This window comes from Oreochromis niloticus, linkage group LG3 (genome assembly GCF_001858045.2).
Source record: "Oreochromis niloticus isolate F11D_XX linkage group LG3, O_niloticus_UMD_NMBU, whole genome shotgun sequence".
Classification (NCBI taxonomy): domain Eukaryota; kingdom Metazoa; phylum Chordata; class Actinopteri; order Cichliformes; family Cichlidae; genus Oreochromis; species Oreochromis niloticus.
Window position 1 is genome coordinate 17,772,302 of NC_031967.2, and position 144,179 is coordinate 17,916,480.

At 40.9% G+C, this 144,179-nt stretch overlaps 7 protein-coding genes and 1 long non-coding RNA gene across 9 annotated transcripts; all 8 read right to left on the minus strand.

Moving 5' to 3' along the window:
* Positions 1-10,765: 10,765 nt before the first annotated feature.
* On the minus strand, positions 10,766-12,666 carry LOC109199074 (cornifelin). Its single transcript, XM_025905589.1, has 5 exons — positions 12,642-12,666; positions 12,529-12,556; positions 12,076-12,203; positions 11,615-11,760; positions 10,766-10,962 (listed from the first exon to the last, which is right to left on the minus strand). Exons 1-5 carry the CDS (start codon positions 12,643-12,645, stop codon positions 10,867-10,869), a joined length of 402 nt encoding a protein of 133 aa, XP_025761374.1. The 5' UTR covers positions 12,646-12,666; the 3' UTR covers positions 10,766-10,866.
* A 7,708-nt stretch (positions 12,667-20,374) lies between these two features.
* LOC102081602 (cornifelin) lies at positions 20,375-22,456 on the minus strand. The gene is made up of 5 exons (XR_002059572.2): positions 22,328-22,456; positions 22,215-22,242; positions 21,779-21,906; positions 21,310-21,455; positions 20,375-20,644 (listed from the first exon to the last, which is right to left on the minus strand). It is a non-coding gene; the product is annotated as a cornifelin (long non-coding RNA).
* Positions 22,457-27,250: 4,794 nt separating this feature from the next.
* LOC100710777 (cornifelin) lies at positions 27,251-30,082 on the minus strand. The gene is made up of 4 exons (XM_025905588.1): positions 29,938-30,082; positions 29,502-29,629; positions 28,320-28,465; positions 27,251-27,667 (listed from the first exon to the last, which is right to left on the minus strand). Exons 1-4 carry the CDS (start codon positions 30,054-30,056, stop codon positions 27,572-27,574), a joined length of 489 nt encoding a protein of 162 aa, XP_025761373.1. The 5' UTR covers positions 30,057-30,082; the 3' UTR covers positions 27,251-27,571.
* A 4,664-nt stretch (positions 30,083-34,746) lies between these two features.
* On the minus strand, positions 34,747-41,850 carry LOC109194420 (cornifelin homolog B). 2 transcript variants are annotated; one of them, XM_019354385.2, is made up of 4 exons: positions 41,760-41,850; positions 37,109-37,207; positions 35,831-35,976; positions 34,747-35,019 (listed from the first exon to the last, which is right to left on the minus strand). In XM_019354385.2, exons 1-4 carry the CDS (start codon positions 41,833-41,835, stop codon positions 34,930-34,932), a joined length of 411 nt encoding a protein of 136 aa, XP_019209930.1. In that variant the 5' UTR covers positions 41,836-41,850; the 3' UTR covers positions 34,747-34,929. The 2 variants fall into 2 exon arrangements, with proteins under 2 accessions (XP_019209930.1, XP_019209931.1); XM_019354386.2 differs by lacking the exon at positions 41,760-41,850 and adding an exon at positions 38,204-38,373.
* A 9,880-nt stretch (positions 41,851-51,730) lies between these two features.
* On the minus strand, positions 51,731-63,515 carry pcolceb (procollagen C-endopeptidase enhancer b). The gene is given in 10 exon segments (XM_019354379.2): positions 51,731-52,101; positions 52,577-52,747; positions 53,227-53,307; positions 53,418-53,792; positions 53,795-54,255; positions 54,417-54,553; positions 58,596-58,720; positions 58,899-59,157; positions 60,719-60,827; positions 61,991-63,515. Coding segments are annotated over 10 exon segments (1,938 nt in total). The 5' UTR covers positions 62,080-63,515; the 3' UTR covers positions 51,731-51,970.
* Positions 63,516-64,106: 591 nt separating this feature from the next.
* Positions 64,107-86,456, minus strand: per1b (period circadian clock 1b). The gene is given in 21 exon segments (XM_005454390.4): positions 64,107-65,603; positions 65,605-65,627; positions 65,726-65,876; positions 66,850-67,063; positions 67,399-67,585; positions 67,677-68,461; positions 69,059-69,448; positions 69,991-70,137; positions 70,269-70,384; positions 70,466-70,625; positions 70,825-70,933; positions 71,881-72,151; positions 72,419-72,572; positions 73,459-73,565; positions 73,805-73,883; positions 74,621-74,815; positions 74,901-75,102; positions 75,658-75,779; positions 75,992-76,245; positions 77,170-78,087; positions 86,263-86,456. Coding segments are annotated over 20 exon segments (4,329 nt in total). The 5' UTR covers positions 77,583-78,087; positions 86,263-86,456; the 3' UTR covers positions 64,107-65,353.
* An 18,388-nt stretch (positions 86,457-104,844) lies between these two features.
* Positions 104,845-107,594, minus strand: LOC109196532 (proline-rich protein 36-like). The gene is made up of 3 exons (XM_019350677.1): positions 105,576-107,594; positions 105,182-105,408; positions 104,845-105,095 (listed from the first exon to the last, which is right to left on the minus strand). Exons 1-3 carry the CDS (start codon positions 107,288-107,290, stop codon positions 104,845-104,847), a joined length of 2,193 nt encoding a protein of 730 aa, XP_019206222.1. The 5' UTR covers positions 107,291-107,594.
* Positions 107,595-126,868: 19,274 nt separating this feature from the next.
* Positions 126,869-129,822, minus strand: LOC109197096 (uncharacterized). The gene is made up of 4 exons (XM_019352218.2): positions 129,358-129,822; positions 129,016-129,207; positions 128,675-128,920; positions 126,869-128,141 (listed from the first exon to the last, which is right to left on the minus strand). The coding sequence occupies exons 1-4, from the start codon at positions 129,596-129,598 to the stop codon at positions 127,099-127,101; spliced, it is 1,722 nt and encodes a 573-aa protein (XP_019207763.2). The 5' UTR covers positions 129,599-129,822; the 3' UTR covers positions 126,869-127,098.
* Between the last annotated feature and the right edge of the window lie 14,357 nt (positions 129,823-144,179).

A 144,179-nucleotide genomic window follows, 5' to 3' on the forward strand; every position in this document is an offset into this window, starting at 1 on the left:
CTCCAGAATCCGCTGATACTGAGTGGAATCCATGTGTCCCTCAACTTTGACAAGATTCCCAGTCCATGCACTGGCCCCACAGCCCCACAGCATGATGGAACCACCACCATATTTTACTGTAGGTAGCAGGTGTTTTTCTTGGAATACTGTGTTCTTTTTTCTCCATGCATAACGCCCCTTGTTATGCCCAAATAACTCAATTTTCGTTTCATCAGTCCACAGCACCTTATTCCAGAATGAAGCTTGCTTGTCCAAATGTGCTTTAGCAAACCTCAAGCAGCTCTGTTTGTGCTGTGGGTGGAGCAAAGCCTTCCTCTGCATCACTCTTGCATACAGCCGAATGGTTGAACGATGTACAGTGACTCCATCTGCTGCAAGATGATGTTGTAGGTCTTTGGTGCTGGTCTGTGGGTTGACTCTGACTGTTCTCACCATTCGTCACTTCTGTCTATCCGAGATTTTTCTTGGTCTGCCACTTCAAGCCTTAACTTGAACTGAGCCTGTGGTCTTCCATTTTCTCAATATGTTCCTAACTGTGGAAACAGACAGCTTAAATCTCTGAGACAGCTTTCTGTATCCTTCCCCTAAACCATGATGGTGAACAATCTTTGTCTTCAGGTCATGTGAGAGTTGTTTTGAGACCCCCATGTTGCTACTCTTCAGAGAAAATTAAAAGAGGAGGGAAATTTACAATTGACCCCCTTACAGTGTTTCTCAGTTGCTTTGGTGCATTTCTTACAACAGAATTGATCTCTGCACCACTACTAAGGCTCTTCACAAAACAATTAGTGCAAACTGCAAAACATGGTGGATAACTTGCAAAAGTGAGTCACTTCATCAAAAAGAAAAGTCAGTTGGTCAAAAGCAAGTCAGTTGCTCAAAATAAGTAGTCAGTGCTTCAAAAGCAAGTCCCTTAATCAAAACAGATAATATATTCATCAAAAGCAAGTACTTATATCAATCAAAGTGTCAGGGCTGTCACAATTACAAGTCATTACACCAGCACCTTTGGTCACAAAAGCAAATGGTTTGAACATGTTCTCATTCTGATGGATTTCTTTGTAGGTGCTTCCCAATGACATGTCAAGTCTGGACAGCATGCATGGCATGTAGAAAACCATAAATTGTAAAGGAAAATCAAGACACTTCATATGCACTCCTGATAATATTCAATTGAAACTGTGCACAGCATTGTGCAACTGGGGAAATACAGTAAATCAAACATTTTACAGCAAACATAAACTCACTTAGACAGTAAACCTTACTGCAGTAGTTATGAAACAAAAAAAAACAACTGGAAAACAGACACTGCTGCATATCAACCATTGATATCTAGACGCTCCCGTCTGTCTGCCCACATATTTTCATCAACATCACAGCGAATGTCAGCTCTATCGATGCATCGGGGAAAATATCTTCTGGAGTGTCGAATCCACCCTCTGCAGGACTCTGCTGTGACGTCATCACAAGCTGCATCCATAGCTGCTAGCAGGGTCATTTGGGTATGTGGATGCCTGTCATATACCTTCCACCTCCAGGAAGAGAAAAACTCCTCAATTGGATTTAGGAATGGAGTGTAAGGAGGAAGAAACTTCATAAGCATCCTGTCGTGTGCTGCAAACCACTGCCTGACTACAGCAGAGTGATGGAAGCTAACATTATCCCAAACCACTACATACATTGTCCGATTGTCACCAGGATCATCCCTGTCATTTTGTGGGATTAGGTCCCTATAAAGAGCGTCCAGAAAAGCCAACAGGTGTTGTAGCTGACGCTGAAATGTTTGTGTTGGTTGCCATGACAACACCAGTAGCGCATCTGAGATCGTTATGTTGTTCTGTTTGTTTTCTTTTATTTGGTACTGATGTTTGTGTACATTCGCAGTAGGAAAAGATAATCTATGAATCCAGTAATACATCCTGCTTATAAGAAACGTTTTTGTTAAAAATTATTGTGAAGTAGTCACTTCCTGTGAGTCGCGGGAACCGGAAGTTGTGCGCGGGAGAGACAAGACAGAGCGGTAACACGGCGGACTTTTCGGAATGTACAACTTTTCTACTGCTGGTTTTACAAGGTGTACACGGTAAAAAAACATTATGCTGTTAATTGTTAACACTTGTGCACTTTGTGGAAGGAAATAAGTGGCTGAGTTGTATGTCATATGTGCTATTGACATTATTTTACTTGTTTCTAGTTTTCACGGTGCTCCATGATTGTGAGAGGAATAAAAGAATTGTGGACATCAGTACGAAGCGTGGATTCTTTCGACCAGAGTAGATACAGGTGTTGTGTATTGTATGCACCAATACGAGGAATATGGGTGTGAACGCCATTTTCTGAGATTGCTGCACACATTGTAATATTTCCTCCTCATTGGCCTGGGACATCAATGGTGGCTCTTTCTCCAATGTGATTTCGTCCACACAGTCTGCCTTTCGCGAGATTGAATCCCGCTTCGTCAAGATATACAAACGTGTGCAGGGGTTCCCTGGCCTCCAATAGCTAGGTTTCATTTGACGTAGACGTGACGTCGACGTAAAGCGCGAAATTTGACTGGCGGTCGGAAGTGAAAAAGATAAGCGCAAAATCACAGACAGACAGTACGCAAAATGCCTATGTCCCGTTGTGTTTACGGATGCTCCAGTAGGTCGACCAGAGAAACCGATAAACGGTATTTTAGGGTACCAAAAATAGCCCAACGAAGAGGAGAAAAATGGAAAATTCTAACCGAAAAACGTAGGAAAAAATGGATTTTAAATTTACGTTTACAGTCGGGAGGAGCAGTCTGCCAATGCCCGTGTCTGCAGCGACCACTTCGTCAGAGGTAATGTTATGTTTGCAAACGAACTTATTAGCATTAGGTTGTCGTTAAATTCTCGTTTACTTAGTGCTTTTAAGTTAGTAGTCTAATATTGACTTGATTGGGACTATAGGCTGCCCAAGTGCTTTGGATGACGAAGAGTGAATGAGCTGCAATCACTTCTCCATCCTCCTTTGCAATTACCCAAGTCTTCAGAGGTGTCTCGTTAGACCTCTGGGAATGGTTTACCTTGAAACAAACAACTGTCACTCTAACGAAGTCCTAAGGATGTGGCATGTTTGTTGACGTTAAAGCCGCTACCGCTAACTGTTAGCGTGTTTAAGATAAAGCAATATAAGAACAAACACTCACCCTTGCAAACACCAAACTGTATCCATCACGGAGACGTTTTGTTCCAAGGTTGTGGACCCACCCGCTGACAAAAAAATTGTACGCCTCCAGACTCTTGAAAGCTTTCATTTGCTGCCTAGTGTAGTAAGAAGTCTGGAGGACCAAGTAGTTGGTGATATCCACAGCCTCGATAGTAGGCAAATCCTTTACTTCTGTGGTGTATTCGGACATTTTCAAAGAATACGGATCACGTCCGATATATTTTTTAACTATCTGTTTATATCTCTCCCGAGAAACGGGGTCTAAAGTTGCACAATAGCTGCTCTCCTGACTCTCCACAGTGTCCTCCATGTTTACTTCCGCCCTCCACTCAAAAATCGCGCTGCCTCCGCACGTCATCAGAACCACGTGACCGCAACCCAACTATTCCAGGATACGCAATACAAAGGATGAGAATAAAAAAGTCTGTAATGGTGCATTTGGCACAACAGATTGTACAGTGTGAATTGTAAATAGGATTACAGTAACATGCATAAATGTAAGTGCAGTACATGGCCTAAACTTTTACAGTAAACAGAGGTACATATGCAAACATGTTTTACCTGTACATACTGGTGACGGAGCTCCTTCACTCGATCACTGTTCCGTTCAAATGGTACTTTGTACAATTGCTTCATGGACATTTCATTCCGTCTGAGGACTCTGTCTATGGTGGAAATTGATATTGACTGAATATTTCCGAAGATGGTGTCATCTTCTACGACAGTTCTTTGTATTTCTCTCAGTCTCAAAGCGTTGTTTGCAGCCACCATTGCACTCTTGCTGCAGAGTCAAAAGTGGACCTCTTCCACCTCTTCTAGGTTGTCTGGCAGTCCTTTTTGAGATGCAGATGAAAAAACACAAACATAAATAAGCGCAAACATGCTTACAGTAATTGTTACAGGACTATCATTCAAAACTCCTTTCTTTACAGCATTACTGTATTGTACCACAGCACACTATGCCACACCTGGGCCAAGTCTGCGCTTCAGTTACAGTACATTGTAAGATTAAAGAAATTACTTTACTGCTACTGTTCATAGCCATCATCTTTATCATTGCATTAATTATCATTTCATCAAAGCATTTATTGAAGTTGTTGGCATTATGTTATAATTTGTATTACAGGGGTTATCATAATCACATATTAACATGTTTATTACAGGTGCAGTTATAACCACTATATGTAAAGATCTATAAGGTCATGTCCGAATGCAAGTCTCCTGTATGACTATGAAAGTGCAGAGCAAATTAGTTTGTGCTGAATAACTACATTACAGTATGCTCACCTGTTTTCCCGACGAAATGTCTGAATGATGGAACTTACAGTAGTTCTCCCAACATTTGGCTGCACCCTTCGACCAGCCTCGGCCATTGTGAGGCCATGGTTTATCACATGATCCACAAGTGTTGCCCTGATTTTGTCAGGAACGTGTCTATGTGGTTGGCCTCTTCTTACCCGGTTTTGTCCTCGTCCTCCACCGATCCTCACCCCTCTTCCACAAGGCTGACGTTCCATGTTCTGCAGTTTTGTAGATTCAGTATGCACCTCATGCCAATCCTGTCTGTTGGTTTACATTATATATATATACTTGTAGAGTAGGGGATACTGTAACGCGATTCACCTGTGACTGGGTAGAAGAGGCTTTTCATTGGTTGCAAGTAAGAGTAACACACACCAATTTTCATTAGTGTGAGATAAGGTTCACCTAAGAAAAGTAATTTATAGAGATTTTCATGGAAACTCCTTAAAAATTGGGTTTTCAAAATGGGTGTACAAATTGTTTGACAAGATGTTCAACAATTTTGAGTGCACTGACGCAAGCAATGAAGTGAAGACTATTAGTTGTATGGACAATGATTATTCAGCCGGTACAAGTATAAATAATTGTGACATTCATGATGAAAGCAAGGAGATAGTGATGAATAGCAAGTCAAAAGTGACCATTCTTTAGATATTTGTACTTACGCAACTGCTTCATGTCCAAAGGCATTTGCCTTTGGACGAAATGAACATGAAACCGCCACAAGGTTGTGCCAAAACGACTACATGTTGTGGAGGTTGAACTAACTATTGTGCAAAGTTTAATTCTGTTGTGGGAAATGCACCAAAGCAACTGAGAAAAACTGTAATAGCGCTCTAGTTTTCATACAAACATGACATGTCAGCAACATTGTCATTCCTTCTGTAGCAAGCTTATCAGAGAATTTACTCCAAGCACAGCATCCCAGTGCACTTCAAACCCAGAAACACACTCAGACAAAAACTGGTTCATTCCAAGGACAAAACTCCCAAACACAAATTAAAAAACGTGGTATTTGCTTTGCAATGCAGCGAGGAAACCAAAGAGCCACTTCATAAACGCATGGCACAACATGGAAGAGACGAGACTCAGCCAACGCCTTTTGTCACACCTTGGCACATGTGATGAGGCAAGTGATCAACCCTCTTAAGGGACACTCCCACCAGGATTTAAATACCTGGCACTCACCACCATTTGGTCATAGAACTGAAGAAGTTTTATGGATAAGCATAGCTGGACTGGCCATCGGGCATAGCGGGCCGCTCGTGATTTTTCGTTTTTATGGGCCGATGGGTTTTTATTTCTTTTCTTTTTTTAACGGTATAAATGAATGGTGGTGGATTGGCCAGTTGGTCATGATTGACTCTGGGCTGGACCAATTACAGCCGAGGAGGTCGAACTTTAAAGTTGAGGTGAAAAGGAACGCGATTTGTCCCGTACTACTTCAGCTAGAAAGTTGCTAATTCAATTATGAAACTGATCAATGATCAGCTGATCGGCTTTTCTCTCTGCGCCAGAAAGAGGAAACCAGTAGAGGTCGCGCTAAACAACAGCGGCACGTTTAAGCTTGATCAGCTGTTGTTATAGAATTTATTTAATATTAATTTCTAGTATCAGCTGATGTTTGCTGGAGCCACAGTCGTAAAAGCTGCTGGTCATAATGTCGGTTTGGATATGTGGTGAGAGGGAAACATGAAGATGAAACCAGGAGATGTCCTTACTGAATCACCAGAGCTGAACAGGTGATGGAGAAACAGGTTTACCTTTTAGGTGACATGGATGAGTTGAAGTTATGAACTGTTTCTGAGAGACAAATAACACCAGGATCCTTTTCTACGTAGCTGACAGCTGGTAACTGTGCAGGGGCGGGTCTAGCAAAGTTTTGCCAGGGGGCCAGGTAGGGCATTAAGAGGGAAAGGGGGGCACAAAGAAATACTTTTCTTTCTTATTCTTATTTAAAATGTCTCGCTTTTAATAAATAATTATCTGAATCTTACAACCAAAGTTTTTATCTGATGTCAAATATATAGAAATCCATTATTGTACGAGTAATTTTTTTCAGGGTCCCAACATAATTTCTTCAGAAGAAAGTACTGTATATGATGCCAGTATTTTCCCACATTTTCTAGATACTGTACCAGTACTGTGTGTAAAATGCCATCAAAAAGTCAATTAAGTTTTATTCTTTCTCACCTGTCTTTCTGTCTCCTTTCACTTTTTAAAGGTTGCCATGTTAGAAAAAATATTTTGCCCTGTCATGCTGTTTATTGATGTGGTAAATAAATAGTTTATGAAAATATCACTAAATCTTTCCTTTATTATTTTTAATATTCAGTAATGGTCATGTCTCACCTCTAGTCTTATCTGTCTTAATTTCAGGTTTCCACCATGTGTTGTAGATAGTTCAGGAGGTTAACTCAACCAAGCAGTCTTTGGGTTTCGGCTAAGTACTGTTTAGAATACCAGAATAGGGAGGATGGTGTAGGTTTAAGTTTATTAGATTGATTGATACATATGTACCAACAAGACAGTGTACATCACTGTGACAACGACGTTTGTTTTCATCCAAAGGCTTTAGGGTTTTTTCCTATAATACCTGGTGGGCCGGTCTCTAGTCAAAATGCCCGGGCTGATTTTTTGTCCCAGTCCAGCCCCTGAGTGTTACTTTGAAAAGCAACCTTTGTAGTGCGAGTTGAGTAAAATACACCAGTTTTAAGGTGGACCCAGTAATGATCCCGCCTGATGCAGAGGCTCGATCACGTTGATCAGAACTTTCCTAAGTAAGCTGAACTATTTGTAATAAAGCAGATAAAAGGAGAAACATGCTTAACATTGTTTCAGTCTCTTAACCACATGGAGGTGTAACTGTGTTTATGTTGTGTGTGACTCCACTTGCCATGTTAACCACAATGTATTTATCTATTACTCTGTGGAAGAACAATGGCGCCCTCTCTCAGAGGCAGTGGATAAATGCACTGAGAGAAGAGCATCAGGTGGGTTGTAGAGCACAGCACTGTGTACGGTTATTGGATATGAACATCTGTGTGGCCACTGTCTTTGTCATGTCAATATGGGCCCCCATAACTCCAAAATAGCCCCTCTTAAATACTGTCAAAGGAAAAAACCTTAGAGAAGCAAGAAACACAAACTCAAGTTATGGCATGTACATGGGCGAGGCTTACTGCGTGGCAAGACACAGGCAAGTCGCGCAGAGCCTCAGTCCGTTCTTTATTTTATAGCAGAGAATAGCTTACACAGCATCTCTAGGTGGAGCATATGTAATAGAAAAACATCTCTAGATATGGTTATCGCATGAGTGGCCGTTATCCGTAAGACAAGAGGAACTAGTATCTTTTGTCATATCAGCTTCAGGTTGGAACTGTCTCTGCCTGAGCGTGTGTGACTTTGTAACTTCCTCACGCATGCTTCTGTTCCTTAATCTGTAGGTTGCAGGCACATCATGTTCTCACAAGAAATTATACTTAAGCAAAATAAAGGTTATCAGAGTAAGTAAATGTAAAAATCTCTTAACAAATACGGTGTACCTCAAGGCTCTATTTTGGGTCCTGCCCTGTTCGCACTCTATTTGTTGCCATTGGGCTCCATCTTCTCACGGTACAGCATTTCATTTCACTGTTTTGCTGATGATTTGCAGATTTATCTACCTTTAAAAGCAGGGTCAGACCATCCCCAGCTCTTATTACGCTGCCTTGACGATGTCAAACAGTGGTTGTCATTAAATTTTTTAAAGCTAAATGAAAATAAAACTGAGGTTGTCATTTTTGGCAACTTTAATCATATCGATAGCACTCTGGGCCCCCTTTCCTCCTATTGTAAAACAAATGTAAAAAACCTCAGTGTCTACATTGATGGTTCTTTTAAATTGAATAAGCAGGTGAGTGCAGTAGTTCAGTCCTGCTTCTTTCAGTTAAGACAGCTAGCCAAGGTAAAGCCATACCTCCCGGCTAACGTCTTTGAGTGTGTTATTCACCTTTTCCTTACTTGCAGATTGGACTACTGCAATTCATTGTATTATGGTCTAGATCAGGCCACCATCCATCGTCTTCAGATGGTTCAAAATGCAGCTGCTCGCCTGCTAACTGGTACCAAACGGAGAGATCATATAACCCCAGTTTTAGCTTCTTTACACTGGCTTCCTGTCTCCTACAGCAGCGGTCCCCAACCTTTTTTGCCTCACGGACCGGTTTATGCCCAACAATATTTTCACGGACCGGCCTTTAAGGTGTCGGGGATGAATACAACAAAATAAAACTAGTACCGGTACCGAAAAAAAGAAGATTTATTCATAACACACGTGAAAAGACCCAGGAAAACCGAGTTAACGATAAAAACGATAACAAAACAACGCTGAAAACTGATAAAAACCCTGAAAACCATACATTTCACACCTGAGCCTCAACTCTCGCGGCCCGGTACCAAACGACTCACGGACCGGTACCGGTCCGAGGCCCGGAGGTTGGGGACCGCTGTCCTACAGGATCCAATTTAAACTTTTACTCTTTGTTTTTAAGTCACTTAATGCCCGAGCCCCTCCTTACCTGTCTGAGCTCCTCTCTGCTTATGCTCCAGGAAAAACCATGAGGTCTAGCTCAAAATTAATGCTGTCCATCCCACGGACTTATCTCAAATCTCGTGGTGATAGATCCTTCTCTGTGGCAGGTCCCAGCCTTTGGAATAGTCTCCCCCTAAATATTAGATCTCCACAAACACTTGAGCAATTTAAATCATTACTAAAGACACATTTTTATGCCCTGGCTTTTAACACACTATGACCCAAGCATTTTGGTCTTATATGAAATAGTTTTAGTTATTGTTTTAATTCTTTTATTATCCTATTATTGTTTTATATTGTTATTATTGTATTACATTGTTGCTTTTCAATGCCATTTTTATATTGTTAAGAACTTTGTGCAGCATCGGCTGTTTGAAATGTGCTATATAAATAAACTTCACCTTGACCTTGACCTTGACTGTGATCACTGTGAATTATTTAACTGTTAATAAGAAGCGTTTAAGTGGATTGTTGAAGCTGGGAGTGTTAAAACAGTGACATAATAGCACTGAGCACTGGCTAGGGTAGCTCTGGAGCTTCTCTGCTACAGTAATATATTATTAGTAATATAATATATTGTAATATATCTATATCACGGCTAAAGCACTTCTGGATGGATGCAAACTGCATTTCGTTGCCCTGTACCTGTAACATGTGCAATGACAATAAAGTTAAATTCTATTCTATTCTAATGTGCTGTTCTGTACATAATCTGTTCTTATCCAGACATTAATAGACACTAAAAGACAAACAAACCTTCATTCATTATTTACAGCACCACACAGAGTTGAGGAGTGTAGCTGAGCTTGTTACAATCGACCAAACTATCAAGCAATTAAAGAAGCATTATTCAATGTAGGCATTAAAATCCTTCTGCCACTACACACACCTGGACAAGAAACACATGTTGATGTGTTAATGTTAATGTCCTCCTCTCTCAGTCTAAGTAAAAGTGAAACAGAATTTACAACCCAAAAAGTTCATGACAATGATCAATTTGAATATGGCTGCTGCTGCTGGCCTTTGACAAAAAATGTCCATTTGACTTGCTCTCATCTGGATCTTGAGCTGTTCTGTAAATGTTAAAGCTTGATGAAGAAACTTTATCAACTATGACAATAAAGTACGTCAGCTTTTTGTCTAGAAACTACATGGCAGCAGACCAGTGCCTCACAGAGCTAAAATTAGCTTATTAACTCTGATGTTGGCTAATGTTGTTTAACCTACTTGGAGAGCAGATACACATAACAGACGCTTTGAGTCATATTAATGTTCCCCACACTGAGCAGAGTAGAGTTCTTTGCACACATCTGCAGCTGTCATTTGTAAAAGCACATGGTGTCTGGCTTTCTTCAGGGTGCACCATGCTGGTCTTTTTCATTATGATCAATGTTCATGTTGGTGAGAGATGCACTTACTGACATTCAAACGTCTATGTGTCTGTGGTCTGTTTCCTTGTTGTCAAGGATCAGCGTCACCCTGCCAGGTTCCACCATCATACACAATTATTTCATTTGCATATATTATAATACTGTGAAAAGTTATGTGAGTGGACAGTGTGACCTTACAAAACCCTTCTCACTATCCTATCAAAGTTCACAATTAGTGAATTTGACTAGTTTATATCTGAACAATGGTTAAACTCAGCTCTGCAGAAGAGGACAATTAATCTCACACATGATGTATAAAATTAAAGGATTTTATTGGCCTGAAAAAGTCATAGCCTCTCATCACACAGCCAAAATGTTTGCATCGTATCCACAGACGACTTGCGTGCTGATCACAGTCGAGGTGGCGGGCTACTTGTTTTCCCTGATCTTCAGCTCACGATGCATCTGGCCCCAAGCACATGGGTAACAAAAGCACACTTTACAGCAGTCATCAGTGAACGAGCCCTGCAGGATGGAGGAGAAGAAGCAGATAGACAGAGGATGAAGCAGCAGGAGTTACTGTTGTTACCCCTCAGACATAAAAGTTTAGTGGGGTGTTGTCATCCCCTCATCCGGCAGCTGTGTCCCTGTGTAGAGCTGGGTAACCAAATATCTGAGAGTTTGTCAAAACAAGCAGCCGCAGCTTTTTTTCCCATGATGAGGGCAAGAGATTTCAGATTTGAAGAACTTTACACTTCCTCTTTCTCAAGTCAAGCTACTCCTTTATAACTTCTACAGATTGCAAAATGCCACAAGATTTATCCAGGTCACTTTTATGATGGCACTGCATGATATGGTTACTTATAAACAAATAATGAGGACACAGAGACATCTGGGAGCTATTCGAGAGGTGAGGGCGAGTGAGACGGATCTGCACAAAGCACAATTTGTGTGCATTTTATATGAAACTCATTAAATCTACATGTAGATTTTACGTCAGTTCATTTTACAACCACATCACAAAGACACACATTCAACTCTATTCTCCTAGCAGAAACCTCCAGGGCTTAAAAATGAAGCCAGTGCAGAAGTTATAAAACTGCACTTCCTCTAGTGACCACATCTGTCTTTTAAATGTAGTTTGCAACAGTATCCTCCATCTCTAACCCAGTCTTACTTCGATGTTGTGGCGCTCTCTGATGGACCCACGGAGTAAGCAGGACACCACACCACAAACGTCCAGGAGTGGCACTGCACAGCACCATCCATGTTTATTGGCTGCATCACACTGCATGCAGGGGAAACAGCAAAGGCCACAGCAGCCTTTGGGGAGAAACAGGTACAGAGTTATTTTATAGACAGACAGACAGACAGACAGACACCTCAGCACATGAATCATCACATCTCACAACGTATTGCGACATTTCCACTCCAATTACGAAAACTTGTTTTTCTGGTGAAAAATGTAAAATAATGAAAAACTCCATAATGCTACTAAATGATCATTGCTATCATGTAGTCTCAGATAATCATTTATTCTTGATTTTTTACTGACTTTAAACACTCGGTTAGCTTATTGCAAACAAAGTCTGAGGAGATCGCTCACTGCTGTTTGTAGGGTTTCCTGGGTTTACTTACAGCTCTCCATATCAGAGCAGCAATCACAGAGGTCGGTGCTCCATTGGCCAGAGTTTTCAACGGTCCTGACGACTGTCACCACCTGGGTGGGCTGCTTGTGGACAGCCGTGCCTGTAGGAACCACCATGCTGAAGAAAACACAGACACAGACTGAAATGCTGTAGTGGTTATCTGGTTAGAGAAATTCAACACGAAAAAGGTAAAAGACTGGTTTTGATCCATGTTATAAGTATAACAGGATGATTCCTGGTTCATATAAACCACAACAAATACCTTGGACCAGCTGTACAAATGATTTATGTACGGCCCAGACAAAAGAGCTGACACTGTTTTTAAGCACAGATTTATTGTCTCGGACTTCCTCAGAAAAATGTTACCATGTATTACATTCAAGATTTTACAAAGATTTCTGATTCTCTTAAGCTGTTCATCAGTGTAAAATGTTTTTCTTACCTTCTTCTGTCTTCTCTGGTTCTCTGAGCTTTCAATATAAGAGAAAAAGTTAGGAAACACCAGCATTTAAGCACAGACCAATAAAAGGAAGGGGAGGTGCCGAGAGTACGCACACATCTAAGTTGTACTGGATTGCCAGATGTTTTTCATTTGCTCATGAGCCGTGGAGGGCTGAGCCTGATGGGAAGTCCACACCAATCACTGTAATGATGCACAGTAACTGCTATGATGAATGGTTAGGAATTCACTGAGCCCCTGCTTCAGTGCTGTGAAAGGAAAACACACTGCTTAACCAATGAGCAGCAACAAGACTTATTCTATGAATCCATCAGTACTTCTGCTGTCAATCCAAACACACTTGACACCGGAGATGGGAAGTAACAAGTACAAATACTTTATTACTGTACTTCAGGTATCTGTACTGTACTTGAGTAGGGTTTTTTTTAGTGATTACTTTTTACTACAAATATCTGTACTTTCTACTCCTTACATTTTGTAAAAAGGCTTGTTACATTTGCTTTAAAGCAGTTCTGTCGCTGTGAGCCTCCAAACATCAAACTAATTTCAAACACAGAATCAGAATCAGAAAGGATTTTATTGCAAATGTTGAGCAGGTTTACAACGATAGGAAATTGCTGCGGTGCTTAGTGCAAAACATTCTGTCAGACATGCTCAAATAAACATAAAAATAAGAATTAAAAGTGCTAAGTAGATAGATATATACATGGATGCAGGTGGTGATCAGTGCAAAAATGGAATGATGCAGGGAACACAGTGTAGGGTCATGTGTTTGTGGTGCGAACAGTCATATGGTTATTGTTCATGAGTCCAACAGCAGAGGGGAAGAAACTGTTCTTATGGCGAGAGGTTCTGGTGCGAATGGACCGGAGCCTCCTGCCTGAGGGGAGCAGGTCAAACAGGCTGTGTCCAGGGTGAGAAGGGTCAGCTGTGATCCGAGCTGCACGCCCCAGTGTCCCGGAGGTGTACAGGTCCTGCAGAGATGGGAGTCTGCAGCCAATCACCTTCTCAGCAGAGCGCACAACACGCTGCAGTCTCTGTTTGTCCCTGATGGTGGCTCCAGCGTACCACACGGTGATGGAGGAGGTGAGGATGGACTCGATGATTGCGGTGTAGAATTGCATCATCGTCCGTGTTGACAGGTTGAATTTCTTCAGCTGCCTCAGGAAGTACAGCTGAGTGGAACAAACCTCAGCCGCCACAGCTCCGCCTCCAGCATAGTAAGCATAAACTAAAAACAGAACCAGCCCCAGCCTGCCCAGACTCTCAAGTCTAAACTTGTAAGTAACATCATGTAACGGCAAAAAGAGCTTCTGTGTTTTCAAAACCACGACATTTGATCAGGTTCACATCAGCTGGCATGTTATGGTTGGTGTGTGTGACCCTTAATCAAATTTAAGTTTAGCGTTCTTAAAACAATCATCAAATGTTTGGTCACATGACATGGTACTCATATAAACCAATAGCAGCTGCTACTACACATACACACACACACACACACACACATACACCGAAATCTCTGCACACTTAGGTGTTTTCAAATCAACTTGCCAAGTCAATTTATTTAAAAACAATAAGAGTTGATTAAAGTGGTGTTCAGCTTAAAGGAATAAAACAAACACAGAGAAAAAAGGACAATAAAGAAACAATAAAACTCATATTTAAATGCTAGAGAGTAAAGATGTGTCTTTAAGTGGGTTTTAAAGATGTCGAGTGTTGGTGAGGTCCTACTCCGAGGGGCAGACTGGTCTAAAGTTTAGGTGCAACTACAGGAAAGGCCTGGTCTCCTCTATACTTCTGTTTTCCTGAACAACCAGAAACATCTGATCAGATGACCTTAAAGACCTATTTTACTCTTAGAGGGTACTAATCCATTTAGTGACTTCAAAATTTTAAAATTCTAAATTCTAGTACTGGAAGCCAGCGTAAATATGCCTCTTTTAGACAGTATCATTAAGACCGTCAGCGCATCACCCGAGGACGCCTTGGACAGAACCAAATGGAGAAACCTTCGCCGAAGAGCGGACCCTGCGCCAGCGGGAACAACGCCAGGATGAAGAAGAAGAAGGCAGCACACATTTTCACTGCTATGCCGATGACACCCAACTTTATCTATCTTTAATAGACCTCTCTGCATTGAATCATTACTTATTATTAATCTCTGGCTGTCTTCCACAGCGTGTCTTTTGTCCTGTATTGTCACAGTCCTGGGTGACCCAGTGTTTTCTGTTCTGTGTTGTTAATCTGTTTTGGTTCTGTGTATCCCCTCTAGTGTAGTCAGGTCTGAGTCTGTGTCTTTGCGTGTGTGAGTTTCCTGTTTTACTTTGAAGGTCCGTGTCTGATGTCAGTGTGTTCAGGTTACGTTTCCCCTGTCCCGCCATGTCTGATTACTCCCAGCGGTGCCCTCCTTCTGTGTCTCATTCCCTCGTCATCCCTTTGTGTATTTAAGCCTTATGTCTGCCTCTGTTAGTTGCTGGTTTGTCTGCGTTATTTCCTTCCGTCCACCTGTGTATATCCCTGCGTGTTCCTTTGTCTTTCTGCCTGGGTCTCCAGTTAACGTTTCAGGTTTGCTTTGTTAGTTTTTTCCAGCTTAGCTTCCTCCACGCCTTCGCCATTTCTGTTTGTATCTCCACCTTCTCAATAAAACTCCCCTGCATCTCAGCTGCCAGCATCATGGGTCCTCATTAAATTCTACACGACTCATCCCGCAAGCCGTGACATGTGTTCCTCCCCTCACCCCAACCAGTCGCAGCAGATGGCCCCGCCCCTCCCTGAGCCTGGCTGTGCTGGAGGTTTCTTCCTATTAAAAGGGAGTTTTTCCATCCTACTTCGCCAAAGTGCTTCCTTATAGGGAGTCATATAAATGTTGATATTTTCTCTGTATGTATTATTGTAGGGTCTGCCTTACAATATGAAGCTCCTTGAGGCGACTGTTGTTGTGATTTGGCGCTAAAATTGAACTGAAAAAGAGTGAAGAGTAACGAAAAACAGGGGAAATATGGTCTTGCTTGCGTGTCCCTGTCAGGAGTAGAGCTGCTGCACTCTGAATGATTACTACAGATGAGGGAGCAAAGCAAGAGCCTGACTGACTCCAATATGAAGAAATAATCAAGCCTGGACGAAATGAAGGGATTAATTAATTTCTCAAAGTCGGAAAGGACAGAAAAACACAAAATTAACAATACATGTTCATCTGAGCCAACTAATGATGCCTAATGATACTGAACAACTGACAAACACTGTAAAAGACCAGTGGACAGATGTTAATGTTGTTACTGGGAATAATAGAAGTCCAGTTACTCAGACCGCTTCTTACAAAGTAAAAAAAATCAGTTAGTGAAGAACAGAAGGTTTCTATCCACATAGAGCCTTGAGACAACTGCTGTTGTGAATTGGCCCCATATAAATAAAACTGAACTGAATCACACAGACTATTATTACCACAAAGCCTGTTTTAAATATATTGTAAGACAATCGCAAGAATTTACATGTAAACTCTGTTTCATTTATTTTATGGTGAACTGACGTGATTCATTCAGGCGTCAAACTTTTATAGGGTCTCATCCCCCAATCATAATGTCATGCATACATTGCCCCGTTATTACAAGCGTTCTTGTTGAAAACAAACTTTTTCACCTTCATAAACCTGAATTTAAAGGTGTAGTTATTGCAATTTTACTTTGAAAAGCAACCTAAGTAGTGCGAGTTGAGTAAAATACACCGGTTTTAAGGTGGTAACAGTAATTATCCCGCCTGATGCAGAGGCTCGATCACATTGATCAGAAATTTCCTAAGTAAACTATTAAGTGAACTATTTGTAATAAAGCAGATAAAAGGAGAAACATGCTTAACATTGTTTCAGTCTCTTAACCACATGGAAGTGTAACTGTGTTTATGTTGTGTGTAATCCCGCTTGCCATAATAACCACAATGTTCATCTGTGGAAGAACAATGACGCCCTCTCTCAGAGGCAGTGGATAAATGCAGGCACGTGCAGAGGGGGGGGCGGAAGGGGCTTGAGCACCCGCCCCTTTCCTGATGGGTGCCCAAAGTGCCCTTTTGTTGAGGCAATTTTTTTTTAAATTTTTAATTATTTTTTTTTAAATGTGTGTGTGCGTGTGGAGTCCAGTCTGTGCCCCTCAACAATAATATTTAACTATTAATCACATTTTTGCTAAATAGAAGGATCTGGCTTGCATCAGTCACATGATCACCATTAACCAATGATCGCCCTTGACGGCAGAACGCGCTGGTTACGAGCCAGGAACGAGCTCACAAAGTGCACGCGCATTTTTTGCGGTCCGGAGCTGTAGGAGAAACACAAATTAACTCAGAGACACAGACTGATGCGACAAAACCAGTAAGTAGGTGTACAGCGCACACTGTAGTCTAAAGCACACAGGAGTATTAGCTTATCACGTACACGTTTTTAAGCTGTCTTGTGGCAACTGACGAACTGAAACAAATGAGCGTGCTGTGTGTGCAACAGCGCGACAAACATTACCTGTCCTTTTATTAACTGCACAAGTAGTGCTGGTCATAGCTGCTGGCTGACTGGGTAAGGCTGTCATGGGTCTGTAGCTCTGTCACCGTTTTAGGGAACATATTTAGTTTTAAAGTAAGTTACAGGGCTTTTCCTGCCTTTCTGGAGGGCTTATATTTCACTTAAAACGATCTAATATGCATGTCCACATAATTATGGATTATTATAATTATAATATTTAAAAAAACACGCTGTATTTTAAAGAACATACATTAAGAAACAGATTATATTAGATTTATATTTTAAATATGACAAAATGCTGATTTTACAGCAGCAAAATTATTGAATCTCTACCGTTTAAAAATGTAATAAGCTTTCTCCCTGCACAGAGTGGATAGTGAAACAAATGGAATCATCATAAATACATTATTTCATATTTATTACTTTTTTCCCCTCATTGCTTTATTATTGTAGCTCTAGTAATAAATAATAAGGGAAGGATTCTGGATCAGCACCATGATGCAAACTTGTGCCCACAGTATATACAGTATTCTGAAGAAGGTCTAAAATGTCACTGTGTGTGCGTGCATGTGTGTGTTTTATGTATATGGATTTTTGAATTATTACTCATGATATAACATTGTCCAGACATGGCTGGTAAGGACATGAGGAGGAAACAGTAGCAGCTGTGTGAGGCTACTGAAGGCAGTGGATCCCTCAGCAGCTGGATTACAAAGAGCACAGGTAACATTAACACATGTACCAGTTGTTGGAGAGGTATTCCAGTATAAATATAATAATAAGCACAACTGAAATGTTTTGCTTCTATAACATTTTTCTGTCATCATTTTATTATAGATTAAGTGTAAGAGTTGTTAAGTGTGGATAATTAAATAATTGTTTATTGCAATAGCAAGTTGTGCCGTGTTCTCAGATGGACAGCAAGTGGAGAGTGATAGATGAGATGAGGGGATGGAAGGAGGGAGAGAGGCAAAGAGTGATTCACAGGCAGAGCCTTGTTTATTTCTCACAGTTTGTTGTTGCCTTATGGTTCCAAGTGCTGTCACCAATCTTTGCATTTTGTTATTATCTCATGACACTTGTTTAATCAGCTACCATCTCTCCTATGGACTTTTTAATGTCTACAGTCTCAGATCAGCACAGCCCTGCCCTCCAGCACTATCAGCAGCAGGAGCAGCAGCAACCCCTCAACAGCAACATTGTACCCATCAGGTAAAACATAGGCTACGTTTGCTTTGCCTCACAACAGTGATATAGTATGATGCGATGCTATATTAGATTCTTGATGAATGTGTGTTGTTGTTATTCAGCCTGGTTCAATGTGCCCTTTTTTAGCTTTGAGCACCCGCCCCTATAAACGTCTCTGCACGGCCCTGGATAAATGCACTGAGAGATGAGCACCAGGTGGGTTGTAGAGCACAGCACTGTGTACGATTATTGGATATGAACATCTGTGTGGCCACTGTGATCACTGTGAATTATTTAACTGTTAATAAGAAGCGTTTAAGTGGATTGTTGAAGCTGGGAGTGTTAAAACAGTGACATAATAGCACTGAGCACTGGCTAGGGTAGCTCTGGAGCTTCTCTGCTACAGTAATGTGCTGTTCTGTACATAATCTGTTCTTATCCAGACATTAATAGACACTAAAAGACAAACAAACCTTCATCCATTATTTACAGCACCACACAGAGTTGAGGAGTGTAGCTGAGCTTGTTACAATCCACTAAACTATCAAGCAATTAAAGAAGCATTATTCAGTGTAGGCATTAAAATCCTTCTGCCACTACACACACCTGGACAAGAAACACATGTTGATGTGTTAATGTTAATGTCCTCCTCTCTCAGCCTAAGTAAAAGTGAAACAGAATTTACAACCCAAAAAGTTCATGACAATTATCAATTTGAATATGGCTGCTGCTGCTGGCCTTTGACAAATAATGGCTACGTTCACACTGCAGGTCTTAATGCTCAATTCCGATTTTTTTGATCAAATCCGATTTTTTTGTCTGCTTGTTCACACTACAAATAAAATGCGACAGCAAACGCGCTCCAGTGTGAAGGCTCAAAGTGGCCCGCATGCGCAAAAGAAGACGTCACACACAACGCGATCTGTTTAAACCCAGACCAAACAGTATTGTTTGACTGATGGCCCTTAATATAAAGACTTCGGACTTTACGTTTCCCAATTTTAGCTTTAAGTTATTTTGTTATTTACATAATAATGTAAATAACCTAAAAATTATCCTTATTGCTGTTTTAGAGGAGCGGTGCTTCAAAGGGTAGTTGCAGATTTCTGTCAGAATCTGCAGATTATACAGTACAAATAAAATGTTCACATTTCTCCAACGTTGTCTTCCCAACAGTTTCATCGGATGGTAGGAAATCGTTCGCGATGTCCTATCGGGCGCCTCTCCGGCGCTGATAATTGGCGTCTGTCTTGTGTCAGTGACGTAAAAGACGGATTTAATGCGACTTGACCGTTCACACAGCAGTCGCTTTCTAAAACATCGGATATGTATCGGATTCAGGACCACATATGAAAGTGACCCAGATCGGATTTGAAAATATCGGATTTGTGCCGTTCACACTGCCATACCATGATCGGATATGGTATGGCATAGGGTCAAAAAAATCGGATTTGATGCGCTTTCGCCTGCAGTGTGAACGTAGCCTAATGTCCATTTGACTTGCTCTCATCTGGATCTTGAGCTGTTCTGTAAATGTTAAAGCTTGATGAAGAAACATCAACTATGACAATAAAGTACGTCAGCTTTTTGTCTAGAAACTACATGGCAGCAGACCAGTGCCTCACAGAGCTAAAATTAGCTTATTAACTCTGATGTTGGCTAATGTTGTTTAACCTACTTGGAGAGCAGATACACATAACAGACGCTTTGAGTCATATTAATGTTCCCCACACTGAGCAGAGTAGAGTTCTTTGCACACATCTGCAGCTGTCATTTGTAAAAGCACATGGTGTCTGGCTTTCTTCAGGGTGCACCATGCTGGTCTTTTTCATTATGATCAATGTTCATGTTGGTGAGAGATGCACTTACTGACATTCAAACGTCTATGTGTCTGTGGTCTGTTTCCTTGTTGTTAAGGATCAGCGTCACCCTGCCAGGTTCCACCATCATACACAATTATTTCATTTGCATATATTATAATACTGTGAAAAGTTATGTGAGTGGACAGTGTGACCTTACAAAATCCTTCTCACTATCCTATCAAAGTTCACAATTAGTGAATTTGACTAATTTATATCTGAACAATGGTTAAACTCAGCTCTGCAGAAGAGGACAATTGATCTCACACATGATGTATAAAGTTAAAGGATTTTATTGGCCTGAAAAAGTCACATAGGCGTTCAACTAATTATATGACAACAAATTTAAAGCATTTTGCTTCAGCAGTGACATAGGCCCTCATCACACAGCCAAAATGTTTGCATCGTATCCACAGATGACTTGCGTGCTGATCACAGTCGAGGTGGCGGGCTACTTGTTTTCCCTGATCTTCAGCTCACGATGCATCTGGCCCCAAGCACATGGGTAACAAAAGCACACTTTACAGCAGTCATCAGTGAACGAGCCCTGCAGGATGGAGAAGAAGAAGCAGATAGACAGAGGATGAAGCAGCAGGAGTTACTGTTGTTACCCCCTCAGCCATAAAAGTTTAGTGGGGTGTTGTCATCCCCTCATCCGGCAGCTGTGTCCCTGTGTAGAGCTGGGTAACCAAATATCTGAGAGTTTGTCAAAACAAGCAGCCGCAGCTTTTTTTCCCATGATGAGGGCAAGAGATTTCAGATTTGAAGAACTTTACACTTCCTCTTTCTCAAGTCAAGCTACTCCTTTATAACTTCTACATATTGCAAAATACCACAAGATTTATCCAGGTCACTTTTATGATGGCACTGCATGATATGGTTACTTATAAACAAATAATGAGGACACAGAGACATCTGGGAGCTTTTCAAGAGGTGAGGGCGAGTGAGACGGATCTGCACAAAGCACAATTTGTGTGCATTTTATATGAATCTCATTAAATCTACATTTAGATTTTACGTCAGTTCATTTTACAACCACATCACAAAGACACACATTCAACTCTATTCTCCTAGCAGAAACCTCCAGGGCTTAAAAATGAAGCCAGTGCAGAAGTTATAAAAGTGCACTTCCTCTAGTGACCACATCTGTTTTGCACAAAGAGGATACTGTGTAGTTTGCAACAGTATCCTCCATCTCTAACCCAGTCTTACTTCGATGTTGTGGCGCTCTCTGATGGACCCACGGAGTAAGCAGGACACCACACCACAAATGTCCAGGAGTGGCACTGCACAGCACCATCCATGTTTATTGGCTGCATCACACTGCATGCAGGGGAAACAGCAAAGGCCACAGCAGCCTTTGGGGAGAAACAGGTACAGAGTTATTTTATAGACAGACAGACAGACAGACAGACAGACAGACACCTCAGCACATGAATCATCACATCTCACAACGTATTGCGACATTTCCACTCCAATTACGAAAACTTGTTTTTCTGGTGAAAAATGTAAAATAATGAAAAACTCCATAATGCTACTAAATGATCATTGCTATCATGTAGTCTCAGATAATCATTTATTCTTGATTTTTTACTGACTTTAAACACTCGGTTAGCTTATTGCAAACAAAGTCTGAGGAGATCGCTCACTGCTGTTTGTAGGGTTTCCTGGGTTTACTTACAGCTCTCCATATCAGAGCAGCAATCACAGAGGTCGGTGCTCCATTGGCCAGAGTTTTCAACGGTCCTGACGACTGTCACCACCTGGGTGGGCTGCTTGTGGACAGCCGTGCCTGTAGGAACCACCATGCTGAAGAAAACACAGACACAGACTGAAATGCTGTAGTGGTTATCTGGTTAGAGAAATTCAACACGAAAAAGGTAAAAGACTGGTTTTGATCCATGTTATAAGTATAACAGGATGATTCCTGGTTCATATAAATCACAACAAATACCTTGGACCAGCTGTACAAATGCCAAAAGAGCTGACACTGTTTTTATGCACAGATTTATTGTCTCGGACTTCCTCAGAAAAATGTTACCATGTATTACATTCAAGATTTTACAAAGATTTCTGATTGTCTTAAGCTGCTCATCAGTGTAAAATGTTTTTCTTACCTTCTTCTGTCTTCTCTGGTTCTCTGAGCTTTCAATATAAGAGAAAAAGTTAGGAAACACCAGCATTTAAGCACAGACCAATAACAGGAAGGGGAGGTGCCGAGAGTACGCACACATCTAAGTTGTACTGGATTGCCAGATGTTTTTCATTTGCTCATGAGCCGCGGAGGGCTGAGCCTGATGGGAAGTCCACACCAATTACTGCTATGACGAATGGTTAGGAATTCACTGAGCCCCTGCTTCAGTGCTGTGAAATTAAAACACACTGCTTAACCAATGAGCAGCAACAAGACTTATTCTATAAATCACCAGAGGATGTTGCGTAAAAAGAGGTGACTGTGCCAAAGTCTGGGGTTAAAAGTGGGACTGTGTTTTTTGTCGTTGTTTGTTTTTGCACAACACCGGAACGACTGCAGGTGTGTGTAAGCTGTGGTACTTCAGCATCTAGCTTGCGCTACTGAAGAAGACCGAGCATAAAGGGAGTAACGTTTTTTAAGTGTCAGGTCATTTTAAATGCAGCGTTTCTATCAGCTTAACAAACAGAGAGAGGAAGAATAGAAGGTAGATTTAAAGGTAAGGAGTGCTCATATACTCGCAGAGGATGTTGCATAACAAGCGATGACTGTACCAAAGTCTGTGTTTTTTGTGTGTGTGTTTTTTTGGGGGGGGGGGGGGGGGGGGGTCAATAAAGCACAAGGTTCACTTAGCTTTGCACACAAAATAGAAACTTCCTCCAAAGGGATACTTTTTACTTTCTTACTCTGAGTACATTTCAGAGCTACTTTTTTACTTTTACTTGAGTAAAGAAATTGAATCAGTCGTTCAACTTTTACTGGAGTATTTTTTTTAACAGTAGTATTTGTACTTAAGTGCAGAAGTCTGTACTTTAGCCAAACACTTAAACATTTGGTCACCAGCAGGTCTAAGAGTACTTACACTGACATTTGAAAGCCAATTGGACTGGTACCTATATATTGCTTTTCTACTCTGAGCACTTAGAGTGTTTCTTTACTACATACACACATCCACACACTGCTTTTTACTATTCCATAGCACCTTGTCCCACATTCACACTCACACTCTGATGGACACATCTAGGGCAACCTGAGGTTTAGTAATGATACTTCAACATGTAATACAACTGCCAATAATAATAATCATAATAATAGTAACATGTAGATTGGGGAAGAACAAACCCTGCATATTAATGCATTCCTATGGACTGAATACTACACCATTAACCAAAAAATGTAAATGTCCAAGAGATGAAGTAGTATTTTATAAACTGGTCACTAACTCAGGGTTTTCTCTTGACATCTCAGGAGTCCAATTCTTCGGGAAAGGAAACAAGATGACTTAGCTCAAATGTATTTTTATCCATATTTTTACCACAATTTATTTCACTTATTTACTGTTATGGCTGGAGGGATGTCTGTTTTTTTAAATGGAGCTGCTGGATATTTACACGAAGATGAGGAAATTTGTGTTTGGTTGATTATAACAATGATTCCTGGCAATAAATGTTGCTGTTATAAATATTGCTGTTAGTTCCCCTTAAATAGTGTCACATTTGTAAGGAAATTTATTGAAGATGATTAAAGTCTGAAGAAACAAGACAGTTGTTGGCAGTTTAATTAAATTAACAAGATGCCATTTTTAGCTGCTAACGAGCTAGCTTGGGTCTTTAGTTGATTTCACAGGCAGTGTCGTGCTGTCAAAGCTGGTTCTTTATGTTTTTGGCCCAGACAATAAAGTACATAAATAGTGTATGTCTTGCATGGGTTGGACGGGTACCACAATGAATTAGAAGGTGAGACCAAAACTCAATAAAACTAATAAAATCTCAGGTAGTTGCAATCTGTTGCACGGTGTAACCGTGTAAGAATAAACTCAGAATAGGTCACCATGTTGGATTTTTACTGACAGCTCCAGGAATGAGTACACACAGCGCACACATCTGGTGTAAAGCTAGTGAAACGTGAGGAACAAGTCATCACATTTGTAGATTTTATTTGTGGACTCCAAATGTAAGTGATTAAAGAAGAAGCTCAACACAACAGTTTCTATTCTCAGGTATGGAAGGACACGGCTGCTGATGTCTTGGCAGAAGATAACAGTATCTGAAGTATTGTCAGGGTTTGTTTGTTTTTTATGAGAGAAGACAACATAAACTCAAAGTACACGTTTCTTAAAATTTATTAGACAGTTAAATGTTAGAGTTACTAACAGCACCGTGTCTCTTACTTCATTTAGCAAACCTAAACGAACAAACCAACCACACCCAGGCAGTAAACAGTTCTATTATGCATCATAAAAACAGAATATTAATGTGATTGGTCGAAATAGTTGAGGGCTGGCCACAGTTTGCACTTGGTTTATCTTTCACCCTGTATGGCACAAACTTCTCTCTGTAATAAGAAGACCACTCTTCCCACTTCACCATGGCAACCGTCTCTTGTCCTCCAGTCAGGCCTTTATAGATCAAGAGAGATGTAAAAATGGGAGAGGGAGAAATCCCAAACACCAGAATTTATAGAATTGTTTTCGTCTAGTTTTGAGTGAATTAAAACTAACGTAAATCATATCATTAAAGGTTAACTGCGATGAAAGCACATGTGTCAGTGAAGACCTCTCTGTCTGCTGCTTCTACCATGGCATCATAAATGGTTCATTTATCAGAGAAGACCATTTTGTTTTTACTTCTCTTTAAACCGTCACCAAGACAATAATAAAAGGAGCAACACATTACTGCAGTAAAAATTATTATGGTCGCTTGTATCTGCTTACATACTTTAGAAGTGCCTTTTTTCATGTGAATTAAGGCAAGTGTTGCAGTGAGGTACTGGATGTGTATAAATAGTCCTGTGTAGGGATGGGAATTTAGAACCAATAGATCATTTCCTTGGAATTGTTAGTCTGCCTGCCTATCGATCCTCCTTATCAGTTCCACTTGGACTTGCTCTACAAAAAAAAAAAAAATTATATTCTGTTTTATTATTTATGTTTCTTTTTCTTTTGCATTTGAGTTTTGGAAAAGCGGATCTTAAGACACTGAGAAAAACAAAAAAAAGAGAACCCAAACCTCAAAAAGGGAACTATTCTGAACCTCTAAAAAAATGTTTGATTCCAAATGCCTAGCCTGTTTGAAATGTACTAACGTGTTCAGAATTGATAACAAAAAAAAGCCACAAAAATTTAAGGAATAATTATCAAAGAGGGTAAAAGCTCAATAAACTTGTCCATACTAATCTGGATGTTTCTAATACACAATATGATGAGAAACTGTCTGTAGCAGTATCTGCGTAACATGCACATGGACAACGTGAAAATGAGGAAGCAAGATATCTGCAATCTGCGTACATGTCATAACTTGCGAAATTTGTACTTGGAATCAGGCAGATGATGCTAACCAAGAAATCACATGCCAGTGGCCATGATTTAAACCCTGAAATACCTCCTAATATTTACTCAGAAATGGAGATGTTGATCACACACTAGTTGAGAAACTGTCAGTAACAGCAGTGAGAGCTGTAGCTCATAAAAGAAGAAACTATCTACACAGAGAAGAATCGCTTTCTTTATTTTGCCCTCTTATATGAAGAATCGACTTGTGTAAATCTACAACTCTCCTTCTTAGATCTTCACTGATTTCTATATTTCAAAGTATTGGTCAGTCCAATGATTGCTGCCAAACAAATGCTTTTTATGCAATCATCATGCACCCAACTCTTAGTTTTTAAAGTCATCAACGAGCCACATCAAGAAGGCCCTGAGTAAATGTGGTTATCCCAGCTGGACTTTTGTCAAAGCTCTCTGTGGCTTTTAAACCCCAAAACACACTGTGCCAAAAATTGGTCCACCCCAAGCATCGGGTCCCCCGACACAAACAGAGTAACATAGTGTACGCTGTTAAGTGCCAGGAGGATTGCCAGGATTTATACATCGGGGAAACCAAACAACCTCTGGCGAAGCGGATGGCACAACACAGAAGAGCTACCTCGTCAGGCCAGGACTCTGCAGTTTATTTACACCTACAGGCCAGTGGACACTCTTTCAAGGATGTACACATCTTGGACAGGGAGGAACGCTGGTTTAAGCGCGGAGTCAAGGAGGCCATTTACGTGAAAAGGGAAAGACCATCTCTGAATCGAGGAGGGGGCCTAAGGGTACATCTTTCGCCATCTTACAATGCTGTGATTGCAGCCATTCCCCAACTCTCTGTGAATGGTACTCATGGCCATTGATCAGTGGGCTTTGATCAGTGGGTTTTGATCAGTGGGTTTTGGTCAGTGGTTGTTGATCAATGGTCATGAGAATTTGCATAAATAAGATTAAGGAACTGACCTCACAGCCCATTGTTCCTTCAGTGGGCTGGTTTCAGTCATTATGCAAATGTTCTGTTTATAAGATTGGGGAAACCTGCAGTCAGCTGAGACTGAAGAAGTCACTTGGATGAGTGACGAAACGTTTCTCCCACAAAACGCTACGTCCAGATGAACAGAATCAACTTTTGGAGATTTACTTTCCTGGATGATTGAATGCATCGAAATGAATAGAACAGTTTGTAGTATGTTTAATTAAATAAGGTAGGCAGAAATAAGAGTGTTTACCTTTCAGTGTTTACCTTTACTAAGGCAGTCAAGGCTTCATTGTTGTGTACATGCGTGATCTGGGGCAGCTCTAAATGAAATAAAAATCTGGTCAAAAAATATAAATCTCAGATTTGTTGCATAGCCATAAGTTCTGTGATGTACAGGCATTAGGGGGCCATCTAGTGGCCGATAAATACTATTGCAGCGATTCTTCGCTACACATTTTCACCCAGGAAGCAAGAGTAAACAAAGATCAGCTATCGAATGTGACTACAACTGCAGCGTCAGTGTACTGCTCTGGCGTTTGCTTACATCAGTGTAGCAAGAAGAGAGGGCTCAGGCAACTGAAAGCAACGATATGCAGCAATGCTTGAGGCTTTCACATCAGAATAAGAAGAACCCAATCTGTATCACAAAAGATTTACTAGACAAAGAACTCAAATGTTTATGATTTTGGGTACTCTTGGTTTCATTGCTAGATATTTTTATTTATTTTGCATGACACACTTTTATTTTTATAACAAATTTTCTAAGGGAAAAATAATATAAGGTGATAAAGGGCTGTTACAGAAGCAGTAGATTTTCTTTCAAATGTTTTAGGTCAAATAAATCTAAATGAAGTAGTAATGCTGTAATACAGTAGCATTATATTATGCAATGTTATAATTAATTAAGCACAACAGAAAAACACAGTTTCAACCCGACAGGTTCCACAATTACAAACAATTACTTCATCTGCATATATTATGATACCGTCCTTGGCGGCTACTTGTTTTCCCTGATCTTCAGCTCACGATGCATCTGGCACCAAGCACACGGGTAACACAAGCACACTTTACAGCAGTCATCAATGAACGAGCCCTGCAGGATGGAGGAGAAGAAGCAGATAGACAGAGGATGAAGCAGCAGGAATTACTGTTGTTACCCCTCAGACATGAAAGTTTAGTGGGGTGTTGTCATCCCCTCATCCGGCAGCTGTGTCCCTGTGTAGAGCTGGGTAACCAAATATCTGAGAGTTTGTCAAAACAAGCAACCTCAGCTTTTTTTCCCATGATGAGGGCAAGAGATTTCAGATTTGAAGAACTTTACACTTCCTCTTTCTCAAGTCAAGCTATTCCTTTATAACTTCCACGGATTGCAAAATACCACAAGTTTTATCCAGGTCACTTTTATGACGGCACTGCATGATATGGTTACTTATAAACAAATAATGAGGACACAGAGACATCTGGGAGCTATTCGAGAGGTGAGGGCGAGTGAGACGGATCTGCACAAAGCACAATTTGTGTGCATTTTATATGAATCTCATAAAATTTACATTAAGATTTTACTTCAGTTCATTTTACAACCACATCACAAAGACACACATTCAACTCTATTCTCCTAGCAGAAACCTCCAGGGCTTAAAAATGAAGCCAGTGCAGAAGTTATAAAACTGCACTTCCTCTAGTGACCACATCTATCTTTTAAATGTAGTTTGTAACAGTATCCTCCATCTCTAACCCAGCCTTACATAGATGTTGTGGCGCTCTCTGATGGACCCACGGAGTAAGCAGGACACCACACCACAAACGTCCAGGAGTGGCATTGCACAGCACCATCCATGTTTATTGGCTGCATCACACTGCATGCAGGGGAAACAGCAAAGGCCACAGCAACCTTTGGGGAGAAAGAGGTACAGAGTTATTTTAAATAGATAGATAGATAGATAGATAGATAGATAGATAGATAGATAGATAGATAGATAGATAGATAGATAGATAGATAGATAGATAGATAGATAGATAGATAGATAGATAGATAGATAGATAGATAGATAGATAGATAGATAGATAATACTTTATTCATCCCGAGGGAAATCAGGTTAAGGCCGAGGGAAATTTGCCAGCGCCATCTTACCCTTCCACACATACATTACACAAACATCACGGGGAAGACGGGTCAGAGAAGTATAACAATGGAAAATGCACAACATGAGGAAAGATGAGGAGAAAAAAGAACTCCCCCCAGACTGAGCTCCAACAGGGAGATCAGTTTGAGAACAGAAAAAAAACACCTCAGCACATGAATCATCACATCTCACAACGTAGAAGACATAAGCTTCGAAGGCGTTTGGAGGGGGTGAGTGTAGGTCTGTGTCAGTGTACATGCGATGTGCGTGTGTGTGTGTGTGTGTTCCGTGTTCAACCGAGAGAAATATACATATAGATATAGATATAATACTCAGACTTTATTTATCCCCAAGGGGCAATTAAGATACTAACCTTACCGACCGTACATACAATACACAAACATCACAATGGGGACACAGGTCAGGGTAGGTAGCGGGCCAGTTGACCGCACGAGCAGCGACTCGGAACCGAACAATAGAAAATGCACAACACATTTCTTTCATTATTATTATGATTATTATGATTATGATTATTATTATTATTTATTGATAATTTAAAAAAAGATAGGGCACACTCTAAATCTGAATTCTTATGCTACTACAAAAGGAGTCATGAAGTGTTCAAAGATTAAGTTGAACATTTGAGACATTTCCACTCCAAATACGAAAACTTGGTTTTCTGGTGAAAAATGTAAAATAATGAAAAACTCCATAATGCTACTCCTCAGACTTTGTTTGCAATAAGCTAACAAAGTCTGAGGAGATCGCTCACTGCTGTTTGTAGGGTTTCCTGGGTTTACTTACAGGTCTCCATATCAGAGCAGCAATCACAGAGGTCGGTGCTCCATTGGCCAGAGTTTTCAACGGTCCTGATGACTGTCACCACCTGGGTGGGCTGCTTGTGGACAGCCGTGCCTGTAGGAACCACCATGCTGGAGGAAACACAGACACAGACTGAAATGCTGTAGTGGTTATCTGGTTAGAGAAATTCAACATGAAAAAGGTAAAAGACTGGTTTTGATCCATGTTATAAGTATAACAGGATGATTCCTGGTTCATATAAATCACAACAAATACCTTGGACCAGCTGTACAAATGCCAAAAGAGCTGACACTGTTTTTATGCACAGATTTATTGTCTCTGACTTCCTCAGAAAAATGTTACCATGTATGATTTTCATGATTTTACAAAGATTTCTGATTGTCTTAAGCTGTTCATCAGTGTAAAATGTTTTTCTTACCTTCTTCTGTCTTCTCTGGTTCTCTGAGCTTTCAAAATAAGAGAAAAAGTTAGGAAACACCAGCATTTAAGCACAGACCAAAAAGAGGAAGGGGAGGTGAGAGAATAACCCAAAAACATTGCCAGATGTTTTTGGGTTACTCATGATCTGCATACGGCTCAGCCTGATGGGAAGTCCACACCAATCACTGTAATGACTCACCGTAACTGCTATGATGTTCACTGAGCCCCTGCTTCACTGCTGTGAAAGGAAAACACACTGCTTAACCAATGAGCAGCAACAAGACTTATTCTATGAATCTATCAGTACTTCTGCTGTCAATCCAAACACATTTGACACCACTTTTACTTGAGTAAAGAAATTGAATCAGTCGTTCAACTTTTACTGGAGTATTTTTTTTAACAGTAGTATTTGTACTTAAGTGCAGAAGTCTGTGCTTTAGCCAAACACTTAAACATTTGGTCACCAGCAGGTCTAAGAGTACTTACACTGACATTTGAAAGCCAATTGGACTGGTACCTATATATTGCTTTTCTACTCTGAGCACTTACAGTGTTTCTTTACTACATACACACATCCACACACTGCTTTTTACTATTCCATAGCACCTTGTCCCACATTCACACTCACACTCTGATGGACACATCTAGGGCAACCTGAGGTTTAGTAATGATACTTCAACATGTAATACAACTGCCAATAATACTAATCATAATAATAGTAACATGTAGATTGGAGAAGAACAAACCCTGCATATTAATGCACTCCTATGGACTGAATACTACACCATTAACCAAAAAATGTAAATGTCCAAGAGATGAAGTAGTATTTTATAAACTGGTCACTAACTAACAGCGCACACATCTGGTGTAAAGCTAGTGAAACGTGAGGAACAAGTCATCACATTTGTAGATTTTATTTGTGGACTCCAAATGTAAGTGATTAAAGAAGAAGCTCAACACAACAGTTAGCTTCTATTCTCAGGTATGGAAGGACAAGGCTGCTGATGTATTGGCAGAAGATAACAGTATCTGAAGTATTGTCAGGGGGGTTTTTTTATGAGAGAAGACAACATAAACTCAAAGTACACGTTTCTCAAAATTTATTAGACAGTTAAAGGTTCAAGTAACTAACAGCACCGTGTCTCTTACTTCATTTAGCAAACCTAAACGAACAAACCAACCACACCCAGGCAGTAAACAGTTCTATTATGCATCATAAAAACAGAATATTAATGTGATTGGTCGAAATAGTTGAGGGCTGGCCGCGGTTTGCACTTGGTTTATCTTTCACCCTGTATGGCACAAACTTCTCTCTGTAATAAGAAGACCACTCTTCCCACTTCACCATGGCAACCGTCTCTTGTCCTCCGGTCAGGCCTGTAGAGATAGAGATAGAGGCAAAAAGGTAGAGGGAGAAATCCCAAACACCAGAATTTATAGAATTGTTTTCGTCTAGTTTTTTTTGAGCAAATCAGAACTAATCATATCATTAAAGGTTAACTGCAATGAAAGCACATGTGTCAGTGAAGACCTCTCTGTCTGCTGCTTCTACCATGGCAACATAAATGGTTCATTTATCAGAGAAGACCATTTCTTCTCCTTAAACCGTCACCAAAACAATAATAAAAGGAGCAACACATTACTGCAGTAAAAATGATTATGGTCGCTTGTATCTGCTTACATACTTTAGAAGTGCCTTTTTCCTTGTGAAGTAAGGCAGGTGTTGTAGTGAGGTACTGGATGTGTATAAATAGTCCTGTGTAGGGATGGGAATTGCACACCAGTAGATCATTTCCTTGGGATTGTTAGTCTGCCTGCCTATCGATCCTCCTTATCAGTTCCACTTGGATTTGCTCTACAGAAAACCAAAGAATGTTTCTCTTTCTTTTGAGTTACCTGGTTTGGGGAGTTGAGTGTTTACTGTCTGGGCAAAAGGTGTGGCCAAAGGCTGAGGACTTTGAAAACACAACGCCAGGTCAACAGGACCAACCCTGTGCTTGTCAGTAAGGGGGTGTTTTAGCTTAGATAGATAGTAGATAGTATTGATGTTTAGTTTGTTTCCGCTTGTGTGTGTGAATCGTTTGACCAAACCACTATAAAAGTTACCCTTCAGTGTCTTTGTGTTTAGGTCAGTTTGTGAGTTAAGTTGTGTATACTGTTAATTTTGCTTAAGTCACTTTTTGAGTAGAGTTGTACTTAGTTGATCTCTTTTACAGGCCAATTAATCATATTTAGAACTTTGAACTTTTTCGGGGGCTCAGAGACATTTTTTTTGTCCTCTGTGCCTTTGGTGCTACTCAGAATGTGAACTGAATACAGGGAAAGTATTTTGGAAAAGCGGATCTTAAGACACTGAGAAAAACAAAAAAAAGAGAAACCAAACCTCAAAAAGGGAACTATTCTGAACCTCTAAAAAATGTTTGATCCCAAATGTCTAGCCTGTAATGTACTAATGTGTTCAGAATTGATAACAAGAAAATACCACAAAATGTAAGGAATAATTATCAAAGAGGGTAAAAGCTCAATAAACTTGTCTATAGTAATCTGAATGTTTCTAATACACAATATGATGAGAAACTGTCTGTTGTAGCCTCTGTGTAACATGCACATGGGCAACATGAAAATGAGGAAGCAAGAAATCTGCAAACTGCATCCGTGGTATGACTTACGAAATTATACTTGGAATCAGGCAGATGATGCTGACCAAGAAATCACATGCCAGTGATCCTGAAATACCTCCTAATATTTACTCAGAAATGGAGATGTTTGTCACACACTAGTTGAGAAACTGTCAGTAACAGCAGTGAGAGCTGTAGCTCATAAAAGAAGAAAAAATCTACATGAGAAGAATCGCTTTCTTTATTTTGCCCTTTTCTGTGGACAATCGACTTGTGTAAATCTACAACTCTCCTTCTTAGATCTTCACTCACTTTCTTGGGCTTTACTATATTTCAAAGTATTGGTTAGTCCAAATGCTTTTTATGCTGCACTTGTAGTCAATCATCATCACCAACGAGAAGTTGACAGGCTTCAACCTTATTAGGTCAAAAGACATGTCGAAAAATACATTAAAATTTATGCACCCAACTCTTAGTTTTTAAAGTCATCAAACACGTGTGCTGTGCAATTATTCTACGCTGGAAAAAGAACAGTTCATGAAATAATTAAAAGACCAATGATGAGTGGATATAAACATCTGACCATAACTGTATATATTTTTCCATGAATTTACCCTCCCTCTGTCCTTCTCTTGAGCAGATGCCCTATGGCTCACACATCCGGTTGCCTAACTCATTACTCAGATGACATTTCAGTATTCAGAATCAACACGTTTTGTACTTTTCTGCTTATTCACTACACTGAACAAAATGTGTATGTTTGTTACATCGAATGAAATATATCTTTGCTCCTAAAAAGATTAGCTTCAGCAAATTCACGTACAGCTATACTTGTTGTTGAACTCTGTGTTATATTTCTATTGTCACTTCCTCAGTGGAGGTGAGCCTCTGACATCTTTTAACAATGGTCAGTTAGGCTCTGGTGTTTAAATGATGCTAGTACTAAGTACTATCATGCTAGTTAGTACTAAGGGACCCAAAGTGTGCCAAAAAAATATCACCAGCATCATCGCAGCATGGATCCATATTTTCATAATGTTTACAGCAAACTAACATCTGAATGTTTTGGCAGAAATCGAGACTTGTCACACCAGAATATCAAACTGTAGCCTCACTTTCATATTGTTTATTGTTTCACATATGCCACATGTGAAAAGTTAAGCATTATTTTACAGTTCTGGAATTTTAGCTCCCATTTTGGGTCTGTAAAAACCCAATAACTTCTTAAACTTTTCATATTTCCCCCTTGGACACAACTTTGTGTAAATGAAATGAATACAACAGTTTGTAGTATATTTAATTAAATAAGCTAAGCCTCAAACCTTTTTGTTTCATTGTTTGTTTGTTTGTTTTTTAGTTATTTAATTCCTGTTTTGTCAGTTATCTATAATTCTGACCATTTGTTGGTTGATGTTGTCTGACCAACTTACCAAACAAAAAGAAGAAGGCAATAATAAGAATTTCACTTTTCGGTGTTTACCTTTACTAAGGCAGTCAAGGCTTCATTGTTGTGTACATGCATGGTCTGGACAGCTCTAAATTTATTTGTAGAATAAAACAAAATCTGCTCAAAAAATATAAATCTGAGATTCGTGCATAGCCATAAGTTCTGTGATGTACAGGCATTAGGGGGGCCAACTAGTGGCCGATAAATATTATTGCAGCGATTCTTCGCCATGCATTTTTACCCAGGAAGCAAGAGTAAACAAAGATCAGCTATCGAATGTGACTACAACTGCAGTGTCAGTGTACTGCTCTGGCGTTTGCTTACATCAGTGTAGCAAGAAGAGAGGGCTCAGGCAACTGGAAGCATTGATATGCAGCAATGCTCGAGGCTTTCACATCAGAATAAGAAGAAGCCAATCTGTATCACAAAAGATTTACTAGACAAAGAACTCAAATGTTTATGATTTGGGGTACTCTTGGTTTCATTGGTAGATATTTTTATTTGTTTTGCAGGGCTCACTGAAAGCCATTTGCAATAGAGCACTTTTATTTTTATTTTTATAACAAATTGGAAAATAATATAAGGTGATAAAGGGCTGTTACAGAAGCAGTAGAGTTTCTTTCAAATACAGCTAAATGAATGGTAGTAATGCCGTTCACAATTAATGAATATGACTAGTTTATATCTGAACACTGGTTAAACTCAGCTCTGCGGAAGAGGACAATTAATCTCAGACATGATGTTGTATAAAATTAAAGGATTTTATTGGCCTGAAACAGTCACCGGATTCAAAACATTATTATGACAACAGATTTAAAGCATTTTGCTTCAGCAGTGACATAGGCCCTCAACACACAGCCAGAATGTTTGCGTCATATCCACAGACGACCTGCGTGCTGACCACAGCCGAGGTGGCGGGCTACTGTTATTGCCTGATCTTCAGCTCACGATGCATCTGGCACCAAACACACGGGTAACACCAACACACTTTACAGCAGTCATCACAGAACGATCCCTGCAGGATGGAGAAGAGAAAGCAGAAAGACAGAGGATGAAGCAGCAGGAGTTACCGGGGTCCCTGCAGTATTTCAGCCTCTTCACCTTACAATATAAAGCGCTTTCAGGCAACTGCTGTGGTGATTTGGCACCATATAAAAAAATAGAATTGTGCTGTCGTGGTTGCCACTGCGTAAAAAGTGGGCAATACTACAGTATCAGGTACGGCACTAATTACTGTGAACTCAAACCAACATGACTAGTAACAGAAACATGCAGAGGAGGCTTTCCTGTGATTTACAGACAGTAAATTTCACATCACAACATTCAACATTCATCTGTTTTTACTAACAATAAAGACGTAAATGAACGTAAGCAGTCTCTTTCTCCTTATCTGCTAAAAGCTCCACTATATTCACTAACTATCAGCTTTTTGATGCTGGCAGGAACCTGCTACAGTTAACTGTTAAAACAGGCTCATGTCAGCACTGAGAGTAACATGAACAGTAAAGCTGTGTCCATTAAAAATGCTGTGTAGACCTGATAACCAAATATCTGAGAGTTTGTTAAAACAAGCAGCCGCAGGTGCAGTTTTCTTCCCACATTTTATGCTATGAAGTTCATTTTAGAACCACATCTGAAATACACACATTCAATAATAAAGACCAATCTCAGGACTTTTACTATATTCTGAAAATATCATAACTTATTACTCCAAGCAGAAACCTCCAGGACTTTTAGGAAGTCTTAAAACTGCACTTCCTCCAGTGACCACATCTATCTTTTAAATGTAGTTTGTAACAGTATCCTCCATCTCAAACCAGTCTTACGACAATGTTGTGGCGCTCTCTGATGGACCCACGGAGGAAGCAGGACACCACACCACAAACGTCCAGCAGTGGCATTGCACAGCACCATCCATGTTTACTGGCTGCATCACACTGCATGCAGGGGAAACACCAGAAGCCACAGCAACCTTTGAGGAGAAACATGCACGGAGTATTATATATATAATGTCCACGTGTCATATATAATAACTATGTTTTAAATCACAATGCAAACAACATAGATTTTTACTAACGCTGCAGTTTCACTCTGTTTTATAAAGACATGGAGAGTTTCAGTTCATTGTTTAGCACTTCTCCTTCTCCGTGCTGTCAGTTTGTGTGTTTCTTGCGCATCTTCCTCTTCTCATGCCTGCATCATGTTTTCTATGGCTCATTGTACATCATGAAAGTTTCAGTGGCTATTTCTTCATATTTTGACTGCGTGATTTTGTTCCAGTTTCCAGTCAGTCAAATTGTCCTTTAATCCTCCTCTGTGAGAGTACCATTGAAGCGGGGCAGCATTTCTTTTTTTGCTTCTACCTGCAGAGACACCTCCACCACAGCATTTATGCCTCCACACTTCTGCTCTTGTCGTCACATGTTAATATTACATGTGGCATTATGAATGCTAATGCTAGTAGATTTTACAAGAAGTTGTCTTGTCAAATGAAAAATCTTGTATCTTTTGTTTTATTGTCTTTGATTTAAAAAAGTCACTTTGGGATATAAATGGATATGTTGTTTAAATCTTTCATTGTTCCTTTTTTTCAAACATTTTACCTGATTGTAAAACATGAAAGAAGATCTTAAAACATACATATAGAGATATAATAATCCATAAAAAAAAAAACATGTTTAAGAGCACAGTTATGTATGTCCCTGTGTGACACTGTGACATGAAGGTCTCCACTGAGTTTGATCCACTGTAAATTTTGCACTGGTGTACCATTGTGATGTTTTTGGTATCCTCCAGGGGGAGCTATTTCAGCTCTCCCTGAGTGAAACCACAAAGAGACCAGATTAGGTCAGTTTTAACATTTAAATTCCTGTTCCCATTAAGGCAACTTAAACTTTGTTGCAAATGACAAAGTGGTCAAAGGCTCTATAATGCTACTACCTGGACATTCTGGTGAGATAGTGTCACTGCTTGAAGAAATTCTTGAATATTTACTGACTTTGGACTCTCTGCTAAATTATTGCAAAGAAAGTCTGAAGCAAAGTCTAAGGAGACGGTTGATGCACTAATCGCTGCTGTTTGCAGAAATAGCTCGGTTGACTTACAGGTCTCCATATCAACGCAGCATTCACAAAGGCCGGTGGTCCACTGCCCAGCACTGGCAGTTGTCATCACCTGGGTGGGCTGCTGTTGGACAGCCATGGCTGGAGGAGATAAATCACAAATACAGATACAGAGTGAAGGTTTATAAGAGGATTTTTAGCTTCATGTAAATCACTATGAAGACCTGAGACCAGAGGCACATGTTATTTATGTGCAGTACAGACAAAAAAGTTCACTGTGCAACAAACTACTAAGAATGTATATATATATATATATATGTATATACATACATAAAAGCCATACATGTGTTATTTGCATCTTTAAAACTGGTGTCTGATAAAGTGTGTGTGGTGTCTATGTTTATAACCTTATAATAACTGAATAAGTTGCCAATGAAATACAGATGCACAGAGCACAACTGAACAACAGATATGTCACTATACAGAACTTAATGGCCTCATGAGCATTTTGAGAAAACTGTGACTGTGATTTTTGCATTATATAAATAAAACTAAATTGAAGTTTTGGACTATTTAAAAATACATTTTGCTATAATAAAACCTGCTGTAATTGTGCACGTAGATCTGAACTTTGATGCCAAAATTCAAATTCGTGGCCGATCACTTCAGAAATAGAGCAGGTGAAGTAACATCAGGCCTCTCCACAAGATGGCGTGGAAAGGTCTGATGTTACTTGCATAAAAACACAACTCAGGCAACCCATAACCAACCACACTAATATCAGTTAGAACTGAAAGCAGCATTTTCAAAATGATACAGCATTTTGAGGAAGTCAGAAATGTAAAATGCTATATCAAAATTATATAACATTTTAAACACTGTTTCATTTATATAAAAACACAGAAAGTAAAACAGATGTGAACTGTGATGGATATATTTATTTATTATCATTCATTTATCATTAAGTCCGCTTATTTTGTTACTGCAGTTGAAGTATAATAATAACAATAATAATATTAATAATGTATCTATCATTGCACCTGCACGTCTTCCTGATAACACTTATACCAAAGTATCATAAGTTCAAAGATTACTGACTCTTTTAAGCTGTTCATCAGTATAAAATGCTTGTCCTACCTTTTCTGCAGATCTCTGAGCTCTGTGTGGGAACAACTTAGTATCTAACTACAAATCAGGGAGTGAAAGAGGAATTGAAGCCTTAAAAACCGATTTGAGCCTAAACAAAAACACATGGAAGGCCAAAGCAGGGATTAAAAGTGGGACTGCGTGTTTTTGTCGTTTGTTTTGTTTTGTTTTTGCCACCACAAAGGAATGACGGCGGGTATCTGTAAGATGCAGTATTTCAGCATCTAGCTAACCCTACTGAGGAGGAGCGAGGATAAAGGGAGTAACGTTTTTTAAGTGTCAGGTACACAGTGGCTGTGGTTTCATGCTCAGAGTGAGGTCACGTCAACTGAGATTCAGCAGAGATTCATTTGAATTTTAGCTGAAGTTCCTTAAGTGAATTCCACCTTCATACCATGTAGAAAAAAAGATGGCATAAACAGTTTACTGGCAGTGTAGAGGGGACAACTCATGAAACATCTGCTCACATCTGGTATAATTCAGGTGTTTACATTCAATTCAATTCAATTCAATTTTATTTATATAGCGCCAAATCACAACAAAAGTCGCCTCAAGGCGCTTTATATTGTACAGTAGATAGCACAATAATAAATACAGAGAAAAGCCCAACAATCATATGACCCCCTATGAGCAAGCACTTTGGCTACAGTGGGAAGGAAAAACTCCCTTTTAACAGGAAGAAACCTCCGGCAGAACCAGGCTCAGGGAGGGGCGGCCATCTGCTGCGACCGGTTGGGGTGAAGAAGGAAAACAGGATAAAGACATGCTGTGGAAGAGAGACAGAGATTAATAACAGATATGATTCGATGCAGAGAGGTCTATTAACACATAGTGAGTGAGAAAGGTGAGTGGAAAGGAAAAACTCAATGCATCATGGGAATCCCCGGCAGCCTACGTCTATTGCAGCATAACTAAGGGAGGATTCAGGGTCACCTGGTCCAGCCCTAACTATATGCTTTAGCAAAAAGGAAAGTTTTAAGCCTAATCTTGAAAGTAGAGATAGTGTCTGTCTCCCGAATCCAAACTGGAAGCTGGTTCCACAGAAGAGGGGCCTGAAAACTGAAGGCTCTGCCTCCCATTCTACTTTTAAATACTCTAGGAACAACAAGTAAGCCTGCAGAGCGAGAGCGAAGTGCTCTAATGGGGTGATATGGTACTACAAGGTCATTAAGATAAGATGGGGCCTGATTATTTAAGACTTTGTATGTGAGGAGCAGGATTTTGAATTCAATTCTGGATTTAACAGGAAGCCAATGAAGGGAAGCCTCAAAGAGCAGCAGGTCAGCTGATCACAGCCTGTAAATCTACTCGAGCTCTCAGTCAAAATTAATGTGAGTTATGATTTTTTTTTTCCCCCACACTGATCGATTACAACCAATTTTAGGGTTCCCCCACCTGCTGAGTCCACCTAACCCCTGACTGTACATATTTTTCTGTTCAGAGGCAAAGCCACCCTCTACAATGGAGGCAACAGAAAATACAGATATATTTTTTATTTTCCTTCTTCCCCTTTATCAGATTCAAGCTGAGAATAATTAGAATTAAAAAAAATAGACTAAAGGTTTTATTCCCATCTACTGATATTATTTTATCATTATGTTGATAAAGCACAAGGTTCAGTTAGCTTTTCACAAAACAATAGAAACATCCTCCAAAGAGCTACTTTTTACAGTACTTCAACTTCTACTGGAGTATTTTTTAACAGTAGTATTTGTACTTCTATTTAAGTACACAATGTAAGACCGAGTCCTTCGAAGGCCGTGAAGACCGGAAGTGCAGCTGTTAAATTGGATGGTCCTGTTGTCTAGCAACTGCATCAGTAGCAGCTATGGCCTTGGTGGATGACTGAATTAGAGAAAATCTTTATTTTATGTCATTTATTTTACTTGTATTGGTGAAAATGTGTTGTTTCATTGGAGAGATGTATCTGAGAGAACACCACAGCCATGGGCTCGCTGTGGGCAACAGTAATGTTAACTTTAGCTAGTAAACTACTTTGCTTGTGTCAGGTTTTGTGTGGAGGAGAGGAAGAAGGAACCCAAACGCAGGATTCGCAGGTAGGTGAAGACTGGTGAAGGTTTATTATAAGGGATGGATGAACAGATGGCGAACTGACACTGACTGGCTGGATAACTGAATGACTGACTGAACAGAGGTAACACACGGAAAGGACAACATAACATCACGAGAACATCAATGACACGACAGTGAACGAGTGGAAACAGAGGACTTAAATACACAGACTGATGAGGATGATAATGAGAGACCGGTGAGTACACAGCTGAACATAATCTGGCTAATAACACAAGCTGACATGGGAAAAAACAGGAAGTGGGAACATTAGTGTGGCAAACTAAACTGAACATGAACAGAACTGAAAACACTGGGTCACCGACCCAGGAACCCTGACAGCTTGTGTTGCTAATGAGACTAGCCTCATTTCATTTTTGATAGTACAAATATAATTGTCCTGGTCCGTGGGAGTGTCTTTATCAAAATATCTGTTAACTTGCAGGATGAAAACAAAATTTTGACTTTTAAGCACATGGACATTATTTATATGTTTTAATCAGAGAGAGAGAGGGGAAAAGCTAAGAGAAAAGGGCAACAGGAAATAAAATCCTGCAGAAATGTTGGACTTTATAAAAAAGGAGACAGGCTCAGGTTGTCACTTGTTCCTCTGGATATTTGAGTGAGATAAAAATCCAGTACTTACTCTTAAAAGTTTATTTCTGGACCACTTCGTTCGACCATCTGCGATTTTTCCCAAAATGTCTTCAACTTTAGATTCAAAATGAATCCTGGCATATGGGCAGCTCACAACCCATCTTTAAAATCCAGGGAAATTTGTGGGCCACATTTAGAGGACCCTTCGAATTTGGAAAGTCTTTGTCATTTTGCTGTGACGTAATCGGCCTGAAATTGCAGCCTTCGAAGGATGCAGCCCCTGAATTTGGACACAGCCATGGTCCTCCAGTCCCTTTGCCTTTTCACAGTTCTGTTTTCGAGCTACTACAGGTAGCAGCCGTGTTCACTGGATCTCCATAACGCCTATCATCTGGTTCTGATATGACAGGGGGATGATTGGAAAATGGCATTTAACACCCATCAGGGCCACTTCGAGTACTTGGTCAAGCCCTTTAGCCCACCAATTCCCCAACCGTGTTCCAGGCCTTTTTGTCCCATATGCCACACCTACTCGGTGAGGCGCATCATGGATGTCAGACATTGTGGGTGAACTCTTCAATATCTGGTGGACTGGGAGGGGTATGGTCCAGAAGAGCATTCCTGGATTCCCTTGGTTGGTAGTTCTGGATAAGACCACGCTCTGGGAATTCTATCATAGTCATCCAGATAAACCCAGTGGGTCCCAGGAGGCTCCTGTTAAGCTGGGGTTACTGTCATGGTCCTCCAGTCCTCCTGTGCATCTTCACCATCTCTCTCTCACCATTATGTCTTAATTCTTTCTCTCTCTCTATTGGGGTGTGTGTGTGTGTGTGTGTGTGTGTGTGTGTGTGTGTGTGTGTGTGTGTGTGTGTCCACTTACCTTGCAGGGTCAGGAGCCTCCTGTGATGTCCACCCTCTCCCTGCCTGCCTGAAGCAATCAAGCACCTGTGAATCATCTGGCAAGCAACAGACTACTATTTAAGCTGGGACCTGACCTTCAGTCTTCACTTGAGTGTGGTCTGACCACAGTAGTATTCTCACTTGTGTGTAAGTCTTATTCCCTGTTATCATGACAAAGATTTCCAGTGTATCCTTTCCTCTGTTTAAGATGCCCCATAGTGTGAGAGAGTGTGTTGCATGGTGGAGAGAGGAGAGTCGGAAAATGTTGAAGATCAGAAAAACAAAGAATTGTTGAAAGACTTTGTATAATAGCACAATGTTCCCCTGCACTGTAAATAAACTCACTAAACTTGCACTTCTGAGTCCTGCGTTTGAGTTTGAGCACAGATGACCATATTGTGATTTAATAATTAATTGTTCAATAAAATATTCAACAGTAAATTATTTTACAAACCACTGTTTTCCATCTTTGACTACTATTAAGACTATTTACATACACTCCATGTTCTAATATGTTAATTTTTCAATATTGTGGTGTTTTGAGTTTGGGTTTTTTTTATATTTCAACACAGATGATTTAAAAAGCCGTCGAGTTTAATAGGTTACTGCATCTTTTTCATTTCCTGTTAATTGTTGCATCGGGGAAAAAAAAGTTTAAATCACGTACTAAACCAATATTTTAAAAAAAACAGAACATCAGCCTGGGAACTGAAAACAGGAAGTGCAGTGTGGGACAGCAAACAGATTTCATTTCTGCTGAAAAACACACAACAAAAGGAAAACTATAAATAAGGAATAATTATCAGAGGCTTTGTGATAATGTAAGCAAATGTTTCTGTGAGCTCTTCTATACAGCGTGAAGCTTATGGAAACCCATATACCAAAAAACCCAATAACTCCAAAATCTGTGAAATCTCATTCATTTAACCATAATGCAAAGGGAACACAAAGAGGGCATACACTAACAAGAAACACACTGTAAAAGGAAGTTAGACAATATGATCTTGCCCACATAGCCACATTAAAAGTCACCAAGTTCTAACAACAGTCCTTGTCATGTTTTCAACGAGTCCGGTGAGACACAAACAGGTAAGGCCTGCAAAAAAATCTAACTTTAATTCTTTCACATAATACATTTAAGATTCATTCACTAACTATATTGACACACGTTTAGATCTTGCAGTAATAAATAAGTTTTAAACGAAACTTTTCTTTGGTGAGCTGGTCCTTCTTCAACAAATATCTTTTCTTTTGCTACGGAGGAATATCACGTGGCTCTCTTTGTGTCTTCGTATGTTCGATTTCTATCCAGGCATAATGCTTGACAGCAACAGGTCACAACACATCTGCGGGCCTTGGGCAATAATATTAAGTGAGAGAGTAATTTGAAACATTTTTGCACATCTGCAGCTGCTGCATGGTGTCATTTATGACTAAAAATGTCACTGCCTTCCTTCAGATTGTACCTTGGTGATTTTCGATATCATATTCGTTGCTCAAGGGGTAGTTGGTAAGTGAGAGATTCATCTACTGATGTTTGAATTCATTTTATATGCTGGAAACAAAGTTTGAAAAATCAAATAATCAGAGGTGTTTAATAAAGACACTCATCTTTATCTTTATTCTGTGCCCTGTAGGATTAGTGTACTGCAACGACTGTCCGAGGCAGCCCTTCATCCCCGTCTATTTGTGTTTTTTCATACTCATACCCATCTTGTTGGCACTGAGCTCGTGCTACAACTGTTGCAACATCGTTTTGTGCTCTGTGGCCATCATCTTCTATGTTTGCTGGTTCATCACAGGTGAGCTTTGAGAGCTGAATCCAATTTCTTAACACCAAAAGTCAGCTGATTTTAGAAATATTACAGACAGCCTGCACAAGCAAAGCAGATTTTTTTTAAATTTCCCAACCAAGTTAGATGAGTAGCAAAGCAAATCAAAAGAGCAAAAGAGTAGCTGATGTTGCAAATCTAAAATAAAAACTAGAGCTAATAATACGATTGTTAAGTAACCATCCATCAGTGCATGTAGGGAAAATAAGATTAACCTCCTGAGAGGTTAATTAGTTATTTATTTGTTCCTTATCTTCTGTAGACATGTGATGCATCAGGTCTTGTTTGATCACAGAAGGATGTAACATAACGATATATTGCAGCACACATCAATGATCTTTCCATGCTCTCACAGACCGAGGCAGCCTTGTTGCATTCTGTTTAAAAGAGTTCCTGCTTTCTAGAGAGCCTAATCTTCAAGAATCTGCCTAGGAACTAGGAACCAGTAAATTCATATCTTAGGTAGCCTGAGGTAGCCTGAGGTAGCAATGCTGTGACCACATATATGCTGAAGAATGGTTTCAGTTTTAATGATACCTTCAGAAATGAGCACCTCCCTCTGGTTTGTGTGCTCTGAATTTTTATTTCCTAAAACCTGGTTGTCTGTTTTCTGTGAGATGTAATCAGAGGACCACGTGTTTTTGGTGGCTGTGTTGTTTTCATGTTTCGTGCTATGTAAATAAAAAGAATTGAAGGTAATTTCAGTACAGTTGTAACTGAACTGATAAAGGCAGTTTAAGCAATAGAATCATGACAGCTGTGGCCATGAAATGTGGAAGCTGCAAAGCTGTGCAAAGCTGCAAAGTCCATGTGGTATCAACAGAAAGTCCTGAATGTCCCCGTGACGGTACAGTAGCACTCATATTGATTGCATGAATGGATATGTGACATAGAGGTCTCAGACTCGTGTCTCTGACAGAGAATAAAAATTAATTGTTGAGTCTTATATTATTGTTTCCCTTTGTTTACTGGAAGTGTAAGACATGCTTAGTCAAAAGAAATTTAAAGATGAGCTATTTCCTTATTTTATTTCATGTAAACGTAACAACAGCTGGATGCTCATATTAAACACGGCTGAGGTTTTAAATCATGTGATCTATGCAAGTACGCGAAAACTTCAGCTCTGAACAGATCCGTTGACTTACATTTAATAATTGGTTTGCTGATTTAAAAGTTAAAATAGATCATTCATAACAGAGAAATAAACAGGGGTTTTTGTCCCTCTCATGTGGCCAGAAATGAATTTGTGCAGCTTTAAACACCAAAGCAAAAAATAATGAGTTAGCACATTTGAAAAGCAGTTAATGTTGTGGAACAAGTTGCTTTTCTCGTAGCATAAGAATTAATGCATTACAGCAGTATTTTCTTAGTGAGCAAGCACCTCTGAGTCTTTTTTTTTTTTTTACATTTCTCCAGGTAATGTGATGATCTACTCCATTTACGAACCGAACTACAATAAAAATACAACAAAAGCCGATCCGTACTGCAACCAGACGCTCTACCTGTTTGCATTTTGGAGCACCAACCTGACCTACATCCTGTTAGGTGCGCTCTTCTTGTCCTATTGCTGTTGTAAGCACCGAGAGGCTGATGATGATAACGACACTCAGAGGCTGCTGCGGGGATGAAAAGAAAACTAATGAATAAAAAATGAAGCTTTGAACATATATGTTGGAATTTGGCTTTCATACGTGTCTTATATATGTTTAGAGCATTTAATAACACAGCAACACACTTTTTTCTTTTCAGAGAAATGTCACAATTTACAGGTAAAATACAAAGTTTAGTGGACAATGTTTAATCTTTTTAAATTATTTTCACAGCAGATTTCTGTTATCTAAACATTTGACTGGATTTTTTTTAATAATATATATAATGCTAGGCAGAATAATGAACAAGCATATTTAAAATAACTCAAAACAGAATATTTATTGGATAGAGCTGTTTAGTCAGAGGGTAAATTTTTTTTTTTTTAATTCAAGTGTTTATTAAAGTCATACAAAGAACAAAAACGAAATGCACAGTGTTTGATGGCGTCTTTTGTCCTTAGACTCATATATACAGTAGTCTGAATGACCGCCATCACATCAAACAAAAATTTTCTACATATAAGCATACATTCACATATAAGGGTAAAATTTAAAAAAACAAACAAACAAAACACGTAAAACAAAGAAACATACGCATAAACAGGTATAATATGTAACTATATACATCCAGAGAGGGAGCAGCTATAAAACCAACACTTTCGGTAGCATATGGTGACATACCATTACTAAATATTATTATCAAAAACAAAGTAAGCAAGCAAGAAAAGTGCCTGGCCATTCCTTCAATGAGGAGTATCAGCAATATCTGGCCTTATAGAACTCATATAGCGGAACCATTTTCCCCAGTGTTTTACGAATTTCTCATACTCAAGATTCACTAAAAAAGTAATCTTTTCCATCTTGTAAATTTCAAAAGTTACATCAATCCAGCTGTTTAATGTTGGTGGATCCTGTGTCAACCATTTTTTGGTCAGTGCCTTTTTACTTGCAGCCAGCAGCACACCAAATAAGTATTTATCTATACCCTTTATGTCTGGGGAAAGGAACAAATGTTCTGCCATTCCTCTTCTGTAATTACCTGACCTCCATCTTTCTCCCATCTTTCTTTTATATACTTTGTTGAATAATTGCTGAGTTCATGGAGACTATTGTATATTTGTGAGATTACACCTTTCTTAATTTCTGACTTATAAGCATTTACAAAGAGTTGAATAAGTGGCCTCACGGTAGTAGATGTTTGGTTTTTGATGCTTCGGGTGTAGAAGTTTCTTAACTGCAGGTATCTATAGTGGTCTTGGTTTTCTAAATGGAACCTTTGCTTTAGAGTTTGGAAACTCATGATTTCATCCTTCTTTACTATACCACACATCGATGTAATTCCTTTATCTATCCAGTTTTAAAACTAGGGTCCATTTGATTTGGTGTAAATTCCGAATCGTCCTTTTCCAGCTTATTTTCTTTTACCACCATTTTCCAGACCCCTAGTGTGGCCTTTACCACGGGATTTCTTATTTTGGAAATGTAGTTCTGTAGATTTTTATCCGCTAGAACTGCCTGTATATGCATGTTGGATATTGTTTTGCTTTCAATTTCCTTTCATGCTGCTTTATATGAGGGATCACACCAATGCAACACGGCCCTAATCATTGCTGAGGTATAGTATTTTTTTAAGCATGGGAGGCCCCAGCCGCCTTTCACTTTAGGCAGCTGCAATGTTTTGTATCTTATTCTGGGTCGTCTCCCTTGCCATATAAACCTAGAAATTGTTTTGTCCCATTCAGTAAAGTCTTTTTGATTAATCTGGAGTGGGAGAGTCTGAAACAGATATAGAAATCTTGGTAAAACATTAATTTTGATGGTTTCTATTCTGGAGCTTATGCTCAGACATGGGATATGATTCCATTTTGTAAGGTCCTCTTTGACCCTTTCATATAGATGGTTATAGTTTTTGTCAAATAATCTACTTATATCTTTAGTAAGTGTTACCTCCAAATATTTAATTGAGTCTGTGGTCCATTTCAATGGGTATGTTTGTTTGAGCTTTTCGGATGGACTATAATTGTAGGGAAGAGCTTCAGTTTTATTTAGATTCAGTTTGTATCCTGTCATTGGGCCCATGTTTTTAAGACAATTCATTACCTCCGGCATGGCCTCCTCAGGTGTTTTTAGGAATAAGAGTACATCATCTGCATAGCATGCTATTTTATGTTCCACATCATTTATTGTAATACCTACGATTTTTCTGTTTTGCCTAATATGTTGGGCAAGTGGTTCCTGAAAAATAGCAAAGAGAAGAGGAGACCAGGCACAGCCTTGTCTCATACCCCTCTCCAATGTTAAAGATTGAGTTAGGTGGCCATTGATCCTAAGCCTTGCAGATGGATTATCATATAGTGCTCTTATGTTATTTATTATTAGTTCATCAAAACCAAATTTATGCAAAACTCTATATAGGTATTGCCAGCAAACAGAGTCAAATGCCTTTTCAGCGTCAAGACTGATGATCACAGCCTGCTCTGTATGTTGTTGTATATGGTTCATTATATGTAAAGTGCATCTTGTGTTATCCTGGGTTTGACGTTTATGTATAAAACCAGCCTGATCATTATGTATGAGATTAGGGAGTATTTTTTCCATTCGTTTGGCCATTATGGATGTATAGATACGATAATCTACGTTCAGTACAGAAATCGGCCTGTATGACCCACATTCATTCTTGTCCTTGGCCTCCTTTGGTATGAGAGATATAATTGCTTCTTTCCAGGTGGGTGGGATTTGTGCCTTTTCAAGTGCCCAATTGCATGTTTTTCTCAATATAGGAATGAGATCCTCTTTAAATGCTTTGTAAAATTCGGAGGTGAACCCGTCACTACCTGGCGATTTGTTAGCTTTCAAGTTTCTTATGGCATTTTCCAGTTCCTTTACTGTAATTTCAGAAACTAGTTGTTTATTTGGGGTGTCACTCATGGTAGGTAAATTGAGCGCTTCAAGAAATGTGTCTATTTGATCATCTCCGACATCCATAGTTTTAGAAAAGAGTTGTTTATAGAAAGTTACAAAAATTGATTGAATCTTGTCCTGCTTACTTTCAAGTGTGTTTTTCTGAGGATCTCTTATTTTGTATATTGTATTGTCTGCTTGGCGTTTCTTAAGTTTCCATGCCAGCAGCTTTGTGAATTTAGGGCCATTTTCGTAATATCTTTGTCTAGAGAATAGCATCGTCTTTTCGATTTCCCGAGTGTACATTGAATTAATTTCGTTTCTTAATTTTTTAATTCGTTCTAATGTAGCTGGATTTCGGTTTTGTGCATGGCTGTTTTCTAGCTGTTTCAGTTGTTTTTGAGAATCCTGTAGTTTTTCCTGGTAAAGTTTCTTTTTCCTTGAGGCAGCTGCAATGATTTTTCCTCTTATCACAGCCTTTGCTGCGTCCCACAGTATTGGTGGGGACACCTCTCCATTATCATTTTCTTTCATATACAGTTGGATTCTATTACTCATTTCTTTCCTAAAATTGGCATCATTAAGTAGGCTGGGGTTAAATCTTCATAATGTATCTCTTTTGTTTCCCTCCAGGTCAACTACAATATGTATTGGAGCATGGTCGCTAAGATCTATTGTTCCAATGTCTGAGTCAGTAATTCTTCAGCTGTCTCTGCTATAAATAAGAAAATAATCTATTCTAGTATATAGTCAGAGGGTAAATTGGTCGTGTATCAAAATGCTTGTTTACTTTCTGAATGTTCATGTGCAAAAGTCTTGAGCCACCCATCATTTCTTCATATTTTGCTTCCAAGCAACCAGAATTTTTTTTAAATGGTCTTGAGCAGGCAAATGCTGCTTCAGTTTTTATGATGACAATTTGCATATACTCTAGAATGTTATGAAGAGTGATTAGATGAATTGCAAAGCTCAAATTTGCCATGAAAATGAACTTAATCCCAAAAAACCCACTTCCACTGCATTTCATCGCTGGCATAAAAGTAGACCGTTTCAATGATCTTCTCGGTAGCACAGGAAAGAATGTTGACGAGCACAAGGCTGGAGATCATTATGTCATGGATGTGTTAAAAGGGGATGCTTGAAATCATTCTTCTTATGCGGCCATCATTACGTTGCATAAAAGGGGCTTGACAGGCAAGGATGTTGTTGCTACTCAGATTGCACCTAAATTAACCATTTGTCAGATCATCAAGAACTTCTAGGAAACAGGTTTAATTGTTGTGAAAAAGGCTTCAAGTCACCCAAGAAAGTCCACCAAGCACCACGATCGTCAGCTGTGGGATCAGTGCCACCAGTGCAGCGGCTGCTCAGGAATGGCAGCAGGCAGGTTTGAATGCATCTGCACACATCTCAACATTATTGAAGCGGTGTGAGATCATTTTGACAGAGAACAGAATAAAAGGCAGAAACATCCAAAGAAGAGCTTTGAATGTCCTTCAAGACGTCTGGAGAACTATTCCTGAAGACTACTTACAGAAATGACAAGAACGTTTGTCATATTTGTGCTTAAGGATTAAACGCAGTCGCAGCAAATACGGACTTCCAAGCTTGTTAGTAACTATAGAAACACTATTTTTTCCTTATATACTACATTTGCATCATATATTTGTACAGTTCAAAAAAAAAAAAAATCACTCCACTTATTTCCATTTCCCTAACAAAATATAAAGAAATCAGGGGTTGCTCAAAGTTTTTGCACAGTATTGTATTCTAAAGAAATCCATCTGAAAGCGTGTTCGTTTGGAAGTTTCCAATCCATGCTGGGGGGTTTTGTTTTGTTGTTTTTCATGATGAGAAAACCATATTGTGGAAAAAAGCCTACTGCATTTTTTAATTGTCCAATACATTTTTACACTGAAACATGGATCAGCACAACCATGTCAGACAGAACTGAAAACAGGAATTTTGCATTTTGAAAAAACTCAAAAATCTCATGCGGCTAAAACAAATGTGACACAAAAACACCTCAGATAGAGAAGTCTTTGAGAGTCATTAAAAGTGAGAGGAGAAAAAAAAACTGGCTTTTTTTTTTTTTTTAAAGTTCAGATTGTTTCACTCATGCCAAGGAAAAGTTACCAGAGAAGGTACAGAAGCTGAATAAACTTGTTTAATGTAAATGTTTTTGTGAATTTCTGCATCATGACGGGAAGCTAAAGGAGACTGTTCATCATAACTGCAGCTTTTTCACTTCCACTCCTGTATCACCTAAAATGCTTTCAGTTTTTTAGACCTGCGTACTTTATCTCAGAAAGTCCCAGCACTTCTTCATCCTCTTTTTGCAAATATGAGAATAAAGAAGCAAGAACTACAGTAGTTGTACAATTACAGTAGGGAGAAGCTGTGAAATTGTTTTTCAAAGATGTTGACAAAAAATATACCCTGAAATACCTCATAATCTAATCTTAATAACAGAATATATTACACAGTAAGACAATTAAAATGCTTCTATTAGAAGCCCAATAAAAAAGAAAGATCATTTAAAGGATCATTTGGATCATTTAAAGGACTTTGAAGGCTTTTTACTGCTAATGGGCTATTGTCACAGTCTGGCAGAGGCAGAGTGTAATGAGTGACGAAGAGGACCCAAAACGCAGACATGAATGAACATGGAATAAAACTTGAATGTTAACATAAGGCGAGCCGTTTATTAAGGCTGGTAAAATATTACAAAACAAAATGGAGAGATGAAGCTAAACGAGAACCTAAACTGTGGAAAGATAAACATACAAAAAAAAATCAAAACATGAAACCTGACATGGACACAAAGATACCTGGATCGTGGAAACGTGGAACAAAGGACAACCGACAACCTGACAACAGAGCCATTAACATGACAGCTGGTCTGAGTATTTCAAAAAAAAAAAGCTCATCTACTGAGATTTTCACACAGGCATCTCTATGGTCAGATGGACAGAAAATATCTTGTGAGCAGCAGTTTTCTAGGTGAAAATGACTTGATTATGCCAGGAGAATGGCTTCCTTTGAGCTGGTAGGAAGGCAGAAGTAACTCAAATAACCGCTTGTTAACAACCACGCTATGTAGAAGAGCATCTCTGAACACACGACATGTCAAACCTTGAAGCAGTAGAAGCAAAAATTGAGGCTACAAAATCGAATTGTCGAATGGTCTAATGTGTCGCGATTTCTGCTGCAACATTTGGAAGATATGGTCAAAATTTGACATAAACAAGATGAGAGCACTGCCTTATATTAACAGTTAATGCTAGTGGTTGTGGTTTAATGATGTGGGGGATATTGGCCAAATTTGGGTCACTTAGTATAATAAGCATCATTTAAAAGCCACAGCCTACCTGAGTGTTGTTGCTGATCATGTCCCTTTATGGTCACAGTGGTCCCATCTTCTGATGAGTGTTTTCAGCAGGATGACAAACCATGTTTTGCAAAGATCATCGGATCATCTCAAACTGGTTTCTTGAACATGACAATGAGTTTGCTGTATTCAAACGGCCTCCACAATCACCAGATCTCATTACTATAAAACAGCTTCAGGATGTGGTAGAACAAAATATTTCATCATGGATGAAAAGTAATGGATAGTTGACACGAAATTACCCCAAAACTGTGTTTATTGTGTATCTTTTAACACAGAAACTTTATAATTTACATAGAAAATACAAAAGTAATATGTTAATATTGTATGTTTAAAATGTAACTCCTTCTCACAACCATATTGTAATATGAAAAAAATTCTGTACGATATTGCTTATAATATTTTCACTCTTTATGCAATGTTACATTTTTTTAAAGAGTCAGGGCCGTCAGTTTGATTGGTGGTTTAGGCCACGATGTCAGCATGATTTGCGAGAAAGGACATCCAGTGCTTTTGAATGAACAGGCTTAAAGAGAAGGGTGAAGCTGGAGGGGCTCAAATGGCCGTTGCCCTCTGCGTCGACTTTTCCCATCAACACGTAGTTACGACCTGGACAAGAGACGATGAAGAAAAAAATACCAGAGCAAGTCGTTATCATCTGCATCAGAGCAGCTGGTGACTTGTAAAGAGAAACCATTAAAGGAACAACACTGGAAATGAACAATTCCAGTTAAATAACATTATAACAATCCAAAACTCTGTTTTACTCCTATTCTTTATATAGTAGTTATTTATTTACAATAATCCCAGAGGCACCTCATATGACACCTGTATATGGTTTTATTATCTACATTATTGCCTTTAATGACTGGCTTTTATGGGTTAAATACAAAAACACATCATCTGCATACAGTTTGACATTGAACTGGATGTTAGCACTGGTAGTACCCTAAACATAGAAAGCCATCATTAAGAGATTCCAGTTTGTACACAATATTTACAGATGTTTGACAACCTGCCCTAACTGTATTATATGGCAATATTTCTGTAAGCTGGAGAGCAAGAAAACTGTCTCATTTTTTACCTTTGATTAGCCCAGGGCATTTCTTGCAGGTAGAAGTCAGTGTGACTATTTTGGCGGGTCCTGATTTGGTGACGGTGAGGCTTCCTGTCTTATACGCCTTGATCAGTGACACCTCGATGGTTGCTGAGCCTCTTGGACCAGGATCTATAAATGTAACCTTACCCGTAATCACTAAAATAAAGAAAAAAGAGAGATGTGGTCACTAAGGGAAAAAAAATTTAAGATTTTTCATTCAATTATCATTGAAAGGTGTTTAGACTTCTTAAAACTTTGGTCAAACATTTAAGACTTTCTGAGTGATTATCTGAGGAATCTCCTTATCAGTGAAATATCCATTGCTAAAAAGCCACCCTAAAGTGGTCGCTACTAATTTGAAAATTGGTGGTTTGACCTCTGGGTGCTCCAGTCTTCATGCCAAAGACTGGGAAAGACACTAACCCCAAGCTGCTCTCAGATGCATTCCTTTGAGTGTAAATGTGTCTGAATGTTAGAAAGCACTTAGTTGTAGAGTGGGCTAGAACCACAAAAAAGGGATGTTTCACTGAGGAGAAAATGTGTAGAAACAAGTGACATTTTGTAGATGTAAAGGTGTGAAAATAGATGGAGAGAAGTTCTGCAAAGCCCAAACTGCAGCTTGTTTTGTAGCTCACCAAAGTCATGAGGGCAGAAGCTGGTTTGGAGGGTTCCAGTCCGCTTACAGGGTTGTGTACACAGTGGGTTCAGTGGTAAAGCTGTAGGAAAAACATGCGGCAACAAACACTTTCTAATACAAGTAAACACAAATACATACAGGGGGGCATAAAGCAGGTTAAAAATTCAATACTCAATTTATTGTACTTACGTTTCTTGCTCACATCAGGTTTCTTTGTCACTGCTTTGGTTACTCCTGGTTTAGATGATGCTGTGGGTTTCATCTTAGGTTTGACTGTTGGTTTAACTCCTGCCTTCTTGGTTGGCTTCACTGGTTTCACTTTAGGTTTTATAGTGGGCTTAGGTGTGGGTTTAACCTTGACTCTTGGTTTAAGAGTTGGTTTAATGACCTTAGGTTTAGGCGTAGGTTTAGGTTTGGGCTTTGGTGTAGGCTTAATTTCAGGTTTGGGTTTGGGCTTTACTGTAGGCTTAATTTCAGGTTTAGGTTTAGGCTTAGGTGTAGGTTTAGGTTTAGATGTGGGTTTGATGTCAGTAGTAGTGGGTCTGTTTAGTGGAGGTTTCTTTACTAGCGGTGGCCTTCCTGGTTGCCTTCTGGGTGGTCTGGGGGTGGGTTTGGGCTTGGGGCTTGGTCTGAGTTTGGGAACTGGTTTGGGAGTGGGTTTGGGCTTGGGGCTTGGTCTGAGTTTGGGAACTGGTTTGGGAGTGGGTTTGGGTTTGGGGCTTGGTCTGAGTTTGGGAACTGGTTTGGGGGTTGGTTTGGGTTTGGGCTTGGTCTGAGTTTGGGAACTGGTTTGGGAGTGGGTTTGGGTTTGGGGCTTGGTCTGAGTTTGGGAACTGGTTTGGGGGTTGGTTTGGTGGGTGTTTTTGTCGTGGAGGTTATCTGAGGTCTGTGGATAAAGTCTCCTCCTGCAGTGGGTGTGCGGGACCCACGAGGCACACTGGAGTAGTAGGCCATGAATCCATCTGAGGTCACGCTGAGGTCAGACACAAACTGGAGAAGGAGCTCATTCCCATTTGTCACTATAGTGCTATGAAAGGAACAGGGAAAGTAGAAAGAAAGGATAAAGCGACAGACACGTGGAAGAAACGGGACGTGACAGTATAAAAACTTCAGCAAAGCTCTGCTGTAAGATATGTGTACATGTATTTAGCTTAACTCAAAGTAGCTTATATCTGAACAGCATCTCACCCTGGTGGTTTGTCTCCACAGAATTTCCCTATCCTCCTCGAGTCATCCGTTTCTCCCCCATTAAATAAGGCCACATAGTCATAACGACAGTACATGTCAGGCTCCAGATCCAGTTTCTCAAACTGTACCTCAATCACCTGGAAAATAGGTGGAAACAGAAAACTATGAAATTCTTGGCAGGGCATGGCGCTAGCACATGTTTACTTCTGACTAATTTTCATGAACCGTGTACAGTGCAGCCATCAGGAGGTGGTGGTGGAGTTCTGAAATACAGAGGTGCATTTACTCCCTCTCTTGCCCTTGCTTCCTTCCCTCCTTTTAGTTCAATCTCTTGGCACACATGATCATGCCTGCAGGGACTCAAAGAGGTCTTTCATTTTAACCTCATCACAAGGCCGCTGTCACACTCACACACGTTAACTGCATTAAGTATCCTAGGTACATTTCCTTGTGATGGGCCCCTTTACTGCCATTTATTTCCTCTTTCTCCAACACAAGACATTTAACATACTCAACTGCACATACAGCCAATTGAAATTTGATTTTGACTATTATTTGGTGCAAGTAAATTATACAAATACAAATTATAATGATACTCCAGCACCTGTGCATATTTTCTAATAGTATATTTCACAAAGATTTAAGCCCAGTTCTTGTTAAAAAGGGGCAATCATGTGTAAATTTTTGTTGTTTTTGAACATTTCTTTCTTTTTTTTGAGGGTTTTGCATTCCTGGTGCATTGTCAGCTACACTGGCTATGCAGATTAGATCCACAAGAATTTAACTATTAATTCTTTGATTGGAAATATTGGCTTTATTATTCATTTTTATCGAGTTAACTAATAAAAGTATTTTAAAGTGTTGAAGATACAGAAAACACCTTTGGATTTTATTATTAAACTGACTGAAGCATCCACTGTGAAACTAGAGTATTTATAAATCATTCAGTCTAAAGTATTTGACTGGGCACTTTCCTACTTGAGTGGGTAATACATTTTTGGTGTTTGCTAACAATTAGGTGCTTTTAGCTGCCAGATACAACATTTTAACCTTTGGAAAATAAACCCTATAAGGTGGATTAATTACTTTTTTTTACGCTAGTTAGAAGGCTATGTATAGCGTATATTCCTCAGCATTTGTTCCTCAGTACAACATCATGCTGTTAAATTTTTCCACTGGGAAAATTTATGCTAGCTAGCCTAGCTAGTGAACCAGTCCTACATATGTGTCCTTATTTCCGCTGGATGGTACTTTCCACTTATGTCACTTTGTTGTCTAATTTGTGCTTTTGTCATTAACTATCTGTAGACGGCCTAATTTGTGGTATTTAATTTACAAGTTCGGAATAGTCACAAAAATCAACATCATATTTTACAGTCTTTTCAAAATGCATATGAATCTGAAGAATGCCACTTTTAGTCATGACTGTAGTAAGTGTCAGAGCTCAAATTAATATGTTAATTAGGGTGACATAACCAAAAGAGATATGTGGGCCATATGGGGAACAGAATTGTTGATATCTGACTTTTTTTTTTCAAAATGTTGATACTTCATTCTAGATATATGTACAGCGGGTAAAATAAGTATCGAACACATCACCGTTTTTCACAGTTTTCTAAGTAAATATAATTCTAAAGGTGCTATTGACATGAAATTGACCAGATGTCAGTAACAACCTATCAAATCCACACATGCAAAGGAATCAAACCAAAAAGAAAAAGTATTGAACACATGAAGAAAAGGAGGTACAAAAAGTAAAGACACCAGCTGAAATCTATCAGTAATCAGAAAGCAATCCTTCCACTTATTGCAAATTAATATCAGGTGGTTCAGTCCCAACTGATGGCCCATAAAAAGGTGTCTCATTACCAATGTGTCAACAAGAAACATCTAATGAAGGGTCAAATCAATGAGCTTTCTTAAGACCGTCGCAGCCTTATTATGCAAAACATACTGATGGCATTGGTTACAGAAGAATTTCTAAACTACTGAAGGTTCCAGTGAAGTTTGGAGGTGGGAACATCCTAGTGTAGGGCTGTTTTTCAGCATATGGCACGGGCACCCTTCATATACCTGATAAAAAATCTGCTGCCATCTACCAGGATGCTGACGATCAAACAAGGGTTTGACATTTCAGTAGTGATGGTGAGATGAAGCCTCGTGATGAGCTGAAGCTTTCCATCCAACTGGTCGACTCATGGTTCGAAGCATTGTGATGATTCATTTGCTCTACTGCGCCATCAAGTGGACGATTTAAGTGAAATAGGATGATGTGATGTGTAAACCTCTAAACTGAATAAATAGATTGTTTTCGTGGTTATTTATCCCAAATATTGTCTCAGTATGTCTGATACAAAAGAGAAAGTGGAAACTATCAGGACAGAGTTTTGGTATGATTGTGTAACTGTTAGACCTGCGTATTGTCACTGATTTCTAGAATCGATTCGATCCAGGATTCGATCAGGGGAAATTGTGCCTCAGCCAGAAATATTATAATTCAGATCATGAATCAGTACATTTCTATATTTTTATATCTATAAAAAGAAAGCTGACACTTGCGAGACTTTATGAAAGGTGTGAGCATCACAGCAGATGCCTTTGTGTCAAAGCAGCTAAGGATAAAACAGAAATACGATTTATAAAAATATTCTGCAGCAGATCAAAAACGAAAGAAAACCATTCATCAACATATGAACATTACCTGATGCTGCTGAATGAAGCAAAGCAAAGTTACAGAGGTTTAGAGACACGGCTAAGCGTTTTGCAATTTTGCATAATTTTAAAAAGTTTAAATTTGTTTGGTAGCCTATTGAACAGCAGAAATTAGGTTTTCTTTTCGGTAGTAAGTAAAAGGAAAAAACAGCGGCTGACAGCGCTGTAAACAACGGTAGACTTGAGCGTAACAAGCAAGCGAATAATGCAGAAAAGATTTTTAGACGGGAAACTGTTCTTCAAGTACAGAGAGAGAGAGAGAGAGCTGTGCATGAAGTGTGATTTTTATCGTGGTGGAAGCAAAACAGCAAAAGTCAGAGGGAATTCATGACGATGTTTATGTGAAGCGTAGTTTGGATCTTCTTTTGCTGCTGGTTCAGTCAATATTGTTTGGAGAGAAATAAAACCTGCAGCGTCAGAATCAGCGCAAAAAGACGTAAAAACGAAGCGCGGACCCGCCGACACATGAGAATCAGTGAGCTGTCCTTTCAGCCCCGACCGTGTCCGTGTCGTCAGGTGAGAAAGGGGACATCTCACTGATTCTGATCCGTCAGCGGTTCCGCGCTTTGTGTTTGCGTCTTTGTGCAGAATCCGTGTACCTGCTGTCACTTACTCTTTTAGCTGTTTGGTGGTTGTTGAAATTTTTGTGAGATTTAACCTGAGATTCTGGCATTTCAGGCAAAATAAAGTTATATTAAAAATCGATTCAGGATTTTAATTAAACAATATCACGTTTTCCAAGCGAGAATCGATTTTAATCGATAATCAAAACCCGCCCCTATAACTGTGTAATCATGCTTATGTACATCTGGATAATGACACAAACTGTGTGGCGCTTCACTTTTTAATAAACTAAAAGACATAAATCAGGTTATAGGATCTGTAGTGTTGTTTATTTATATTATGGTACTTATCATTTGTGATATTTATTACTGTGTGCATACTTTATTAGAAGAGAAAACAAATCTCTTCCTTGCAGGCTCCATCGAAGAAGAAATGCTCAAGTAACTATGTAGCACGTAAACAATCCAATTCCGCAACACAGTGTGATGGGGGAATCAGCTGTGTTTTGCTGCCCATTTTATTTCGAATCTGGCGCGAACCAGTGAACCAGTTCCCGAATCAGTCACGTGGTACGGACTGCCCGCGAAGCCTCGAACGTCACTGCATACGTAATCAAAGCAAGCCTCGATACGCGCTTCACAGACACGCCCCCGAGATTACCCGAAGCGCGATTCGAAGCTTCGACACACAGGACACATCACTACATTTCAGCAAGATGATGAGCCCAAACACATCCAAGGAAACTCTCAGTTGGTTTCACAGGCTAAAATAAAGCTGGTAGAATATTCTATAAATATATGATATGCTATAAATAAATAAAATAATAAAAAGGAATCTAATAATAACAGAAATTCTGATGTGAAGCGCTCTCAATCTGTATGAAGTGTAGTGTGATCAGCTTACATTGCTCGGCTCTACGGAGATGTGCCATGAGCAGCTGATGCCTGCTGGGTAATTAGAGTTGGGCCAGTTGGGGGTCTTGACACTGCCCTGTGATTTGGTCAGTCGTCCTCCACAGAACTGGTTTTCTATGGAAAGATGGAAAAGAAGATGGAGTTAAAAATAAAAGTGTGTTACAATATGTTAAGGTGAGATAAAAGCCAGGTGACAGAATAAAAAGCATGGTGCTGCCCTGTGTTTGCAGGAAAAAGACAAAACTGTGTGCTGGAGCCCCAGTAAAATGTTTGCAGGATTACTTGTCCGCACCTTCCATATGTGGTTTCCCTGCATTGAAAGAAGCCAGAAATCCTCTTCCACCAGTGGCTTCATCCGTCACCATCTCCAGCATCATGGTGTTGGAGGTGGAGATGAGGGCACCGGGCCTGAAGGTCCCGCAGAATCGACCTAGCTTCTGCACTAGGCGGGAGTGACCGTTGTAGACGTCCAGGTAGTCATAGCGGCAGATGGGGTCAGCCTCCAAGTCAAAGAGGCGGAAAGACAGCATGACCACATGATCCTCTGGGACCTGGAGGGGACAACAGATTCAGTATGACCCACACACAGGAACAACCTGGTTTTTTGTTATGTAAGGCAGATTATTTCTTAAACATTGATACTGCTTGTGTTACTCTGAAAACAACAAGAAGATGCTGAAACAGAAGCAGATCAAAAATGAGTAAAAACTACAGATGTGTTCTTGAAGGAAATAGATCCAGAAGAAAATGGATTAACGAAATAAAATAACCAGATTTGAAAATGTCCTTTCATTGAAAATGATCATTTATGCAACTGTTCTTCACAACCCGGATCTCGTATTTGTGTTATTTTGACTCTGACTTGTTTTATTTTGTTTCATGTGGTTTGATGTTATATCTGAAATTGTAACATTGTAATAATGTAGCTTGTTGGCCAGGTCTGAAAAGTAGATGTTATCCTCAAGGGACCTGCTGATTAAATAAAAATAAATAATATATTTCATATTTAAAATGACACAAAAAAAAAAAGGAATAGCATAGGTGTTACTTTAATTATCAACACAAAAGGAAACACTGCAGAGTTTTTGTTCTGCTCCACAAAAAGTTCCATTTCACTATTTCCTGTTTCCTCCCCTCACCCCCAACCAGTCACAGCAGGCTGCTCCGCCTTGAGCCTTGTCCTGCCGGAGGTTTCTTCCTGTTTAAAGGAAGTTTTTCCTTCCCACTGTTGCCAAATGCTTGCTCATAGGGCAGACTGCAGGCCTTGAGGGCCGGTGTCCTGCAGGTTTTAGATAACACCCTGGGTCAACACACCTGAATCAAATGATTAGTTCATTACCAGGCATCTGGAGAACTTCAAGACATGCTGAGGAGGTAATTTAGTCATTTAAATCAGCTGTGATGGATCAAGGACACATCTAAAACCTGCAGGACACCGGCCCTCGAGGCCTGCAGTTCGACACCTCTGTCATAGGGGGTCGTCTGATTGTTGGGGGTTTCTCCGTGCTACTGTCTTTACTTTACTACATAAAGCTCCTTGAGCCTTGGAGCCATTTAAATAAAACTGAATTGAATTGCAGTAAATGGGATGGAGTAGTTGAAACGTGTTTATTTACGTGTGGATGAACCATAATTGTCAGTACTCACAGAGGAACTGTAAATTAATGTTTTGGTTCTTGTTTCTGTGCTGTTGAAGCACTTTCTAAGAGTGTGGCTCCCCCTGTAGCTATGAGTCGATGGTACAGTCCAGTTTGGGCCAAGCTGGTTTATAGTAGGATGATGAAGGCAGCTTAATATGAGCCTGTTGTTGGTGGTTTGATCATTACTGGGGCAGCTGTGGCTCAGGAGGCAGCACAGATTGTATACAGATCCGAAAGCACTCAGATGTTGAATGCTCCAGCACTGTAGTCAACCTGACCTTGGTTTCATCAAATCTTTTTATATTTTTATATTTTCTTTAGTTTTTTTAGTGCCACACAGCAATCACATCCTTTTGGCACTACAATGATTTAGCTTCAGTTCAAAACATTTAGTCATCTGCATAGGTGCTACCACTGTTTCACTATCCCCGTGTCCCAAACTGAAACATCACAGCTACTTTCAGTGACTCACAGTGATGTACCAGGTGCATTTGCTGTTGGGTTTGTACAAGCTGGGAAAGCCTTCACTGGCCACGATGCCGGAGTCTGTGACCAGGTGGCCTCCACAGTGGAAGACTGGCCTGAAAGAGAAAAAGAAATCCTGCCGTTCACTTCACGCGCCATGTGCTTCAGGAAATGCTGCTTGCTTATGCAGCTATACTGAAGAGCATTGAGGCAAAAACCTGCACACACACACGTTTAGATGTGAAAAACACAGTCTTTCTCTGTTCTCCGAGGCTGGGGAAGTTCCCAGTAAACTCTCATGGTATGTTTTTTTTTTTTTCATAGAAGTTGGCCAAACCAAGCCAGGAGGACTGTTAATACACAGTATATGTGTTATCGCCACACTCTGACTGCACCGCAAGAAAACTGTACGCGTTCGCTTTGCAAACACTGCCGCACAGCAGCCCAATCACACACGGTTTGGTGGCACACACACCCACTCTTTCGCACTCGGATAAACACACATGAAAGCAGCGCCAGCTTCAACTTTTAATTTTGCCGTGCCTGCCGGGCCCAGACTCGTTAATTTAGATGTTGGCAGATCTGGCATCTGGTTTTCCTCCAGAAACACTGCAGCTGGAATTCAGGTTTAAATTTTACTCTGTACCAGCCAGTGAGGCAAAATTTACAATCCCTTACATTACAGAGCTGTTTTCCAGCTTGTCTCTCACGTTCTCCAGGCATGCATGGTGTGTCTATTGTCGTACTCTAAGGCCACACTTGGCCAAAATATTCCAGTTTTGGAGTCCCCTCCCTTCTGACCCTCTGGAGCTTAGCAGGCCACAGGCATTTGTTTGTCTCTCATGTTCAATTTACACCTTGTTTGTGTGGAACTCTGCACAAACAAAGAATTTCAGGAAGATTTACTTCTCAGCTGCAACAAGAAAAACAAACTCTATGACACGAGAGCACTGCTGCTGGTACATCTACCCAGATTTAATCACAATAAATTACAGCACGCTGTCATTATGTGTCCGCCTGCCTGTCTGTGTGTTTATGGGATGCCGACCACATCTTTCTAACGCTACACCCTTCTATTTCTACCGAGCTTTCGGTAATCACAATACTGCGACCAGGAGAGGAAACAGTCTCACACATGCACAGTAGTTAATCCAGACAGATGTGGGCTTGAAAATTGCTTGCCACATGTGCACATGCGGGATATTGAAAAGAAAACAGATTCACAAAGGACACATTGACAGCTCATACATACAGAATAACTCTGCTGGCAACACCTTACCTTGCGTTAGTGTCATTTGTCTGAGCATCAGTCCATCCCAAGGATAAAATGACAAGAAGGCACACGGGGGTCCACACCCTGTCCTCCATCCTGCTGTCCTCCCGGATTGGGAAAGACGAGAGTGCAGAAGCAAAAAGGAGGAGGGAGAAGCAGCGCAGAGGCGTGGAGAGAGGTAAGGTTTTGGAAAGGGAAGGGGAGGGGAGGCAGGGAGAGGAGGGGAAGTGATGGTTGGATGGTGGGGTGTTACGGAGAAAGGCAAGGGTGGAAGAAAGAAGCTGGTTGATGCAGGCGACGAGCAGTAAAAAGAGTTGTTTACAACTGATTCACAGCCAGAGTGGATCTGTACAGTGTGCTTGTGTTGCTCATTAACAGGTAGACTAATGAAGCATATGCAGAAGATAAGTTTCTGTAGGCGTGTGCTTACAGAGGGCCTGTGTTGCAGCATGCATAATAACCACTTCACAGCGCTGCCGGCTACAAGCCGTGCTTTTGTTCGCCATCTTCATCTGGAACCATCAGGTTTACATGCTGGGCTTTTAGTCCATTCAAAGTCAAGAATTCAGCTCGACCGAAATGCTGTGGTGGGACGTTAAAACAGTGTGAAAAAACCTCAGTGGGCTGCGGCAACACTGTAAAGAATTCCCCAAATTCCTCCATAACCATGGGAGAGACTGATAAAGAAATGAAAAGTTGGTTGTACAAGCTCGTGAAATGTGGAGTAGCAATGGACCGTGATGTTTGCAGATGACTCTGTGATCTGTAGTGAGAGTGGGAAGCAGGTGGAGGACAGCCTGAAGAAATGGAGGTGTGCACTGGAGAAGCAAGACGGATTACATGTGTGTGAATGAGAGGGAGACAGGTGGAAAGGTGAATATGCAAGTAGTAGATGTAGTGAAAGTAGATGAGTTTAAATGCCTAAGGTCAACCATCCAAAGGAATAGACAGAGGAAACTGCAGGCAGGGTGGAGTGGATGTTGAAGATGAGCTGCCAGGCAGGAGCAAAAGATGCAGGCCACAGAGGAGATTTATGGATGTAGTGAAGGAGGGAGGATATGCAGATAGTTGGTGATCGGCCGAAAGAGGAATAAGAAGGAGCTTGAAGAATGTAGCTTTCTCTTGGTGTGTCTTTTACAGGATTTCCTGATGTCAGCCGGTGTGCACCCTTGGGGTAACTTTAATGCAGTTGAGTGTATTGATGTTTGGGTGTGATCACTTGGTCAGGGTGAGTGGTAATTCTAATAATGCCCCAAACGGTGGTGCAGCTTCGGTCCTCTTGTTTGCTTAATCTTTAGCAGGACCGGTGGATTTTTCTTCTTGTTATCATTAATTGGTTTCCATTTCCCACATATATAATAAAATTGCTTGTAACAGCGCTTGTATTGCGGTGTTTAAATCTCAATATAATGGTAGTCCCTCTTTGGGCTCACACATTAGCATGCAAATTTAGCATTTACTTCTGTACTGCTGCGATCTCACAGCTGCCAGCATGGATCCTGACTGCTGTTTTCAAAGCTCATGGGCACATGGGCACAATTTAGGTGACGGTTCATTAAAAAGATTAAATTCTTTCCACAGAATTAACCTCACCTCACAAAACGATCCAGTGTAAGCACAGGAAAACTTAAAAAAAAAAACTGTAGGAACCAGAATAAAAATCATACAGGGCTCGTAAAAGCAATTATGAAAAACATGAATTATGCTGAACTCTACAGTAAAATGTTCTATTACAACAGTAAGACTCATTTTTATTGTTGTATAATAAAAGATGGAGCGTCTTCAGCTGTGTTATTAATACCAGCCTGTCTGCCAGAAGACCCACACACATTACAATCATTGCTGCCATTGTTATAATCATAATATGCAGTGAAGTCAGCTTCGCCACTTTGAGCCTGTCTGAACGAGGACGTGCCTTTTGTCTTTTTTAAGCTGCGGTGACCACTTTGGGTAGAAACCACAGCAGAACAGCAGGAGACTGCGGTCGGGTAAGAAAGCAGCTGCCCCGATCCGCTCCCAGCTCGTTCTGGACGCTTCTGTGTATCCATGCCAACTGGCAACAAAAATAGACTGCAAAGAGATGTAATCATGAGGTGGAAAAGAAGAAAAATCTGACTTCGCATTTAAACCCATTTTAAGTCTTTTATTGTCTTTTTTTGTACAAAGAACTTGAAAAATATTAAACTGTCGCAGACACCACTGACGTTATGAAGCAGAGGATATCACATGACCAGAATAGTGCCACAGAGAAGAGACAGAGAAAAGGGACAGAGTGGAATAGAGAAGATAGTAAAACACTCTTTGAACTCTTCAGATGACTTTTTAAGAGTTACATCCACCTTTTTCCAAATCTTCTCACCAACACAGGAGTGCTGCAGGCTCCATAGGGGGGTTGATAATTTGGGAAACGCCGTCTGTAGTGTTTGTTCACTGTTCAAACTAATGCCTGGCTGATGAGAAGCCTTTTAACAGGTGTGGGTCAGACTCCCAAGCTCGTCCACAAGTAAAGCAACTCGATTGCCGAGTCACAAACACTGTCTCCATTTCCAAAAAGTGCGATCTATCGTATAACAAATAGCTTTTTAAACACATTTTTTTGTTTGTTTTTTTACAGTACACACCCTCTTTTGGGTGTTCTCCATCTGCAGTGCATCAAAGTATAAAAATATACACAATGCTTACAAAATTACTTGGTTCTCACTGTACATTTTATCTATCAGGTGAAAGTAGTTTACTTATTTGGGGTCACGATTCATACAAAAGAAGAAAAAAAGAAGAAAAGGTCAGGATTGAAACCAGAGCAGGATCCCAGAAACATTCAGAAAAGTCTGAGTCCCTTCTTTCCTCACAGGCTGAACTCTGAACAGGACAGATGAAAACATGAGTGAAGCACATCCATCTTTATGTAAAGGCGCACTTTTTTTCCTTTGCAAAACATTAACCTTAGTCTCCTCTGATTATTTTACAACTTAAATAAATATACCATGAACTACAAGGACAATAAAAAATTAGACAAAAAGAAAGAAAACAGGACCAATTCACTCTCTAAAACTGAGTGTGCGTGTCCGGTGGTTTCCAAGGCATTTAATTATCAGTCACAGTGCGTGCCTGGACCGCTGACATCGAAATCAGACTCAAAGAATCAACGTGTCCTTCCTGACCTGCTGTCGGACAATTAACGGCAGTTGTCTGCATCAGTATGCACCTCAGCATCCCAGCACAAGCTCATTGGATTACAGCCTCAGTAATGATGCTTTGAGCACAGGAAGTCCTGGATGGCGCATATTGTCTCATGATGAAACTCATGATGAGCGCTAGTGCTTTTCACTTTGGGCCACCTGGGAGGTGAGTCCCGTCAGACTCCAGTGGCTAAGTCTCACTTTTTCCTGCCACAGTGTCTGACCCCACTCCCTCCTCCTTTGCCGTCATGTCTTGGCCGCTGTCCTGTTTTTCCGTTCCTTTATCTTCAACCCCTTCCTCCTCTTCTTCTTCCTCAGGGTGAGTCACCTCTGCGAGGTTTTTCATCGTCTCGTTGGCGGTCTCCTCCTCAGCCTTGAGCACGCTGCACAGCTCCATGTCGTGGATCTCCACGTCGAATGGGGGGCGGGCGGCACGGGGGGGGAGACTTGCAGCCAATACAGCCCTGAAAACACAGAGAGAGTTGACTTCCTGTCTTTTCTGGGACACAACAGAATGTACAATGCACCTTGACATGGTACAGGGTAGATTTGATGTGCTTACAGAGATGTTGATGGCTCGTGCCAGGCGTCCAGTGCGGATCCAGGGATGGACCTGGCTCAGCTCCCTCTTCTGCTCCTCTGTGAAGCGTGGCTGGTGTTTCTGCATGTTCCTCAAGGACTCACGATCCTCTCTCAGCACCGTCTCCAAGTCCCTGTTGATGAAGACAAAGTGGACCAGCATTAAGCTGCTGCCTTTCTGGACTAACAGCTGCTTGGTCAGCAAATAACATCTGGATGCATTTCTCTTCCATGATACAGTATGACTAGACTGGTCCGACTCACACTTTACTTCTTGAGAAACAAAACAATCCTCACTTTTTCTAAACCAGCTCCTCATCTGAGAGCTGAACAAATGAATCAATGGCTACGTTCACACTGCAGGTCTTAATGCTCAATTCCGATTTTTTGATCAAATCTGATTTTTTTGTCTGCTTGTTCATACTACAAATAAAATGCGACAGCAAACGCGCTCTAGTGTGAATCCTCAAAGCGGCCCACATGCGCAAAAGAAGACGTCACACACAACGCGCTCTGTTTAGACCCAGACCAAGCAGTATTGTTTGACTGATGGTCCTTAATATAAAGACTTGTTTCGGACTTTTCGGATTTTGCTTTAAGTTATAAACTTATTTTGTTATTTACATATGGCCTAATAATGATCCTTATTGCAGTTTTAGAGAGGAGCGGTGCTTCAAAGGATAGCTGCAGATTTCTATCAGAATCTGCAGATTATACAGTACAAATAAAATGTTCACATTTCTCCAACGTTGTCTTCCAAACAGTTTCACTAACATCTACATTGGATGGCCAGGAAGCGTTTGCGATGTCTTCTCCGGCGCTGATAATTGGCATCTGTCTTGTGTCAGTGACGTAAAAGACGGATTTAATGCGACATGACCGTTCACACAGCAGTCGCTTTCTAAAACATCAGATATGTATCGGATTCAGTACCACATACGAAAGTGACCCAGATCGGATTTGAAAATATTGGATTTGTGCCGTTCACACTGTCATACCATGATCGGATATGGGTCGCATAGGGTCAAAAAAGTCGGATTTGATGCGCTTTCGCCTGCAGTGTGAACGTAGCCAAAGTCTTTTGTGACATTTTGCCCAGTGCTGTACCTGACAGGCAGCTGATAGGTCATCATGACCTTGTCGTCTGTGTTGGCCATAAGCAGCCAGATGGGGTCCTGCAGCACACACTTGATGAACTGCTCCTCTCCACCGTCTCCTCCCGGGCTGCTGCTGCCCCCTGCTGGCTGTTTGCGGGAATGGTCGTTCTCAGACGAGTCGATGCTGCCGAAGTACTTGCTGGTGTGGCTGCCCTGGCTGCTGACTAGAGGGAGAAGAACATTAAAGTTCAGAATAGTTTTCAGTCTGTGCTTTAGAATGAAAGATTATCAAAGTGTTGATTAAAGACAATCTCAATCAAAACATTTTTCAGGGAAATTTTTTTTTTTTTTTTTTCCCCTGCAACTTTTAGAGTTTATGTGACTTGTTTCATCTGGTATTATCTCACTTTACTAATAACAGTCATATCACTATCAACTAAATTAAATGTCATGGTGACCCAGAACTCTGTGTCCCTGATGGAAACCATTAAACTAAAAAGAATTTCATCAAGAACAAAATGTTTTTTTTAGGTGGTACTAATGATATAAATCTACTGACTGGTGCCACCGGTGCCAAAGGAGCTGCAGCCGTTGGAGCCGGAGCCTGAACCCGAGGACCTTGTTCCAGAAAACCCTGAACCAGAGGCAGCTGAGCCGGTGCCTGAGCGCGAGTCTTCTTGGAGCAGCAAGTCCAGCAGGTCGCTGGAGGTGGACATGGCATCGTTGTTGGACTCATTAGCTTCAGCCTAATGGGGAAGACATTAATGTTAATTTTTTTAAGTCTTTCATGAGAGATGGCTACATTTTTAGGTCGGACATCCTATCCTGAACACTTACATTCTCATTTTCCTTGGAGGTATCATCTGAGCTCCTCTGATTTGTGGAACTTTGCCCCCTGGCTGCCCCGCCCTGCACGGAAGGTGATGCCTGCTGAGATGCTGCTAGTGCCGTGGCGACCTCTAACCGGTTGCTTGGCGACTCCTCCAGCTGAAGCAAGTTGAGAGGGGAGGAGCATCGGGATTGGAAGAGCGGTGACTCCGCGCCTTCGCGATCAGCTGGCGTCTGCGTGTAAGATTGCGGTGTGCTGCTGCGAGACGGGACACATGTGCCTAGCGTAGGCATGGGGTTGGACACATTATTGGGGACAGCGGCTGCAGGGGCCCCGGGGTAAACGTAGTTGGGATTGTAAAAGGGTCCAGGGATGGAGCCTGGCTGACACATGGGCATTCCCATCTGCGGGAACATGTAGTTGGGCAGAACGAAGGCCATCATAGGAGGTACCATCTGGCCGGGGGGTAAACGTGATAGATCTGGGATGGGTAAGGGCTGCGTAAGAGGTGGGTAGACTGGGTACATTGGAAACATACCAGGAGCAAAAGCAGCGGGTGGCATGCTAGCCTGGGAGCCTACAGAAGGCCAGGAGGATGAGGTTGTGGGAGGGCCGAGAGGCATGTTGAGGGGCATGGGAGCACTCGTGCTTCTGGGGTCCTGACGACCCCCGCTCATGCCCAGAGAGCTGTGCTGGTCAGAAGACTCCTGGTGCTTGAGTCTCTTACCGCCACGACCACGTTTGTGACCACAGCTACCTCCTGCAGCTGGGTAGTCACGGGAACAACGCACCCCTAGAAAAGAAGATAAAAGATGCCCTACAATCAGTTTGCTGCTTCACATAAAATATTTCGCAGCTTTCACACCCTCAGGTTCACAGACATTAATGTATCGATGGTGGACTTGTGAAGGCGATACAGGTCCCCAAAGAAAGTTAAAATAGCAATTTTTAAGTAAATACACCAGTGCCATTTTAGTGAGTAAAGTTTTTAAATACTTCTTCACTTTGCAAAACAGCTATTCAATACAAAACTATTTCTAAGACTCTGTGCAGTGCTACTGTTCTTATAAAACATCATCCTTAGAGCACAAGCCACAAAATAAGGAGTCATCATACCTGTGGTGTTCAAATCAGTACAGTATTGACTTATTTATTAGGAACAATGACCGGTAATTCTCTGTACATCACCTCATCTGCAATAGCATTAAATGCTGCAGACTTTATGCACTTTAGGTACTAACTGAGTACTTAAAGCTTGATTCGATGGACTGGCAGATGGAAAATGATAGAACCCAAATAACACTGTGTGTGTGTGTGTGTGTGTGTGTGTGTGTGTGTGTGTGTGTGTGTGTGTGTGTGTGTGTGTGTTGGGGTAACAGTGTACTCCTACCTCGTGACAGGGGGTTGCCAGCTGCAGCGTGGCAGTGCACAGTTGAAGACATCGTCTGATCGACAACGCGCAGCTTGCTGAGGTCCTTGAAGCGGTCGAGGAAGGCCTGCTCCTCCTGCTGAGTATGGGCGGACAGCACCTCCTTGGTAAGACCCAGTCTGCTACCTCCACCTCCTGCTGCTCCGCCTCCTACACTTCCACTTCTCCGGCTGTCCCTATCAGGCTGGCTGGCTTGAGGGAGAGGAGGTGGTGGTGGAGGAGGCGTGATGGCTGCGTTAGCGGGAAGCGCTAAGCTGCTTGCGGGAGAAGTCGGGGTCATGTCGAGAGGAGTCTGTGCAGCAAAGGGAGCAGCCAGCGTGGGAGTTGTAGGAGCTTCCTCCATGACAATGTCTGTGAGAACAGGAAAAGAGGACAAGAAGACAGGGTGTAACAATATAAAGAAGAATTAAAGATGACACTTTTAGCAATTAACTGACACACAATCCAAACACAAACACACAATTCAGTGCACAGCTGTAGTTAGACAGGTAGGACCAGGAGATACAGGTATACATACATACACGTATATATTTTTATACAATCTATACAATCTCAAGTGTGTTAGCTGGAAGCCTCCTCTTTGCTAGAGCTCCTGTATCATCAGAGTTTAACACTGATCACTGGGGGGAAAAAAAATATTATAATATATAAAATAGTGTGCACAGGAGAAGAATAAAACACAACACATCAACCAGAAATGTTCCAGGTAGTACGTCTGCAATAAAAACAAGTTTAATTGCAAAATGAACACATAAAAAGCACAACTTGAACACCAACGTTAAACATGAAAAAAAGATTTAAAAAAAAAAACAACACAGAACTCCATTCAAGGTGTGCAAGGAACTCATCCTGCAAGTTCCAGGAAGGAGAGGGTGAGTGTTAACGAGGCCCACCTGACTCGGGAGGCTTCTTGTCTCCAACATGGACGATGGTGCTGCTGAAGCTACACTGAGACGTAACTGAGGCTACACTTTCTGCCTTTGTGGCCATGGTCAGAGGAGGCAGAGGAGGTGGTTCACCTACGAGGTTAACTGAACCACCTGGAGAGACAATACGGTCAGAAATTTAGTCGCACAGACAAAACATCAACCAGGTTTGTTGTCTTCTACCTAGTTAGCTACATCATTACCTGCCTAAAAACTCAAATCAGTTTCATGTCATAGTAAAATACCTTTGCTGTTGCGGTTGGGCTCATGTTTGTCGTCATCAGACGCTGAGGAGGCAGTGCAGGAGGAGGAACCACACTTCCTTTTGACTGTATTGGGAATGTTGCAGCTCTCCAAGTACCTGTGTGAGAAATCGCTGGATAAGTGGGATGGTGAAAGGGAAAATGTTGCGACAAAAATTACTTCATTTTTGTGCACAAACCTAATGATGCTGTCCAGACAGTTGATCTGCTGGTAGGAGTAGCTCGTAGATGGCTCCTTGGGTACAAGTGATGCAGGGACCAAACTTTTGGATGGGTTTGTCATGTCTGCTATCAAACTTCTGACTGGGTCACTGTTGATCGCTCTGACGGCCACAGTGTCTGGATGAAGAAAAAAAAACAGGATCAGGAAAATTAAATTGTTCTCTGCGAAGGCTTTTGGACATTATTATTTTTAACTTTGTTTTATGTCTCTCTTTTCTTTCCTGGAATAGTAAAACAATTTTTTTTAAAAACACAATTTATTATTTACTCTCCTGTGACAGGCACATTCTGAGTTAAAATAACTCCAGCCTCTTACCTGTGCTGGTGTTTTTCCTCGGCAGCGGGCGGTTACGAGACTCGATGAAAACCTGCTGCCCGTTTGTTTTCACCATATGGACGTCTTTGCAAATCTGCTGAAACGTCATCTAGAGAAAAACGAAGACCAGAAAAATCACAGCTAACTAACGAGAGAATGACACGGCACTGAATCTTCTGCCAATCTGTCATATAGTTCGTGCGTAACACTACAGCCTAAATGTGATGCAACAGTACCCAGGAAAATGCGGCTGTATCAAAAACAAGGTGATAAACAATCTTGTGAGAAAGCATTTCACAAAATGGGACCTGCTCATTTCCAGCTGGAGTAGCCTTGCATAATTCATAGTTAAAAATAATCCTGATTAGTCTAATACTCTTCGCAGGCCCTTTGATCATCTAATGTCTGGATCAAGATATTTTATTTTTTAGTCACACTACAGTAAAAAGGACAATGACCTCCTGCAACTCGAAAACAAAACATTGGTGGTTGCCTGGTGATAACTGAAGTGTTAGCAGCTGCAGTGACCAACCTCTCGGAAGCAACTTTCAATCACAAGGCCAAAATTCCTGATCTGACTTGGACTGACTGCCAGACAGACTGAACTGGATTAGGTAAAAGGCTGTAATAAATCAATCAATTTTTGGCTCTTCTCATGTGTCTTTCGCCCCTATGACGTGCCTCTTTGCAATCGAGGGATTCGACTCATCTGATTGCAAAACTGGTTGTATCTGGTTATATAACTATAAAAAAAGCAAGGCTTCCAGTGAGGAGTGGGAAATCTGAAATGAAGCATTTACAGCAGTCTGAAGCCTAAAATAGCCGATTAGGTGCCCTTTAAAATAATTTTGTGTCCACATTGACCTGGCTCAAAGTGTTTAATATTCAGAACCATTTCCAATACAAACAGCATAATTTTTTTGATGTTGTCAAAATATTCTATACAATTATTTAACTATGCATGAAACAAAATCCATGCCTACAATTAAAAAAATAAATACATAAATAAAAAAAAATAAAAATACCAACACAAAACCACTTCTTTTTCAGACTCACAGGTTTGTGAAATGGGCCTGCAGCCTCTTCTACAACGGGACTGTTGCTGTCGCTGGACGAGGCGGCTGAGGCACAGAGGCGCTGTTGGTTGGAGTGGTGGGAGCCTCGTGACCCGCTGGACCCAAGAGAGCTGTAGCCCTGAGAGCTGCTGCTGTGCACTGGCTGCACCAAGACTCTGTGGATCTGCTCGCTCAGCTGGACGATGTCGGGCGTGGTGACCCGATTCTCGCAGTCCTGCGGCATGGTGAACACGTCTTCATTCAGCGGGCTCCTGGAGACAGGGAGAGGGAGATTTAGCACCAAAGGCGAAATCTTAAACTTCTTTTCTGACACATTATTTTGCATGTTTTATAATAGAAACAAACTCTGTGTCTGTTTTTTTACGTCTACTTAAAGTGGCTGCCACTTTTTAAGAAGATCCTTTCTCAGTCACTAAAGGCAGTATTAAACGTGTGTCCACTGAGTTTTAAGGACAGATGCACAAAGTTTGACCAACTACAAAAATCTGTTCATGAAGTGAGAGATAGAAAAAGCTTACGTTCTGACTTTGTGCCGCCCCACGATGAACGCGACCTTTCTACTCCAAGGGTTGACAAAGGAAGACCAGCTGGTGTCCATGGTGACGTACTCCCCGCTGCGGGCGCACATCCGCAGGGGCGAGTAGTCGATCGCCTGCCCAGCAAACTGAAAGACTGAAGAGAGATGGCAAAGCAGACATTATATTTCCTGAGTTGTGAAAAAACAGAAATGAAAGACATGAACGGTTTACTCAGCCCTACGCTTCTGTGTGACATAAGCTCCTGCCAAAAACGACAAGGTTAAAATGAAGAACCTTAGGTCCTATGTATTAGAGACTATTTTAGTTTTACTTCAGCCTTTGTCAAAGCTGTAATGTAAGGCTGTTTTCTACTGGAAGTCCATAGGAATTCTGGAACAAACCAGAAAAACTCAAAGGTGAGGCTCAACACAGATGATTAAGCTCAAAGAAGACAGCAGAAGTAAAAAAAATTAGAGAGATCGCATCATTATTGTCATAAATGTGCAGTTTTTTGCAAACTTATTATACCACTGATGATGTCCAGAGAGTTTTTTTGCAGAAAAGAGGTGGGCAAGCAAGCTGAAAACTGATTTTTATTTTTATCTTTTTATTTAGTTATTTATTTATTTTTTTAAAGGGGACACCTTTCTCTTTTACTTTCTCATTGTTAAATTCTACATAACTAACAAATACAAACAGCTCTGTGGACACATGCCTCATTGCTGGATTAATGTAGGCGTCACCCTGTCCACTGTAGCTGCTTGTGTGTGCGTCTATGTGCACACCACCTGCAGCTCTGCCACACACACTGAGCAGAGAACCTGGTTGCTAAGTTTTTATACATTTTAAGAGCAGCTGTCGTTACATCAGCAGATTATCCATACGTCAGCAGGTTTGTCTCCTATTGCACAGATTCCCAATTAATTAGATTCTTCTGCTTACAAGTCTGTTATTTGAGCTAAAGTGTGTTTTTTACATTAGCCCTGCATGAATCTTGTCACGTGTGATTACATTTTGAAGAAAGGCTTAAAGAGGCTTACTCTTCTCATGTATAGCCACCATAATGGGCCTGTCATCAGGGTGGATGCAGAGCAGGATGGGTGTCCCGACCAAGTCCTGAGGGAGGTAACCCAACAGTGGCACTGCCCTGTAAACACATCACATTTCCACACTGTTAAAGACACCTGAGATGAATCACTTTACATACACCTTAATGTTCAGAAAATTGAAATGAAATCGCAAAACATATTGGAGCTGTTTATTTTTAACAACCGTCTCCAAATCCACAGGGAAATTGATGAGTCGATCGCACTCCTTAAGCTTAAAACACCAATTACCAGAAGGTAACACAGCAGTAAGCATCGGGTCAGAGCAAAGATAACTGACCTTTCATCAACTTCCTGGAAGAGGCAGCTGGGAGTGTGACTGGTGGTGAAGATCCTCTTGTCGGCTGGGATGCGAGGAGCTGACGGGCACAGAGGACACAAACAGAACAGATGAGGAGCATGTTTGGAGGGTGAAACAGACTTTCTGTGTCTGACACTGTTCTGACAGGCATGCAATATTAAGTGTCTACGTTATTCATATTCAAAGAAATATGGTATTCCAGTCTCTTTCATTTGTATTTCCTCCAAAGCTATAGACTTTGCACCTGTGAGAGTACAAGTACACAAACTAGACTCTCTCGTTTCTGAAAACCCAAGGCTCACTTGCTTTGTTTTCCACTGAAATATCCTGTCCACAGAGTTAACACCAACGCACCGCCCACTCATCCTGTCTCACCAAAACAAACACGCGCTCTGAAACCAACCTAGTAACCTGTCACATGTCAGACCTGAAGCGACTTATTCATAACGCTGCTTTAACTTTGATGACACCAAAAGCTACCCTGTTCTGCTACTCTATTCAAACAAGTGGTGCCTACCTGGTTACAAGAATCAGCCTGATATTGATATGTCACCTCACATTATCAGTCCAAAGAGTAAAGGAAAAAAAAAAAAAAAAAAAAAAAAAAAAAACAGTGGATAGATGCAATCTGTATCATCTGCTGTAAAAAGTGAGGGTATAATTAAAATGTTCTGTTACATCTTTTTAGCTGTGTGTGACTCAGTGTCAAATAACTGTTGATGATGGTGTAATTTTAACTCATATAAACACACAAACACCGGTTTATTACAGACAACAGGGGATCGTATCAAATACCTTCATATCCAGAGTGGACCCTCTCTGCGATCAGCAGGCAGCAGGGCTGTGGCTCAGCAGCATCCGAGTCTCTGATGGTGAGCTGGTAAGGCGTGAGGCGAAATGGGTAATAGTGCATCTCGCCGCCCTGCGGCCGGTCAGCGCTAAGCCGACAGAACATGGACTTCTCCTGGGTGCAGTCGACTGGAGGAGAAGCTGGAGGAGACCGGAGTCAGTCAGCACAGGAAACATAAGGAAACATAGCTAAACTTGCTCTCGCTTTCAGTCAGCATATGCTCACCAGAGCCGATGCAGGAGGCCCAGGAGGGGAGGCGGCAGGGTGCCGTGCTGCTGAAGAAGGTGCTGACGTCTTGCGGAGCCAAAAGGTCAGAGAACATGGTTCCTTGGAGACACTCGGGCTTACAACGCAGCAAGGATGAGCCCTGGGGCGATATGTACACAACCTTCCCTGACAAGAATGATACTGCCATGGAGAACGTGTCCTGGAGAAAACAGAAGGAATTTAATGAGCCATCTTCTCCAACAATCTGGGATCTTTCATTAGGGCACATTTCAATTCATGTTTCTGAAAGGAAAAAAACTGTGAAAATTGATATTTTTGAACACAAGCACAAAGCTGTGTAAAAATTAGATTATTAAAAGACAAACTATAGACCACTGATGGCCACGCCCATCTTCAAATTCAACCCTTATTTAGCTCTCAGCTACTAACCCTGTTAAATTTCATGACTGTATGTACTGGTTGTCCCCAAACATCAGCACAGATATAAACACCTGCAAAAATACCCCAAACCGCCATCTCAGTTTAAAATCAGTATCACATCACAGTTTCAGGATAGTGTGAATTTATCAAACGCTCTGACAGCAACCAGGAGGTAACCCTCCTTTCCTTTGAGTTACATGTTAAACCCTGAGGTACAGAAAGTAATAAAACAATAATGCCCATGGCTCATTAACAACAGTAATAAGGTACCTTCCCCACTCCTTTAAGAGTAGTTTTAAGATGCAGGAAGAAGTGGATAAGTGTTTTAACTCACAGTGTTTTTGAGGGTGTACTCTGAGGTGATATTATCCAGCTCCTCAATCGTGAAGGTGGACAAGTCCAGACTGCAGCCGTGACACTCCTCCACACTCCACTGGTGATAGTACTCCTTGTTGGCTGGAAACATTAAACATTTCTCAGTCAAGGTGTAAATCTGCAGACAGGTGACATTACATATCTACAACATTTATGAAGGAAAAACAAAGATTAATCTGAAGAAATATTTAAGAAAGTCACATGGACCTAAAATTCATCATCTGAGTTTTGTCTCCCACATAAGAACAGGCACCTTTTTAGAGAAAAAAAAGAAGAAAAAAAAAGACCCTCACCTCGGACTTGTTTGACACACTGCAGAGCGTATTTGAGTGCGTTTAGAGTGCTGGAGTGGTCCTTGGCCTTGCGCTCAGCTGGGAGTCGGAGCTTGAGCTCTTTGATGGCCTTCATGAGCTCCTTCTGCGTCTGGACCCTGGCTGACTGGTGACTGCTGCATCCGGAAGTGGAGGGGGGGTCGTGCTCCGAGCTGGACGATGGCAGGCTATAGACCAGGGAGCCGCTGGGAGGTGAAAGGCTCTGAGAGTTGGAGCTGGGTAAGGAGGACAGATTCAGACAATGAAAATTCACAGAGAGAGAGGTGAGTGTGTCAACAATGCTGCTGCTAACCAGGCAGACATAAGTGTCAATAAATAAAAAGAATAACTAGGCAGTTTCAGCGACTGATGTCCACTCTGACAGCTAGAGAAGCTTTTCAGATAAAAATGGGTAGAAGCAGAGAAAAGGTTTCTCGACAACTTCACCTATTCCAGGGCGCACCCCCCCATGGCAACGACACTCCCAACAGCAGCCGCCTCTCCCTGCAGGACAATGCGCCCTGCAACACCGCAAAAACTGCTCATAGCCAGTTCGACTACCGTATAAAAGAGCCCAAAGTGTGCACCCAGCTTCCAAACTCCCCATACAGCAGTCCAATAAGGCAACAGTGGGATGCACCGGAACAAGACCGATCCTTGGAGGCTCGACTCTGCAACCCACACTCTGCCACAAGCCGACGCCACAGGACACCCTCGGGGGTCCTGTGTCCATGCCATTATGCGTAAGGGGCACCTGAGCAATATTAGGCAGGCAGTTTTAATGTTGTGGCACTTTTATGTTAAACATGAATAATACAATTACATTTCTGATTTTAAAGCACTTACATTGAAAACTGGTGCAATAAAAGCTGAAAAATCCTTTCTGCATGCCACACAAAGTTGGTCCTCGCCAGCCACCGTACATGCTCAGGTAAACCAGAGCAGTAATCGTCTGCATCAGTAATGCTGACATTGTCTTATAATGACAGCACCCAGCTATCTATCACCTTAATCTATATCTACTCATTTCCAGTCTTAGACTCCTTAGGCCTGGCCTTAGTGCAGCCACTCATTTCATTCAGTGTATTCTGACTAAACTCACACTAATTTCAGCCTGAACACACACAGAAACAAAAAGAGCTTTGGGTGATTTCTCTTACCTCTTGTTGCTCTCTGTAGTCTCCAGCATCATGCCAGAGTCTTTGCCATTTGAAGAGCTGTGGGGGCTGCGTGTGAACTGATGTCTATGAGACCTGTTCACCCGCTCCATCCCGCCCTCACTCTCCCTCTCCCCAGAGTCATTCCCGCTCGAGATTCCATCCATATCGTCTGAAGTCGGACACCTCTGATCTCCAGACGAACCTCCAGACCGAGATCCATCGCTGGGGGATGAACCTCCTCCCTCTCCGCTCCCCTGGTCCTTGTGGGTGACATTGGCACCAGGCTGACCACTGCTCCCGATTTCGTGCACATTTAGCCCCTGTGAATCCGATTCCGGGTCTTTTCCGTCGGCCCATGCCAATCGCCCCCGATTGCTGCTGCTAGGCATTGATTTAGAGTTGTCATAACTCATACTAGTGTAGGATGAGGCTGGTACAGCTTGATTGAGGGGGTCAGTCAAGGCGAAAAAAAACAAAACCTTGAACTTTGATTTAAGTGGGATTGCTATTTGCGCACATGTGAATCATAGTTGTTGGCTGTTAGTTTAACAAATCAAACAGAGACGATACCATTCTTTCTTTGAGTTTGTTTTTGGGGGGGGGGGGGGGCTGTAGACCCCTCTTTGAGAATTTTCAGGAAGAAAAAAAAAAGTGCAGACTGCTACAAAGCACCCTTTCTGAATAAACAGAACAGTAATTATCCGGGAAAAATAACAGTGTCACTTAAAGTGCTGCAGACAAGACATGAATTTGTGGTTATGAAACAGCCTTGGCATAAGTGCTCCAACAGATGGGATGAGAGATTGTGAGCGAGAGTGAGAAAATCTGCTCTCGGTGAGAGCAAAAAACATTCGTTTCACTCTGCGTCTGGTTTTCTCGCTTCTTTAGAGATGTGGTGCTCTAGGCGCTGAAGGCAACCTGAAATGAAAGAATAAGAGATGGACAGAGAGAGGGAGAGAAAGAACAGCAATATTAGGATTATAAAACATTTGGTTGTCATGGTCTCATTGCAGCATCTCTCCAGGACTGCGCCTTTAAAAAGGCAACAAAAAAAAAAAAAAAAAAAAAAAAAAATGCTTAACATCAGATTAATATGGTGTCAGCCTCAGAAGACGAATCAAATACGGCGTGAAATATTTTCCTGTCCGAATGATGCGGGCTGCATGCCAAGCTATAAGAGTGTGCTCTTGTTTAGGGCCCAGCTGTTCTCCTTTTACTCAGATTATCTGAGAAACAAAAACAATCTCCTCATCCTGCGCACGGAATAAACAATAATCTCCTATTACTATTTGCATGCTGCAAGTGCGTACGCATGGATCTGAATATAGATCAGGTGAACGTGTGCTGGTGCCAAAGAGTGACATAGGACACTGGTCGCTCGTCAAAGCTCAGTCTCTTTTACCCCCAGGACAGTCAAAACAAACAGTGCGCTGGGAGGAGAGAACAAAGCTCACATTAGAGAGCGCTAAGACTAATTGGGAAAGGTAACTCCAAGTATATATATACGGCCCACCTACGCAAGTGAGAGTCTAGTGCTATTTATTACTTGAGCAGCGGTGACACCTCTTAATCCTTTAAGACCTGCAGACGCAACCAGGAGACAACACAGCCTTGTACTCAGTCGTCAATCCTCTCAACTTTATACACCTGGCTGCCCCACAACCCTCTTTACCTGCCTCCGACAGGTGTGCAGTGATGCTCTGATGCTGCATTTGTTCAGGACGGCTTTAAATATGCTCAGATATACCTGTGCTGACGCAACGGCCCTTTACAGCTGAGGGGACAGGAGGTGATAACAAGTGAGGAGGGCCTGTGACGAGGGTAACTCATAAATAACTTAAAACGCAACAAACTGTGGATGGGGAGAGGAGATTAACAAATTCATGCGGTGCACCTAAGCTCCCTCCTTTCTGGGCATGAAATACTAATCAGCATTATGTTTGGTCAGATGGATGATGCACACGACAATCTGTATGTGCTATGGCCAGACTGGGCGGAGGGAAGGGACCAATTATGATGAAGAAATATGCAAGCAGGGAGTGAGTGGGTGTGAGGCAGGCTGGCATCCATGCATGCTTCCACAGGTGATGGCAAAGATGCACACTAAAGTGGTGGTGAAGAACTGTGCTCTGGCTATTACAGTACCTGCCTGCACCATCCCAGTCCACCTGCTGGACTCTTTAAACCTCAGCTCTGTTTCCGCAGCCAATCAGATGCCCAGTAAAAACACAGGCCAATAGAGAGTCAGGATTGGGGTGCATGCATGGCTTTGGAGGAAAGCAAAAACCCACGCAGACACGAGAATAACATGGAAACTGCACACTGCAATGCAAGATCGCTTTTGAACTCATGACCACGAGCTAACGCTGCAAAAACCGCTGAGCCAGTATGCCGCCCACCTTTTTCGAATTATTCACAGGAAATACACGCTGTAGGACCAAGCTCTGATTATGCAAGATATGTCTGTCGTGCTGTGGGAAAGAATATGTAAGAAGGCGTGCTGACTACAGGACTAACACGTTACTTGGAAAAAAACATGTCTTCGGTTTCTTCTTAGTTTCTGTATCTGATTTGCGCTGCTCACGACTGCCCCGTGTTGTACACACTTAGCAGAAAGGTTAAATGAATCATGTTTCATTAGAAGTCAATTTTGTCTCTGTCAGTGTGACAGAGGCAAAAATCACTCGCCTACCCCTGTGAGACCTGGGTCTCTAAGACATCCAGAGCCGGATCATAGGAGCTGGTATGATATACTGGTTCACACCTAGTGTGAAGACCGGCAGTCACCACATTATATCAGATTAACAATCACTTTGAATGACAGGTAAAGCTGGAAACGTGTGATAATAATCATAGCAGTACTTGTTTCTGCGTAATTTCCTGTCCAATTCAGGTGAACTAGCACGTCCTGACCTTGTACCTGTCAAGTGGCATGACTGATAAAAAGACACAAGAATGTCCAGGATCTTGAAATGCAGAAGTGTTGGTATTCAACAGTTTGCATTTATCTTCATTCACACAGTGTTACATAACCAGACCTTAAAGTACAGCATTAATCCGACTGGGACTGCTCTGAACAGGACACATGCTGAAGAGAAAGTAGGCAAAAATGTCAGACACACCCTAATTTGAATTTCTCAGTTGCTTTTCTCTGTCTTAAATCACTGCACATTGATCACCGCTGATGTTTGGACCAACAAAAATACTTCTGAGATGTCACCTTCTAACAGACAGCATGGCTGTGTTCACAATCCTTCAGGCAAACCTCACAGTGCACGGACAGAAAATAACTGCTAATGATAAACTGTAAACAAAAATGCAAAGAACTCATGTCTGCACGGGATAAATAAACCACACGCTCACTATGGTGACAAATATAAATCAGCGAATGAAAGGAGCGATGCAGCTTTCCTGCCAGTAAAACAGCACTTCTCCACTTGGCTGGGCTCTGCTCCAACAGTTGGCCATAAATCTGTTCACTGTGATGGTAATGAAGCAAGTGATCTGATTCAAACACTGTAACTGTAAGGCTTTACACTAAAGATACACTGACATGTCAAACAAACCATAAACCTGCCTGTAACTTTTATGACAAAGATTTATTTATTCATATGGAGAATGAATAAAGAACTTTTTTTTTTTTTATTTTATTTTTTTTAAAAGCATCAGATGCTGTCCAAATTCTTATTTGAAGCATCAGCAAAACAATCTCACACTTTGGCCATCTGAATAACATGAGCTGTCTAAAACATTCAATCACATCTCTAATGAAACCTGCAAATGTTTAACACCTGGGGCTGTAAAAGCAAACAGTTGACAACAATGTGTTGAGCCTGAAACTGAACACCAGAGGAGGCTTTGTTGTATTCATGAAGTGCACTGCAGGTAGGGTACGGTGCAGGTTGAAGTTCAAACTGAAACAACGATTATGTACAACAAGCCGGATTTAAGGGAAAAGAAATGCACACAGCTCAATGCTTGCTCCTCCTCAAATGTGAATATTTGCTCATTTGGATGCCTGCCTGCACCAAACTAACAATCTGAAACTGTCAGCTTCTTAGAAAATGTTTACAATTTTCTTTCATTTTAACTAAGCAAAGAAAAAAAAATATCAGCCCTTGTTCTTGTAACCGCATTGCTGTTTTCCAACAGTAGATTATGGAGAGAAAATTCATATCCTAAAGACTATAAAACTCCTCAAATTAAGCCAGCAACATGAGAATCTCTGATGCTGTATATTAAACAAACTAGCTACCCAACTAGGTAGCTACAAACTAGCTACACAACAAATGAGCACACAACTACCATATGACACTACAAACTATGGCCTGGGACAATATCACAAGACACAGGCCAGCGCATCTACCAAACAACAGCCACCTGACGCAAGCTGGCAGTAACATGAGATACTTCCCTGCTGTAAAGCACAGATGGAGGCTGCAAGAAGGTGTGGCGACGCTCCGTGCACGGACATGTGTGAACTACTCCTCTGGGCTCAAGCTAACAGCTCCATCACTGCAAACCCACCGAGCGCGTTAAACAAGTGTGTTAGTTCAATTTCCCCTCACCGGCATGATCGCCCACTGCTCCACATCTCAGCACAGTGCAGTGTGACAGCGCTGGCTCAGCATCCCCGCTTCTCTTGGCTTTTCTGTGTACATGCGGCACGTGTACACGGCGGTGTTTTCCGCAGGTCTCGCCGGCCGCTGATTGGTCAGCTCGCTCAACCAATCGCAGAGCGCGCAACGCAGAGGCTGGGCTGCAGCGTCAGGAGTCCGGGCTCCCAGACGGCCTGCCAGACACTGGTCTCAGCTCCGCCCACAGAGGTTTGCCTATTAAATATGCAACGCTGTGAGCAGACGCGCGAGCTGATTCTGGACCAGCGGTTATGAGCGACAGTAATAAACGTACATGATGTACATCTGTGAGGCAAGAGGATGCACGCTCGGCACGAGAGAAACGGGCACACCACTGCCACACGATCGCATTGCATTATAAAACTTTATGGGCTTACATTATGTTTATTTACATTTGCCGTACCTCTTGAAGTATGCTATGATTATTTAATAAAAGTCTTTCACCATTAGCCGATTTAAACAACAGCAACAATATCAAAAAATAAAAGTTCAAAACCCTTTCAGATTAAGCCTAGAATTAATTAAAAAGATATATTCGGACTGCATTTCCAAACTGCAAAGCCTGCAGGAGACTTTAAAATTCAAGCTGTGCAAACCTATGTTGCAATAACCTAGTTGGAAGATTATAAATGTGCAATAAAGTGGTTCAGCAACAGCTGAACAAATGGAAATAAAGCCTGATAAATATTCTGTAAACTAGTTTGATTTTCCTTCTGCTTATTTTCTTTTTCATCTTGGCATTACACGCACAACATCTGGCTACTTTCTCACTGGGTCTTTCATTGCAAGCTTCATCATGCTCCAAGATACTGTCAGTCTATTGTCAACAAATGGCAGGAAGCTCAATTAGCACTCCTTGTTTTGGCTAGTACTACCCAACCACAAAGAAGGCTCATGTTCTTCTTATGCCGGACCACACCTGTACTACTAGTATGTTTGCCTCTAATATAATATGCGCCTGCCAAATAAAAAAATAAAAAAAACACATCAACAACAACAACAACCGGTAGCCATGAACTTTCTCAAACTGCATCTGCGTGAACATGTTTTCGTTTTAAAACACTGTTTTCAGAAGAACTGATGGGCAATAATGGCCTAAACCATCACATTAACCAAATATGCACACTTTGCATGCACACTGGTGTACACAGGAAGTAGCCAGTGGGTTGATTCATGGCACAATGGCACAAAGTATGATCTGAGATATCTCTGGTTAGACCTACAATTAAGTCAAACTGTGTATGGGGGTCATGACAGTAAAAAACATGGAATGGGACTTGTTGGAATCAAATACTGCAAAATAATAGAGCAGTACTGCACAGAATCAACATGCACTTTTTTATGACTCCATTATCCTTTCCAAGCAAACTTTCACAAAAATGTACCTAAAAAGACAAAGAAAATGTCATAAGTCTAAGTTTTGCAGCCTTAACATCAAATCTGTGCCCCTTATCTAACAAAATTGATTGCCAAACACTTGTTCATGGATTTCAGTAAATCTTCCATGCAATGATCTGCGGTCTGGATTCAGCTGGAAATATTTCCATTTATGAGCTACGATGCTTTTGAAAATAATTTTTATAACAACCCAAACGGAGAGTCTTGTGGTTTTCCAGAAACCAATCCAGCCTGCCTTAAATCCCGGCTGCTAATGGTGTTACTGCAGGTTCCCAGTGTTTCTATGCAGTAACGTGATCCTTAAGGTACAAATGCTATTGATTTTTTTTTATTTATTCTTGGACTCTATCAGAGTCTCTTTGCATGATACACAGCTCAAAATAATTCTTACTCATATTCCTGGCCTTGATCCAGTCCCTCAGCTCATTCTCTGAACTTTCTTCCTGCCGGCAAACATAAGGTTTTAACAGCAGGTGTGGGGTTGTCATACTCCTACACAGGACCATATAAAGGATATCCCCTCTCTCTGACATCACACAGAGCAAAGAGTAAAAAAACAAAAACAAAAAACAGACTCAATCCATGTGTTAAGTACGGTCTGAAGCCCAAGCTCACAGCGATTACATCCACATCCATCAACATCATTATTTAAATTCTGGCCATGTTTAATATGAGCATCCTCCACTGTAACAACCTATATGTGACAGAAAATAAGGAAAAGCATAATAGGTCCACTTAAATCCCCAAAACAAAAATGCTTTTCATTAGTGTCACTCGCTGACATTAAAAAAAATCAAGTGTCTGGTGTAAATTACTAGATTCAAACATCAACATGTGGCAACTTGATCATTTAATAACAGCACCGGTTGCATGAATATATGCATGACTGCACACACTCTGGACCGCCTGCCAACAAACCTCAGCACATAAGCTCCCGAAGAGGGTAAAATAAAAGCCTGTAAGAAGCAGGTAAAAAACACCACATCCACAGACTTGTCCACGTGTCTGTTGTGAACATCCTCTGTAACAAGTTCAGCTGGAAACTTTAACAATGAACATGTAATACAAGAATGAAAAAAAAAAAACCTCTGAGGCAATGGCAGGTTTTAGTGTAAAACCTCAAAACCAAATCAGAAACAGAGACATTTAAAAAGAAAACCTGAGATATTTCCCAGCAGTTTGCGGTCAGTCTGGTAACCTTGATGTTTTTTTGTTTTTTCTTCTCTTATCCAAAAACAAGACAGACACACTCCTTCTATCTGCTCATATCTAAACCCTCTTTGTCTTTCCAAACATACATGTCCATTTTAAAAGTATATAGTTCAAATAAAGAAATAACTTACATCGAACTAAAGATTCATCTCAAACATTTTTCTTTTTTGTGAAGTCAAAACGGAAAGAACGTGGTGCTCTGTTTCTGCTGACTAAACCGCTGCTAAATTAGTCATTCGTGCTTTGATGTATCACTGCGAGGGAAACTAAAGATTGTTTACTTGTCTCATGAGTTGAGTCATTACCCCACATACATGTGATCAAATGATTGCAGCGCGAAGAAAATTACCCCTGCTGCCACTGCATGCCTCTCTGCCTCTATCAACCTCCTGCAACATTAGCACAGCTCGCTGCTGCCAGAAATCAAGTTTGACTTTTCTTTATGAGCTCGTCTCCTGCCCATCCATGGTCCACTCTAAGACTTTCTGATAGGTCACTTATTGGGTGAAAGACAGTGCCATTATGGGAACCCTCTGTGAATAAGGGAGCGGCTCTGAGTAGATTTTGAGCAGCTTTTTTGCACTCTCAGTCACTCAGGAGGGTAAGAGTGCAAAGAAGCTGCAGGCTTGCATTTGTGCAGGCTCATGTTTAACCCTCAAGCCTCTGCGGTGTGGTAACAGTGATCTGGTGTGTGCCGCACTGTTTATGGAACATTTACTGTAAAACTGCCACTCAGAGGGGATTACAAGCCTGGAACAGGATACCATCACAAATGTCACAAGATTTTGGCACAGGTGCCAATTGAAACTGGCTGAGTGAAAACACCAGGGCTGTGCGAGGATTTCTAATATTAATATGATGCAGTGACAAAGTTATGCAGCCTCTGGGGGCGACAAAATACAATTCACAGGCATGAGTGGATCGCCACTGTTCAATCACAGGAGCAGTGGCATGCGATTGTCTACAGTGAATGCACAAGTCAAATAGTCCTACATCAAATGAGAGCAGAGCTGTAAAAACTGTGTTTGGCTTTCAGTAAAATCTGCCAGCACCAAGAACAGTATGTGTACATTGGGAAAGAGGCCTCTAGGAATGCCTTTTAGATGGACGTCCAGTTTACACTAGTCTGGCTAAAACACTGAGTAAACACTTGCTATGTTGCTTCAGTACCTAAATCAGAGTCCAAATGTAATGCTTAACATAACTAGCTTGTCTGCCAGACGACCACCACACGGCAGAAACCCCTCCCTTTCCTGGCAAAGTATTTTTTTTAAAAAGGAGGGGGATTACTTTTTGTGACATGAAAAAAAATGGGTTGTTGATGAAGCCACGTATGATTAAACTGATCATCAGTCACAATATATGTGAAAAACAATGAATGCCCCTTTGCTAGCAAGCATATCGTAAACATAAGGGGGCAATTTTCCTCCCCTCTTAGCACACCGTACAACGTTCGTGTATGCACGTCCACCACGCAGAAACCAAAGGGGCCAGTTTCACACAATTCACGAAAAATAGGAATTAGGTCCTGGAAACTGGGCGGGATGTAGTAGATGTAGATTACTGCTGTGTTACATTAGTTCACATTGTTGGCTTCTTCTTCCAAATACATTTACACTTTGAAGTCATCAGGTTACATCAAGTTTAGCCGAGGAGGTTTAAAGAAAAAAGCTCATGTATCATCTGTGAGCTGAACAGTCATGTACAGCAGCTATAAAACGAGGCCGTTAAAGGCATATATCTCTCCAATTTCTATACTGATGCACAGTAAGCATAATAACAGCTAGCATGGTAGTTACAAAGCAACACATACTTGTAAGACAGAGTGCCAAAAGCGCCAGCTTACCTTAAATATGCTTCAAAATAACAATAACGCAACTGCTTCAATATCCCAAGGTGGGGAACTCAAAAGTCTTGAAAGAGACGGCATAAATCCAGGTAGCAACGACAACCTTCACTTAGCGGTCTGTGCTGGATCTAAATACATTTTTTTTTTATTCTTCCCCCAACTGTAGTTTACACGCAGGGACACACGTGCACGTACATGGTCTGGTAACTAATATTGAAATAGCCGTCTTGATTGGACAGCACGTGAGAGTTTCCCCGCCCAAAGCCCGTCCCAGTTCGCTGTGATTGGTTATAATGGGCGGGGCTAGCGGCACGGGGCCTGGCGGTCACGTTGTAGAGTGACTGGTCCTGAGTTCCTTTCGAAAACACATTGGAACACGAGAAGGCGTAGCCCCTGCCCACAGTTGGTGCAGTTGGCCGTAATGGACGCAGTAGCAGCACAATTATACTTTCAGCACGCAGCTGGTTAAGAGTTTGGCTGAGAAATATTATGCTTATGATTTTTTGTATTATTTATTAAATACACTGCTGCATCCAACAGAAATCACTCCTTATCATCTGTATACATCTGTGTAGTAATGGTTTTATAATATTATTATATTTTGTCATACTTCGAAATTAACTCATTTACAATTACTTTTTATGCGTAGGTTCTTCTGGGAAGAGTTCAGTCTTAAAGTCAATACCGTTTAATCCTGGAAAGAGACAACTAACTGAACCCAAGTTACCTTTATCCCTTATAAATCGATCATTATATCTATTTTCTTTCAATTTCAGTCATATTGAACTTTGACCAGCAAGATCAAACAAAATCCAGGCTATGGTGGAGCATGTAATAAAACAACTATTTAAGCGTCGCTACAAAACCAAAAATGATTAAGATTTGTTGTTTGTTTGTTTTGTCAGATTGCAGGCATATTTTGTTCAAATGATTTTGCAGGAGTTATAAACCGCTGACAGTCCGAGCCGAGCAACAATTCTACCTGTCCATATATAGAAGAGATGTAATAAAAGTTTAAATGCCCAAGTTATTTACACCCAGCGCTGAAAAAAAGCAATTTAACAAGCAAAAAGCAAGCGCCTTTTATGTTGCGCTTTTGTTTCGTATTTACGGCTGCGGCAAGGCCCAGACATGTACACTTCAACGTGCTCCCAGCACGATGACGTCATTCGCTCTGTATGCCCTCTCCAGCGGCACGAGGCTGTGGGATGGTGGCTCGGTGTCTGTAAACAGCGCAGATGTAGGGCACAGGTCCGTGTGCAGCTCCCATAAATCAGGGACGAATTCAAAGGAAAACACACGACAAAGCGTCTCAGTGAGACTTTACAGGTCACTAGAACAGCATGCTGCTGAACAGTGACCACTCCCATCCCAAGCAATGACAAAACAAAAACAAAATGCTATCATATATACAGTATATACAGCACATATACAGTATGCATACAGACAGAGCGTGAAGCAATGTATTTTAGTACAAGTTACACCTTTGTGCATTGCACAGATCAACAACTCCGCACAATCCTGCTGCTGAAATGCCCCACTTTTCGTCCTCAGTCACTGGTTTAGTTGGCCTCTCTGCCTGGCTGCCTCTGGTGGGGAGAAACATGCACATGTCCTGTGTGATCTCATTTGCTGGGAACGTCACAGGAGCTGTGCAACTCGAGAGAGCAGCAGAACGGCGTGCTGTATACCGTATACCTATATTAAATATGCATTCATACGTGCTCTTCTGTATTTGTATGGAATAATGTTACATATCAGCAACAGATTTATTTGTTTCCACTGAGGTTTTATTTATGGTGTTTGGATTTCCCAGACTGTGACGGAGCGTTGCATTGCAGCAGTTCAAAAAAGAGTTTCAGTCTGGCCTCCATCGCTTCAGATTTGCAAATAAATCTTATTCATCACAACCAAACGCAACTAGGAATGTGTCCTACAGAGGGCAGCAATGCATAACACTGATAATGTATGAGGAAAAACTCAAAGAAGCACTGAACCAGTAATATCAACATACTTTTATAAGTATATACACTTACCAGGCACTTTATCAGGTACCCTGTGCTACCGTCATACTAGACCCTAGAACTACTACTACTAGAACATTCCTCAGAGATTTTGGTCCATGTTGACAGGATAGCATCACTCAGTTGCTTTGTTGGCTGCACATCTATTAGGATAGGGATTTGTGTTGGTGTGTGAGGCTGTAGCCTGTAGGCTTATGTTGTTATGTGGTAATTATGAGACAGTGTGTTTCAGATCCTTTTTACAGAGTAACATCATAAAGATAACGTAACAAATGTCTTAAGAAATGTGTAGTTAAGTAATGTACTGCATTACTTTTAAGAAAAGTGTTCTGAGTAATATACACATATTACATAGAACACTATAAATATATATAGAACTGTTTTGATCACAAAAAGATGGAAAATACCTCTAACATCCTCAAACATTTGACCACTCATCATGTAATTACTTTGCATGAATGTAATGTCGTTGATCTGCTGATTAGAGATAGTGGTGACTCTCAAAGTGGAGCCAATGAGAATTGATAAGGGAATCAATAAGGAATCGAATTGATAAGTGATATCGATAATGGAATTGCTAAATTCTTATCAATTCCCTTCCCTAACCTCAGTGTAGTTTGAACTTCGTCTTGACCATGTTTACATACCTAAATACATTAGGTTGATGCCATGTGATTGGCTGTTGAGGCATAATGAACAATAGACAGGTGAATAACCTCAGAGACAGTCTCTTTCAACAAATGATGAAATCTTTTATTTATTCTTTTGGCCCAATCTTTTTCTTGGCAGGTGTTACCTCAAAGAGGTGGTGTATGTACAAAAAAAAGAAGAAAAAATGTGTGTTACTGCAGATCAGAGTCCAGATTCTCTGAAGCCTTTATAGTGTTGCAAAGAAAATACAAATAAAATGAGTGTGAGTGTTTTATTTTAAAATTGTGGGCTATTTGTGATTTTACCTCTGTATTTCATCTTAAATTTTTTTGTCCCTGCCTTGTTTGGTATCATTCTTTTCAGCACAATCTTACATGTCGTTAGCTTCATAGCATAAGTGCCTAAGTCATTTTCTGGTCAAATTGAGATTTTTGCCTAACTTTACTCCCCTACCACTGCTGCATCATCCTGTCCGTCTGCCTATGTCATTGGCCAATCACAACACTCATAAGAGTCAAAAAACATACTTGCCTAAGTCATTCATTTGACTTAGGCAGTTTTACCATTGGACTTAGGCAGTTTTGCTACAATCAATTTGACTTAGGCAGTTTTGATGTATGCAAAATGGCTGATAAGAAGAAGAGGTTGACCGCAAGTGAAGCCCTTGCTCTTCTTTTTGATTCATTTACATCTGGTAAAAGTTCATATTTTTTTAGTTTTTTGGTCACTAAATGTATTTTCATTCAATCAAAGAGGTTATGACCATGTTAAAAGATTACTTTTTTGTTGCAAACAAAGTATGATGGCTAGCTAACATTAGCGTTAGTAGTGTAGCATTAGCATAGTAATGTAGTACAAGCTAGCAGCTAGCTAACAGCAGCATGCTACCAGAGTAAATCTTTGGCAATTTCAAAGGCAATTTGAGCATTTTCAGCAAGTTTGCAAATTATATTATGTTTCAAACATTTGCTTTTTATTAGGAGGGGAGTCTAAGGACGGGGGACGCCCTGGGTTCATTGTTAATTGTTAAATTGGACTTTATATTGACTGTGTTCAAATGACTGATACTGGTTGAACTCTATTGCCAGTAATATTCATGTAGCCCTTTGAGGCGACTGTTGTTGTGATTTTGGGCTATACAAAAATAAATTGATTTGATTTGATATTAATAGTACAAATTGATTTTTTTTTTTTTTACATAGCAGACATTTTGACTACACAAGTAGATTTAGATGTCATCTTGATTTACCATTTTAAGATACTCCAACAGCATTTTATTTTCTGTTGTATCATCAGGAAAGGAAGTTGATGTGAACTTAGAGGAGTTGGTGGATATAGATGAGGGAGAAGGAGGAAATTATGTTGATATGGGGCAACAGACTGATAAGCAGCCAGAGGAAGGAGAGGAAGATGAAGGAGAGGAAAAGAAAGGGGAAGGAGAGGAAGATGAAGGAGAAGAAAAGGAAGGGGAAGGAGAGGAAAAGGAAGGAGAAGGAGAGGAAGATGAAGGAGAGGAAAAGAAAGGGGAAGGAGACGAAGATGAAGGAGAAGAAAAGGAAGGGGAAGGAGAGGAAAAGGAAGGAGAAGGAGAGGAAGATGAAGGAGAGGAAAAGAAAGGGGAAGGAGACGAAGATGAAGGGGAGGAAGAGGAAGGAGGGGAGGTGGAAGCAGAGGAAGAGGAAGCCAGTCCAACCCCCAGCACTTCTGCTGTTCGTCACAAGCGTCCACTGCCCCATACGTGGAAGAAAAATGTCATCAAAGAAAAGCGTCTGAAGGGAGAGAATTACAAGAATACAATGGGACAGGAGAGACCACCAAAGGCCATGGGCCCACCATGCACATCACAGCACTGCTTCAAGTCAACGACAAGAAGTTGTGAGCTACTGACTGAAGTTGAGAGAAGAGGAATCTTCAACAATTTCTGGTCCATGCCTTCCTGGGAGACACGCAAGGTGTATATCCAGACTGTTGTTGAAAATGTGCCCATAAAACAGAAGAAAGGTGGTGTTGATTCAAGGAGAACAACATCTCTGCTATACCACCTGCAACTCTCAGATAGATGCAAAATACCTGTGTGCAAAAATCTTTTCTGTTCCACACTTGGTATTGCCCTGAGAACCATTGGATCATGGTTAACTGCAGGCATGAAACCCAACACTCATACCCAGCCCAACCCCAAGATCAACAAGACTGGTCCTCATATGCCAATATCAGATGGAGACCAGGCCTTCCTGAAAGAGTGGCTCTCTGGAATACCTACAGTCCCATCCCATTACTGCCGCCAGGTTCCCTCTTATCAGAACAAGAAGTTCCTGGAGCCAGGAACAGTTTTGAGAGAGCTTCACAAGGAATACCAGAATGCTGCCAATGAGAATGGAAAGCGTGCTGTGAGTGAGACATACTTTCGGAAGGTTTTTGGAGAGCAGGATTACTCTGTGTTCATTCCAAAAAAAGACCAATGTGACATCTGTGTAAGCGCCAAGGTAGGAAATACAGATGAGGATGCTCTTGCTACACACTTGAGATTGAAGAGTCAGGCTCAAGCTGAAAAGGCTGCAGACAAAAATGAATCCAGTGACACACTTTCAGTGTGGACAATGGACCTTCAACGCGTTCTTCTTTGCCCCCAGACAAAAGCAAGTACAATGTACTACAAAACTAAATTACAGATGCACAACTTTACCTGCTTCAACATGAACAACAGAGATGGGTACTGTTATGCTTGGGAAGAACATGAAGGCTCCCTCAGCAGTGAGGTTTTTGCACATCTGCAGTCCAACCACTTTGAGTCTGTCCTACAGGCCAACAGAAACATTGAGAAAGTCATTGTCTGGAGTGATGGCTGCGGGTATCAGAACCGGTGTGCTACCATCAGCAACGCCTACCTTTACCTGGCCATGAAGCATGGTGTCAGCATTGAGCAGAAATTTCTAGTTGCAGGCCACACACAGATGGAGTGTGACTCCATGCACAGTCTAATTGAACGGCGCATTGTGCAAGACGTTTACACTCCACGAGATTACGTTGTCATCTTTGAGGCTGCACGCATTAATCCATCCCCATACAGGGTGACTCAACTATACCACAATGACTTCATGAAGTTATCTGGCACCTATGTCACCAATATTCGACCCGGCAAAAAAGTTGGGGACCCCACAGTCCATGACCTCCGGGCTTTGCAGTACTTGACTGATGGACGGATCAGGTACAAGCTGGATTTTGAATCTGACTGGGAAGACCTGCCTCGGCGCATCAGCATACCCGACAACAAGCCATTCAAGTGGATCCCACTCTTTCCTGCTCAGTTGCCCATCACCCTGAGGAAATACAGTGACTTACAGTCAATGAAAAATGTACTACCAAGAGTGGCCCACAAGTACTATGATGATCTTCCTCATCAGTAGTATACATAGCCTACCAAATAGTACACACACACACACGCACGCACACACACACACACACACACACACACACACACACACGCACACACACACACCCGCACACGAAGAGAAAGAGAGAGAAGTGAGAGACAAACACACACAGACAGATACAAACACACATAGACACACGCACACCTCTTTTATGAGCCTACAGGCCTCCTCTGCAAATTAATGGGTGGGTGAGGTGAAGTGAGTAAGTCTCCTTACTCTAGCTGCCATTTTGTGATTAAAATTGAAAAGTTACAGTGTGTTATGGTTACATTATAGTATGTCATGTTCATTTTATAGTTTGAAGAAAAACTGCCTAAGTCATAGGCATAATCTGCCTAAGTCACTTTTATTAGACAAAAGAAATGATGTTGGGTTTTGTTCTTTTTCCATACTTTTCCTCACATATACTTAAATGTTCTGTGAAAATATCAATTAAAAATATGTGATATTTAGAAAATTAGTTTTTTCTTGTTTTCCGAAAACACAAAAAAATGACTTAGGCAATTATGCTATCAAGCTAACGATGTCTGAATTTACAGTTAAATTTACAGTTACTTTTTTATTGACATGTTTCACTGACATGTTGACCTTCCAAGGGTTAACACAACTGATCTGAAATCACACAAAAACATTAAAACTGAGTAGGGAAAATGTTACTACCAAAACATTCCCCTCTTCCTAAATAACCAAATCCCACGTGTTGCCAAATCATTTTTTATTGGTCAACTTGGTAACCTTTTACACCAATAGGAAAGGGGTGGCATTTTTTTGTTCATTTTCTTTTGCACAGTCCTCAGAAAACACTTTTTACAGTTTCATCAGACGCTAAATGTGACAACAGTATTCAGAAAAAATGTATTAATTAACTAATTAACAAAAAGGCTCTAACTAATTAACGTGGAAAACTAAAATGACAATGGTTTATTGATCATTGAAATTTAAATCAGAATTTGCAACATGATGATTTGCTGCCCTTATAGGTTACCAGGGGCAAAAGGGAGGAGGTCGCGTTTAATCGGTTATAACACAGGGTCAGAAATATAAGTCCCAAAATGTGTAATATCCACAGAAACCTCTGAATCTCAGCTAAAATCTCATATAAACCATTTCTACAACCACCAAACAAAGCAAAGACACCAAACAGTTAAAAGAGCAGTTACTTCGCAAAATGTCAGTAAACAAACACAACGGAACCTTGTTAGCATAGAGCCCCGGCTAACCAAACAAACTACACGTAGTTTGAAAACAGAGATCTCACAGATTCCAAAACTGTAAATTTCATCGTCCTCTGTATGGGCAGAAATCTGTGCAATCAGAAACTGAATTTGAATAAGTTAAATTCGAATTTGAATTGCCCGGATTGAATCTGAATTGTAACTTGAATAAATGCTTTTAAAAACTGAATTTGAATTAGCCTAATTTGAAATTCAATTTATTGGTTTGAAAATGATCATCACTAAATTGAAATTTAATTTTATATTTTGAAAATGAATTCATTTGCTTTGAAACCGTATTTTATCCTTTAAAAATTTAGCTCTCGAATAATTTCAATTTCAGTTCCAAAATTCAGTTTTTTGGGACTTACATCCGGTTCCGGTTCAAGAGTAATCAAGCGCAGATTAATAGAACTACGTTTTACTAGCGGACCGAAAGTGTTACTGACGGGAATCTACAGCGTCTTGAGCTGAATTAAGACTTCAGAAGTCATTCGTCATGTCGAATGACCAGCGGATAAACTCTCAGGTTGGTAATAAATGTTTTACATGTATAAGAACAAGCGTCATGTTAACAAATGATAGCCATACAGTAACTTTTATGCTTATTGTAGCTGTTAGCTAAAAACGCTAATTTAGCGTAGTTTGCCCTGGATTCAGCTTTGACAAACAAATATGATCGACTGTTTCTAGTAGAATTCCAAAGTTGTCATCTTGTACCCTGTCAGAGCCCTGTATGCTTGCAGAGACCCCTACAGTACGGAAACATGCAAAACAGTGTCCAAACCTTTGTATTTGAGCTTTATTTATGTCTTACACAGCATCCCAACTCTTTAGCTAACTTAATAACTTTAGCTAAAGTGAATAGTTAGTCTAATTCATTAGGGAATCTCTACGCCTTGCCATTGATCCCTCTTGTGCCTTCATCTAGACCAGAGACATTAACTTAACCACTCTCACATGCTCTGTACCTACATCACCTTCCCTGACAGTCGTAGCTTGGCTCATCTGAGGGTGAAATTATAAGAATGTGTTATTTTGCAAAGTGCTCTCTAGGGTTCCTAAATAAAATATGGCATTGAGGTAATTTCTTTTGAATTAATCCCTTCTTCTGAACTATAAGAACCTCTCCTGGTTTTAATGGCACTTTGGACTTCCTTACTTTCTGTTCCACTCCCAACCCCAAATAGATGCTGACAGCTGACACAGTAACATGGAAGAGGGAAAGAAGTTGGAAAGGACTACTACAAATAAACCTAATGCCTAACAATGAAAAATGTAAAATAAGAACAATAAAAATAATAAAGATAAAAGATGAAGGAACAAGTTTTTAGTTTTTTGTTTATTCCAAATGATCATCCAGATGTCTGTGACATGTGATGACAAACACCATAATGGAAGGCCTTTGTCATCACATGCTTCAACTCATCATATATTTTTGCATATGCTGAACAGGCAGTCAGACATGCTGTAACTGTGGGGTAGAAAACTGCATAAACACCATACGGCAGGGGTCTCAAACTCCAGTCCTCGAGGGCCGCTGTCCTGCAACTTTTCCATGTGTCCCTGTTGCAACACACCTAGTAGGTCATTAGCAAGACTATAGAACTTGACTGCATGCTGAGTTGGCAATTCAGCCATTTGATTCATGTTACAGCAGCTCATGAGTGAATGAACATGGTGCAATAAAAGTATTTTTAGAAGTATATGTTTCCAAATACATACATTTACTTAAATTTACTTGAGTAGGGTAGGGTTAGGGGTTGCCACCTCAGCATGCAGTCAAGTTCTATACTCTTGCTAATGACCTACTAATTGTATTCAGGTGTGTTGCACCAGGGACACATGGAAAAGTTGCATGACACCGGCCCTCGAGGACTGGAGTTTGAGACCCCTGTCAAATGGAATATGACAGGTGTGGTTGAACTGCATGAAGACTCTGAAGTTTCTCTTCTCTTCTGGCAGGACAGGAATGTGGCCTTGTCCTGTGAGCCACCGTAAGGATGTACTTGGAGTAGAACTGGACCGTCACCGGCCTCAGGCTCTTCACCTTTTCAAAGACAAAGCAGTCATTTAGATAAAATATTAGATATTGTTTACCTGTAAATGCACAAAGTAAATTTAGAAATGTAATTATTGTCAAGAGTGAACAAGCACTGATAGTGTAATCTACAGCTGTGGCCAAACGTTTACAGAATGAGAAGTGTTGTTTGTTTATTTACAAAGTTTGCTGTTTCAGTGATAGTTGTATATCATATCACTTCAAACAGAGGTGATCCAGTAATGCTGCACTAATGAATTAGACTAACTATTCACTTTAGCTAAAGTTATTAAGTTAGCTAAAGAATTGGGATGCTGTGTAAGACATAAATAAAGCTAAAATACAAAGGTTTGGACACTGTTTTGCATGTTTCCCTACTGTAGGGGTCTCTACAAGCATACAGGGCTCTGAGAGGGTACAAGATGACAACTTTGGAATTCTACTAGAAACAGTCGATCATATTTGTTTGTCAAAGCTGAATCCAGGGCAAACTACGCTAAATTAGCGTTTTTAGCTAACAGCTACAATAAGCATAAAAGTTACTGTACGGTAGAGCTGGGCGATAGAACGATAACGATATGTATTGCGAAATAACTTTTTCTCGATAGAAAAATTAAACTATTGCGATAGACCTCATCTCTCTTGCTCTCTTAAAAAAAAAAAAAAAAAAAAGAAGAAGACCAGCCAATCCAAATTAAGTAGCGCAGAGCCGAACCAATCACAGCCGCAGTGTCACGTCACGTGACTTGTTATGTACAGCACAAGTGCAAAGCCGCACATGTGTATTTGTTTGGGAAGCAGCCAGCCGCCGTGCTGCCCGGGTAATGGAGGAAATGAGTGTGCCAACTAGAGAAAAATCAACCGAGAGCGTGAGCGAAGGTTACCGAAGAGAAAACAGATGATGGTTCCAATGCCGGAGAGCTTGTCGAACGGAAGGGCCATAGAAGTTCTGTAGTGTGAAGGTATTTCGGCTATTTCAAGTCTGACAAAAAACAGAGTAGCGCGCACTGTAAATTGTGCCGAAAGCAAGTCTGGAAATACAATAAAGCGGTGCATGCTCAATCTCTGACTGAAAGAGCTAATTCGTCATTCGGCTTTTGTCTAAAGTAACTGTTAAAACTGTTTGAAAAGCTAAGCTATACAACAAGGAGAGATTGAGAATTTCCTTTTAGTTCTCAGTTTATTTGATATTGACAAAAGTTAGTCAATTTTGTCTGTTCTTCTGTAAAACAAACTAAGATTTATTTTTAGAATTAATATTTTGTTTCTAAGTGGAATTGACAATTTAGTAGTCTTTTGTTTGTTCTATTTTGAAACTTAAATGCTTTAGCGGCTGCCTTTTGTGTAGTTTGCAATATTTGCCTTTATTTATCTGAAAAAGTCTCATGTTCCTTAAGTACATCTACCCTGTTGAACTTATTATGGGAAATAAATATTTAAATCAAAACAAGCTGCTGATTATTTCACATTTTACTTGTGAGCAAAGGCACATTTAAATCTTACAAATATAGTTATTTGGCTTATATCGTGATATATATCGTTATCGCCTGAAATGAAAAAAACATATCGTGATATGAAAAAATCTTATATCGCCCAGCTCGACTGTATGGCTATCATTTGTTAACATGACGCTTGTTCTTATACATGTAATACATGTATTACTAACCTGAGAGTTTATCCGCTGGTCATTCAACATGACGAATGACTTCTGAAATCTTAATTCAGCTCAAGATGCTGTAGATTCCCGTCAGTAACACTTTCGGTCCACTAGTAAAATGTAGTTCTATTAATCTGCGCTTGATTACTCTTGAACCGGAACCGGATGTAAGTCCCAAAAAACTGAATTTTGGAACTGAAATTGAATTGTAGAACTGAAACTGAATGGTGAGAAATGAATCTGAAATTATTCGAGAGCTAAATTTTTAAAGGATAAAATACGGTTTGAAGACCCCTACAGTGAATGAATTCATTTTCAAAATATAAAATTAAATTTCAATTTAATGATGATCATTTTCAAACCAATAAATTGAATTTCAAATTAGGCTAATTCATATACAGTTTTTAAAAGCATTTATTCAAGTTACAATTCAGATACAATCTGAGCAATTCAAATTCGAATTTAACTTATTCAAATTCAGTTTCTGATGGCACAGATTTCTGCCCATACCTCTGACCAAAATTCACCAAACCAGCCGCAAAAGAAGACCACAAATATGCTTCACGTTTGAAAAACATTATTATAAATGCTGACTTAATTTTGTTGTTTTGTGTCGATAACATATATCTACCATGATATAATTAAATTTCCTGAATACCTGCTAGTGATGTGCGAGTCATGAACGAATCGTTTAATACTTGAGAATCACTTTACTGTCTCGTGAATCATGATTCACAATCCCAACTGACTCATTCACTGACTCATCCCTGTTGCTGTTAGCAAACTAATTTCATTAGTAGAAATATATCTAGCTTATAATTAAAATTGTGGAAAAAAACAACAGCCAGTTTCTTAACAAAAACATTTCTGCTCTGGACTGGAAGAAAAAACCAGTAGAAAGCTCACATCAAGACAATAGCTCATCAGTTCACAGTAGCATCACTCTACTACAGGGGTCTCAAACTCGCGGCCCGCGGGCCATTTGCGGCCCACGTCTCCTCTACTTGCGGCCCGCATATTGATGTGAAGAAATTTTTTTTTTTTAATTATTATACAAAAAATGATTTAATACGACGGCAGAGTGTTACAGGCATGGCCTTTTAAGACTGTAGCCTCATGGGCGGTGTAGTCCTTGCTGCAGGGAGAACATGTGGGACCGCCCCTCCCGCTGTGTGTCTGAGCGTGAGGGAGGGAGAAAAAAAGAGAGTCAAAAAGTACGAGGTGCTACCGAGCAGAATGGGAGATGGAAGCATGTAAATATAATAACCACTGCAGCCAAAAAGAGTGCCTGATGAGCCCAGTTGTAAGTAAGCTATTAAGACTCGACTGTACACTGTGTTCGTGTTTTCCTCCAAAACAATAAAGTTCTGCTGGAGCAGCCTTTCAATGCCTCTCTGTCTCTCGCTAGCAAAGTTGACCCAGACAGTAAAGCTCGTTCCTGGCTACGAGCCCGACACGGAACCCAAAGTATTAGCCAGAGGTCTCCTTACCATTGTTCGGAGCCGCGGACCTGGCCGAGGTAACAAGGGAGTGCAAACATGGTTAGGGCTGTGTTAGTTCAGTGAGAGATTTATTTGGAAAGAAAACTATTTTTACTTGCAGTCGAAAACTAATGTGTACGCTTATGCCTGCATTTTTATTTTGTTAAATACAAACAAAACTGTAGCAAAAGTGCTGGAAAGTATCTGGCCAGAAAGAGCTGTTTATTTGGTAGTTCAATGAAACTACTGTACTATACTGCTGAGTGACTGTCTGCTGCTCGTTAAATACATTTCATTGCAATGTTGACTCTGTGCTAACTTGCATATGACAAATGAAACTGAAGCGGAAAGGCTTCAGATAGTTAAGAGTGAGAAAAAAAATTGTGTTCATGTTTGCAATTTTGTCTTGTTACACAATATTTGGAATTGAATAAAACAAACAAAACACTACATTTTAGGAAATATTAGAGGGTGTTTTCGTGTTTGCTTTTTTGTACTACTTGGACACTAAAGTGGCCCTCCAATGAGATGACGGTGCCAGAAGTGGCCCGCGGCTCATTTGAGTTTGAGACCCCTGCTCTACTAACATGCTGACAGCACATTTTAGTTACTCACCCCCTCCCTTCCTGAGAGCTAATGTCCGGTGCAGAATCGTAGCATGAACGAATCACTCAGTTTCTCCGCAGCCGCGTTTATTCGGGACTAAGGACTCACTCACCCCCTTCCTCCTGGCTCACACAGCTCAAACGAGTCGAACGAATCAACTCACTCCCTCCCTCCCGGCTCACAGCTTCTTCTTCTTGGCTGGTAAACATCGTTAAGGTGTATTACCACACCCTGGCTCAGAGCTCAGTGGACGCTCGCGCTACATACGACTCACTCACCCCTCCCTCCCCGGCTCTCAGCTGCTGAAACTCAGAGCATGTTACCGTGGAAGAGTCGCTCCTTCACCTGAGATGAAGTCTGATAGTCTGCCTGACGCAATCTAACATTCAGTCTACACTTTCTTTGTTTTGCTAAGATAATCCGGTCTTTAAGTCTGATGTCATTAGCCGTGTCTGGGCCCAAACTCTGCTGCAGGTCCCTAAGTCAAACGATGACTGCAGGATCACTGAGAGTTGAAAAACTGTCTAAATTCTTTCATCTGTAATAAAATGATCAGTGTTGCTGCTCTACCAGGTGTAACAATTAAGTTTTGCATCCAGGCATACATGAAAACAGAATTTATTAAATTTAACGGAGTTAGAAGTTAGCTTGGAGTTAGCTCGCTAGTTTACATCTAAATATAATACAGCATGTTCTGACTGAGAGATTTCTGAAACAAATTAACACGTATAGCTTTGCTATCACTACCGACATAAATGAAGACAGGAAAGTAAACAGCAGTGATGTTTGTACGGTTACTAAAGTTGGGCTAGCTGGTATATAACGATGTGCTACGTGATCGCTAGCTACACAGCTATGATTAGCATAATATAAACACTGAAGCTGGAGGATGAATGCTAATTTTTTTCCACTCGATAAAAGTTAATGTGAGGGTTCCCGATGGTCAGGGACAAATGGAATCGCATGGCAGGATGCTGTAAACGGACCAAACTTCAGCCAGGAGAATCCATCCACAATACGAGGTTAGTCATTAATATACTGCTGCATGGGTTGGGCTGTAGTTACATCGCAAGGTTTTAAAAACTGAGCTTTAAAATGAATAGCGGTAATAAAAACCGAGAGAGGCCGATAGTGATCACTGACTGTTTTTAAGGGCTTTTTGAGATTAAATAGAACAAGATACAAAGCATTCGAAAATGTTAAAAACACAAAAGCCTTATTAAATGCAGGGTAGTTTGGGCCCAGAAGCAGGATTCATCACATCATCACTTGAAGACCGGATAAGCAGACTAAAGGAAAAAAAAAATCTATGAACTCGGTTCCACCACTATATAGTGCCTGACTTGCATTCTGCTGCTGCAATAATGTTAAGTAAAATAATCAGAAATTCGCTATTTCACTAAATTATTTAAATGAGAAAATATATATTTGACACATTTGACGAAAATACTACTAATAATAAAAAAAACAGAAAATTCTTCTTTTTTTTTTTTTCACGTGTATGGGGCAAGGGGGCGATATTACGGTGTTGTTTGCGGGCAGTGCGACTGGGCATAGCTGGGCATACACTGTGCGATATTTGGCCCATGTTGAGACAATTTTTCAGTCGTGCGACCGTTTTGGGGATCGGCCCGAGTTTCACCTTAATCGTGTATCGTGCAGTATACATGGGGTAACGAGAAGCGATTAACACCTCACGACCAGCTCCTGATCATCAATCGTATGGTCGCAAGAAAATCAAATCTGTTTGTAATCCTGTCGGCCCTCGTGTGGGTGTCAACGCAGCCTCTCACACTGCGCACGCGCAAACAGAAATGGAAGTAGAAAGACGGAGTAGCACGGCAGTGCAGTGTGTGATCTGGCCACAAGCGATGGAGACATAACTTATAGAACTTTGGCAAGCTCATCCGAGCCTTTTCGATGTGGCCTCACATAATTATAACGACCGCACCAACTGTGAAAAGAGTTGGATGGACGCCTTTTTGTGACAAATTACATGGACTTGATTGGGCGATGGCGAGCGTCAACCTTCTTGCGCAACGTGTATATCCCGCCTTAGAACTTTTGATTTGTTTGATTGACGCGAATGCTGTGTTGTCAACATGATTCTGTTGGATCGTACGATTAAAAGATGGGTTCAATAGTGCAAATCAGCCAGTAAATATCACGGCTGCAACGGCAGACGTGTGGGGTTATGAGTGAGGACCCAAGATGCAGGCACTGCTGATGCGAGTGAGCCTTATTACGAAGAGTGACATACAAACAAAGGCGAGGCAAAACAAAAATAAGAAAACCTAAACTGGGAAAGCTAAGAACCAAATAACAAACCTCAACACGAGGGAACGGAGGTAACATGAAGAATGACGAGCAGGGAGAACAGCATGGCGGCAACTCAGGGAAACAACGCAGACGAACCAGCAACATGCAGGAAAAAACACAGGGCCCAAATACACAAATTAGCAATCAGGTAATGAGAAACAGGAGGGAGACACAGCTGGGTTAAATTGGACATAACGAAACACGGGGAAGCAAAACTAGACACACTAACGTAGGACTGGGACTATCAAAATAAAACAGGAAACGAGACAATTCACAAAGACGCAGACTTGACACCAAACTAAAAGGTACACATGGACAAAACCTAAGAACAAGAAATCACAGAGCAAAAAACTAGAGCACTAGAAATACAGAGAAAGAAACCTAAACACTAATAGTGGTAATAATGATGAAAATCAAACCAGAACACAAGTCATTTACAACAAAGAAATTATAGAACAATAATAATAACAACAAATAAAAACACTGGGTCACAGACCCAGGACCGTGACAGTAAAAGCCGGAGTTACAGCCCTGCATCTGTCTATGAAATAAATGTTATACAGATAAAGTTTGATTGTTTGAAAATAGACTGGACTTAGAATTTCATGAAACATGAAATTACATATGATGTTTTCTACATGTTAGGATACCTGGGTCCCTGTGGTTATGGTTTTGATTTATCTATATTATTTGTTTTAGTGTTTCTATTATTTAGTTTTGGTATTTCGAGCTCGCCTATATATTTAATATTTCTGATGTGTAGTTCTTAGTTTTGTTAAGGTGTCTTCCCTGTGTTCTTATGTCTCCTTGTCTCAGTTATGTTTTCATATCTGTTCTTTCCCCATCTTGTCTGTGTGATTAGCGCCAGCTGTGTTTCCCAAGTGTTTCCTCTTTGCCCTGTTCCCCTCCTGTTCTGTCTCTTCCTCTGCTCACTGTCACATTCTCCCTCATTCCCCACTGTGTTTTCTACCAAAAACATACGTTTTTGTTGTACTGAATCAACAATGACAATGAAACTGACCACATCCCACTGTTCATTCAGTGGTGCTATTTACGATCTGAGACTGACAAAGTCACTTGGATGAATGATGAAACTTTCTCCCATTGAAAACACAACCATACCTGGATGATTGAGCATGCATTGAGTTATTATATGTTATAATTTTATTTATTATATATACACACACATTTTGTAAAATCTTCTTCTCAAGTAGCCACTGACCAGTGATGGGAATAACGTCACTAAAGACGTTACTCTTTTCAGTAACGAGCAATCTAACTAATTACTATTCCTATCGTTACAACGCCGTTACCGTTACTAACAAGAAAATGTGGCGCGGTCGAGTTACTATTTTTCAACAAACAGACGGTTGAAGCTGTGTTCAGCTTACTGCATCTTATATCAGTTGCACGGAAGTAGCTGTCTACATAAGTAATCTGGGCGCTATAGCTTTAAGCAGCTGCGCGCTCTCCCGCGGACGGCAATCACTTTCTGGCAGGCGATCACCTGGAGCTAAGGGGGCAAAACAATCGCATGAGTGCTGCTGTTTGACTGAGGAAGAATAAAGTAGTCGTAATAAGCCTATCACACGACCACTTTAAGATGACAAAGCAACAAGGTGATATATACCAGTTTTTAAATTGTGTTGACAGGCCACGTAAAACCAGAGTCATGATAAACAATATATACGCGGCGTTTTTCCTCCATAGTTTCGTCATGTTTAACGTCTAAGGACAGCGATAGCAAGCACTCTCTGCTTATGACCAAAAACAAAAACAGCCCGTTCGTGTTGGTGGAAAAATGTACCATGTCGACCAATCAAAAATGATATGGCAACAAGACATTTGGTTGTTTAGGAAGAGGGGGAAGTTTTAGGAGTGATGGCGAGGGAGAGAGAGAGAAAGAAAGACAGCAGAAATAGAGAGAACGTGAGTTTTGAGATGTAAATGGTAAATGGCCTGTATTTGTATAGCGCTTTACTTAGTCCCTAAGGACCCCAAAGCGCTTTACACATCCAATCATCCACCCATTCACACACACGTGATGGCAAGCTACATTGTAGCCACAGTCACTCTGACCACCACCAGTAGGCTACGGGTGAAGCGTCTTGCCCAAGGACACAACGACCGAGACTGTCCAAGGCGGGGCTCGAACCGGCAACCTTCCGATTACAAGGCAAACTCCCAACTCTTGAGCCACGATCTCCCCTACGTGAGAGATTTGTGACGTTTCGCGTGTTTGGAGTGTGTAGTTAATGTGTTGTCTTGTGTAGTTAGTGTGTAGTGTTGTGGATAGTTTGATGTTGTGTGTCAGAACAATGAGGCGACTGCTGTCTCCAGGTAAAAAACAGGAGGTGTGATACACCTGCTGCTGTCAGACCTGCAGGTATCAGGCTGTGATGTTCTCCTTTATAGTGGACAGAAATTATTTTTTTGGAGTGGCACAAATAATTTGTGGCATCTTATTTAATGCAGAACAGCTGATTGTTATGTAAATAGTTTGAAATTGTCACGGCTCGGAGCAGCGGCCGTGTGAGGTGTGGAAGGAGGACTCAAATGCAGCGCTTATTAAGACGTGAGGGTGATTTATTACGAATACCAAACATAAAGTGGAGATGGTAAAACAGAACCAAGGGTGAACTAAACTGGAAGAAACTAAACCAAAGAGCAGCAAACCTGAACATGGAGGGAAGACAGCAGGGAGAGCAGGCAGGGTGACACAGGGGATGAACACAGACGACGCAACGAGGAACTGAGGGAAACGCACACTATAAATACACAGAGGGACACTGGGAAATCACGCACAGGTGGGAGACACAGCTGGACCTGATTAACCTGACGAGACAGGGGAACACTAACACCAGGGACCAACAGAGGGAGCACAAACCCAGTATCAAAAAACCCAAAACACAAACCATCCCAAAACAGCCCACAAATAATAATGAAAATAATAACAATAAATACACAAACCCAAAATCACTGAGTCGTGGACTCAGGATCATGACAGTACCCCCCCCTCAAGGGCTGGCTCCCGACAGCCCCAAAACAAAAAGGAACCACCAAGCCCGGGCGGGCGGTGGGAGGCCCAGGACGGAGGGTCCGGACCAGGAACAAAACGGAGGCCCCAGAGTCCCAAAAAAAAGGTTCACAAACATTCATAGGGGAGCAGATACTGAAACATAGTTCAGGTGGCCGGCCTGGGGCCCGACAACACAGAAGGCCAGGACGGGGCAGTTCAGGAGGCCGGCCACGCGGAAGGCGGTGGCGGCCACAGTAATCTGGAGGCCGTCCACGCGGAAGGCGGTGGCGGCCACAGAGGTCCGGAGGCCGGCCACGCGGAAGGCAGTGGCGGCAACCACTTTGTTCAGGAGGGCATCCACATCGGCAATGACGACCATCCAGCGGCCTAGAAAACGGCCAGTGAAGATGAGGTGCCAGACGTGGACCGGATGGCGGCGTGCCAGCAGAACCAGGCAAGGCTGGAGCTGATACAGAGGCCGGGCCAGGCGAGGCTGAAGCTGAAGCAGCAGGCGATGATGAGAATGCTGCAGCTGAAGCAGCAGGCGAGGATGATGAAGCCGATGAGGAGGCCGGGCCAGGCGACGATGCAGACACGAAGGCCGGGCCAGGCGACGATGCAGACACGAAGGCCGGGCCAGGCGACGATGCAGACACGAAGGCCGGACCAGACGTGGATGAGGCTAAAGATGATGATGATGCTGCAGGTGTGGGTGAGGAAGAAGAGGCTGCAGCTGGCGAAGATGACGAGGCTGCAGGCGGCGGCGTGGAGACCGGAGACGGTGGCGCTGCTGCAGCTGCTGGTGCAGCCGGTGATGGAGCTGCTGCAGCTGCTGGTGCAGCCGGTGATGGCGCCGCTGGTGCAGGCGGTGATGGCGCCGCTGGTGCAGGCGGTGATGGCGCCGCTGGTGCAGGCGGTGATGGCGCCGCTGGTGCTGCTGGTGAAGACGAAGAGGCTGCAGCTAGTGAAGATGCCTGAGACGATGGCGCTGCAGGCGGAGGCGTGGAAGCCGTAGGTGAATGCGCTGCAGACGAAGGCGGTGGCGGCGTGAGAGCCGGAGACGGAGGCGCTGCAGGCGGTGGCGGCGTGAGAGCCGGAGACGGAGGCGCTGCAGGCGGTGGCGGCGTGAGAGCCGGAGACGGAGGCGCTGCAGGCGGTGGCGGCGTGAGAGCCGGAGACGGAGGCGCTGCAGGCGGTGGCGGCGTGAGAGCCGGAGACGGAGGCGCTGCAGGCGGTCGCGGCGTGGAAGCCGAAGACGGAGGCGCTGCAGGCGGCGGCTTGAGAGCCGGAGATGGTGGCGGCGTGAGAGCCGGAGATGGAGGCGCTGCAGGCGGCGGCGTGGGAGCCGGAGACGGTGGCGCTGCAGGCGGTGGCGGCGTGGAAGCCGAAGACGGAGGCGCTGCAGGCGGCGGCTTGAGAGCCGGAGATGGTGGTGGCGTGAGAGCCGGAGATGGAGGCGCTGCAGGCGGCGGCGTGGGAGCCGGAGACGGTGGCGCTGCAGGAAATGGCGATAGCTGGATGGGCTCCTCGGTCCCCCCAGCGAAAACAGGCTCAAAACCAGTGGGCATGGAAGCCCCTGGCACACACAAAACAAAACCAGCAGGCTTGTGGGCCTCTGGTACACGTGAAACAAAACCAGTAGGCACGTGGGCCTCTGGCACACACGAGGAGGGCTGTAGCTGCACAGAACCCTGACCCTGCTCAGGCAGTGACAGCCGGGTACAGTCCACAGCTGGCAACTTGGCCTCCAGGGGTCCAGAGTTAGCTGAGGGTTGTAACCCAGCCTCTGGGGAAGCCCTGGAGCGAGTAACAGTCTCTAATGTTGTCAGCTTTAGAGGAACAGGTCCATTTTGAAACAGTTTGTCTCCCTGCTCAGAAACAGCGGTGGAAAAACAGTCCTTTAAGGGGTGCACGGGCATAGCTTCCCGTAGAGGGGCGAATGAAGATCGTGACTGAGCCATGGACTGAAATGTGGGTTGTAGTGATGCTAGTGGTGAAGGTGGCTGAGTGGCTGGCAGAACAGGTAATTGTGCTCCTAGGGAGGCTAACGGTTGAGCTACAGAATGGGAAGCAAATGGCTGTGCTACTGACTGGGGAGCTAATGGCTGAACACAAAACTGAGCTGGAGAGTGGCAATAAAGTCCAGGCTCGGATGGAGCGGCAGAGACACAGTCTTTAGGTTTAACAGAAGGTTTATAGACACCCACTTGGGAAGGGTCCGTTACCACAAAGGTAGGTAATCTACACAGACTGTCTCTCATCCCGCTCTGAATAGCCCCAGAAAATAAAGTCCCGGAATCTGGGGAAGCCAAAGCATCCCGCTCACTCACCGCAACTGGCTGCTCGGAAGGAAATGCAGGTGGGGGATGAAGTCCCAAATCCAAAAGGAGAAATTCCTGCTCCCACGGGTATAGCGAGCCCAAAAGCCAAGGGAGACCGGTCACCAGACGCTGTAGCCGCCTCTCTATAGCGCGCTGGGACTTGTAATCCTGGCTTTCCAGCCACAGGTCGATGAGCTCTTGAGTGGCATCGATGAGGTTCTCCCGTAGCTCTTTAGACGGGTTAAGTGCTGCTGGGTCCATCTTGTGGTTGCGTCGTACTGTCACGGCTCGGGGCAGCGGCCGTGTGAGGTGTGGAAGGAGGACTCAAATGCAGCGCTTATTAAGACGTGAGGGTGATTTATTACGAATACCAAACATAAAGTGGAGATGGTAAAACAGAACCAAGGGTGAACTAAACTGGGAGAAACTAAACCAAAGAGCAGCAAACCTGAACATGGAGGGAAGACAGCAGGGAGAGCAGGCAGGGTGACACAGGGGATGAACACAGACGACGCAACGAGGAACTGAGGGAAACACACACTATAAATACACAGAGGGACACTGGGAAATCACACACAGGTGGGAGACACAGCTGGACCTGATTAACCTGACGAGACAGGGGAACACTAACACCAGGGACCAACAGAGGGAGCACAAACCCAGTATCAAAAAACCCAAAACACAAACCATCCCAAAACAGCCCACAAATAATAATGAAAATAATAACAATAAATACACAAACCCAAAATCACTGAGTCGTGGACTCAGGATCATGACAGAAATGGTTATTTAAAAAAAGGTAAATGGCTGTAAATAACTTTGTTGTTTGCAAAACTTGTGCATAGGATTTTAAAATTGACAATTTATATTTGCATTTAAAGTTATGAAGTATGATTCAATAAACATGTTTGTGGTTGTTACAGTAAAAAATATAACTTTTTCTACTCGGACTTTATGTTTTTTGTCTGATTTTAGATCAATTGTGTTAATACAGTATGTCAAAATAAAAACATAACTGTAAATTCAGACACGTGAGGTTGTGCTGATAGAAGAATGATACCAAACAAACCAAAGTAAATAGTTTTTAAAGGTGAAATGTAGAGGTAAAGTCAAAAGTAGTCAAAAATGGCCAATTATACTCTGGACCCCAGAGGGTTAAACATTTTTTTAAAAGTAACGCAATAGTTACTTTTCAAGTAATTAATTACTTTTAGAATCTTGTAACTCAGTTACTAACTCGGTTACTTTTTTGAAGAAGTAACTAGTAACTATAATTAATTACTTTTTTAAAGTAACTTGCCCAACACTGCCAGTGACACAAAAAAAGTTCCGGGAGATGCTTGACTTTGCTGTTGTCTCAGCATCACCACCACCAACACCAATGCCTAAACTCACCTGCATGCCACGTTATTTTGGCAGCAAAGCTTTCTGAAGCTCTGAAGCTTGTGTTGAAAAACGGTTCATTACTCGAAGCATTTCAACACTGTCCTCTCTGGTGACATCTGGTGGCCAAACATATGAAGAGCAGCTTGAATCTACAAAACAAAATGAACTGCTTCATTATGGTTGCCCACTCTACAGAGTGGAGTTCACAATTCTGTCTGATATTGGGCCGCCATTGTATTGCTTTGAACATGTATTTTTTGGGGTAGTGAAAACATTGCCATGTCTATTTGTTTAATAAAAAATTTGGATCACTAAACTTTCCTTGTTTAAACACGTGCCATGGTCTGATCTTTGTTTGCTTGTGACTTCTTAATGTTTGTAAATACAATAGATGAAAAATACATATAATACACATATAATAATGTACAACACATTATGGAGTATGCTTCTGCTGTGAGGTCCTGCCTCCATGTACTTATGCAATTAACCACTGGACAGCTGGAAAGGTATTTTTATAAATAAAATGATATTAGGCCAATTTTCTTACACATATTTTTGACCTGAGGGTAGAATTGATTGTGAACTGGAAAAGGAAAATGCTTATGAACTTGTAAAGTAAAAACATGATGCATTTAAGGTTATCCTGTTTTTATTTAAGAAGAGAATTTGTTCCACTGTGCGATGGCTGAGTCTGTTTCTTTTCTTGGAGATAATTTCTCCTGCCTTAGAGAAAATCCTCTCACATGGAACAGAAGAGGTGCACAGAAACTGGTAGAGATGCAGGTATATGGTCTTCCTGGGTCCCACAGACTATCAGCTAAAAAGAATAAACAAATTAAATTGCTGCACATTTTGTAGAATAACATTTTACGATTATTATATTTTTATATATATTTTTATTACATTAAATTTAAAGTCATTTAATGATATTTATATTATGAAAAGCAGATTTTCGACATTTTAAGTTAACAAAACAAAAGCAAACAACAAGAACACGAAGCTGGCAAACCCACCCGTTTGATCAAAATCAACTCAAAATACTCCCACACACAACGGAACCTCCTCTCTTCCTCCGTATCTCTGAATAGAATGATCAGTGGTTCGCTGTCTCTCACCATCAAAACACTACACAAATCCCGCAAATGTTTCACTTCCTTATAAACCATTAAATCAGGTACCAAAGCAGTTAGGTTCTAAATGAAGCTGCGGACGTCACTGATCACGTGACTCTGGCCAAACGAATCAAGTCTCAACACAGTGCTTCTTTGGTTTTTTTTGACACGCGCTGGAGCGTCAGCGTCAAGCAGGCCATCACGAACAGCAATGCAGCAGTTTCAAGGCGATATTGCAGGAGGTGCCAGGATGCTGCAATCCTGAGGGTGAAAACCCCAATTTATTGTAGGGCTTGTGATGTCCCTTACATTAAAAAAAACCTTTTAAAATGTGGCATGATGAGCATCAATAAATGAAGGTGTAAATATGTAGTGTAGATTTGGTAGCAATAAATGGTAGTGTAAATAGTGTAAATTTCATTTTCGAACAGGAAGCTCAGAAAACCCCTGGGGGCCTAACAGGTTAAAAGTATCAGTACTGGTATTGGATCAATTGGTATTGATATCGGATCAATACCAAAATTTGCAGTATCGCACGCCCTTATTGTTTAGTGCAGCCGTCACTGGGCTCACCTTATTGTAACCACTTTTAGAGATATAAAAATGAATTACAGCACAATAACTACTTGGGCTAGTAATAAGACCCCTGGCTAGAATCAGAAGAAACCAAATTCATAGGGAGCCAAAGTGTTGAGCAGTAACAATGACTCAGACACAAGAATAGCTGTTAAGTAGTGACTCTTGTATTGTTACAATGCATAAGAAAGACTGTCCAATTTGTACAGAAAGAGTATAAAGCAAAATGATAACCCTAATTGTAAAAAATAAAATGAATAGTGTGCCCGCTTAAATGAAATAAAAGCATCTCTTGCGGCCCTTTAAAAAATTACGAGTTGTTTCGGTTACACCCGACCCAACTGAATGTATGTGTGAGTGTGTACAGCCTCATGTATACATCTTAAATCTTATCAAATCTCAAAGTTTCAGTTTTGCTTTTAGTTGTACAACATTCAGTCGTCAAATGTATCAAAAGTGAGAACTAAACATTCAAGTACTAACATATTTCTCTGTTCATGTAAACAGTAATCAAATAATACTTAATGTCACAAGACCAGGGAACTCTCACCACTGTAAGAAGCAAGTTTATGTCATGGTTCTGAGTCTGATGACTCAGTGTTTTGTTTTAATTAATACAGGGAGTGCAGAATTATTAGGCAAGTTGTATTTTTTTGGAATAATTTTATTATTGAACAACAACCATGTTCTCAATGAACCCAAAAGACACATTAATATCAAAGCTGAATGTTTTTGGAAGTAGTTTTTAGTTTTAGCTATTTTAGGGGGATATCTGTGTGTGCAGGTGACTATTACTGTGCATAATTATTAGGCAACTTAACAAAAAACAAATATATACCCATGTCAATTATTTATTTTTACCAGTGAAACCAATATAACATCTCCACATTCACAAATATACATTTCTGACATTCAAAAACAAAACAAAAACAAATCAGCGACCAATATAGCCACCTTTCTTTGCAAGGACGCTCAAAAGCCTGCCATCCATGGATTCTGTCAGTGTTTTGATCTGTTCACCATCAACATTGCGTGCAGCAGCAACCACAGCCTCCCAGACACTGTTCAGAGAGGTGTACTGTTTTCCCTCCTTGTAAATCTCACATTTGATGATGGACCACAGGTTCTCAATGGGGTTCAGATCAGGTGAACAAGGAGGCCATGTCATTAGTTTTTCTTCTTTTATACCCTTTCTTGCCAGCCACGCTGTGGAGTACTTGGACGTGTGTGATGGAGCATTGTCCTGCATGAAAATCATGTTTTTCTTGAAGGATGCAGACTTCTTCCTGTACCACTGCTTGAAGAAGGTGTCTTCCAGAAACTGGCAGTAGGACTGGGAGTTGAGCTTGACTCCATCCTCAACCCGAAAAGGCCCCACAAGCTCATCTTTGATGATACCAGCCCAAACCAGTACTCCACCTCCACCTTGCTGGTGTCTGAGTCGGACTGGAGCTCTCTGCCCTTTACCAATCCAGCCACGGGCCCATCCATCTGGCCCATCAAGACTCACTCTCATTTCATCAGTCCATAAAACCTTAGAAAAATCAGTCTTGAGATATTTCTTGGCCCAGTCTTGACGTTTCAGCTTGTGTGTCTTGTTCAGTGGTGGTCGTCTTTCAGCCTTTCTTACCTTGGCCATGTCTCTGAGTATTGCACACCTTGTGCTTTTGGGCACTCCAGTGATGTTGCAGCTCTGAAATATGGCCAAACTGGTGGCAAGTGGCATCTTGGCAGCTGCACGCTTGACTTTTCTCAGTTCATGGGCAGTTATTTTGCGCCTTGGTTTTTCCACATGCTTCTTGCGACCCTGTTGACTATTTTGAATGAAACGCTTGATTGTTCGATGATCACGCTTCAGAAGCTTTGCAATTTTAAGACTGCTGCATCCCTCTGCAAGATATCTCACTATTTTTGACTTTTCTGAGCCTGTCAAGTCCTTCTTTTGACCCATTTTGCCAAAGGAAAGGAAGTTGCCTAATAATTATGCACACCTGATATAGGGTGTTGATGTCATTAGACCACACCCCTTCTCATTACAGAGATGCACATCACCTAATATGCTTAATTGGTAGTAGGCTTTCGAGCCTATACAGCTTGGAGTAAGACAACATGCATGAAGAGGATGATGTGGACAAAATACTCATTTGCCTAATAATTCTGCACTCCCTGTATTATCTTATGTTTCGGTTTAATTCTGGTTATGTCTTCTGCTAAGATTTCTAGTTCTTAGGTTTTGGTTCCCGTGCTCTGTTCTGTATCTAGTCTGTGTCTCTGTGCATCGCGTTTTATTTTGACAGTTCCAGTTCTGCATTCAGTCTCTGTCCCCATGTTTTCTCTGTGCCTATCCTGGTCCCACGTCTCCTGTCTAGTCATCCCTGTCTCTATGTTCCCTCTGTTTCCAAGTCTGTCATGTCTCTGTGCGAAACCCGTGTCTTTGAGGCTGTGTCTGTAAATTCAGTTGGTGTGTTTCCCGTTTTACTTTGAAGGTCTGTGTCTTATGTTTTGCTTTCCTTGGCTGTATCCCAATTCAGGGTCTGCAGCCTTGGAGGACGCGTCCTTTGCGGTCTACGTGGGCCGCATCCTCGAAGACCGGAAGTGCGAGGCTTGTGAAATGGGATGGTCTGGCCTTCAAATTTGAGTCACCCAGCTGTACATGCCCTTACCACTTCTCCCAATCAGTGAAATGGATGCGGAAAACATACTCGCTACTCTCGTCTGTCTTCTGCTTGAAGAGCTACAACAAATCAGTCGTCACAGACGAGTGATTTTGTTGTGACTAAGACATAACCACATTCAGGTACAGTGAAAAATACATGTATCCATTTTTCCCCCCTTGATATTTTGAAGTGTGTGTTTGAAAACGGTTTACTAGCTTAAAACTCCGATATTTACCACTGTAGACGTGATTTTCATATAGGAGTATTTACTCCGTCATCCTTTACAGTGAACCAGTACATTTTAGTACATTTCCCTCAAGCACAATAATGAAAATAATGTTTTGACACGTAAACTCATTTTTGTAAACAACAAAAACAGCCACATCCATAACCTGACGGTCAGTGCTACAGGAGCAGGAAATTGGCCCCCTCCTTAATCCTGCAGGCGGTTTGTGTACATCAGGGCTGCTTCATTAATACATATGTGGGCTGGCCTGGGTCAGTGCATGACTCCAGGGTGCTCCGCAACAGCCCACTGTACTGGCAGGCCATCTACCCTCTTCCAGGGCATTTCATCCTTGCAGATGGAGGGTACCCATGTCTCCAACACCCACTCCCCCTCATCACTCCCTACAAGAGGCCAGTCCAAGATGTGGGAGCCCAGCGCTTCAACTCTCATCATTCCAGGGCACGCTCTATTATAGAGTGTGCTTTTGGAATGATGAAGACGAGGTTCCATCTTCCTTCAAGCGCTGGAGGTGCACCACACCTTTGTACCACATGTAAGTCAGTAGAATACATAGCCATTGTTTTTTTTTGTGTGGTTTTTTTTTTTTGTTTTGTTTTGTTTTGGGTTTTTTTTTGGTTTTTTGTTGTTTTGTTTTTTGCCTGTCCCGTTTGGCTCTTTTGACATCAGAATTATTGTCTAAAGGCGAAGAAAGATGCCCAACGGATTTACTTTACCAAATGGACCATCCCAGCCTTGCCGTAATGGTCTATTTGATTCACCTTTTATTGTTTATTTTATTTTATTTTCACTTGTTAAATACGGGACAGACTTGACTGGGGAAAAGAAAGGGAAAGAAAAACAGCGGGGAAGAGGGACGGGGATAAAGGGCAAAAAACAAAAACCAACAAAATAAGCAGACAAAAAATACATATATCAATCACCTGGATCACCTGTTGAGAAAGAAAAAAGAGAAAACAAGCAGAAGAAAAAAAAAGAGCAACATAATAAACAACATCACGATGATCTATGGGAATGTAACAGTAAATACTAAATATTAAACATTATTGTGCAGCACGTAAGATCAACAGCGCACAATGTGCTTTGAGGTAGGAGCCAAAAAGGGTGTAGTTAGTGTGTGTGAGTCCCCGTGTGTACACCTGTGAGCATGAGCGCGCTTGTATTTAAAAGGTTCCTTCATGTAATGATCTGCTAGAGGGTGTGGGGAGCCACAGCCCAGTCCTCCAGGGCATGAAGCAGGTATGGAGGAGATCAAGACTCCAGACATCCAGAGGCCCTCAGAACACAAGAGACCAAGGAAGACCAACAGAGGGGCAGCTGCACCATTATCCCAGAAAGAGCTGAGGAGAGTCCCAGACGAGGGGTCACTCAGCAGCTGCGGAGCAGAAGCCAGGGGGGTTGCAGTGACGTGCCCGTGAGCTCCGCCGGCAGCCAGCTGTGCCAGAGTGACCGAGCCCCAGGCCGAGAGGCCGAGGGCACCCCACCCCGAAGTGGCCCGAGCGAGCCCCAGGCTCCAGGCCCCGATAAGCAGCCACCAAGGAGTGAGCCGGTGGGTACCCGGACGCCCATCCCCAGACACAAAGAACCACCAACGCACCGATGTCTGAGGGCGTCTGCCACTGGCAGGGGAAGTGGTGGGGGAGATAGGCCTCCATACCTTGGAGGGCCTGAAATGTCCCTAGAGAGGTGGCGTCTGATACCCAACCTGACATATAGACACAGACATACAGGCACACACAGATACAGACATCCATTCCCACCCTCATGCTCTCATAAGCAATTACTCAACACTCACCCAACGTGGAGACAGACATAAAGAGACACTGTACACACAATCACACTCCCCAAGCGTACTCTAAGCCCCAGGTCTAGGTACCCTTGCCCCCGGAGGGGGAAACTGTACCCAGACCCAGGTGGTGTTACCCTTTTCCCTGGGGTGGAGAGAAGCAGACTGCCCCGGCTCGGCAGCAGCAGGGAGGCCTAGAGTTGGATGTCTCGAGACCGGTCTTGGTCTCGAGACCGTTCTCGAGACCACTTTTACGTGGTCTTGGTCTCGTCTTGGTCTCGACGGACTTTTGCCTTGGTCTTGTCTTGGTCTCGACTGACTTTGGTCTCGGTCTTGGTCTTGGTCTTGCGTTGTTAAATCGACGTAGTGTTCGGGAGATTTGGAGTCAACCATCAGCGGAGCGGGGAGGGCGGGGGGCATACTGGGCTTAAGCCAGGGTCATTTTTTCAGAAGCATGGGGTCTTTTGGAGTGTAATTTGTTAGTTAGATGCCTGACTGACAACTGTATAAAACAAAAACAACACACGAAGCGCAGAGCGCACCGTCGTAAATTCCCCCTAATTTTGGTATGATCCGAGCTCAGGCACTAGGCGACTGAGCGCAGCACACATGTAAGCGAGGGGGGAGAAGCTGCTCCCTGCGAGTTTGCTGCAGACAGAGGAGAGCTTAAGTTTGACCAGGTACCAAAGCAAATCATTTGTACTGTACAAATAATGTAAATATGACTGTGTATCACAAAAGATCGATATAAACTGATCACTTGGTTGCGTTACTTGCTCTTCGAGTGAATCAACAAATGGATAAATAAAAAGCCGAACGACAATGCTGATTTTTTTTAGAGAGTCTTAGCTTACATTTCATATTTTCAGTTCTTACCCTCCACGGCTAAACAAACTCTCTAAATGGGTTTCAATTGTGTACTGATGAACACAACAATGGACATAAGGAGCTTCTTTCAAAGAAAAAACTCAGGTAGATGTTATTTTATATATTATGCTTTGTATGTTGTTCAGTATATTTCTATGCAAAACAAGAGGAATTTCAATACACAGCAGTATATTCACAGATGAAACCAGATGTTTACATACACTTTAGGGAGAAAACATAAAAACTTTTTTTTTTACTGTTAAACATCAATTTAGAGTAAACTTGTTTTGTTTTAGATAAATAAATGTTGAAATATCTTTTGAATTAGTTAAATGTCAGAATAAAAAGAGGGAGCTGTCTATTTTAATCACTTTCATCAAATTTAGGAGTACATATACACTAAGTTTATTGTTACTTAATAAGAAAACTCCAGACAATTCCTTTCTGAGCTTAAGAAGCTTCTGATAGGTTAGTAGAGTCCATGTGAGTAAATTGGTGGCACAGCTGTGGATGCATATAAGGCAAAACACAGAGTCTGTTTCTTTAAAATGGGGAAATCAAGAAATGTCAACCGAAACACCAGGAAAAGAATCGTGGAGCTCCATAAGTGTGGCTCAGTTTTGAATACAAAATACAAAAGTTAACAAATATGTTTTTTATATTTATCAATCTAAAAAAATAAACATTTAGTCTGATTTGATGTTACAATGTTTGTGTTTTTATCTGAAGAGTATGTAAATATCTGGTTTCAACTGTATATTTGATGATGTTGGTGTTTGGCTTGATTGTCAGCACAAAGAGGGAGAGAGAGGGAGATGAAGAAAGAGGACAAAACAGAGATGGAACAAGAGCAGGTGAGACACACATGTTAGTCAAATGGTTGTTTGCCAAAACTCATCAGAACATGTATCTAGTACATAGTGTAACTTTTGAGATACCATTTGTTACTTTTCAAATTCTATATTTATTAAGTTATGCAGGCTTATGAAGGCTAAATAATTATATAAACTTTTCTGAATCTAAATAGTTTACTTTGGTAGAATTAAAAAATAAGTGTAGTGCAGGTCTATGATGATTTTTAGTGCTACTATCATCTAGTTCTGATTCTGGTTCTGTTTTGGTTAAGTCCTAAGTAGTCCTGATTTTGAACTGTTGTAGTCCTGTTTTAATTCCGGATCAGTTCTGGGTCTGGTTGAATTGGGGTTTAGTCCCTGTGTCTTGATACAGTTTAAGGTGTCCTGCATATGTGATTTTTTTTTTTTTTTCCTATATGAAGTCATTTTTTTTTTTTGAACAAAACTCAAAACAGAGCCTTATAATCTTTCAGTCATTTCTACCCTCACTTAATTTCCTTTCGCTGCTCAGCTCTCACACAGTGGCTCAGTTATGCTCCAATCCCTCCATGTTGTGGCCAATCACATGCGACGATATAGGATAATATCATTATGTGAAAAACAGAGAGGGTGAGAGACGCGACAGTCAAGTGGAGCGTGCGTCTCTCCTCTCAGTAAGTGAGTGAGACAGTAGACAGCGGTGAGGAGGGCTGTGCGAAAGCAAAAACACATAAATATGCCTGACACCTGTAAACGTAGCAGCATCTGGCTGCAGTTTAAAGACTTTTTTGTCTCGGTCTTGGTCTTGGTCTCGTCTCGACTTGGTCTCGGTCTTGGTCTCGTCTACTTGGTTTTGGTCTTGGTCTTGTCTTGGTCTCGATACCCTCTGGTATTCGTCTTGTCTTGGTCTCGGATTAAGCGGTCTTGACTACAAGTCTATGGAGGCCCCACATACCAGACCCCAGTCAGACGGCCAACTCCTCCTCCCAGCCCCCCCGCTCCAACAGGCTGCAGAGCCATTGTTTTTTGAATAATCATACTGACATAATGGGAACTGCAGTGTATGTTCATGTATAAACACGTTATTTACAAAACAGAACATCTGTTTCAGGTCATAACAGCATGTGCTATTCTGCACAACATCTGCCTCGGTGCTGGTGACGTTGTGGCCCAGGAGGATGAGCCCAAGGATGACGTGCAAGATCAGGGGGAGACTGGTTTGGAGACAGGTAGTGGTGCTCCCTGGCGGGACCAGCTTTCTGCTGAGGTGTCTGCCCTGGAGGAGGTACCCCTGGACCACGATTATTGTTAACAGGCAGGTATGCTTTTAGTATTGCATTGTTAGTGCTAGAATATCACTTGTCATATCTGTATTAACAGGATTGTGTGCACCACTTTGTTCATGAATCTTTCTCCCACCCCATGCATGGAAATGTTGCTGAACTGCAGAGCTCCTTCAGTGACAGACTGCTGCATCCTAGATGCATGAAGGAGCGTTTCCCAGGTCCTTCCTCCCTGCAGCTGTCAGACTGTACAATCAGAACTGCTCCCAACAAACATAGATGTTTACATCAGCACTGTAACTGCAATAAGTTAATTAACCGATTCGCACTACAACCTGGTTTGCCTCTTATCTGTAGTTATTTTTATTTAATTTAATAACTGTACAGTACTAGGCATTTCAATTCAATTGCGCTTTTCAATTTGTTTTTGCGTTAAGTGATTTGTTTTTGCGCTTTTCAATTTGTTTTTGCGCTTTTCAATTTGTTGTGCGTTTTGTGATTTGTTTTTGTGGTTTGCACTTCAGGGCCACCGTACATGTCCTCTCTGATTAATTCCAGGAATTCATCCTCCCTGTCCCTCTTTCTCTTTTCCAGTCTTGGCTCCAGCTGGGCCTCATCCTCCTGCTGTTCCTCATCCTGAACTTGGGTGCCCACTGCTGAACTGGGCCCTGGAGTGTCCTCCTGGATGAAGGCAATTATGACTGGAGGCCTAGTAGAAGGCCTCTGTCCTAACACCTCATCCATGAGGGCAAACCAGGGCCATGTAGCAGCAGTGGTCTTCCCACTCACCCCCTCACCTGACGCGGGATACTTGCATCCTTAAGGCAGAGGAAATCAAAAGTGGCAGTTCACCAAAACAGCAACAGTACAGGTTTACATGAATAAGTTTCCATAATACATATTTCAATACTACTGTACATACTTTGTATCTTTTTCTAGATTGTCCCATTGTTTTTTCGCCTGCAACAGGGTGAAACTGTAAATTTTTTGTTTTCGCTTACAATTTTTTTTTTCAGTTTCAATCCATTTTTCAGTTTCAATCTGCTGGCACTGTTTTGGCGTCCGGGGGTGCGCTGGGGGGGGGGATTCCGACCCGCATGTATTTGCATACATTAGGCCACTAGTGCTGACCAAGCTGCCATCTTTCTCTCTTCCCGTCTTTCAATGGCTGCTTCAATTTCAGCTTGACCCTCTAAACCGCAGGTAAGTAATCATTTTTTGTCATCTTTCCTTGCTGTCCCACTGGGCTGGACATTAGTTTAGGTTTTTTAGCTACATCTGGTGAGGTTGTGGTAAAATGCTGGTATTAGCCTATTCGTCGTAGCAAACTAGCCTGAAGCTAATATTTGCTAAATTTAGGGATACCCATGTCTCTTTAGGAGTTGGAGGCCGGTGTTTTAGGAGCGGATCTCAGGATCTCATCAACAGGCAGTGTTGGGGAGTAACGTAATATATGTACCGGCGTTACGTATTTAAAATACAAAATATGAGTAAATGTATCCGTCACAGTTAATTCCACGCCGGTGGAAACCCAAACAAAACACACAATAAGAGGCTCTAATGCCTGTCTCTCTATCTCACGGCCCATGCCAGTGTGAGTGAAGAAATATTTTTAAAAATTATTATACAAAAATTATTTAATATGAAGGCAATAGGCAGAGTGTTACAGGCAATGCCCTAAATCAGGGGTCTCGAACTCAAATAAGCCGCAGGCCACTTCTGGCACCGTCATCTCACTGGAGGGCCACTTTAGTGTCCAAGTAGTACAAAAAAGCAAACACGAAAACACCCACTAATATTTCCTTTTTGTTTGTTTTATTTAATTCCAAATATTGTGTAACAAGACAAAATTGCAAACATGAACGCAATTTTTTTCTCACTCTCAACTATCTGAGGCCTTTCAGATTCATTTTCGTTTGTCATATGCAAGTTAGCACAGGGTCAACATTGCAATGAAATGTATAGGGCTTTGGAGCGTGATGTCACGGGGGTGGGCGTGGAAAGGATTTTGGCCCGATCCGCCATTTTTGGGGTCTAAACAAAGCGCAAGCGAAAAGGGAGCGAAGGCTGTGTGGTCCGCTGCAATGTTCGATCGCACGACCGGCAAGAGAATAAGCTTGAAAAGGGTTTGTCTTTTCATTTTTTCCCAACCTGGAAGCAACATGAGGCAGCTCGTGTATCGGATGTTACCAAACGAAGGCGTCTAGCCTGGATAGCAGCTGTGCGACGAGCTGATATCCAGTTCTCTAGCATCCCCAGATATCTGTTGATGTGTTCCAGACATTTTCATTCCGGTAAGCTCTAAATATGTTCATATCACTCTTTATAGCCTATTAGTTTTATTTTCGATGCACTCTGAGGTCATAGCAAATTAGAACAAACATCCTACTGAGTGATTTTGCAGAACTACGTTCTATTTATAGAGTTGCTAATTATTTGGCATTATTGCAGCAAACCAGCCTATGAAATGGATGAAACACATCGTGACTGGGTTCCAACGCTACACAAGGGACCTGCTTCAAACTTACCACCATGCCAATCAGATTACTTCTTCCATGTGAGGGTGAAGATGTGACCCTTCAGGATAAGATGGTGAAGGTTCGCTGCGTTTGGTGAACAGTGTGGTAGTAAAACCAGGGAAAAATGAAACTTGCTCCTGTTAAATATTCTTAAGTCTTTTGCTGTATAAATAGCGGTAATTTTTTTTTCAAAAGATACAGTAAATAATGTTAGTAGTGGGTGATATCATGTAAACACTGTCATGATTTTGTGTAAACATTTTGTCATTTGTAAACTATAAATGACATTGATTCTACATTGTAACTGATGTGATGTTCTATAAAGTGGTTTTAATTTAAAAAAAAAAAAAAAAGAGGCAAAAATTTGTTTGTTTCTTTATTCAACGTTTGAACAGTGGTACTCAGTCAGTACATATTCAGTAAATGCAAATTATTTACATGGCAGTGCACTACAGGCATAAATCTAGACCCCTAGATAAAACATTATGGGTCATTCCCACAACCCACAGCTTTACTGTGTTCCAGCAAAGTATCAACTCCTCCACAGTAGCAGGTGGGATTTTTCTTTTTTGAGGACGGCTCCTTTTACCTTTCAATACGGATGGTCTGTTTATGTTTTGATCAAGAGCCTTTTTTTGGGCAGCTGTAGAGGAGAAGTCTATCTTATGGCCATCCTCTGGCTGTATCTTGGTCATATTACCAGGCAAAACCCAGTATGCAGGTTCATCTGTAACAGTCCTTGTGCCACAGATCTGCACTGTTGCTTCTACATTAAACAGAAGAGCAGCGACATGGCTGCAGATCTCCATGACTCCGGCCACACAGGTGCAGTGGGCGGCTTCAACCTTCCCTGTGATGCTCACAGTGACCCATGGCTGCAATGCTGGTTCATTCAGTCTTTGAGAGTGCAGTACCTGAAACACACACAGACAAAGATAAATGTGTTTTATCTACTTTATCATAAATGTAACAAAGTGTTTAGAAAGTTAGCACATACATGTAATTTTTCATTTCTTTATGTGTCCATCTATAGAACGCTACAGGTTATATTCCAAATCTCCCTGTTCTCTTTCAGAAACCTGCCTGCAGAGAATGAACCTAAAGTATGTAATGCAAGGATGTAATCACTTTCAAGATGGAGAAAGCATAAAGTGACAATTATGAATCACTTAATATGATAAGGAGATTCTGCAGGTCATTAATCAATGTATAAAATTAAAATAAAATGTATTTTTAGTGACACAAGATACAAATATTGAAGCAAGATCTATAATTAGAATTATTTATAATAAATATGAATAAATTATTGCAATTTCTTGAACCATAAAGAATAACTAAATCCTTCAGGACAATATCACATCAATGCACTGAACTCACTATGTTATCCCTCTAACAGCCTCCACATGTTCTCACTGTAATTTCCCCTCATGAATGAATTTATGCTGCACTAATCTGAATGTTTGCAGGGAAATCAAACACATTTCACTCGCAGTACTCGAGCTGACTTACCTTTGTTTGAATGACGACTTGTACGCGCTGATTCCACAGATAAGGTACGAAAATATGTCAGGCTACGTCAGTAGCGGTTGGTCTTCAGGGTTTCAACTCCACGGCCGTACTAATCAGCCACAGGAACGTGTGGTCTTAAGCCATATCATTGTTAAGCATCCATCTAGTATTTATAAAACATGAAAATATCATTTTGACAACTTAGTAATATTAATTTACCAGCTAGTGTCACTTAGTTAAAAGGTAATTAGTTGTGATAATTATGAGTTCCACATGTTTACTCTTGAGTTTTACAGTTATTAATAATATTAACTCAGAAAGTTACAAAAATTAGTCACTGGCAAAATTCTTTCAGCTTATTCTTGCTGTGCTAACTTAATGTGAATTTTTGACAGCAAATGATAAACAAAACGGGCCCAGTGGGTTGATTTAATGGCATATAATCAATTTTAATAGAATTTGGGTTATGTTAGCATTAGCACCATTAAGTGACAAATCAACCAGTTAAAAAAAAATATTAAAAATTTCATTTCATTTTTTTATGCTGTCAAGTCCCATATGTCTGTTCAGTAAGTCCTCTAACACTATCATATGCCAAAAAACGATACCTACCTACCTTAGTTTAATCAAAAACACTCAAAATATGTTGGATGTTTTTTTGGTTTCTGACTTCCTGGTTGGCAGAGGGGAAGAAGAACCAACTGTTTACATTTACAGTGCCATCTGGAGGATTTTTTCGGCATTACATACCTTAACCAAGTAATAGAGATGGCTTAATTAGTTGGATTGAGGTTAAGCACTCTTCTTATTGAAATACAGTGACTCAATGGCATCTCTGAAGGTGGTCAGGGTGTCTGCGTTGTACCTGATCAACCAGCACCCAAGTTTAAACTCCACAGCTGCAGCTGGCTGTGGAGCTCCTCAGTGAAGAGTCTGAGAGTTAGCAGAGGTTGCAGGATGGAGTTCATGTATCATGTCCGCTTCTGGTTGGTAAATTCTTAGACATGAGCACAAAGAGGATGAAGTCAGATTTTCTCCTCCTTGTATATGTTCCTGTTGCTCTTCAAATCACTGACTTTAACCTGATATTTGGCTCAAAACTGGCAGGAACGATTTATCTGTCACGGCTTCTTTTTCAGGTACAGCTTTTAGGGTTAGATTTTAGGCTCAGGAGCTGAAGTGATGAAGCAGCGGAGTCCTTCTTCTGGAAAAGCCCAAAGCACTTTCTCTTCCTTTTCAGGCACCGTTCCTGCAGATCTTTGTTCTGTACTCTGAGGTTGGTCATCTCACTGAAAAGTTCCTCATGCTGCAGCTCCAGTGTGTGGGACCGTTTCTCCAGTTCTTTCAGTGCTTCTTGCTTCTCTTGGTCCTTTTCTTGAAGTTCTTTGTTTCTCTTTCAGTTCTTTATAATTCTTATCCTGTGCTTTCTTTGATGTTGTCATTTTTTAGTTGTAATTTCTCATGCATGGCTTGCATTACTTCAAGAATGTCTTTGTTTTTACTCCTGACATTGTTTCTCCTCCCACATTTCAGTATTTGTGTACTGACTTTGTCATAGAGTCCTTGCAAATGTGTATTTTTGGTCACCATTTCTTGGGTTCTGCACTCAATTTCTGTGCATTTTGTCTCCAGCTGTTGTTTCTCCTGCTCAAATTCAATGTTTTTCTCCTTTTCTTCATTATAAAATACTTCCAAGTCAGAATTTTTCTTGTCAAAGTCGTGGAGAAGATCCTGCATCTCTCTCCGTGTCTCTTCCAGTTGTTCCTTCTCTTTCAACATTTCTGTTTCTTCCAAGTGCTTCATCAAACATCACTCTCAGCTGTTCATATTTTCTTTCCATGTCTTCTCCATGTCTTCATCTTGTTGTGTTGCCTCTTGCTTTTCCTTCTCTTTCACCATTTGTGAATTTTTTTTGACGAGCTGCATCAACCATTGCGTGCAAGCCTTGATTTTTCTTTTCCATGTGTTGGAGCTTGCATTGCATCTCTTGATTTATAGCTTCCATTTCTTGAATTTTGTACTTCATCAGTTGGCGTGTTGCCTCCTTCTGTTCTTTGTCTTTCAGTGTTTGTGTATTTTGTCTCACTGCTTCATCCAACATTACTCTCAAGCCTTTCACTATTTTTCTCTGTGGCTTGGAGTTTGCAATGCACCTCTTGGTGTATAGCTTCCATGTCTTGAAGCTTGCACTGCATCTGTTGTTGTATTACCTCCTGATGTTCCTTCTCTTGGAACAATTGTGTATTTTTTGTTCTGATTCCACAGTGTCATCTCTCTCTCCCTTTTTCCTTCCAACTGCTGTCAGATTCTACAACATGGTCTCTCCAGATGACCACACATGTGCAACACACACAAACATCCAATACACCATGATAGCCTTCGCCCAGTCTCCCTTGCATGCAATATTAGGTGCAATACCAAGTGCATTTTTTTCCTACTATAACAGTTACTGTATAATTTTATTTTATACAGTATTTTATTCTTGTTGTAAAGTCTGTTATTCCATTTTATCTTATTCTATTATGTTTTTCCTTACTTTTACTGCTCTTTAACTTGTACTTTCTGCCGTGAACAAGAAATTTTCCACGTAAGGAACTAATAAAGGTTTATCTTATCCACAGTATTCCTGAGTTTGCACCATTACCCCTGATTCATAGCGGAAGATGTTTTTTTACTTCCGCTTGCGCTATTGTTGAGAATTGCGGGGTCACACCTTCACTGTCGATAAAGGTTTCTCTCACTGCAGTTTCTTTTACCCAGCATCAATGACAACACGTAGTTGGTGGATACACAGTAGAGATGTTTTAAAAAGTGGCGAGGACAGTTCAGTAGCAGTGCCTCACCCGTCACAGACTGGGTAGATGACATGAAACTATGGCCCGATGTCTAGGGCTGTTTGATATAACGATATATATCGGATGACATATGAAAACCTCTATTGTTTCATATTACGCTGTTGTTTGTTTTGTGGTGTCGCAAAATAAACTGTTTATGGCAATATTTTTTCATCGTTTTTATGGTCGCTGTAGTATTAATTTCTTAAAGTTCTCTCTTTCTCTTATATTTAAAATAACCACACTACGGACGACTGTTTTTATGCGTTGTCGCTAGCAACAACAACGGTGAAACCATCGCGTGGCTTTGCCGTCCGCCTGTTTATTTTCCACATACAGCTTTCACAATAAAGCTGAAGATCTTGTTGAGATTTTTCAAAATAAACTGAACCACGTGAAAGAGGATGCGGAGTGTTTACGGATGAGAAGCAAAAAACGAGCCGTCAGGTGCTAAAAAATAAACCAAACGTTAGGACAGGCTTTTCCCCACAGCACGCCATGTAATAAATACTCACAAAGAAAATGGCGGCCGTTACAACTTATGTCTAAAAATGTATAGCTTCATGCATCGGTCAAAACACTCAACTCCAGGTACACAACACTCAGCTGAAAACAGTTCACGCAAGTCGAGCTGCCTGAGATTCACAGATATTACAGAAAATGTAAAATTTTTGTGGAAGTGCAGCTTAAAATGTTTTGCACAGGTCTCAAGGCGTCCACACTTGTGATCTGGACACCTAGTGAGCATGTTTCATTTACAGTGCAATATAATGAAGCATAAAGGAGCAAGTAAAGCACTTAAAAGGGTTTTACTTCTCATGTTTCTTACCTCAACTTGAGAAGTATGCAGCAGGACGGTTTCAGTTAAATGAGAGATATTTGAAAATAATAGGCAAGCTTTAATGCACATTTTCTCATGTGACAACTATAAATGGGACAGTCAAACACTAACATGCTGGCAGAGTTTGGTCTCTGTCTTGTGAATGAAAGGAGACATTGGAACGAAAGCGTCTGGACTCCTTTAAGTGGCTTGAAGACGTTTCACCTCATCTGAGAAATTTCTTCAGTTCTAGGGTCAAATGGTGAAGAGTCCCAGATTAAGCCCTGTGGGAGTGTCCCCCTGAGAGGGACAATGGACCCCCTAATGATCCTCTACCTAATCACATGAGCCAAGGTGTGAAAACAGGTGTGGGTCACAATCAGCCAAGGTTTCGGGTGAACCCATTGTGAAACCTAGCCCCACCCTATCATTTGACTTATCAGGTCAAATGGCCCAGGATGTGAATGGGCGTTAAGACATCTGGGAAGGAATCTCAAAACTGGATTATACATGGCAGACAGTTGTTGTGGTAAACCACCACCTGTTCGAAGATGGTGGCTCACAGTGGACGTAGATGGCTTCTTTTACTCCTCCTTTTATGTCCACTGTGAGCGACCATCTTTGAACAGAGGCGGTGGTTTTCACACCTTGGCTCACGTGATTAGGTAGAGGATCATCAGGGGGTCCATTGTCCCTCTCGGGGGAAGGGGGTTGTTTTCACCCCCACCCCCTTACTTTAATGTTCCCAGTCAGTTTTAACAGGTCTTAAATTAACATAAGAAACATTTTTCACCACCAAATTCAGTTCAGTGATTGGGTCATTAGGTCGTAAAAGCGGGTCTTTCATTTTGTCATTCAGTGGCCCATTCAGGGGGTCAGAGGCCAAAGGCGGGAGGATTCCCATTCATTTCCTATGGTGGTCACTTTTGACCGGGAACACCACAGATGTAACAAAATTGATTAAAACACTCAAAATTCAACGAAAGAGGTGCTCATCACTTTTATATGTTCAAGTGCATAGTGTGGAGGATGTCATAAGGCCTCGAGGCAATCAGATGTAAAACACAATATTTATGAGTTTTTAAATTTGTAAATCGTTCAGATTTGACCCAAACACGACCGGAAGGAAGTCCAGACGCTTTTCTTTCCAAGCTCCTTAGACTATGATGACCTGGATGACTGAGAAGGAAGGAAACATTCAGTATGAAATCTTTTGAATATTTCACCACAGCTAAACTACATTTTAACATATGGTGGGAAATTAATGACAAACTGACAACATTAACTGTTGCAAATAGTTCTATATATCAGTAATCTTCCAAGACACTAACAAAATGTCAAGAACGCACAATTATTATTATTGTAGTTTTGAGAAAAACATTCGTTTCCACTTGAAGAGTACATTGTGGTTGAATAAAAAAAGTAATCATTGTTCAGTTGATTGCACTATATGTGTACTGAATCACAAAACCTTTCTTCAACAGAAATATTTACATCGTGCAGAACAGAAGATAAAAAAGGGAGACCTGGAATTATTTACTCTCTCCAAATATGTACATCAAATTTCTACCTTAAAATAAAATGACATTGGGTAACGACCTTGATATTCCTGAGTTTACGCTTGTTTACAACATACACAGTTATTCTGTATCACAGATGAGATCCTCTCGTAAGTTGACTAGAGCAGCACATATCCTCAGAATCTTGTCTATTTTTGGAGCCATGCTTATGGGAACAATTTGTGAGAGTATTTTGTAGACTTTCAAACGTCTGATTGCTCGTTCAACATGGATTCTTACATTTGCAATCCGACGCGTGTCTGTTACCTGTTCCTCGGTTAGCTGTCCACGGTTTTTTGTGAAAGAGGGTATTACTAATCCAACTTCTCTCTCAAAGAGCAAGTCTTTTATTGTTAAACCTCCATCTGCCATGACTTCATCACCAGGTTTAAGGTATGTTAATATTCCAGAGTCCATTGTGATAAATTTGTCACTACATTGACTGCCATATGCCGCAGACACAAACATGATTAGACCAGACGGTGCAACAGCAACCAAATATTTGACTGTGTTGTGTGAGTAGTAATGGCTGTACGATTGCCTTCTTGAGCCCAGATTTCTGGGTTTCTGTAAAAGGGTCTCACTGCAGTCTATAATGCATGTAGTATTTGGAAAGGTCTTCTTGAAGGCTGCAGGCATAGTTGCTTGAATAGTTTCTCTTGGCAGCCATGGAATTAATGGCCGGAAAACTTCCTCCAGTTTGTCCAACCAGTGTAAGATGATCTTGCTGGCCATGCTCTGTGATATATGAAACTGGCGGCTTAGGTCACCTATTACACGGTTACTCTTTAATTTCATAAGAGTCATGAGGACTTGATCTCGCACAGGCATTGTAAATTCATTGTTGTCATATCCTTCCAGTGTCGACACAAGAGTGTTAAATGTTTCCAAGGGTATTCCAGTGTACAGCAAAGCGTCTGCATCATTTTGAAGAATGAAATATGCGACTTCATCACACTGAGTCATCTTATCCTGCACTTCTTTTCTGGGAGACCTGCTGCAGTATTGGTGATCTTGTTGCGAAGGATCCTCCCACTGTGTGTGGACTGAGTGCAGATGTGGCTCAGGGGGTTGTTCGGAGATGGTGGCCTGGTCTAAGATGACTGAAGGTGCCACTGCGCAGTCTGAATAACACAAAAATATGATCAGATGTGCACTCAAATAAACTGTAAGCATAAGAGAAACTGTCAAGTATTACATTTTTGAGGGAAATTTCTCATTCTACACTCTCTCACACACATGCAAAATCAGAAACATTTTATGTTGACATTTATAAGTCCCCTGAAAATTTGTCACAATTTTATTAAATGATTGTGATTAGATTTTAGTTTTCATTCTAAAATGAAAAAAATAAAATAAAATCACAAACTTTTACAGCCATTGGGGCTAATCTCTGTAGGACAATTAAATAAAGACATAGTTTTGGCAGCATGTGGCTGGTGTTAATTACTAACCATGGGCCTAAACTTTCTTTAAAATTGAGACTTAGCTGCTAATAACGTGCTAACATCCAGCCTAAATACATAACACACTTGTTACTGCAACCAGCTAGTGCCGACACTAACGCCATTCACCATAGGCTATTATTTAGTAAAAATAAAGAATTGTATGATTAAAATGTGAAACGTGGACACACCACATTTACAATTTCACTCACCAGGTAAAGATTCTGTGTCTTTGTTTGTGTTGCTGGAAGCTGTCTGACTCACAGTGGTCTGAGTGAGCTTTCTTCTTTTCTTTGGTGGGGGCCGGTCATAGCCCAGCTGATCTGCTGCTACTACCTCAGCCTCCATCACGTGGTGATTATGGTGTTGGTCTTTTGTCGTGTCCATCTCTGGCAGCTCTTCATCTGCAACTTCTGCGCAGGCCTCACCTTCAGGCTCTGCTGCTCCATTACGAAAGCCTGTGAGATACAATGAGTGCATACATATAAGGCAAATGTTCACCAGAAGTCCAATGAAAAGTGCACGAAGCCTCAAAATGCTATGTGCTGATTACCGGACAGTGAGAGCATTTTTTCTATCTTGGTAGTGGGGAGGTAACATTTTCCCTCGACTGCTGCTCTTTGTTGCTTTCGTTGCATTCGCCGTCGGTGCCGGTCCAAGCTTGAAGCAGGGATTTCAGAGTGCCCCATGTGTAGCGTTGGAACCCAGTCAGGATTTGTTTCATCCATTTCATAGGCTGGTTTGCCTGCAATAATGCCAAATAATTAGCAACTCTATAAATAGAATGTAGTTCTGCAAAATCACTCATTAGGATGTTTGTTCTAATTTGCTATGACCTCAGAGCGCATTGAAAATAAAACTATTAGGCTATAAAGAGCACTTATTTAGAACTTACCCGAATGAAAATGTCTGGAACACACCAACAGATATCTGGGGATGCTAGAGAACTGGATATCAGCTCGTCGCACAGCTGCTATCCAGGCTAGACGCCTTCTTTTGGTAACATCCGATACCTTATCTCCCTCGTGTTGCCTCCAGGTGGGGAAAGAATGAAAAGAGAGCCCATTTCCAAGCTTATTCCCTTGCCGGTCGTGCGATCTAACGTTACAACCGATCACACAGCAAGTACGAACCATAGCTGATGTTATTCGTGTGCTTTCGCTTCTCTCAATTGTTAGCACTTTGTATGGCCTACATAAATGGCGCCTCAACCAAAACTCCTGTCCACACCCCCTCCCGCGACGTCACGCTCCAAAGCCCTATAAAATGAAAGGAACAAACATAGGGGCTGTCTCGTACGTACTTGGCGTACTTGCGTTCACGTGTACTCGTGATACGTCATCAGTCGGAGACCAAGTACTGTTCCGAGAACGCGAAAAATTCCCGGATGTGTTCTCGATTCTTTTCGGAGGGTGTTTGAACCCGATCTCATCCTCGAATAGGTAAAGCCGCTAATTACAGTACAAAGTAACCGATTTTGTTGTTAGCAGCAAGTGAACGCCGGCTCTCGCTTTGAGTAACCGGAAGTATTAAACCGAACAGCGGAAGTACTTGCCTGTCGTGGCAGCCTACGGCTGTGTCCCAATTCAGGGTATGCACGCTTGAAGTACGCGCACTACGCGTACTACGTACGTACTACAAGTACGGGAAGTGCGGAAGTGAGAGGCTTGTGAAATGGGACGGTCTAGCCTTCGTCGCGCTGTTCAGGTTGCCTAGCAACCATGATACTAACCGCGAGAAATGTTTCATATAGCATTGTGTGACAGAAATGAAGGAGAAAAATGTTTTGTTATTCATTCATTTTTGTCATGACATCACTTTAATTAGTTGAGACCACAGGACTGTAAAACATGATAGTTGGACTTCATTTCTGTACTGAACAGACATTTCAAGATTAGTTAGTAAATAATAATTAGCTAATGTTATTCATGAGACTAAAGTCATCTCACTGTGGTAATGTTAATATAATATGGACAATATTATATGTATTGTCAGATTATTTATATATATATATATATATATATATATATATATATATATATATATATATATGAGCTTGAACTCTGGGTCAAAGATGCAAGTAGCAGTTATTTATATTTCCTATCACCTTAAATCTTCACTCAAAGACAAGTATCTCTGACAGTGTATATACAGATGTATTATATATAAGAGACAAACATTGTTCTTTCAATATGTTGGCATTACTAAATTTGGCTCAATGCTTACATATATGTGTAAAAAGAAAATGTACGAGCTGTGATAACCGTTTCTGATAGAATGAAGATCAGACTGATATATGAAATATTCCTTTATTGGGTGAGAAAATCAGAGCATGTCATAACTGCTTTAAGTCATACAGAATAGATATCAGAGCCTTAAACAGGCTGACTTCTGCTAAATGGGTCAAACTGGGCAGAAAGTATACAAACACATAACATCCTTATAGAATATGATGTAACACTATAGATCAACTTACCTCAGAATATATAAAGCATATAAACAATTACAGCAATATGATGCAACAAACACAGCAGTACTACTAATCCAAAATACTCAAAGCTTCATAGAACTGAAACAAACATTTATTTTTAGGTCCATTCTGCTGCTGATACATGCTTTAGGTTTCTGAATATTAAACTTGTTGCTGCCTTTCATAGTGTGTAACTTGAAGGCCCTGAGTACTTTCTCCCACACTGAAAACACTGGAATGATAACATTATTTGAACATTACCTAATAAGACTGATTCAGGACAGACAATTAGTTATGTTAAACTTTCCTAGCAGTCCTTCACAAACTGGGAACAGTCTGTCTATTCTCTCCATCTGTCAGCTGCTGCTGGCTCTTCCTCCTCCTCTTCCTCACACACTGCTGAGTTTGTCCTGGTGGATCATCAGGGGTGCAAAGCCTCACAGATGATGTGCAGCAGTGGGTCCCTCAGTCTGTCCTCACTCTGGACACTTGCAGTTGTCACACATGGAAATCAAATGTGTGATAAGCTGCAGGATTCAAACACAAGTGTAACTTATAAATACATGTTCATACTTTTATTCCACAGAGAGAAAGAAACAGAGAGAGAGTGCAGGACAGACAGACAGGTGACAGTCTCAGGTGTATACACTGCTACAAAACAGCACAAGAGAAGGAGGATTTAGTGTTTGTGTTATTACGAGTGCTAAACAAGAAGAGTTCCCAGATGGTCCAGTGGACACATGTGTGACTCCTGTGATTAAAGCATCTTTCTTTCAGCTTAACGAGTGAACCGTCAGCTCGTTCAAACACACGTTAAAGTCCGTTTGGCTCGACACCACCGAACAGAGGCAGCAATATAACATAGCTAACATTAACAGTGCAGTGACTCCTGCTTGTGCCGTCATATTCAGGACTGCAAACCGAGCAGCATTCACTGACTTTCAGCTTGTTGTGTTTGTGGATATATGACTGACTTTAATTATCCATAAAATCATCACAATCTCTGTAAGATTAAGGTCAACTATATATATATTTAGAAGTAGAGGCTTTAAAACCAAGTAAACCCTGAAAGTACAAACATCACTAATGTCACATAACTTTGCCGACATGTGGCCAACAGTAATGTTTTAATGTTCTTAAACATTCGCACATAAATAAGTGACATAATATTCAGTACTTACTTTTGACAGTTCACTCTTCGGCCGCTCCCTTCTGCTGTATTTTGCGGCAAAATTATCCACACCCACCGCCGCGCTATGGATTGTGGGATATATGGGACCACGAAGCGTGCACCGGACCACGCTTGATATTTGGGGAAATCGACGGCGCATTTGGAGTATGCATTTGAAGTACACTTTGAATTGGGACGGCCGTCGTCGCGTGGCGGTGACGTAATCGCACTTGAAATGCGTACTTCAAGCGTGCAGACCCTGAATTGGGACACAGCCTACGTACGCTCTTACAGAAACCTGTGGATTTAAGAAAGCCATTGCCAAAGTGAATAATGCGGAGGCCAATTAAAAATCTGACGGAGCCCACCAAACCTAAAACCTTCTCTCTAATCAGAAAAGTGATCTATTTGAAATTTACTTGATTTACTAGAATTATTTATTCAAAACAAATGTAAATGTTCCCAAAGATACTTATTTCAAACCACAGATTTGACTCACATGTCCTGAATGTGCAGAAAGTTTTGAACATAAGCAGAAACATATCCCAGCTAGTCTATAGGGAAGTATCTCGCCTCCCTTACAGCTGGAAATGGACAGGATGTCATAAAAAGCTCCTGGAGGTGTAGCGTGTTGGTGGTCTAATACTTCTGTTTCAAATTGTGCACATGTATGTATAATCTAACATCTTCAGATTTCATCTTACACCATAATGCACCAGAAATGGAAGTCAGGTTAATAAAAGTGACTTTTCTGCTGCTTTCACAAACCTACTGTATACCCAGACCCTGCCCCTTGGGAGGCACTACAGTTCATTACTAATTAATTAAACGTGATGGGCAGTTTAATACAAAATACAGTTAAAGAGTCAGTTTTCCAAGTGCTGCAACCAGCTGCTTTTTCCAGCTGATCATAATGGGCCTTAAACTATAACTTTTTTGGATTCAGTGCTTTAAATTTGCATGTAAATATGTGTCAGAAATGTGCAATTGACAAAACACTGTGTTATCACACAGAGCAAATATGCATTGTTTTATTTCTTGTTAAGAAATGCTGATTGTATTTTTTTTTAATAAAAGAATCTGTAAATGAAGTAATAACTGCATTGGTTCTGTTTATTCTGCGTTTTAGTTAAAGTACCTTTTTCAGTGTTCATTCATTATGGGTAAAGTGCGCCACCTTGTGTACAGTCATTTGCAGTTCTATTTGAACATTGGAAGGATAGTTTATGCTCATTGGATTGGGGTTGGGCTTTTTTAGTGATTGGTTAAACAATACTGAAGTGTCTGTGTGTATCAAAATGTTTAAGAAGATCATTGACTGATGTTGTACAGTAGTGAGGTACCAAATTATGTATATTGGAAAGGGGAACTTTCAACCCATTTGCATTTGTGCTGAGGGGAAGGGGGAGACTGTCTTTGGTGCTGTTTGTGTGTTTACATTTTTGGCACTGTACAATAGAACCACCAAGAAAAAGGACATTTTCCCCAATCTGTGATCATTTTGATCCCATAATGCCAAATAAGGTCAGTGTTTTCCCTTTCCTGTTTCCATTTTTGCTCAGTTGTCTTTGGACTTATTTATGTTCCAATTCCTTCCTGAAGGAATCTTCATTTAAATTATTTATTATTATTTTTGTTATTACTTAGTTTATTATTAATTGATTATTCATTTTAGTATTTCACATGAATAAACTTAATTTTAACTCATTCAAACCTCTCATTCTTAAAACACATATATAAACGCTGCCCTCACATACATGTACACAAGCACTTAAATTTCACGTTTTTCACTTTTACTTTCTTGCAAAAACGATTTTTGTAACTTCTGCATTTGATACTATATTAGTCAATCATATAATTTATGTTAATTTATGTTAAGAATCATTGGAATATAGACACAATATAGCACTTCGTCACCAGCTGGTAATGTGAAGCACTCATCACTCATTTGGCGTCCAAACATCAGAATGAATGAACTTATTCAGTCTCTCCCCATGCTCTTTATCCAGGTTGCCTGCAATGATTTTTTAAATCCTGCAGATGTCGCTCTTGAGCGACACCAACACAGTGTGGACACAGCATGGGGAATGTGCCACACACTCCAGGCGGCGTCATCTACCCGTCACTAGCTGTTACTGTCATGTGGGGAACAACACATGATGAACTGAGTGCACTGACTCATTGTCACCAATATCCAATTCACATTCTGGACCGGTGTGTCCCAATCTTATACAATAAGGCAAATTTGAGTTTTTGAACTCAAAACAGGCGCCTGACCTGCAACACAGAGGAACACATTCAAAGCACATGAGTTCTTAGGAGGACCCATGGCCTATGAATTGCAGACATACATTGCTAATGTATGTCTGCAAATGCTAACTAATCCTTCCTATGTGTTTCAATATGTAGGCAATGATAAATGTGCTGAGTAGTTAAACGGTAAGGTTAAACTAGCAGGCTTTACTTTTCCAACTGTTTTCAGAGGCTAACATTAGCATTTGTACTCAACAGTAAAACTAAATCTACAACTTGGGCTCTTCCTCCACTGAAATCTAAAGGTGGACGTAAAACATAAATTATCAGATCAGGACTTTTATTACAGCCTTCAGCTGGTTTAGCTAACTAGCACTCACAGCTAACTTCAAAAAATAAATCATGTTAAACCTAAAATTACCATCATAAAAAATAAGTTATAAAAATATCCCCCATTTATCTAGAAACCGCAGGAGTAAGCAAAACATAGCAACTTTAAAAGTAGTCACTCTCCAAAAAAATAAAAGCAACAAAGCTGTATTGTGATGATTTCATTGTGGCGCTAATATAATCTGAGAAAAAAACATAGTGTTTGAAAATGCCTCTCTAAAGGTGAACCCCCAACAAGTCGGATCACAGACATCGCAGGATCTGGAGCTTTGGATTTTTCACCTCCATGGCTCTGGGAGAGCTGTGATTTTCAGCGTTTTTAGTTAATAGTAGGTGATCCAAATATCAATAGTAATATATGATTAGTATCGATACAAACACTGGTATTGGTATCGGTTTGATGCTAGCACGATAGGACTGATACTTTGTTTTTATCCTTTAAATTCAGCATGGAGCCCATTGAATTGTGACATTACCAATAAGTGAGATGTGTCACATGGCCCTCTTCCTATTGAAAAAACAAAAGTTGTATCCAAGATGGCCGACTTCTAAATGGCCACCATCCATCTTGAGGAGTTTGCCCCCTCACATATACTAATGTGCCACAAACAGGACTTTAATATCACCAACCATTCCCATTTTATTACGGTGTATCCATATAAATGGCCCACCCTGTATGTATATATATACTTTTTTGATCACAAAAACAGGGAAAATACCTCCAACATCCTCAAACATTTCACCACTCATCATGTAATTAATTTGCATGAATGTAATGTCTTTGATTTGCTGATTAGAGAGAGTAGTGACTCTCAAAGTGGAGCCAATGAGAATCGATAAGGAAATCAATAAGGAATCAAATTGATAAGTTATATTAATGGAATTGCTAAATTCCTATCAATTCCCTTCCTTAGCCTCAGTGTAGTTTGAACTTCGTCTTGACCATGTTTACATACCTAAATACATTAGGTTGATGCCATGTGACTGGCTGTTGAGACATAATGAACAATAGACAGGTATACCTAATATAGTGGTCTGTGGGTGTACACAGTCTTAAAAATAGTAATATTATTAATAAATAACCTCAGAGACAGTCTCTTTCAGCAAATGATGAAATCTTTTATTTATTCCTTTGGCCCAGTCTTTTTCTTGGCTGGTGTTACCTCAAAGAGGTGGTGTACGTAAAAATAAAAGAAGAAAAAAACATGTGTTGCTGCAGATCTGAGTCCAGACTCTGAAGCCTTTATAGTGCTGCAAAGAAAATACAAATAAACTGAGTGTGAGTGTTTTATTTCAAAATTGTGATTTTACCTTTGTATGTCACCTTGAATTTTTGTTGTCCCTGCCTTGATAGTGGGACACAGCTTTGTGTGGAAGAGTCATCTTCAGATGATGAGGACCTCACCATTCCAGTCCCAGAAAATAGCGATTTAGAAATTGTGACACCGCTGCCTGAAAGGTATGTTATTACAATTCTGTTATGGAATATTCTATCCAATGAATGTATGAAAAAATTCTATATTGATAAAGTTTGATTGTTTAAAAACAGATTGGACTGAGAATTTCATTAAACATGAAATTACATATCACGTTTTCTGCATGTTAGGATACCTGGGTCCCAGTGGTTATGGTTTTGATTTATCTATATTCTTTGATTTAGTGTTTCTATTATTTAGTTTTAGTATTTCAAGCTCCCCTATATATTTAGTATTTCTGATGTGTAGTTCTTAGTTTTCTTACGCTGCCACTCAGTTATGTTTTCATGTTTTTTCTTTCCCCGTCTCGTCTGTGTTTCCTAGGCGTTTCCTCTTTGCCCTTTTCCCCTCTTGTATTTAGTATCGGTCTCTTCCTCTGCTCATCGTCGCGTCCTCCCTCATTCCCCGCTGTGTGTCCTACCAAAAACATAGGTTTTTGTTATAAAATTAAAGCACTCATGTTGAAGGCTGAGACTTCCTCAGTCTCAGCTTTGCATAATGACGTTACTGAATCAACAATGACAATGAAACTGACCACATCCCACTGTTCATTTAGTGGTGCTATTTACGACAGTCTTTCAACTGTCGGCAAAGTGGGTGTTCTGAGGTGGAAGAAGTGTGGAAAAACAGGGATGAGGAGGACAGAAATCCCGACCCTTCAAGTTTATGCCAGCAAAGAACTCTTGCCCTGTATTTAACGCCACAACAGCATGGTCTCCTCTGTCGCTGTTCCAGCTATGCTTTAGTGCATCTGCTATCAGTGTCACGGTTCTGGGTCATTCTGACCCAGCATTTTCAGTTTCTTATGTTTTTGGTATTCTTCTGTATTATGATTTATGTTCTGATTCTTTAGCTATCCTGTGTTGATTAGTATTATTATTATTCTATGTTCCAGCTTATTCCGGTTTAGATTTTGTTCTTATGCCCTCATGTTTAGTATAGGTTTAGTTCCGTGCTTAGTCTTCTCTGCCCGTGTGTTCCCTCTGCGTAAGTCCGTGTTTCTTAGTTTGCGTCTTTGTGAATTGTTTCCTGTTTTATTTTGAAGTTTTATGTCTTATGTCAGTGTTTCTAGTTTCGCTTCCTCTGTCTCATTACCCCTGATCTCTCCCAGCTGTGTCTCCCTCCTGTTTTCCATTCTCTGATTACGCCTCAGTGTATTTAAGCCCCGTGTTTCTGTGTCAGTCTCATGTTGTACCCTAAGATTTTGCCTGTGTGTTCCAGTTAGTAGTTCACGGTTTGGTTTCTGATCATGGCCAGCAATAAATTTGTGGTTTTTTAAATTGCAATTCAGGCTACATCCACACGTACACGGGTATTTTTGAAAACGGAGATTTTCCGTTTTCGTTTTAAAAAATAATCCCGTCCACACGTAAACACAGAAATGAAGGAAAACGCTGCTAGGAACATGCCAAAGCAACAGGTGGCGATATATTCCTAACCGTGTAGAAATGTTGGCCAATCAGAAGTCTAGAAGCCTCGGTGGGAAATAGTAAACAAAGATGGGGCGTAGAAGCAGAACCGAGTCGTATGTGTGGAGGGACAGTAACTGTGTGTGTATATGTAAGCATTTAAACACTGCAGAGAGGACAATTAACAGTAACAGTATTGTAGAAATTAATTTCACCGAAACAATAACGTGGCGCACAGTGTGACGTCAAAAAAGGCGCACACCTTTGACGCTGCGTTTTCTCCGTTTTTCTCGTCCACACGTAAATGCAAAAACTGAGTTTTTGAAAATATCCACCCTGGCAGGCGTTTTTAAAAATCTCCGTTTTCAGTGACCGAAAACGCCGTTTACGTGTGGACGAAAGGTGCAAACGCATAGAAAAATCTGCGTTTTCAAAAATACCCGGGTACGTGTGGACGTAGCCTCAGTCTCCTCAAGTCCTGCATTTGGATCCTCATCTCCGCCTGCCCGGACAGAGCCCTGACAATCAGAACAATTATTGAGAACACAAATGCCAAAGCTGCAAAGAAAAAGAGGGCTGACAGCAAGTTTCATTGGACTGCTCTGATGGTGAAGGAATTTTACATCTTCTTTGCAATTCTCATTTACACAGGCCTTGTAAGTGTACACCACAGAGCTGACTACTGAAGAAAAGAATGGCCTTACAACTTTCACTTCCCCCGTGACACTATGCCAAGAAAACATTCTGAAGCCATCTTGTGGTCATTGCACCTCAGCAGCCAAAAAGATGACAAGGACAATGGAAAAAAAGAAAGAAACACCCCAGAGTATGACCGGCTCTCCAAAATAAAGCCACTCTACAACCAGATTGTGACTGCCTGCAAAGCCCATTTCCAGCCATATAAAAAGATTTGCATCAATGAGAGGATGGTGGCGTCTAAGGCTAGGATTTTGATGAAACAGATGACCTATGAAGAAAAAAAAAAAGGCTGTTGTGGCACCATTAGAATTTATTTGTATTTAGAAAGAGGGACAATACATATTAATGAACATTTTAACAAATGAAAAGAAACGTGGACTGACACTCGAGAGGTCACAATGTGCTCCACGGTGCACAAGGCCTTCAGCGGAAAGACCGCGCAGCGAAAAGTGAAGGGGGCTGCAGGTCGGACAACAAAGGCTGTACCTGTTCCGGATTGTGTTGTGGACTACAACAAGAACTTGGGTGGTGTTGATTTGTCCAATGCTCTGATTGGTTATTACACCGTCCTCCATAAAACTATGAAATGGTATAAAAGTTTTTTTAATTATTTCTTAGACATTGCTGTCGTTAACAGTTTTCTTTTGCATATGGAGTTATGCAAGAGCTAGGGTAAGGAGACAATGACACAAAAAAGTTCCGGGAGCACCTTGCCAAGGAGATGGCTGACTTTGCTGTTGCCACAGCATCACTGTCACCAACACCAATGCCTAAACTCAACTGCATGGCACGTTACTTTGGCAGCAATGCAACAGTTTCAAGGAGATATTGCAGGAGGTGCCAGGATGCTGGCATCCCGAGGGTGAAAACCTCAATTTATTGTAGGTCTTGCGATGTCCCTCTGTCCCTCACATTAAAAAAAAAGCAACTGTTTTGAAATGTGGCATGATGAGCATCAGTAAATGAAGGTGTAAATATGTAGTGTAGGTTTGACAGCAAATGTAACCCTTTGTAATAGTGTTATTTGAAGTACTCACATATTTCTCTGTTCATGTAAACAGTCATCCAATAATACTTGATATTCGATTATAATTATGGTGAGTAACCATTAACATTTTAGAGGTATCGAGGCCGTGTGCTTAACTTCTCCAACTCTACGAACCTATTCATGACAGAGAACTGCACCAAAAATGACCCCCTAGTTACGTTAGACTCACTTGGAAATGAAATAAATTATTTTTAATAATTTGCATACACACCCAGAGACACAGAGGCTTGGAAGGACCTTTGATGAAAATGTCATAAGGCCAGGGAACTCATCACTGTAAAAAAGCAAGTTTATGTCATGGTTCTGAGTCTGAGGACTCAGTGTTCTGTTTTAATTAATATTATCTTATGTTTCGGTTTAATTCTGGTTATGTCTTCTGCTAAGATTTTTAGTTCTTAGGTTTTGGTCCCCATGCTCCCTCTGTTCTGTATCTAGCCTGTGTCTCTGTGCCTGTCGTGTGCTTCGTGTTTTATTTTGACAGTGCCTGTTCTGCATTCAGTCCCGAAGTTTGTTTTCAACCAAGTCTTTGACGAGAACGCTACACAAGTCGACATTTTTGGAACACCATATTGGAACCCAAAAGACCTGTTGGAAAACCAAGAGGTAAAAACAGCTGCCTAGAATTTCAGCTAGAAAGATGTGTGGAGTGGATGTAAGGACTGTGATGAAATGCCTGTAAAATGTTTATTTCTGTTAAACTAATGTAAAAACCATCTGTAACCTATTCTAGCTCACTGCCCTGTGAAAACCTAACACCTGTAATTCCAACAAACACAATATAGTTGATTGGTACCAGGTTTTTACAGACAGTGGACGTCTATGCCTTGAGTTTGAATATCTTGAAAAAGGTCTTTTTGATTTTATGAAAGAAAGAAATTCAAAGGGCTCAGTTTGAAGGCAATTCCGAGCTGTCACGGAGCAAAAACGGGAGCTGGAAGCATGTAAATATAATAATAACCACTGCAGCCAAGAAGAGTGCCTGACGAGCCCAGCTGTAAGTAAGCTATTAAGACTCAACTGTACACTGTGTTCGTGTTTTCCTCCAGAAAAAATAAGTTCCGTTGGAGCAGCCTTTCAACGCCTCTCTCTGTCTCTGGCAAGCAAAGTTGACCCAGACAACAAAGTAAAGCTAGTTTTCGGCTACCAGCCCGACACGGAACCCACCGTATTAGCCAGAGGTCCCTTTACTACGGTTCGGAGCCGCGGACCTTTAGTAACAGTAATAAATCACAGCAATAGTACAATAGTACATGTACAATAGTACATTCACGTAGTTGTAAACAGCATGATAATATATTAAGTAATCCAAAGTATTCAGAATACGTTACTCTCATTGAGTAACGTAACGGAATACGTTACAAAATACATTTTGGGGCATGTATTCAATATTCTGTAATGGAATACATTTTAAAAGTAACCTTCCCAACACTGGGTGCTGGACCATGCCTTTGCCAAACTGGACCACCTTGCATGGCTGCACCACCTTAGCCCCTAGTAAGTCAACACTTTTTATTTAGAGTGACTGTCCCAGTGGACACACCTACAACACATTTCACCACAGACCGTAAATATTCATTTAACAGAAACTTAACCAAAAATGCAAAGTCAGCAACTGTGAAAAAACTACGTGACATGAGTGCCTCACTTCATCAAATTTATAATTTATAACTATAATGAAAAACATACATTGTTATTCATATCAGCAGTAATGAGGTCAGTAAAGCTAATACTGAATCAGTGTGTAATGTCATGAACACTGTCAGACTGTATAGGTTTCTCTGGTCTCTTCTTCAAACTTGTCCCTCAGTGCTGCCACCACTGCACGTCATTAAAGTCTGTCTTCTCTTTCCAGTAGTTTTTCCTCATCTCTATGCTCTCCCCCCCCCCCCCCCCCCACAACCGGTCGCAGTAGATGGTCACCCCTGTAAAAGGGAGTTTTTCCTTTCCATTGTTGCAAAATGCTTGCGCAGGGGGTCACTTGATTGTTGGGGATTTAGTGCCTTCAGCCGACTTTTGTTGTGAATTGGCATCAGAGAAAAAAAATGTAATGAACAATTTCATTTTTTGAAATAAAAATAAAGACATCTACATTAATAAGCAAACTGTGTTCCTGTCTTTGTAATAGTCAACCAAGTAAAATCATTTAAAATTTGTTCAAGTTTTTTACTGTGTTAGTGGTATTTTATACTCCATACTTAAGTGTACAATGTAACAACCCACCATTAAAACACAATTTTATTATTATTATTATTTTTACATAAACTAAGAAACTTTTACATTAATTGGTGAGTCTTAATTGGCTGTAGCTGTGAATGTGGGTGTAAAAATACTTACTGTTTATAATTATAAACTCAAAACTCAGTGCTTATGCATATGAATAATCGGGGCTATAGTGAAATAAAGGACATTTTTATCAATTTAAATTGCACTCTTCATCCATCCAAATATTGGTCACAATGGCAGGGATTGCACATAACTTCTTTACTACAACTATTACCACCAGAGTGTGGAGTATCCTATACTTGCTAGCCCAATTAGTCTCTAAAATTATAAGAAACATACAACACAACATTTTATGGCATACTGAATATTTTTTCCCGTACTGATAGGCATAGAATGGCCCAGCACATATTCATCTGATTTCAGGAAATAAAATTTTCACTACTTAGAAATGATAACATCAGAACCCATTTCAAAAAAATTCCCCAGCGACTTTACACCAGATGCCCTTCCTGACACCACCCTCTCATTTCAAGCTCTAAAGTATGGCGACAGCGTGAAGTTTCAGAAGAGTGGGGGAATGAGACTCACGGACGTAGGAAACAGGGGCAGATCTAGAGAAATTTTTTTAGGTGGCATAAGGGTGGCATGGAAATCAAATGTGGGGGGGGTAAAATCAAAGCCATGTTTTTATACACGCTGGTGTTACATCCTGCAATATGCATTATATGTGGTTAAAACACACCAAATGCAGTAAGTATACATATTTCATATAAATATAGTCTATAACTTTATGTCATTTAGCCCAGATAATTAAACATTTCAGTTACATAAAAGATGTGAATTTTGATTTTATGTACTGTATAGCCTATATAATAAATAAGTATGTAGCCCAATTAGTATAAAATCCAGAAAGTTACACAACATGGGGCAATTCATTTGGTTCAAACCCAAGAAGTTTCACACTCGTTTTGTTAGAAATAATTAAATTTGTTGCTTAAATTTACACAAAATGCAAGAAATCTGCACTGACAGGAAACATTTTTCACCAAAATATTAAACCTAATTTTTTATGATTTACTGGGTTAATTTACTGGGTTGACTACTGGGTTGACTACTTTTGATTTTACCTTTGTATTTCAACTTTAAGATTGTTTTTTGTCCCTGCCTTTTTTGTCATTCTTTTCAGCACAATCTCATATGTCTTAATTTACAGTTTTTTTTTCATTAACATACTGAATTAACACAATTGATCTGAAATCACACAAAAACTGAGCATAAAAACAGCAGCTTGTTGCTGTGGCATCTTATATCGGTCACGTGATTTGGAGGTGTGGCGTGTCCATTGACCCCAGAGGGCTAATAACACTACTTCATTCCATTACCGGTCTTTCACAATTAACCACTTGTGTTGAAATAAAAAAAATGCCCATGGTGTTGATTCAAAATGTGCTCTGGCACAATTATAAGCATTGGTTTCTATAGACAACAAGAAATAAAGCCATTACACGCTGAACCATTTTTAGTTGTGGAGGGGAGGTAACACTATGTAATATATTCAGTTTTAGAGTATGGGGTAAATCTGACACTTTAGAAAAACTAAAAATACATGAAAATCAATGTTACTGCCAATCATTGAACCATTGACCCAGGGTCTATTAAAAATAATAATCATAGACTCTACTATAGCTGTAGTAACACACTTTTTTGGGGGGAGGGGGGCTTTAAAGGGTTGAAAATCAAAAAATATAAATAATATTTGGTGTTTATGTTTATCGTTGTAAAAGACTGAGTCATTTAAAGTGGGAAAAACTTATTACTTTATAATATTTTTACAGCAGTTGTGTTTTAAATTTGAAATAACAGAAAAAATATAATAATAAAACCAATAATCATAAAAACTATGAAATATATTTTATGGAATGTTTTTTTTTATATATAAAACAATGAATTTATGTAAACATATTGGCCGTTACAGGGTTACAATTCCCAAAATTTCAAATACTATTTGATATTTATAGTTCAGGCTGAAGGGGTTTTAAAAGACTGAGTAAAGTGGAAAAACATAGTACGATGTAATATTTTTACAGCAGTTTTGTGGAAACTGTCATTTATTGGTCCTCAGGATCACGAATGCCTTTTTTTTTTTTTTTTTTTTTTAATTTGACATAACACAAAAAATAAAAATGCATTGAAAATCAGTGTTACTGCCAATCCTTGACGCATCTCAGGGTCTAATAAAATAATAATTATATACTTTACTATATACTAATAGTACTAGTTTACAAATTTTAATGACATAATTTGGGAAGGTTTTTTTGTTTTGTTTTTTAAGACTGAGTCATTTAAAGTGGAAAAAACTTGTAGGATGTAATATTTTTACAGCAGTTTTGTTGAAACTGCCATTTTTTTGTCCTTGGGATCACAAATGTCAGTTTCATTTAAAATTTGACATAACAGAAAAAAATAAAAATGCATGAAAATTAATGTTGCTGCCAATCACTGACCTATCTTAATCATAAAATCTATGAAATGTATTTTATGGGAAAAAAATTTCATATACAATACAAAAAAATAGTACG

What these genes read in the sequence shown, in the direction of transcription:
- LOC109199074 (XM_025905589.1), bottom strand. An exon ending in ACCAGAGAAGACAGAAGAAG is followed by an intron (nt 12,204 to 12,528) that starts GTAAGAAAAACA and finishes TGTTTTCTTCAG; the next exon opens with CATGGTGGTTCCTACAGGCA. An exon ending in GAGAGCGCCACAACATCGAA is followed by an intron (nt 10,963 to 11,614) that starts GTAAGACTGGGT and finishes TCCATCCTGCAG; the next exon opens with GGCTCGTTCACTGATGACTG.
- LOC100710777 (XM_025905588.1), bottom strand. Translation starts at nt 30,056, where the DNA reads ATGTTTTTGGGTTATTCTCTCACCTCCCCTTCCTCTTTTTGGTCTGTG. An exon ending in ACCAGAGAAGACAGAAGAAG is followed by an intron (nt 29,630 to 29,937) that starts GTAAGAAAAACA and finishes TGTTTCCTCCAG; the next exon opens with CATGGTGGTTCCTACAGGCA. An exon ending in CTGCTCTGATATGGAGACCT is followed by an intron (nt 28,466 to 29,501) that starts GTAAGTAAACCC and finishes TTCTCCCCAAAG; the next exon opens with GTTGCTGTGGCCTTTGCTGT.
- LOC109194420 (XM_019354385.2), bottom strand. Translation starts at nt 41,835, where the DNA reads ATGATTCACAGGTGCTTGATTGCTTCAGGCAGGCAGGGAGAGGGTGGA. An exon ending in GAGGCTCCTGACCCTGCAAG is followed by an intron (nt 37,208 to 41,759) that starts GTAAGTGGACAC and finishes TATCTCCTCCAG; the next exon opens with CCATGGCTGTCCAACAGCAG. An exon ending in GAGAGCGCCACAACATTGTC is followed by an intron (nt 35,020 to 35,830) that starts GTAAGACTGGTT and finishes TCCATCCTGCAG; the next exon opens with GGATCGTTCTGTGATGACTG.
- LOC109196532 (XM_019350677.1), bottom strand. Translation starts at nt 107,290, where the DNA reads ATGGACCCAGCAGCACTTAACCCGTCTAAAGAGCTACGGGAGAACCTC. An exon ending in GCACCAGCGGCGCCATCACC is followed by an intron (nt 105,409 to 105,575) that starts GCCTGCACCAGC and finishes CCACACCTGCAG; the next exon opens with CATCATCATCATCTTTAGCC. An exon ending in CCTCGCCTGGCCCGGCCTCT is followed by an intron (nt 105,096 to 105,181) that starts GTATCAGCTCCA and finishes GCCGTTTTCTAG; the next exon opens with GCCGCTGGATGGTCGTCATT.
- LOC109197096 (XM_019352218.2), bottom strand. Translation starts at nt 129,598, where the DNA reads ATGGTTCGTACTTGCTGTGTGATCGGTTGTAACGTTAGATCGCACGAC. An exon ending in AAAAATGCTCTCACTGTCCG is followed by an intron (nt 128,921 to 129,015) that starts GTAATCAGCACA and finishes TGTATCTCACAG; the next exon opens with GCTTTCGTAATGGAGCAGCA. An exon ending in AGACACAGAATCTTTACCTG is followed by an intron (nt 128,142 to 128,674) that starts GTGAGTGAAATT and finishes TGTGTTATTCAG; the next exon opens with ACTGCGCAGTGGCACCTTCA.